This window comes from Gossypium raimondii, chromosome 11, assembly GCF_025698545.1.
Source record: "Gossypium raimondii isolate GPD5lz chromosome 11, ASM2569854v1, whole genome shotgun sequence".
NCBI lineage: Eukaryota > Viridiplantae > Streptophyta > Magnoliopsida > Malvales > Malvaceae > Gossypium > Gossypium raimondii.
This window is the reverse complement of record NC_068575.1, coordinates 58,671,348-58,793,243: the sequence shown is the minus strand read 5'-3', so window position 1 is coordinate 58,793,243 and position 121,896 is coordinate 58,671,348. Positions and strand designations below refer to the sequence as shown.

Sequence of the window (121,896 nt, the reverse complement as noted above, 5' to 3'; positions counted from 1 at the left end):
AAAATATCATTAAGTGATTACATCAAATATTTAATCAGGCCCCTGTGAAGACACCACTATCAGAAAGCAAAACCCCTTGTACTAGAGACAGGGATTCCTCAAACAACAATAAAATCGAGGGACCTTTATTCACGCACTTGACCATTCAATCAGCGACCACATTTTGAGTTCTCGATATATGATAAATTCTAATATTTTAATCTCGCTTGAACAAGCTACTGATTAATTTAATTTAATTTATTTTAGTTTTTGATAGATAAAATTGAATATATATTATATTTAATACTATATATATAATTATATTTAAACAGCTAAATAATTTGTTGCAGCAGCTGTTCCCAGCCATGAAATTGCCAAAAATGTTAGGCTGATGCTCGACTTTTTGGGACCCAAATGCAACAGTTTTTGAACTAACTTGCCGGCATTACGCCATTATTTGACCATTTTATTTCTATATGTATACGGGCTTCCTATTATTTCTTTGTTTTATAACTATATTTTAAATATTATTGTTTCTAGAATAAATTCAATGTATCTGCAATATATTTTTTTGTTAATTATGATGAAAATTTAAGAATTGTATTTTTTTTAATGAAGTTCAATTTGAATCACTGTATATTATGTTCAGTACTTTCCCTAAAATCCATAAATTGAAGGAGCTTAAAAGTGAGAAGCGAGAGGTTGATTGATTTTGTTTTTCCAGTGGAGAGAAGGGGACGGTATACCATTTAATAGCAATAGTAAACCCACAAAATCAAAACGAAATCTCATTTGGTGATCAACCTATAATGGGAGGGGCTTATGAATACGACAGGATCTGCCAATTTTTTCAAAGATGTTTGAAGAATTTAATGAGCGAAAATTAAGGAATGGGGCCACTATTAATGTGCATACAAGAATACTCTTCTACTCCTGAAAAGGGCTCTATTTGCTCTGGGAATTCAACTCCCCTATCCTCTTTCCCTCGTATGTATTATGCACCCCTGGCCCTAATAGATATCAGCACTTGAGTGCTGTGATGCCATCACTGTACTATTCTTATCCTTAAGCTTTGAATGTAAGAATCTCAAATTACTTAATTGAGTTGAAATAATTATTTTTAAAAAATTACTTATTTTTGTTGTCTGAAATTATTAATATTAATATATTTTTATAATTAATTTGAAATAAAAATATTTTTATTAATAAATTAGCAATTCGAGTTGCAAAAAAGTCTATCTACGTGTTAGCCCAAGTTCAAAAAGAAATCATCTGGCTCAAAACATGCCGTCACAATTGGAGCAAAAATTTACATCACATTGAACAATATCTCAATTTAAACTCAAATTAAACTTAAAATAAATCACAAATGGTTGTGTTAAGACTTAAATCTTCAAACACCTTAACATTTCAACTAAACTCTTATTATTGTACAATATAAACCTTTTATTAATTAAACAATTTTCCGTACATTACAAAACTTTAAATTTAGCTAAAGCTCATTTAAGATCGAACCTTGGAATTTCAGTGGATTTGGGGTTCACCTCAGTTACCAGAATTGTTGGAGAAATGGGCAAAAGGATACCGAACCTAGTTCTAATTACCAAGATGAGAAAATAAATTGAAAAGGCAATGTAAATAAATTACTATAAGCAAATATTATTAGAGGAAAACGACGCTGGATTTACAGGGAATTTGCTTCCTCTATCAACAGCATAATTTTCACCTTGGATTATAAATTAAAGGAACATGAAAATGATTAACCATTATGAGTGCAACAAAAGAAAGAAATAAAAAAGGAACGAAAAGTTGTAATAATTCCGATCCTCTGTGTAAATGGCTCAGTTTTCGTCTCTTTTATCTTTACCCTTTTTAACTGTTAAACCTGTAATCGAATCTTTAAACCTTCTCGTCTGTTTCAGTAGAACCGAATAAATTGTCTGGTTTTTGTGATTTGTCGCTTGGAGCTGAATAAGTCCAACGCTCCTTTCCTCCGGGCTTGGAGGAGGCATTACCATACCAGATCATTCCTGCAACTGCAATGACCATACCCAGGATTACATGTAGATTAAGACCTTCTTTGCCGAAGAAAAGGAATCCTAAAATCAGGACAAGAATAGTCTTCATATGGCCAAGCACTTGGAATGATACGGCAGTAAACCGGCCGATGCAGATGAACTGGCTGAGGTTTGTACCAACGGCAATGGTGCATGATAGGATTATGAAGAACTGCAAGCAAACAGAATATTGTTTACTGTAGTCATGATTGTCTGAAAGCAAAATCTATTAATATTCATTACTGAACTCGCACATGCACCAGGAAGCAGAGTTTTTACATGTTAGAAGCATCATGATCTCACTCAATACATGTTAGAAAGTTGGCTTGGCGAAGGGGATAAGACAGAAGAATGTGCACTTGAAAATTCAAAATAAGTAAGACAGTTGAAACTTCCATATTCTTATTTGCGAATCCTTGTAATAACCAGATGCAAGAACGTAAATAACCTCAGTATGAACTCTGCTGAGAAATAGATTATCTCAATTTCTTGCCAGCAAGCACAGGACTCTTTCTGGGTCTGTCAGGAAGATCCTATTGACTGCCTATTTGGTCTAATTAATGTGGCATAATCAAGTAAATAAACTGTTATAGAATACAAAATCACAAAGTTTGTTCAGATTACTTCATTCCTTATTAAATGCGCTGGTGCAGATGATAACAACCATATTTGGGACTGCCAGCTATAGCAATTTTGCAATGACAATGAAGGACATTTGGCATTTTGTAACACTCAAAGGCAGCAGATAATAAGAGTGAATGCTCAAACCAGACGGAAATGCATCCCTAAATATACCAACATAATTTAAAAGCACAAACATGCCCAAAGGAATTGAATCAGCTGCAATGACTTTTACCAGAAGGCATGCTAGTAAAATGGAGCATTACTATTACCAAATAGATTCTCGTCAACTAGGATAAGAACCTTACCATTGATATCGTAGTGTAGTTATAGGCATAGACCTTTTTCTCTGTTAACCAATAGTCCACAAAAGGACCAGCTAACAGAAGGCTTGCAGCTTGTACCGGAGCAGTATGTCCCAATAAGTCAAAAGATCCTAAAGAATGCTTGCGTTGAAGAAAATGCACATACTGCAAAAGTAATAAATATATAAGAGAAAAGAAGAAAGACCCAAAATATCAATCCATGAACAAGATTTAGGCATGGCTGGTGTCTCATTTATGGAATGGGTCAAACATGACAAACCCATTCAAAAAACTTGTTCAGTCATAAAAATATAGAACATTACTATCAAAACCTTCCAATATGTTGCACCTTAGGTAAAAGCATGATTTCATGCAGATTTACTTACATATTGTTGCAGGGCTGTGCTCCAGACTGCAATTACAGCAGCTAAAAAACCCTTGACGTTGACACTCACATCAGTAACAGTGCAGACAGCAACTCCAAGGAGAACTAGTAAAATGCTAAGTTTTGTATCCCTTGAGTAGCGAACCTTGTCAAAAACAACTTCCAGAAAGCAAGATACTGGAATCATGCTCAGCTTTGCTATCTGAGAATAATTTGTAAAAGGAATATGACAACTTCCAAAAGATCAAGCATAGAAGAGATAATAATCCAAGTAACGAAAACTGACCTGGTAGAAGCCCACAGAATTCCACATCAAACTCACATTCATTCCAACAATAGAGAAGTTTGCAAACAAAACAAACTTGAGAAGATCGGGTAATGGTATATGAGAGTCCTGAATATAACCCAGCCATCTAAGAAGAACAGTTAACAGGGTTGTAGTGGCAAAATGCAAACCTGTTAATGTTGTAGCTGCAGCACAGAAATAAATGGGACACAGCATTAGTTTCTGGATACGCAGTAAGTGTTGTTACAATTTGACTTTCTTCATCATAATTAACAGTCAAAAGAAGTAATATTTTTTATATGTAAGCTATGTTTTGATATTTAAGGAATCTGGGCCAATCAATGGGATTTGAACCAAGATATCCAAGATGGAGACCCGATTTCTAACTGCGTGAGTGTCCACTTGCTGAAGTTTCAAACAAAAGCTGAATAAGAAAACATTTGTAATGAAAGGCAACTTCTTAGTCAAGCAAACTCTAAAAAGTTTATTCACTTCTTAACCCTCATTTATTCGTTAAGCTCTCCTATTAGAAAGGCATTAAACTCGGCATATTAGAAGTGCAAAAGTTCAGTTAAAAATCTTCCAATTAATTTCTTACACATGTAGCCATTATAATTGTATAATAATAATATTCGTCTAAACCTGATTAGATTCAATAAGAGATAAAACATACCCCGTAACAGAATTGCACAGACAAAACAGGAATACATCACGGAATAACTTTGACCACCAAGATAAGTCTAGAAAATATATAAAACATATAATTTTCCACATGAACACCATATCTAATACAAAATATGTTATGTCCTATACATAATGATTTGTCATATATCTACTTATGAAGGTCACTTGATTTTTCATGTTTATAAGAGTTACTTAGCCTTTCAAAAATTTAGGCCTGTCTGCATTTAGAAACTATTTTCATTTGTCATCTCCACTTATACTCTGAATATAATTAACATTAAAAATGAAAAGATCTTATCGTTTGGAAAATTGAAAAAAAATAGCTCTCAATTTATTTATCCTCTTTCAAGTATAAAGGCAAAATGAAAATGGAAAATAAAAACTAAAAATATTTTCTAAAATTTGGAGCCAAAAATAAATAAAAATATTTTCTAAAATAATTTCCAATTTATTTATCCTCCGTCCAAGATTGAAGCCAAAAATTTGGAAGAGGACAGGTTTAAAGTGGAAATCTTTTAAGATGGATTGTTTGAAAAGTTTGTCAAGTAATCTTTTAAAATTCCCACTTTAATGGTGAATTGAAATTTTCAAAATTTTATGGATTTCTCTTTCAGTTTCCGTTTGTAATCACAAAAACAACCTAAACAAATGGGGAAAACCAAATCATTTATGTAACTTCATGACCTAATACTTTTGGGACTTTGTTTCTTCCTCTTAGGTTGACCATACAGAGTTGGACCCATAGAGTAACAAGTCAAATGGAAACACAATGAACACAAAGTGATAGATCTATTAAATATGTAATGCAGACAAAGTTTATCAAAGTTACCAGGTGAGATGTTCATTCAAAACGTACCAAAACTGAAGCCGTACGTAGCCATCAAGGCTTTATTGACCATGATTATACCCACAGATGTGACAATATTGAAAGACCATGAGGCCACATCCAGAGCTGTTTTCCGATCAGCCTTGCTTACAGATGACATTTTTAACTTAAGTCTCCAAGTTGTCAAGCAGAGTCCTTGTTTCTCAAATTTTCATGCAAGCAAAAATTATGTTCCGTTGTCAAAAAATCTGCAACTATACAAATGAGTTGAATTGCTTAACAAGTATAGCTTATAATTATTCACAATGAAAAGTTAAAGAAAGCACAAACTTGCATTCTTGCATCCTCTTGCAATAAAGACAATGGAGAAAGTTTCTTCTTTCAGAAATAACAAGTAACTAGCATAAAGAACTTTCATTTCAGAAATGACAGAGCAAATAAAAAGCAGAAAAAATACTATAAACATTAAACACATTTTTCAGAACAATCATAGGAGGCTATCAATTTGAAAGAAAAAAAACAGGTAAAATTATATCTCCCCAGCTCTTCTGAGCCGCCAAATCTAGAAATTCAAATTTATACTTTGAGAATGATTTAAAGAAGCTGGATCTGGGTTTGGGCTGAATCAACTCCAAATTTAAGATTTCAAAAATTATTTCCTAAGATTCGTGATTCTCAAACCGGTCCACTTAAAATTGAACAGTACCTGCAAATATTTTACATGAACTTACGGAGAACAACATCCAGAAACTGGTTGTTAGGGTGAAAGAGCCTCGGTACGTATAAACTCCCCCAAAAAAAGATCTTATACTTTCCAATGTGGGATCCATGTCCCATACCTTATTCTCGGCACATATCAAACTTCTCAGGTTAAATAGTTTCAGATTCAATAATTTTAAGTAGGTCAGAAAATTTTGATATCCAAATTCAAATTAAGTTCCCGAAATGAACCAAAGAAATGTCTGCACTTTATAGTAAACGGCAGAGCAGCCAGATTTCGGCACTCGAGCAGCTTTAATAACAATAACCATATAAAAGAAATGACGAAACAAAGAAACATAACAATTAACAAATGCTTTTTTTCTTATCTAAAGCCGTCTTTATAACATCTGTTAACTGCTTATTCCATTAAAACCTAAACAACTAACAATAAGTCCTCCATCAAACAAAATTTCTTTTCTTATTTGGGCCCGGATTTGGCGCATTTTCATTTAATATAAAAATATGAAGGGAATTGAAACCATTCCAGCTACATGTATTTGACCTGTTTGCTAAGATCTAAGTATATAATAAAATAAATACTAATTTTTTTTCAGTTCAAGGAATGAATATTTTACGCATTTACTAGAAAATATACGATACTCATATTATTTTCGAAAAATTTGAGAAATATTTTACTATTTATAAGTAGATCCGTCGCTCTTTAAAGCTTTACCTAATTAAGTTTAATTTCTAAAACATAATTTAAAAAGAAGAAGCAATTTCAATCCAAATATAACAAATAAATGAAAAGTACAGGAAAAAACACGTCAAAGCAGAATCAAAATAAATAAATATTTCGTTAAAGGAATCAAAACAACAAAGAAAATTCGCAATATACAAAAAAGAAAACAAAATCGAATCGAAACGTAATTAGAAAAGGGAAAGAAAAATCCGACGAAATGAACGGAAGCAAAAAAAAAAAAAAATTGAACGAACCTGAGAAAATAAGAAGAGAGTCCAATGAAGTCCTCTCGAGATTCGCGCCGTGAATAGGCAAAGCTATTCTGCTGCTATTGCTATACCTTGATTTCAAATGAGTTTTGATTCTTCTCTCGCCATTAAAGAAATAGAGAGAGAGAGGGCGAGCGAGCGAGAGAGTCGTAGACTCAAGAGAAAGAAAAATAAAAAGTTTGTCTTAATTTATCTTAGTAGAAGACAACTAAATAAGTACTTAAGGTATGGTTATGTAGTTACCAAAGCGAAGGTTCCTTTTTTAGTTTTTTATTTTTTATATTTCGGCAAATTACAAAACGAACTTCGTAAAATGGAAAATCTGTTTGCATTGCTTTGTTTTTTTTATTGGGTCAAATATTGCTTTGATTGTTTACATATGTTTACTTTTCTAGGTGGTTTGTATTTAATTTGGGTTAATTAAGCTATTTTTAATTTAAGTTTAACGTTTTTTCTTATAATTTGTTTGTATTTTGTTTAATTTCGTTAAATATTTTTAAATGGGTAAATTGCAAAAATAGTCACTTTTATTTACCTCAAATTACATTTTAGTCACTTATGTTTGAAATGTTACGTTTTAATCACTTACGTTATCGTTTTAAATGCCAATTTGGATGTCCTACGTGTAGTCCAAATTAAATTTATTTGATTAAAAACATATTTTTATCCAGCAACTAGACATCCAAGTTGACATTTAAAGCTCATTTGGATTGCCATTAGGGAGATAACAGAGTTTAACAGTGGAGTGACCATTTCGTAACAAAACGATAACGTAAGTGACTAAAACGTAACATTTCAAACATAGATGATTAAAATGTAATCTAAAGCAAACAAAAATGACGATTTTTGTAGTTTAGCCTTTTAAAATTATATATTAAGTTTTATCCCTTTAAAATTAAGTATGGTTAAAGAGAAACTAAAGGCATCTTTAGATAGATATTTACCTCCAATTTGATACTTTTAGCTTTCTTTTAGTTTTACATTAACTACAAATAGACGTCCATCTAAAGAGGCCTTAAGACAAAAAACAAAAATTAAGTGTGATTCACTCGTTTATAAAACTTATTAACGAGCAATAACTAAATCAATTTAAATAAACAATATATGTAAGTGTAAGATATAAAATAATAAAAATTCAATATTACTAAGTATTATATTGCAATAAAAAATAAATTATCTTTGAACAATTTATTAAATGATTTTTACACAATTCATGAAAGAACTTCTCCATGAAAGTGAACATAATATATTTGTAATAAATTATTTAGAAATCAATTTAATATATTGTTTAAAATGAAAGGAAGTTATTAAATTATGATAGGATTAATAATGGGAATTTGGAAAAAAATTATTAATAAGGCCGTCCTTCGTAAATGTCATTTTCTTCAGTCCATTATTTAATATCCTATAGGAGCTCCGCATGAAAGTGTTTGTTTCATTGTTTCTTGTTTATTATTATTGTCAAATGTGACTTGTTTTATTTTCAATAATTATTTGATTTCTCTGATGAAAATTTTCATTAAAAGCATTTAAGTCATGGATTCTGATAAAATCATAAAAACAAGAAAGAAACATGTTCCATAAAACTATTTTACCCACCTCTCCGATCCATTTTAGCCAAAACTTGTGATAATTTTGCTTATATCCTAATGCGTATAAAATTGACAAGTTTTTATTTTATCCCTTTTTTTTTATCATGTTACTTTGAAAAATGTTGTTTTTTTCATCGAGAATGACGAAAAAGAGTTTGCTGTGAAGATAGGGAAAAGATTATTCTACTCCTTTTAGGCCTTCAATCTTGGCTTAGCTTTTGCCAAAAGATACTCGACACGTTACTTACCAATAACACAATGTTGCATAAAATGTCAACTAATACATTTTTGGTATAATGATAAATTTAGTCCTTAATGTTTACTCATTCTTTTTTTTTCTGATTTTTATTCCTTTTCCTCGTCATTTTGGTCCTTAACTTTTAGATTTTAGTCAATTTGCTTACTTTTGGATGGTAAAATTGACTATACTGTTAAAATTTTAACAGAATTGATGTGGCCAAATTGTGTGGCAATCGATATATAATTCATAAAAATTAAAATTAAAAATTCAACAAATTTAAAAAATATATATATATAAGTTTTAGAAAATTATCTATGTTAGCAATAAAGTATACTAGACTGTCACACGAACTACCATGTCAATTACATTAAAATTTTAATGATTCAATTAGGTTTTCCATTAACAAAAAAGGCAAATTTACTCAATTTTGAAATTTCAGGACTAAAGTGATCTCAACAAAAAAAAAACAAAAAAACAAAAGCTAAAGTGATAGAATGGGTAAACGTTAGGAGCTAAATTTGTCTTCATACCTATATTTTTCATATACAGGTTAAAGAAAAACATCCTCAATTTTTTTTTATGATCAATATATTTTTCATATATACTTTGTGGTTAGTGAAGATTAATCCTTTTTGTTGTCATATTGAGGGTTTGGACATAATTTCTCTCATTAAAAGTGCAATGTGACTTGCTATTACACACAACACTTATGTTGCTTATAATATATTTTTTAAAAATATTCTAGATTGTAAAGCTTTTATATGTGAATTTTTATTGTAAAGTTAAAGCTTTAGTTTCCGTTCATATGCATGTGTATATGTCACGAATTGAAGCTCGTGACGAATGTATACAAAACGTCCCATGCAGGTTAACTAATTAAATGAGACTCATTTAATCCACTTGAACTGGCTTGATTTGTAGAACATGCAGAGAAGCTCATCTATTTGAAGCCTTGGTGGCCTAGTAGAACACTCTAGTAAAACTGGAGTTACCATGATGAATATTGTAAATTCTCAGTGATAAAATTGTATAAAGTTTAAATCTCTTAGGAAGATAGTCTTTAATCTCAACTATCGATGTAATTTAAATTGTACTATTAAATTTGGGGGAGATCAACTATAAATAGAGGTTTTTCCCCTTATTTGTAATCATTCTGTTATAATTATTTGAAGTAATAAAAAACACTTTTAAAGCATTAACTCAAACACTTTGTGTGTTTACTTTTCTTGTGATTTTTTTGTTCGTTTTTTACTTCTCTGCTTAAGAGTTTGCTTCCGCTTTATTTTGGTGTCTTAGAGAATTCCCTTTATAAATTCACACTTTCGAGAGTTAGGTTGACTTAAACAAATTTAAAGCTGAGTTTCTGTTTAAGGCCATACGGTTTGCGAGACTAAAGTTCTAACATTATGACAACGTGTACATATATATTATTTAGGGTTATTATAAAATAAATGTATATTGAAAATTTTAATTTCACGGACTTATATTATATAATTTTTTTATAAAAATTAAAAATAAATTTAAGACAAGTGATATCTTTTAAACTCCGCCAATATATCATATGATAATAATTAGTATACATGTATGCATGTTTATTTATATTAAGATAGTTTATGACATTCTCTCATTGATCTAGTGGCAAGAGCAAGGAAAACAACGTTATATTGTAAGCATGAAAGCTTGAATTTAATTCTAAATAATCTCATTTTCTTTTATTAATTATTAATAAAAATTGATCGCGCATTGAGATTTTTCTTTATTAAAATAATGGGTGAATGCAACGGCTTAGGCCTCTCCACCACCTAAAGAGATAAAATTATTTTTAAGGTACAAATATAATGAAAAAATTATTTTTTTTGCTCTGAAAATTTTATAATTCAAATTTCTAAAATATAAATATATTTAACTTTATATTTTAAGAGAGAAAATGAAAAGGCAAGCTTGGATCAAACTCATCACATGCACATTTACGTTTTTGTCCAAACGTGGCAAATGGATTCGGACAGAGTGCAAATGAAGTCCGATAAATTCGTCAAGAGTCAGTGCCTTTCAAGCTCACGAATAATTCTTTTTCTTTTGCACGTTTAAAAGAAGGAAAGGTTCCATAGCTGAAGTCAGAAGCATTCGAAAGGGAAACATGTGTGCTTACAAATGAATTTAGTTTTAGAAAAAAAATTAATAAATTTATATTATATTTAAGTTAAGATGTAACTTATTGTTGAATTAAATTAAAATCGATCTATATTTGAGCATCGTAATTTTCGTGAGTTTAATTAAAATTTTTAAAATTATTGTTGAAAAAAATCAGATTTTGATCTCAAGGTTAAGCTGGCACCAATAAACTCAGTAAAAGAAATTCGATTAAACCTCTAATCTTTCATTTAATCGATTCCATCCCATTCTAACAAGTAACAATTAATTATTTTAAAAGGGCTTGGATCTCAACTTCGCTCTTTAATTATGGATTTGGATGATTTTTTTAGGAGTGTAAATATAAATATGACATATATTATTAAATATATAAAATCTTAATATAAATCAAATACATATTAATGGCATTTAAACATTTTGTGTTCTATATATTATATTATTTATATTTTGTTAAATACATGGGGAAGCTAGAAAATTAGTTTAGGATGAAATTTTGAGAAGTGTAATTTTATTAATGTTTTAATTTATAATTTTATAATTTTTAAAAGGGTAAATGCAGTTTTTTCATTTGAGGGCAATGCTACATTATTAATTAAATATAATTTGCTAAAAAATATGAAATCGATTATGTTAACAGATGTATCAAAAGTTTGATCAAATCCGATTAAAGTTAAACTCATATATGGTAATAATATATATATATATATATATATATATATAGTTATTTAAGTTCTTTCTACCTCGAAACACTAATCTCAAAATTTGTCAAAATAATAAGTGACTTAAAACCCAATGTTTGAATTAATTGGATTGGAAGCAATTTTATTTTGGTTGAAAGGTTGAATTTGGGTTTTTTTTCTTGTACTCGAAGTTAAATGAGCCCTCTAATTAACGAAGTGATTAACAACGAGAATTATGGGACAATTTCCTACTAACCCTTTAAGAAAACCATTCATAACAAAGTCGATTATTGGGGTTAATAGTTGGAATGCCACAACTTCAAAATAAGCAGATAACTAAACAACTCCTTAAACAATGATAAACTTTCTCAACCTTAAGAAAAAAAAAGTTTTAAACTTCATCAGATAATTAAACAAATTAATTAAATCCCTAATTAAAAACTACAATAAATTGAGTTCTTAATTGAAAGTTAATAATCACTTGAGCTATTAAAATATAGTATTTCATAAAAATTATGGATAGAAGGTTAAGTGGCTATGTGATAGTTGATGTGGTGGTTGACACACAAAAAAAAAATGATGACGTAACGCTTGACAAGGCATTAGATATGAAAAAATATTAATGTTGAAGGCTTAATTGATTTTTGGAACATCATCCAACTATCAATGCATTTTATATGGGATCTAGACTTGAATTGAATAGTTGTTTATTAGTTTCCAATGCATATTGAAACGCGTTAATTCAGATTTTAGAACTTAAGTTATGATTGTTTTAATAAAACTGCACGAACATAAATTTTTGGATAAATTCAGTTCGGGCTTCTTGAATTAAAGACTTTAAAAATCTCTTGAATCACTAATTGTATTTCTTTAAGCTTAAGCTTTAAAGTTTTATATTATTTAAAAGTATATTTAAGAGATTAAATATTTTTTATTCATATAATTAATTAAGATCTATAAAATCAAATGTTTAATTAATCTTTTAGGAATTATATTGTTTTTGAACTTGACCATTCAAAGGTCTCACAGTACAAATTTATCGTTTCTTTTACAAGTTTTTTTTCGATAGAAAGAAACGACATATTGCGATTACAGAAAAATAAAAATATTAAAGTATAGCAGCAACAACATTATTTTGATCATCAAATAACAACCCCAAAACTGAACTTGGAGGATCCTCAAATATTAGCATATTATTGTTATAATCATTTGCAATCTTTGCCATATGATTGACAACTTTATTTTGGGACCGAGAGATATGACGAATCCATACACTCCAATTACGACATAGGAGCTGATGAATTAGTCGTAATTCCTGCAAATTGCTACTGACCGCACCTCCAGTTAGGAGAGTCTCCATCAAAATGGCGTTATCACATTCTAAATTCAACTGTCTAAAACCCAACTTAAATTAAAAATTTAGAGGATTTCGCATCCTACATATATTTTAAAAAACACACATTTATTTATTACACTTCTTTAGATATTAAAAAGAAAAACTATCATGTCAATTTCACAATTTCAAATAAGTTTAACTTATATCTTCAAAAACTACTCAGCACCTCGAATAATTGGAAATATATCATGTCAAATTTCTGGTTTTAGAAATTAATCAATTTAATTTTCTTTCATCTTAGTTTAGACTACCCTTTTAAAAAAAATTAATTATGCTTTGACATTTTACCATAAATCAAAATTTTAAACACATACATAAATGCCACATCAAATTAAGCAATAATATGAAAAAAGTCTTATTTAATACATATGTTTTAAAATAACTAGACATATAATTAGTACAAATTTAAATTTGAAATTAGAATGTTAAGTAAATTTTTTACAAAAATAAGATATCTTTAAAATAATTTTTTCCTCATGTTCTTCAAAAAAAAAAAAAAGCACGTGAATACTAAAACTCACCAACTAAAATTAATTCATTATTAATACATGTATATTGAAATATGTTAAAAAATAATATTTTTACCAAACATTGCATATGAAAAATAATATACGCAATGGATCCTCAGACCTAATTTTAAAGAAGCTCAAACCCCAAATCTGAAGTTGCTGGACTCGTTATTCCTTTTAAGCTGTGGTCTGGGCTGAAGCCTTGGGCTGTTACTTCTTCCTCTGTTTTTTTGGATTCAACCGGACAATAAAAAAATATTTTAAAATTTATTTTTTATATAATTTCAATAAAGAAATGCAAAAATTATGAAAATTACAAAATAAACAAATATTTTAAAATTATTTTTAAAAATTTATAAAATATAAAAATTCTTAAAAGAAATTACTTCATGAATGATAATAAAGTCCCTAAAATTTGAGTTACTCGTTCATTCCATATTAAATTAAATTTGAACAATATTTTAAATCAGATTAATTATATAAAATTTTAATGTAAATTTAAATAATTTTTAACTTTGAGTATTTTGTTGTTGATTTTATATATTTTAAATAAATTTTTTATTGTCTGTCTCGTAATAGTTATTAACTTAACTCGCTCCATCAATAAATAAGTATTTTAGAAGGATTTTTGAGAAATAGATAATTTCTAATATAAAATATTTGAATATATTTAGATTTATATAATGGTTACTATTTATGTAATTAATAAAAATTTTATTGAGTTAATATCAAGGGTTAATCGAGTGTCAACTGGTTAGAAAATTACTATTATACTATTTTATTAAATTACTACTATTATTATTTTGACGGTCTTTTTATTTTTCATACTTTTATATAGTTTTTAAATAAAAGAACTAAAATTAATATATCTTAGGATTAAACCTATGTTTAATAGAGTTATAAATAAATTATTTACTAGAACCTTGTGTAATGGTTTGATGGTTAAAGATGTTTATTGCCTTAAGTATGGTGCGAGTTCAAATTGCATTGGTTATTTGGGTTTTAATTTTATTTTCTTAAAAATAACTTGATATTTAATTTTAAAATATATAATTTTAATTTTGAAATTTCTTTACACAGACTTTTTATTTTAATTTCGTAAATATTATATACATGTTGTTATTAATATCAGTTTCAAACCTTAATTTTATTATTTATTGTATCTAATTACTAAATACACATCTATATTTTAAAATTGTAATTTTTACATATATACATATGATAATATTTCTAGTAACTTTATAAAACTTTTAAATAAGTTTATTGATTAATTATGTCATGCAAACTTAACCATCAATATTAAGATTGATAGACTTAAGAGTGAAAATTGGAAAAAGGAAAAGGAAAAGGAAAAGGAAAAGAAGTTGTGAGCGAGGGGTAGGGCAGACGAAGGTGGGATCCAGTAATCCAAAAAGGCCAGACACGTGTAATCCACGCTGCCCAGCTCTCACCATTTTGCATATACTCTCTTTATTCATTGTTTTCTCCAATTCTCGCCACTTTTTCTTTTTTATTTAGCCTTCAAATTCAGATCCTCTCTAATTTTCCTCTGATTCTTTCTCATTGTTAGGGTTTAATTTTCTTTTTGATTCCTCCCCCCCCAAAAAAAAAAAACCGTAAATAAAAAATAAATCTATGTCGAAGAAGAGGAAATCCGATGCTACGCGCCTGGACGAGGTGGATCGGAGCATGTACACCACCTTCTGCGCCGCTGCTAACTCGCTTTCGCAGCTTTATTCACAGGCCATGAACCACCAGCGTCTCTCTTTCCAGGCCGGTGAACGTCACGCCTTGGTTTGCTTCTACCTCTTTGTTTTATTCCTATTCTCTCTCTCTCTCTCTCTCTCTCTCTCTCTCTCTCTCCTTATCTTATATCTCTATATGACTGTATCTCTTTATTAAGTATGATTTAGTTGTTCTTGTGTTTGGATTTTGAAACATGATTACTTTTAGAACAACGGAAAATTCATTGTAAATATGATTTAGTTTTGGAAGAATTAAATCAAGTTAGTATTTGATCGCCGAATTGTTTATGAAAATTTTGTTGTAATTTGGTAAAAAGGTGTCAGATTTGTTTTTTTTCTGGTAATTTATGTCTTCCCCTTAGAGAAGTTGAAAATTTATGTTAATTTCAGTACCATTGTTGAAAAATTATTTAATTTCCCTGCCGTGTAATTGTCGTTGGGATTTTAAATTGAAGCTTTGGAATGCTGTTTGATGCTTATCAGAAGTTATTTCATCTTTATTAGCTTAAAATAATGATTTATTGGAACAGCTATTGTTGTTAAAGGAAAAAATAAATTAAAATATTTAATACGAAAATACAAAGGATTTATTTTAATTTCTATTTTGATATTTGCTTTTGCGCTTTCAGAAGCGATTAGTGAAGATTGCATCTGGATAAAAGTTATAATGTAATTTATTTTGAATAACAACATTATTAATTTTAATTTTATATAAACAAACTAAATTATGTTATAAATAATGTTATGTTTTAGTCATTTTTCTAATTTTTTAGCAAATTACAAATATTTGATTAACATTCCTTTGCTTTTAAGTAACTTTTTAGGAATCCAGAAGCTAGTGAAAATCCAAACTGAGAGCAAGGCTGTGCCATCATGTTTTATTATGCTGACAGAATAAGATAAAACAGTCACATATGTTACAGAATGATTACTACTTTATAGAAAGATTGTCGCAAACTATGGTTCTCGGGTTTGGTTTCTGTAAGGATTAGACATGAGTATGTGCCCACATGGTTTATTAAATTTTTTCAGAGATTTTCATGTATTTTTAGGGTCCGAAAAGGATCATACTCTAATACATATCTGAGCATGCGTAATAAACTGGTGTCAGACATGGATGCCAAGGAAAAGCTGATGAGTCGGAGTAACATAGGTCAAGTTTATGCACTATTGAAGAGACTTTAAACCCTCACTGTGGCTATTTAGAAGCTTCACGGTGGATTCTTTAAGCTTCTCAAAGCAGTCATAGCTTATGACATGCAACATTGATGACTGTTGGCAAGCACACACGCCCATTTTGTGTCTTGTTTATATAAAGAAGAGAACAATCTTCTGAACTCTTGATCACGTGTTTCTCACAATAGTTTTATCTGCTTCTAATTCTTCACCCCAGTTATGTATTTGGTGTGTTAATTTATCTTGAATTTCACAATTGACATATGGTAGATTTTCATTCTTGCTTTTACAAATTTGGCCCTGTATTCTTGCTCTGAGTTGTCTCTAGTGTATGTTATGGAAAATTGAGCATATTTTTTCTTGCTTTTACAGTTTTACCTCACTGATGAAGAAATGTTTCCCTATGACTGTAGCCCTCTATTGTTAAATATTTATGCAGCCTCTCATTGGCTTTTATGTTTGAGTTATATAATCACATTTTCTTGTATTCCTAGTTGGCTTTGGTATTGCATCTATTAAATATATCCTTCCCCTTGTTTCTCACAGGAGAAACTTTTTCAATGGATTTTGGGGCAGCAAGAAGAAGGATCAAGGGTGACAACAGCTGACATAGTTGCTTATTTGCAGGTATCTTCGGTGATTTCTTGCACTTCTTTGTTCTGATGAATATGTTTGGTGAAGGAATCTTTTAAGGATTTTCTTGAGAAATTTTCTTTTCTGTAGAATGAACTTGAATATGGAGCAGAGGAGTCTCCGATGTCCCCCAGGCTATCATTTCAGCAGCAGCAACAGCAACACCCTCAAACTGCAATGCACATGAACACTTTAAGTGCTCCTTTTTCATCTACACCAATTTCAGCGTCAACAGATGGACAAGGAGTTCGTTCGGGGGATTATCGAGGGAGCCTTCAGCACTACCACTCAGTCCACCACCAGGTTGGTTTCCATTCAAATAATGTTGTTGCATCTTCTTTTGCTGCCAATAGACCTCGAAACCATGAGACCAATTGCAGTCACCAACAGAATGGGGGAGGCAATTCCTCAATCAGCAATGATTGCATGGACATGCCTATGCATGCTGAGAGTCCAGTCCATGCACTACCTTTCTGAATTTCGCTCTGCTTATGTAATCGTTCCCTTCCATAATTGTTTCTTTCTTCTGGTTTAGATTTATTTGTTTTAAGGTATAGGAAACTCTAAATTCTCTGCAAATGTATTGAGGTTAAATGTTTATGTATCATTGTATTATATATTTCTTCAAGGTAGATATGGCAATTTGTTTACATGTATCTTAAATATATATATGTATATGTATATCATGTGATACTTGTATTTAAACTATGTTATATTTGAGCTAATTATATTTGTGTTTTAAACCACCTGTGGCTCCATGGCCTTTACCCTTCCATTTCTATTATGACCAAATTTCTCCTATCAACCAGACAATTTTTAAATGAGATAAAGGTAAAATGTACTTTCAACCCAGATTTATACGGCAAAATGCAGGTAAGTTATCTGTGTCACATGCTAACAATGATTGTCGGTGTGTTGGAATGTTAGTAGAGCAGTGGATTGTTGAGTGAAGTTCCTTCTTGGCTTGGAGCGATGCTAACTAGCAAAGAGCTATGCGCCGACTGCCGAGCGAGTGTTAGTTATCTTCGAGTGTCGGACGAATTCAGGATTTTTGTGTGCATCAAAATAAAATAGCTTAAACTGCATTAGTGGTTCTCAATGTTTTTCAGTCTAATAAACCGTTTGCTTGGTTTAAACACTGATTTTTATTTTTTTTATGGATTAACTACTTATTTGTGTAATTATATTTCGGTTCTTTCACTTTAACTGGTCGATTCGGTAAGATTTTGGTAACATTATTTTGTGAAAAGCTAAAAGTATAATAATATGACTAAATCATTTATTCTCAAAAAGATATAATCAAATCAAGAGAGGCACCACTGATAAATAAAAAATAAAAAAATCAAGAGAGGCCAGCCAAAGCCCTTGATTGACTGCCCCTGGGCTCGCCTAGAGTGAGAAGTAGACCTGTCCATGGGCGGCTCGGCCCGGCCCGGCCCGACGGCCCGATGGCCCGTCCGAAATATGAGAGGGTTTGGGTAAAAATATAGGCCCGAAACATGGGTTTGGGCAAAATTTTAGGCCAGTTTAAAAAATGGGCCGGGCCTCGGGCAAGATTTTTGGCCCGGTCCGGCCCGAAAAATATTAAATATATATTTTATTTTTAAAATATAATAGTTTTTTATTTTAAGTTTATTTACTTTCATTGACTAGTGTTACAAAATAATAATAATAAAACATCAAGTTTGTTTTACTAATCAAATGTTAGATTTTGTTACAACAATTAATACAATTAATACAATTAATAATTTGATAAATTTACTAATCAAATGTTAGATTTTATTACAACAATTAATACAATTAATACAATTAATAATTTGATAAATTTACTGATCAAATGTTAGATTTTATTACAACAATTAATACAATTAACAATTAATAATTTGATAATTTTACTAACAATTAATTTTAATAACAAATAGTTTTAATTTTATTAACAAAATAATTTTAATTTTAATTTTAATTAAAAACGGGCCGGGCCGGGACGGGCTCGGGCCCCATATTTTTTCTTTGGGCCGGGCCTGGGTAAAATCTCAGGACCATATTTTGGGCCGGGCCCAGATCTAATAAACGGGCTGAAATTTTTTGTGGGCCCGGCCCATGGACAGGTCTAGTGAGAAGGAATACCTGTATTGTTAGGAGTTCATCAGTTTGCACTGTTTATGAGAACTATGTCCTCGTGTTATGTTTCTCGACAAAAAGCATGTGTTTCCTATACACCAAAGGTGGGATATATATATATATATATATCACATTCCATTTTTATATGTTTGAAACAAATATATTTCATAGATTTGAATTTTGAATATGAATGTGTTGTGTAAAACTATTAATATCTAGATAACATATTTTTCGCATTTTAAAATTAATTTCACAATAATTTATCTAAAATTGTAGAAGTACTTCATTTTTATTAAGTAAAGCAGGAGGTTGGGTTGAGTGAAAGGTGTCAAAGAAATATTGAAAATGGATTGGTTGCATATGGTTAAGATATTAATTGCAGGTATTTGATTTGATTTTTAAATTCACGGGTTTCTAGTTAAATTAATTTTTCTTATCTACAAATAAACATTATAGATTTAAAATAATAAAATAACTAAAATGTTATATAATTATTTTTTGAATTTAAAAATCGATAAAATAAATTATTTTTAACCGATCAAGTTCAATTCGAATGAATTTTATTTTCGTAAAATAAAGCATATATTAAATTTGATTTTTTTTTTTTTTTAAATTACTCCTAGCAAACGGGACATAGCTAACCTTTGTGAAGTGCGATGGCCAATGAAAGAGAGCAGTCCAATCGGCAAAAAGACCGGGACCAACTCTGGAAGTGAAACTGAATTTCGTTACTATTTTTTTTCCATTAAAAAAAAATCCTTAATTCTCATATAACTCATCGTAGTAGTAGTATTTAAGAACAAAACAATATCTCCATCGACAAAAAGAACAAAAAAAAAAAAAAAAGAACGACCGTTTCACCAGACCCGACCTTTTCGCCTGTGCTTTAAACTATCTTTATGGAAAGTTGCTTTTATTATTCAAACTTCATTTACAGATATTAATTGCAGTTTTAAACCACTTTTTCCTTAAAACAAGTGTTTGATTTCAGTTTCATTGTTTTTTTTTAATGTAACTATAAAACCCAACATAAATCCAAACCCAGAACTTTGTTTTTACTTTTGGTTTGGTCGTTGCGTTTTTGATCTGATTGGAAGAAAAGAAAAGAAAAGAAAAAGTGAGAATGGATAGGTACCAGAGAGTGGAGAAGCCAAAAGCAGAGATTCCAATAATCGAAAACGAAATCAGGATAACCACACAAGGCAGAATAAGGAATTATATTACTTATGCTACTACTCTACTCTTAGTAAGCTCTCATTTTCTTTCTTCATTTCATGGTTTTTACTTTGTGTGTGAATCTTATTGATGAAATTACATTTTGTGTAGGAGAAAGGGTCCAATGAAATAGTTCTTAAAGCAATGGGAAGAGCTATTAATAAGACTGTGATGATTGCAGAGCTAATCAAGGTATAAACATCGAAAGATTATATCTTTCAGATCGCTATTCTCCAACTCAAGACAGGTCTAAACTAGTAGATTTCTCCATACATTGTAATGTTAAAAAGCTTTTTCTTTTTGCAGAGGAGAGTTGCTGATCTTCATCAAATTACTTCTATTGGTTCGACTGATATTACAGATATGTGGGAACCTCTAGAAGAAGGCTTGCTTCCGTATGAAAACGACTACACTCTTTTATATGCTAATTAACTTCTTTTAATCTATATTATTCGGATTTGAGTGTGAGTTGTTCATGACTTTTTATTCATGTGTCCAAGGTTTTAATTATGTGCTCTTTTTTATTATTAGAGATCATAAATCATGATGTTTTGTTTGCTGTCTTTTTATTATTACAGTCTAGAGATTACCCGTCATGTATCGATGATCACTGTTACGTTATCGAAGAAGGAGCTGGATATGTCTTCCACCGGGTAAATAAAACTACGTGTTTTATTGAAAAATAGTGAATATGTTGGAGGATTCTTAGGTAACATTAGAATACTCATAAAATGCAGATATCAACCTCCTCTTCAGGCTGATCAAGTGAAACCCTTAAATGAATACGAAGATGATGGAGGTAAACAATCTTGTTAAACCAACACTCATCACAATAAGAAAAAGGGTGAATTTGTTTTAGTTTTATCTAACTACTTTCATGTTGTTTAGCTCCTGAGCCTCCACCAAAGGCACGAGGAAGAGGACGAGGTGGTCGAGGAAGGATTAGGGCTAAAGGTGACGCACAAGGTTTTCAAATTTAATATCTCAAAGCTATAAATATATAATCTGACTTTCTTTTTTATTTTTAAAAAAATATTTCTATTCGACATTCGTATTCAATATATTGGTTTTTTAATATAAATACGAGAATATATATGAACTCTAAAGTCGAAATACATGAAAAACCTGTGATATATACCTGACCTTCGAGTGATGTGCAATGTGGTGTGTTATAGGGGAATATAATGGTGATGGTTTAGGAGGCAAAGGTCGAGGACGTGGAAGAGGGCGTTCTTTCCGGGGTCGAGGACGAGGCGGTGCCTATGGTGGTGGAGGATACTATGGCGTCTATGCTGAATCAGATGCAACCCTTACCCAAGTTCGTGGTAAGTTTGTGCTTTCCAACCCTTCTTTCAACTCCTTTTTTTCCAACTGTTATATAATATTATATTAGAATTAAGCCAACATTTGTGTACTAATAATTTCAAACTTTCCTAGGGCGTGGCCGAGAGAGGGGAAGAGGTGGCCGTGGCCGTGGTGGAGGCGGTCGTGGTCGTTATTCGAAGACGGAACCTGGGCCAAACCAAGCAAAAGCCGCTTGACATCTTGTTGTTGGTATATGGTATTTGAAGTTGATATATGTGGATGCCTGCTCTGCTTGTATCTCCATCAACCATGAAGTCCACAATATTTATGCCATATTACTAGCTTTGCTTGCAAGTTTTCTTTTTGGTCATTTCAACTAGATAAAGTCTCTTTTTACTCTTAATTTACATATACCTAGAACATTTGTACATTTTTTTTCGACCTTTTTTTTTTGTTTTTTAAAAATAGAAATAATAGAGCAGCACTTTTTTCCCCCTTAATTGCATTTCCATGCTATTTGCTAATCAGTTTGAATAATTTTTAAAAAAAAATTTGGTTTGTTAAATCTGAATTTTCTCTAGATTTTTCAGGATGAAACTTTGGAGAATTTCAATTAAAAACTAATTTACTTTTAAAAAATAAAACTTAGATTAGGATTTGTTCACGCAAGTGATGATAATGTTACCATGATCTAGCAGTGAATATCAAAAGTACCTCTAATTAAAAAAAAAAATCAAAACTTTTGTTTGCATGCAAAATGCTCACGTCCTCAACTCTTACAACTCCATTAAGTAGTTCTCAATTGAAATACAAGCATTTTAACCCTTTTTTACTAAGGCATATATATTCATTAAAGAAATGCAGATTACAAAAAAACAACACCTAAACCTAGTAAAAATAACATTTTAAATTTCATTTGATTCTGATAAACTTTCGAAGACAAACTCTCCATCTTTCCATGGTTTTATCCCTATCTATGCTCAAAAAGAAATTTCAAACTTGGAAACCTACAAGGATTATGTATATATGCATACATACATCATACATATATCTGTCTTGAGAATTTTCATAAGCTCAACAATGTATACGTACATGTATATGTGTATATTTCAGCAAAAGATAATGTATATATACGTTTGTTTGTTGATCCATGGCAAGTAGATATAAAGAGAGTTCATGAAGATGAAACAGGTGTTCTCGTATGGGGATTCCATGGTGAATTGCAAAACATCTCTCTCTCTCTCTCTCTCTCTCTCTCTCTCTCTATACATATATATATGTTACTCGGAATCTCAAGACTGTATTAGTTATGTACTGAACTCCTACTGGTTTTGCTGCTGCAATATATATCACTTAACCTATAATGCGTTCTCATCAGTTAATATATATGTATGTATGTATATCCAACAGCATTAGATTCTTCATTTTCATGTAACAATACTAGCAGGAAAGATATTAAAGCACATCTCTCCCACTCTTAATTATGACCTCAATCTTTAATGGTATATCAAATCATGTAGTAATGAAAAAAAAAATCCTTCAAAATCACGAGATTTCATTTTCAAAATCCTCACATGCGATATTATTAAAGGAATGAAATTACCAACAAGTTGATGTTGTAGTACTAGAAAAATAATCCCACATAAAATGAGATAATCCAAATGCATGGCAACAACTGAAAGGAAAATTAGGCAGCCATTGCCAAACTGTATTCAACTTTTTTCAGCTTATATTCATCTAAACTTAACCTTTACTCAACAAAATATAGACATTTTCCCCCCAATTACCCAATAATAAGGACCGAATTAAGCTAACTCCGTTTAACTAAAACCTGAAAGTAAAACGCAAAAGAAATTATTCAAAGTCAGTTAATTAAACTTGATGATCATGATTTATAACCCAAAACCCAGAATAAATCAATGATCAATACCATAAATTATTTCCATAGCTAACCTTAATAGGCTTCGTTTCCTTGTAAATTCTGTCAAGTGACTTGTACTTTTGCTTCTTATGAACTGGTCTCAAAATCTCATCTTCTTTCCCAAAAATCTCTTCAATCTTTGCGCAAGTTATATCTTCACACGATCTTTTGCCTTGGATCATCTTCGTCTTAGTGGTGGTGGTGGTGCAGCTGCTGCTGTTGTTGTTGTCTTCATCGCTCAGTTGAATCAGCTGTTCAGCCGCTGCTGCCATGTCGGAATCTAACTTCGACGACGACTTTTGTGACTTGACCAAACAAGACTTTGATTCCGACATTGAGAAAATCAACCCAAAGAATCCAAAATTATCTTATTTTTTAAAATTTTCCCTCTGATTTTTGTTTTTCTGTGTTTGGCCAAGAATTCTCTTCTTCTTTTTGATTACTTTGTGAACGGGTTTTTGCTTTAAAGAGATTGGGCGTAGAGCGCGTTTTAAGGTACGTGTTGTATAGGTTTTTAAAGGAAGGAAAAAAAAAAAAAAGAAGGCAAGAAAGTGCAGCGTGGTTGCTATGAAGTAGACCTGTCGCGGGTCCAACAAAATCTTTTATAATTAAGGTGATATTTGATCAAGTAAAAAATAAATACTAAAAATTTAAATATTGAATTAAAAGTTATAAAATTATTTGATATATTATTTAAAATTAATTATTTAATATAATTAAATTATTTGATAAATATAAATTTTAAATTATAAAAAGATATATTCTATCTTCTATCTTTTATCTTTAATTTTAAATATTTTAATTTATTTTAAATAAAAATTAAATTTTAAATAGAAAGTTTTAGAGGGTAATATAATATTAAAATAAATTAAAAATATTTTCATTAAGTCATAAGTAGCTCTTATTTACTTATTATTTACTATATTTTTAATAGAAAAGAAAATTCTAATTGACTGTTTTATTTTAAATTATTAAACATCTATAAAAATTAAATTATTAAAATATTAATTTTAATTGATTTAACTTTTTCAGTGGTATCAAACAAACCCTAGATAAAATGGGTATGATTTGAGTTATTATTTAATGATCCTTTAAAATATTTTTATCTAAATTTAATTCTAAAATATTAATGGTAATATAGTTTTTTAATATTAACTGAAATGAAATTTGAGTTTTGAGGTTGGATTTTGTAGAAAAGGCCTAATAGAAAAAAAAAGTAAAAAAAGTTTCAAAATTCGTCGTGATAGATCTAATATACATTGCCTTTGGAAATCTGGAATAAAATTATTAGATGTTCTATTTTTCAATCAAAATCATTCGCATATGAAAGAAGTTCACAAGCAAGAGTCAAAGTCGATCCAAAGTTACAAGAGCGAAAGCTCCAAACAGGCTAAAGTTTTCAACAAGTACAACCGAACAACGATAATACAAAACGATGCTCTAAAAAGACGATAAACCTAAAGTCCGAGTTGGACACAGCAAGAGGATCCTACACTTGAATCAAGCATTCATTACTGATTATGAGAGGAGCTAAGGATGATTAAAAGCCACACAAACGAGCCATTGTATTGGTGGATAGCCATAGAAGTGAAATGACCACCTTGATGCGATGAATTCCCTTTGAAAGCCGTAACTCCCTTATTGATGGAGTTGTGGCCACTAAACCTAAACCAATAGATGTGGAACCTTGGAGAACAACATACAAAACATGAGTCATCAAAGACTCGTCGAGCAAACAGTAGATGGACATGTTTTTTGCGCCTGAGCAAAAGACACACTTCTAGAAAGGCTGAGCATAGAGCTAGCTAAAGAAAAGCCTTGAATGCGGAAGGCAAAGGTCACTTCCGGGTCCAAAGTGTATTATTCCACAATCAGTCCTAATCATGTTAGAAAATCGACCGATGGCCGGTTGAGGGTATGGTGATGGAGGCGAAAGGGGGTGGTGACCAGCTGGTCATCGCCAAATGATCGGCCGCCATGTTAGCCTTAGAGAGTTCTAAGCCTCCTATTTGGATCTTCCTGTTTGAGATCTCCAACTGCAAATTCGAATAGTCTGCACTTTGATTGACTAGAGAGATGGTCGGCTAGCTTCAAGCGGCACACGGAGATTTTCGATCAATTGGGTCTGAAAAGGCTCCTTCGAATCTTCGGTAATGGATAGCACAAAGGGGAGGATGGGACCAATTGAAAGCAGCTAGGTCTAGCGAAGCTGCGGTGGCAAAGGGATGTCGGAGGGCTTATGGAGGAGTTATGATAGCTAGGGTTGGAAAAATTAGGTAACAAAAGAAAACTTGTTTTTGTTATGGATAAAAAAGAAGTAAACAGAAAAAAAAAACATTTTTTAAAAATTTTGGAATCGGAATTAAATTACATAATACGTAAATAAGCGTAAAATCTTTTAGAATTATGACCAAAATGATACTATATAAATATTAAAAACTAATATTATTATACTAATTTTAAAGCTGTTATGGCATATTTTCGTCATTGATTGAAAGGATTTGATAAAAAAGAAAATAACCAGTTGGATGATCATTTTGTTACATTTTATAGATTGATGACAAAAAATCTTAAGCATAATTAGGTGACTAGTGACTGCCTAATAATAAAGCGGGACACCAAAGTACTCAACACAAACACAATCAAATAATAAAGCGGTTTCTGCAAGCGTGAATATTTCTAATGTTCAAGAAAACACTAGAGTATTCTAAAAAACGAATCCAAGAGAATATTTCTATTGTTTTAAATCAAGATTATTGAATTTTTTTTTTGTGAATTACAATAATAGGGCAAAGTCCGAACAACCAACACTATTAACGTGACTCAAACTCAGACCATGCCTAAGGCGATGAATACCCTTAATCATCATGCCATCATATGAGGCGATTATTGAAACTTTGATAATGAATTTATTAAAATTGTGGGTTCATCTTAATTAATTAATTAATTGATGTAAATGTGGTTATGTTGCGTTTATTAGTTCTATTTTATAATGAATCATGACTCATTGAAAATGACAGATAATAGTTTATAATGGTTAAATGAAAGAAATATTGACCTAACTTGTTATAAAGTTGCCTGAAAATTCCTTTCTTAACAAGCAGTTTGCTATTTGTCTCTTCATTTCCCTTTTAAGTAAATTATATATATGCATTTATATACCTTGAGTGCGAAATTTAGAAAAAATTTAGGAGGGCTAGAATTAACTATAAATTTTAAAAATCAAAATATAATTTAATTATATATTAATTTAGATTTCATTATTTAAAAATTTAAATAATTTTTTATATATTTTAAAGGGTCAAAATACAATTTACCATCAAATTAAAATGAGGCATTATGATGCTCTCTTTTCTTCTAAAAAAAAAAAATACAATTTACCATATATAAATTTCTAATTTAATAATTTATAAGGAAACAAAATTGTAATTGGGCCAGGCCCTCGCTTGCCTTCTGCATTCACCCATGCAAATAATATGTGTTTGATTTAAATAAAAATCAGAGGGTTAATGGAGCAAATCTTGTGGCAGCTAGTCTTGTGCGTGAAACCCTTTGTACACTCATTCTACAACAATTAATAAATGAATTTTAATTTCGTTTATTTTTTATACATTAAAGCAATATAAGAATAATTGGAATTTATTTAAGAAATAATAATTAGATTTAATTATTTTTAATCAAAATTTCATATATATACATATACAGTTAAATTAAAATTAATACATTATATATATAATTGTATCAAATTAAAATACCCAACATTAAATTAAAATATTCCACCTCAAAAATTTGAACTGAATTTTTATGTATATACTTAAAACAGTCACATACATATATATATATATATATATTGATGATCCCAAAATGCAACATCCTAGAATGCAATAATTAACTAGGATGAGATTTGCTTGCTTGGATCACAACAGTGATCGGCATCTTGAATAACAACATCCACAGTTTGAGGCTCCGACGGCCGTTCCGGTTGTGCTGCTAGCTGTTCCCAAGTCTTCTTCTCCTTGGCTTTTCCCCATAGAACTACGTATACTCCTATAATTATTATCACCGACCCTATGATCCTGATGCATGAAAACATGTGGATCAATATCATGTGCAAGTAGAGACGAAAAGAAAAACAAATAAATATTAAAAATTCGTACAGAAAAAATGCATGCTCGGTAGGTAGCTCAGAGAGTTTGAATTTAACCTTCCTATGCTTAGTTTCTCGTCGAAGATCAATGATCCAACAATGGCTACGTATACGAGTGTAAGAGGGTTGAAGATGGATACAAATAATGGCCCCCTCAAACGCAAGCACCATGACATAAGAACTACTGTAAGTCCTGAACCGACGGCTCCCTTTGTTATTACAAAAAAAAAACATTAGTAGTACTTAACAAGCAGAAACCCAATGAAAATTAACTGATACACTGTTAATAGATTACCGATACTACACGAATATAGTTACAAAAAGTAACACATTCTTAGTGAAATTTTATGTAAATATATATATATATATATATATAAATTGGATGAGAACTGTGTTTACCGTGTAAACAACGCTCAAAAGCCTTAAATTCCAGCCAAGCTTCCAATCAGACCAGTTCCTGTCAGTAATTATGGTATAAATTGTTGCCTCAATTGAAGCTGTGATGCAAAACAATGCAGAAGCCGAGTACGTGAATGGATAGTTTTCACCCATCTTGGCCTGTAAAAACCATTTCACCTTTACCAGTAATTTATGTATAAAATACAATAGTAAGTTTAAAGTATTTCCAAGTTGTGATTCTCTGAATTTTATATTTGATACAATAAATGAAATTCTCCAACAAAAATGTTGGGCTTAAAAAGAATAGCCCAATGTTTATTGAGTCCAGAATGAAATAATTTGAACTCAAATTAATACTTGATTAGTTTGAAACGTAAGCTTAATTTGATTAATTCCTCTAAATCGAATTCATTTTCTAGTCTGAATATATCCAACAATTAGATTCACTTTTAGTGCACATACTGAATGCACCTAATAAAAATGATTATATATAATAATAATAAAAAACTTACATGAATTATGTACCAAATTGCAAATGCTAGGCAAGAAGCTAAAGCCAACAAGGAGCCTAAGACTTGATCGCCAACAGCAGCATGTTTGGTGCTAGTATGATGGTGTCCACCATGTTTGACTATGTTTATGTTGGTTGACCAAAGATTAAGTTCTTTTCCTTTATAAAATGTGAGAATCATTGCTCCACCTATGCTCAACAATGTGCCCCACAACTTGGCCTGCCCTGCCAATGTCTTCATTCCTAATCTCTCCAATCTCCATATAGTTGAAAATAAATTTTTAGAAATAAAAAACAAAAAATAATATATGAAAAGTAATTATAAAATATACAAATTAAAATATTAGATAATTAAAAATGAGAAAAATGTTAATGGATATAGTCTTATAATGATAGTTAAGGCTTAAGATGATTAAATAGAAATGTATATCAGTGCCTATAATTACGGATGATACATCATATTATAATAATTTAAGGAAAAAAGAAAAACCTTAAGATGGCAGCCAAGATAAATGTAGCAATGGGAACAAGGTTGGACATTGCTGTAGCATATGTTGAAGATGTTAAGGATAAGCTTGCAATGAATAAATTCGGTCCCAATGCTCCCCTGCATGGATTTTCGAACTTACATTTTATCTGACTTTTTTAGGGTTAAATATTATTAATAGATTTTTAGGACATTACCATAGCTTCTTCTTCTTCTATTTATTTAAATACTCATCATTCCAGGTTAAGATATTTAAGGATAAAATTCATTGAAATTGAAAACGATGTTGGGTTATTCTTACCCAAAGAAACCTGACAAAACCCCTTGGAACACTACCTTCCATGTTAAATTTGCTTTACTCTCCCTGTAATATAGGATCCAAATACACTCACAATATGATCATATGACTTGCTCAAAGTATCACAATATAAACTCTGAAATTATAATCTACTATTAGAAGGTTGTATTCAGTAAAACCCAAAAAACAGATTACATGAGGAATTTTGAAAGTTACCTTTCAAAGATGAAAGCAAGTGGAGTTATACAAGCAGTGGCGAAGATGAATCTGTAAGCAATGAGTACTCTCATGCTCATTCCCTCAACCAAGGCTAATTTATAGAACACAATCACACCTGCAAGTGCTGCTTGAACCACCAATAGGACTATTACTACTTTCATCCTCTCCACTATCTCACACAAATTCTTCCCCATTTCTTTTATTATGTATATTTTTTTCCAAGAAAACTTAAGAAACCATATAAAAAGTTCTGCAGTTCCTTTACTATACCCACACTTTCCATCTTAAAGTAATGAAAGAAGAACGTGAAGGATTGGAAAATCTTTTTTTTTTTAATAATATCAATAAATTATTAATCTCAAAGTTATTTTAATTTTAAAATTTTGTCTGTACAAAAGTAAGGACAAATGTTGTTCAAAGGATTGTCCCTTTAAATGTTTGGCCGTCTATTTCTTGATGTATTCCTAAGAATCATACTTACACTACTAGAAATTTGACACCAATGGCAACTTTTTAAGTTATGTGACTTAGGTACCCATTTTTAAATTTTTTATGTTATTTAATGTTAAATATGGATATTAATATAGTATATTTTTATAATGTATTTGAAAGATCGTATTTTAATTTTTAAATATAAGTTTGACATAAATATTATGCAAAACTAAATTTTTTTTAAAGTGATAATCTAATATGATGGGATTGCCGTCTGTGGTGGCTTACTTTGTCTTGTTCATGGCTTTTTTTTTTCTGCTTTTGTAGTGGAATTAATGTTCATCTATTACTTTATCAATGATTAAAAGTAACAAAGAATAACTAGCTAATAATTTAGGGTTTAGTGGTAGTTTAATTCCTAATAAAATTCGTCGTGTGAAGAAATAAAATCTCTAATATCAATTTGTTAGCGAGTCTCTTAACTCTCATTGGTTGATACTTCACAAATTTCTTTCAATAATTTAATCAACCTCCTCTAAGTGGCGTATTTAGGGTGCTGAAAATTATTCATTTAGGTTCTTTAAAAATTTTAAAATTTTAAATTAGTAAATGTAAAATTGTACTTTGACCCATTAAAATGATAAAATTTGATTTAATTCTTTAAAATTATAAAGATATAAACTATTAAAAATTAAAATTTATTTTTATCCCTAAAAAATTTCTAGCTCCGCCCTTGCCTCCCTTCAATATATATTTTAACTTAAAAGAAGGGAGTTGCATGTTTATTGAATTTGTGGTGTAATAGCAAAGAATTTCATTGAAATGAAGTCATGGTTCGTATTAAAACTTAAGTTCGATGAGATATAAATCTATTAACCTACTTCAGTTCTTTCCTTAATAAAAATTATTAAGTGATAGATTGAGTTTAATATTATGAGTCAAATAATATAAACTGAATTGATAAATGGACTACAAAACTTATTTTATATAAATTAAAAATAATAATAGTATAAAGGTACTTTTGTCTTCAATTTTTTATATAATATGCTTTTCAAAAATAATATAACCACTTTCTTTCTTTCTTTTGAAAAGATACCTCCATTAAAAACTATTATTGAAAAAATAACTAATAATTGTTACAAATTGTAAGAACAAACTATTGTTCCTTGTTGTCGTGTTTTCTCTTTCACTTTTAATGGACATAATCTAGTTAATAACCAATAAAAGAGATTTATTTTCACACGTTCCTAATACTCGAGTTATTGAAGATTTTCGTTTTGTTCAACAGGGTTATTGTAGTTTGAGTGCAGATAATTGATAATGTTTAGCACTGTATTTAGATTCGAGTCGTGTTTGTTAGAATTTTAATTTTCTCTTATAATTTAAAAAAAGTTAATATTATACTAATATTACTTACACAAATTCATAAAAGAAGAAACTATGGTCGTAACGTTTAATCTAAAGATTTCATATGTCCATATGAAACATCAGAAAATATAAAAAACGATGAAAGAAAATAAATTACTTGCAAAACAACGAAAACCAAGTTCGCTCAAAACCAACCCTAAAAAACAAGTAAACTACTTAGATTTCTACTACAATATCTCTCTCTAGTAGCCTTACTGTTCCAATTTCCTTCTGTATCAAATACACACCTGCTACGTACTTTTGTGTCTAATGCACATTCGTAGTTTGCTACTCCTACCTAAGGGTGTTGATTGTACTGATTCCATCTTTTTCCAGAAGCAGTAACAGGCACATGATCTGATTTGTGGGTCTGCTTCGTTTACTTTTGTAGGTTTCACTGTTTCAAACTAATCACATCGGTATCTGTTGTTGGTTGAGATTCTGATTTGGCTTCGATTGATTCTACTGGTTCAACATTTCCAGCTGGAGCAAGAATTAAAGACTCTGGACTTTCGGTAATCTGGAGTGGCTTTGCAGGTTCCTTGATTTTACGATTCATAATCACATTGGCCAGTTTTTGTTTCGCAGTATCTATTGATCCATCAGGTGTTTTTGGTTTGGCTTCAATTGATTGTACTGATTCAAGGCCGGGATTTGGCTTTGCAGGTTCCTCGTCTTCCTCTTTTAGTTCCTCGATCTTTATTTCAACCGTAGGCGCTAATTTGGCTTCAATTGATCGTCTGGGTTCAGTCACACCAGGCATAACAAAAACGGGATCCGGCTTGTTGTCGATCGGCTTCGGAGATACCTGGGTATCGTTTTCTCCCTCAGGAGTTGGATAAGCCTTAATTCGTTGTACCGATTCAATATTTCCAGGAGGAGCAGACATACGGACCGGATTAAAGATCTGCTTGAGTAGCTTTGCAGGATCCTCGAATTCCTGATTCATAATTAAACCATCTTTTAGTTTTCCGGTATACAAAACCACCCCTGGTGCTGATTTGATTTCAAATGATCGTACCAATTCATTTTTTCGAGGAGTATCAACCACAATATCTGGCTTCTTGTTACGCTCCATCGGCTTTGCAGGCTCTTCCATTTCCTGCTCTATAATTATATCGCCTTCGTTTAGTTTCTCAGTAACTGTTGCTTCCTCAGATGTTGATTTGACTTCAATGATCTTAACAGGAGGAACCCGCACAGGATCTGCCTTTGCAGGTTCCTCTCTTTCCTGTCTCATGTTCACATTGTCCTCTTTTAGTTTCTTTGCTGCCATATCAGGTACTGGCTTGGCTTCAACTGATTGTTCTGGTTCAATGTTTCCATGAGCAGCCTGCATAGAATCCGGCTCGTAGGTTTGCTGGATTGGCTTTACAGGCTCCTTAGGTTCCTCACCTAGAATCACACTGCCTACATTTAGCTTCTCGGCATCTGTCGGTGACTTCTTATTTGGCTCTATATATAAAGGCTCGGCTGATTCTTGTTTCGCCGGTTTCGACGATTCTTCTGTCACTGACTCCATTGGTGCGCATTTTGTTGGCTCTGATTCTGCGTTATTATCATTCTTGGCTAACATTCCCATTTCCTCCTGCAAACAAATAAAATTAATTGAATAAACAGATACATCATATGAACCCCCCCCCCCAAAAAAAAAAAAAACATACCTCTTTGAACAAGTTACTAAGAGATCGTCGCGTGTTGCCATGGTGATTGAGGTCAGGTTCGACCTTGTTTTCAGGTTCTGTAGGTTCAGGAACAGATTCTTTGGCCCACTTAGAAGACGGTATGGGAATCGGCTCCTCGGCTTCCTGGCCCTTCAAAACCTTTGGCTTTGCAGCACAACATCCCATGTTAATAAATTTTATATCAGCTTTCAAAAACTAGAGAACCAACCTATTCTAAAAACCCTCTCTTTTTTCTTTAATATTTCGCTTGGCCTCTTCTTTCTGGGTGAGTGAGAGAATGAGAAGATTTAGGAGATTTATGAGGAAAATGAAAAATGAATTTTATTTATGGTTCATTGGCTTCCGACAATTGTTCTGCGGTAAACAAACATTGAAAACAGGGACACTGTTTTATTATGTTCCCAGGAAATTTACGTTTTAGATACTATGCTAACATATTTTTATGCTAATATTCTTTTATCCAGTTTATTTCCAATTAAACTCCAATATGAATTAATAATTTCATTTAAAAATGATATTTATTAGGTATGGTGGTTTATTTAGTGTTTCTATTTTTAAAAATATTTTAGTCTTTTATTTAATTTTTTTGCCTTTTTAGTTATTAAATTGATGTTTTTTGTCAAATCACTTCAAAATAATTGGAAAAGTTAATATTTTTAAACTTTGTCGATGTGGCACGAGTATGCCATGTCACCATTTAATTCATTTTAAAAAATAAAATATATTTTTAAAAATCATTAAAATTATTTTAAAATATAAAAAATATTTATAAAATTTTAAAAAACTAATTAAATATTGACATGTCATCCACGTGCTAATTCTCATGTATAACACATCGGCAAAATAAACAAACGTTAGCTTTTTCATCCATGTTGAGATGATTTGACAAAAAATACAAGTTTAAAGGCTAAAAGAGATGAAAAATAAAATAGATGGATGAAATTACCTTTTTGTAAAGTTTGAGAGCCAAAAAAGTCATTATGCCTATTTATTAACACAGATAAAAGTTAAATTAAGTTATTAACCTTTATGTCATGTGTAAGTTCTAGATTTAATCTATGTGCTTTTTTAATTTTCAAATATAAGTTTTGATCCAAAGAGTAGTCATTAAATTTGTTAAGTTAAATTTAATATATTGTCATATAAGTTTGTTGTTTTTACATAATACTAAAAATTTGTTTTATTTTAATTTATAAGTTTAATAGTTATCTTTTGAATCAAAGATTAAATTAAAAAAAACATAAGAACTCAATATGATCAAATTAAAAAACTGACTAAATTTACAACTTAGACTAATAACAATATTTGACTTAATAAATATAATTGCTACCATTTGAGTCAGGATTAAAATTGATGAAATTAGAATATAAGGACTAAATTTGTAATTTTCATATAGTATAGGGTTTGATAGCAGAATTTGACCATCTTTTTTAAGTTATATATCTTAACACGAACATACAGCATGAGTACCGTAAAAGAAAGTAAAGTTGGCTTAATTCGCACGATATTTCCATGCCTAAATGCAAAAGAGATGGCACATTGGCAATGGGGAAACCAAGCACGTGTGGATGGATCGTTGGATCCATAGTGTGATGCCTAAAGAGTTGCTTCACTCAAATCTTACATTATTTCTATGAGATTTAGTGTGAGTTTGGATGGGCGGTGCGTTTACCTGCGGTTAGTATAAAAACAGCGGTGGCGGTGAGATTAGATACTGTAACGATACTGTAGTGTGAGACAAAAAGTAAGCTAAACGCACCGCACCGCACCCAATCATCCATCCAAACCCACCCTTAGTAGACACTAGAGACTTTTGGTCACGCTGGGATGACAATAGAACAAAACAGGTAATTTTTGACTTGTCTCAATTTTAACGTGATTTTTGTACTTCTTGCCCCGACTCAAAATTATTTTATTAAAAAATTTCACTTTAACCCCAACTTCGACCTTGAAATAGCAACTAGCCCAAAATCTTAAATATTATTTTTTATAAAACTAAACCAAATATCTAATATAAAATTAGTTATAATCTACATAAATACATATCAAGACAAGAGGTGCCATATTTGACTTCAACTTAATCTTGATATTTTAAATATTGATATTAATACATTAATTTTTACAAAATTAAACTAAATATATATATTAAAACACATTTTAAAAGGGTAAACTATAAAAATAGTCACTTATGTTTGAAATGTTAAGTTTTAGTTACTTACATTATTGTTTTGTTACGAAGTAGTCACTCTACCGTTAAACTCCGCTACCTCCCTAACGACAGTTCTACGTGGCAATTCAAATGGATTTTAAATGCCAACTTAGATGCCCAATTATTGGGATGAAAATAGGTTTTAAATTAAATAAATTTAATTTGCACGGTCACGTAAGACATCCAAATTGGCATTTAAAACCCATTTTAACTGCCACATAGGACCACCGTTAAGGGGGTAACGGAGCTTAACAGTAGAGTGACCATTTCGTAACAAAACGATAACGTAAGTAACTAAAACGTAACATTTCAAACATAAGTGACTAAAATGTAATCTGAGTCAAACAAAAGTAGCTATTTTTATAATTTACCCATTTTAAAATTATCAAATTACAATAAAATATATAATAATATTTATAAAATTAGCTAAAAGGTAAAAAAACTTATAAAAAATTAAAAATTAATTAAGTGTTGATTGTTAATTTACACTCAATTAAACTCTTATTGACCATAAATTAATTAAGTTAACGTTAATTGTTAAATTTAGCTGAGGTGATAAAAGATAATATATGGCAATGACAAGCGATGTGGAATCGATGCTAGCACAACATATTATCATGTCAACAAATATAAAAATTATAAAATAATATAAAAAATTTTAAAATTTATAAAAGAAGTATAAACGCTTTACAAACTAAATAAAATAAATATATAAATAATCTAAATAATTTTCAGTACCAAAGATTGTAACCTACTAATAGAAGCGATCAATAACCTAGGAAAAGAAATCGATAAAATCTATGACGAGGCTTCTACGGTGACCCAACTCTAAGATTCAAACTAGAGAGATAGGAAAGAAATAAGGAAAATGTTTTTTTTTTTTTGAAAAAATAACTAGATTCATAAAAGGTTAAAAAAGTCAAATTCGATACATAATACAACTTGGTTTATCAACTAATAAACATCATTCGAAAGAGAATTAGATTAGAAATGACTTCCTAACTGGATTTGTCCATCGACGCATTTGTTCCGCTTCCAGAAAACATGGTGCAAAGGTTTAATAATAAAAAAATTATTAGAGCATTCTAAGGGGGAGAATAAGATTAGTAGAGTTATTATTAGCCATACGATAATAATGGTCGTGACATCAACTTCAATCTCCAAGTCGTTAATGTTCAATGATCTTACTAGTTGGAGCTGCCCACAATTCAGCTTGAACACTACTAGCACAAGAGATATGTTTATAGAAGCTAATCACCCAATTACTTCGATGGTCACGAATGAGTGCACCTGATCCCACATTCCATAGGTTTCCAAGAGCTTAACCATCAGTATTATGTTTGAACAGGTCTTTATCAGACAGTTTTCAATAAATCGAAATAAATGAAGGAAGAGAAATACATTATATCATAAAAGATGAGACAACGAATTCTAAGGGGAAGTAGCATTTTCTTTACCTAAATATTATAAAATATAAATTATTTATATGTGTTTAAAATTATTTATTGCGGTTAGAATTATTTACTTAAATAATGCTATAAAAATATTTTTATTAATATATTATTGACCTGTTTTTTTAATAGGTAAACTACATTAATAATTACTAAATTATAAATAAAATTTCATTGATGACTTAATTAAAAAAAGTATAATTTAGTTATTATAATTTTCGAAATTAATTTTTTATGAGTTAAATTATATATTTTAATTAGTATAATAATAATTTTAGTATTCAATTTTTATAATTTCCGCCGATTTCCTAAAAAAATACCACAGTATCCGAATCGAACGGTCGAGTTGGGGGAATTTCGCCGTCCCTAGTTGTTTCTTGTTAGGGACCAAAGACCTAGCTTTAGCTCTCTCCAAAGCCCACCAAAAAGAAAAAATGAAAACAATTCTAAAGTAACCACTTAGGAACCTTCACTCTTCAGAGCATCCATTGTTGTCCCAAGTAGCTTTAGTACTCTACCACCGAATTCCAACCCTTAAAACAATACCATTTGCAGAGTGGAAATGGGCATCTACGCCATGGATTTTGCACTCAAATTCAACCATTCTATTTTCTCTACTCCATACCCACCTAAACCTTCACCCAAATGTAGATTTCTAACCGCAAGATGCTCCCTCCCTCTCTCCTCTGACGGTGCCGCCACTGGTAAACTTTTTTTCTTTTTCACTCTTTGCTTCTAAACTCTCTCTCTCTCTCTCTCTCTCTCTCTCTCTCTCTCTCTCTCTCTCTTATAAATAAATAAATAAAAGTTGAAAAATCATTGGGTATCGGGTGGTTTCAGGGTTGGCGGAGAGGCCATGGAAGGTAGCGGATGCTAGGCTGGTTCTTGAAGATGGTTCTATTTGGAGGGCTAAATCTTTTGGTGCCTCTGGTACCCGAGTTGGCGAAGTGGTTTTCAACACTTCTTTAACAGGGTAACATGATATATATATATATATAGTATTTTGAATTTCAATTTCTCTTCATACCTTTTAACTAAATTAAAGAATTTTGCACTTGTTCTAATCTTGTGTATGAACAATGGAGTGCCGAAATAAGGTGAGACTAGATAAATTAAGGCTTTGTTAAAAAAATTAACTTTAAACAATGTTCAGTAAGATTATATAGTGTTTGGACAATAATGGTTGAAATTACATGTTGCTTCTTTTACTTTATTGTTATTTTTAAAGGGTGTTTAGGGCTGTCATTCCCTTTACAGTGTAGTTGCTTATCTTTTTATCTGTTATGCCTTTATTTTGAATCTCGCCACGGTGTAAATTACGTGGACTTAGGTGCATAGTTTAATGCATGGCCAAATTAATTGTTGTTCAGGTATCAGGAAATTCTAACAGATCCTAGTTATGCTGGTCAGTTTGTCTTGATGACCAATCCCCATATTGGCAATACCGGAGTAAATTTTGGTAAGTAAATTTCACTTGCCGAATCATTGCATTTCTGAATTGTTGAAAACTTTATGTTTTCTGATGTTGATGCATGCCACATCAGATGATGATGAATCCAGGCAGTGCTTTCTTGCTGGTTTGGTGATCAGAAGTCTAAGTATTACGTAATTTAATTTCTTGGATATACCCTTTTTACTTGTTTGGCATGAAAGGTTTGCTTATTTGAGTTATCAAATTTTAATTAAATGTTTTGCAGAACTTCCAATTGGAGATGTGTGGAAACGCTTGGTGATTATTTAGCGGAAAGAAATGTTATGGGAATTTGTGAGTCATAATACATGTAACTCGGTGTCTAGTTAAGAATCTGCTCCGACCTATTTTCATCTTTTGATGCCTTCCTAAAATGGCAGATGATGTTGACACACGTGCAATCACCCGCAGATTGAGGCAAGATGGAAGTCTTATTGGGGTTTTGAGCACTGAACAATCTAGAAGTGATGATGAACTTTTGGAAATGTCACGTTCATGGGACATTGTAGGTAAGATTGAGATACCCCTATCTTATTTGAAAGCTATGAGCACTTTTATATGGATAAAATCAGTTGTATCTATATTATTCTCGTATTTATTTCACAGGTATTGATTTAATAAGTGGTGTTACCTGTAATGCCCCGTACGAGTGGGTTGATGAAACAAAATCAGAATGGGACTTCAACTCCGATGGAAGAGATAGAGATACCTATAGAGTTAGTAATACTTTTTAAAGTTAATGTTGGAGAATTTAGATCCTTGTTTTGTGTCTGCCCTTACACTTCTCGGTTTCCTTTTGAATTGAAGGTTATTGCCTATGATTTTGGGATCAAACATAATATACTTCGACGCTTAGCATCTTATGGCTGTAAAATCACTGTTGTCCCATCCACATGGCCAGCAGCCGAAACCCTTAAGCTGAAGCCAGACGGAGTTCTTTTCAGCAATGGTCCAGGAGATCCATCTGCTGTTCCTTACGCCGTTGAGACAGTCAAGGAAATTTTAGGGAAAGTTCCTGTTTTCGGAATTTGCATGGGTCATCAGTTACTCGGGCAGGCTTTGGGTGGTAAAACCTTTAAGATGAAGTTTGGCCACCACGGTGGAAATCATCCTGTTCGTAATCTTCGGAATGGCCGTGTTGAGATTAGCGCTCAGGTGTGTTTAAGTAGCCAAAGTGTTTCCATTGAATAATTAGTTCATAGAGGCATCCCTTTTATGCAATTCCAAGCATTGTGTTTCCGCGTGGGTTTATTTTTTACTTTGAGATGAACCAACCCCAACTAAAACTGCACGCACACACAAGTAATAAAATCAAAAGTTTTACATATTTGCCTAGTATTGCACATATTATTCTTATATCTATTGACAATGTTTTAGGTATTTAAATGTTTGTATGTATGTCCGCTAACTTATTCAGTTCAGTATGTGTTTAAAGTCGTAACATCTCTTTCGGTTTATATTTTTGACATCGGAGTTCATGATTTGGCAGAACCACAACTATGCAGTCGATCCAGCCTCACTCCCTGAGGGTGTAGAAGTGACTCATGTTAATCTCAATGATGGAAGCTGTGCTGGTCTAGCTTATCCTGCTTTAAGTATTATGTCTCTTCAATACCATCCTGAAGCATCCCCAGGACCTCATGATTCAGATTGCGGTAAGAATTTCTTTACTACACCTAATTTCGACAATTTGATTTAGTCTTTCGCCTTTTAACCAAGATTGCAATTTTCTATTTCGTTAAAGAAAGGTCTCTTTGCTCAAGTCAAGTTAATTTCTTTGTACAGCTTTTAGAGAATTCATAGAGCTTATGGAGTCAACAAAACAAGCTGCTTGAAGGAACCTGTAACGTCAGGTTGTTTCAATTTTCAGGTATTAGTATCGTAGTAAATGTGCTTTCTTCTCAGCTGTGGTTCCTTTGGTATGTGCTTTAGCTGGCTATGGAACTATTTCTTTTATGAAATAGTTTTAGATAATTTGAATGTTGTCTATGTTTGAACTGACTTGATGGATCTTGTTTTAGTTTTAGCATTATTATATTGTCCTAAAAGTGAGGCAGTATTTTCGTTTTCTAAGATAAACCATTCCCCTTCCCCTTCCGTTTTAATTTTGTGGGAGTAGAAATCCTGGCTTTACCAAAGCCGAAAAGGTAGTCTGGTCTGGTCGAATGGCAAGTAGGGTGCCGCTGTCCTACTAAGCTGTAAGGTATATTTCACTTGGGTCGGTTGGGTTTTATTATCCGTAATAAAATCTGTTTATTAAAAATATAACTGTATTAACATCCAAATCTTAGTTAAATGACATTATTTGTCAGGCATTTAACACTAAATGTTGCAGCTCATTTTCTTAAATAAAATTTTAAACAGTATTTCGAGTTTGAAATCAAATGCCGTATCCATAACAATAAAGTAAATTCAAAAGAATGGTTTTGAATTTTATTAGTAAAATTAAAGTGGACTTAGAGAATTTGAGGTTACTATAGCTGTGAACCTGATGAAATTGACGAAGATAGTAATTATAACACTCCATTCGAAAATGATATTCGATTCACTGCTATCCTTTTCACACAAAAACGGTTGAAATATACCTGATGAATTCAAAGTAACAAAAAGGATTCACAATATGATTTTATTAAATATAATTTTCCCAGAAGTTTGACCGCGCAAACTGACACTAACTTTTTTTAAAAAAAATCTCGTACAATAATAGCTATTAACATTAATGTTCTCAAAACCCTTGAATATTAAATAAATAAAAAAAGCACCACAATCCAGTCTCCAGCTCCAAACATCCTTTTAAGCAGCATGGTTCAAAGATGGATTGTAAGGAAGGAATTAAGCACCAATTGTCCGTCCACCGCCATCTCCTTAGGGCCCATCATCTTAATGGTGGTGATACGGTGAAAGACTAAAATAATAATACGTCAATATCAAGTACACCGTCCTACAATGATCCCTAACTTCCCCCACATAAACCAGACTTTGGAGTTCACTTAACACCGCACACAAAAAAAGCCAACTAAATGCAAAATGTAGATCACCATCAAAAGCAATTACAAAACTTAGAAGCACTTCCTGTGGACAATGGATGGACCGGATTCATCATACTCACCCTTGGAAATCCACATCTGTAAAGCAAGAACGTCAGTGTCGGACAACCATAACACGAAAGAAGTAAAGCCAAAAATACAAAAATATTTACCTGCTGGAAGGTGCTGAGTGATGCCAAGATAGATCCTCCAATCCAGACACTGTACTTTCTCTCTGGTGGCGCAACGACCTTAATCTTCATGCTGCTTGGAGCAAGAGCAGTGATCTCCTTGCTCATGCGGTCCGCAATACCAGGGAACATAGTTGAACCCCCACTGAGCACAATGTTACCATAGAGATCCTTCCTGATATCCACATCGCACTTCATGATAGAGTTGTAGGTAGTTTCATGGATTCCAGCAGCTTCCATCCCGATGAAAGATGGCTGGAAGAGGACTTCCGGGCAACGGAATCTCTCAGCTCCAATAGTAATGACTTGTCCGTCAGGCAACTCATAGTTCTTCTCAACAGATGAGCTGCTCTTGGCAGTCTCCAGTTCCTGCTCATAGTCCAGGGCAACATAAGCAAGCTTCTCCTTCATGTCACGGACAATTTCCCGTTCAGCAGTGGTGGTGAACATGTAACCTCTCTCGGTAAGAATCTTCATCAAGGCATCGGTTAGATCACGACCTGCAAGGTCAAGACGGAGGATGGCATGTGGAAGGGCATATCCTTCATAGATTGGCACGGTGTGAGAAACACCATCACCGGAATCCAGCACAATACCTGTTCCAATAGAGAGAGAATCCAGTGTCAGCATGATTACAAAATATCTATAAAAATGAGAAAGGCTCGTAGAAGTTTCAAGTCTAACAAACCTGTTGTACGACCACTGGCATACAAAGAGAGAACGGCCTGGATGGCAACATACATAGCAGGTACATTGAAGGTCTCAAACATGATCTGAGTCATCTTTTCTCTATTGGCCTTGGGGTTGAGAGGTGCTTCCGTGAGAAGCACAGGGTGCTCCTCAGGAGCAACACGGAGTTCGTTGTAGAATGTATGATGCCAGATCTTTTCCATATCATCCCAGTTGCTCACAATACCATGCTCAATAGGATATTTCAAAGTAAGGATACCTCTTTTAGATTGTGCTTCATCTCCTACATAGGCATCCTTCTGACCCATCCCAACCATAACACCAGTGTGCCGGGGACGACCAACGATACTGGGAAAAACTGCCCTTGGAGCATCATCACCAGCAAAACCGGCCTACATTACAGACAAAATTAGCTTAACCATAAGATACTTTTCATAAAGAAATAAACAATAACCGAGATTATAACTCAGGTCTAGAAGAGTTCATAGTCCGGCCAGGTTTGTGTATAATATCATCATAATTCTTATGTGCCCAAGCTCGGCTTAGTCCATAATATGATCTCATATTTTACCGAAATCTACCAATAGTATTTTCTATTTCTTAAAATATATTTTTCATTTAATATTTAGTATTTTTTTGGGTATTCTTCATGTCCATGTTTATGGTCCATGTTCATGGATTATAGCTACCTTTCCCAACAATCTCCAAGGTCTAAATCTATGTCTCCTCTTAGGAGTGCAATGTGTCTTACCATTGATTAAGAAAATTAATGTTTAAATTATAGTATTATATATGTATCTATTATATCTATAAATTATATAATGTAAATGAGCTGAGCTGCGTTCAGGCTTTGAATGTAGAAGCCTGAGCTAAGCCCACTTAAACAGATTTTATCCTTGTCCAAGTCTAAAAGCTAGGTGTCAGGTTTGCTTTGGTCTAAAAAATAACTAACCTTCACCATTCCAGTTCCATTATCACAGACGAGGGGTTGAATATCCTCACCGTCGGCCATCTTTTACAATACTGCAAACAAGAATCTAGGTAGTGAGTACAGCAAAATCACTTGTCAACGCGAATTCTGTGCCCTTCAACTAATCTAAACAAGCTAAACTAAAGACATTTGACAAATCAATTTCTAGTTTCTCTAAATGGAAAAAAAATAAAGTAAAAGCAGAAACACTTAGTCAACATTAATTTCTTCAAATACAGAAAATAGAACAGTCCAATATCCTAGCTGTTTATGAAACAGCGCAAACAACTATAGTAGTTAAAATCGCAGGCAACATTCATTTGAGAGAATCTCATCAAGCTACCGTAAAATTCGATGAACAACAAATGGAATCAATTAGAAATAATGATCGAGATTAGAGCTTTTCTTAAAGATAAAAAAAAAAAACTTTGCAAAGTATTGAATCTACACAGTGAAAGCATTAATCAGGACAAGTTGGTCGAAGATCAAGTTCAAAATAAAGAGAAAAAATCAATTGTCGTTAGATCTATAAAGAATAGCAAATGTAATGAAGCGGATCAAGCTAAGTAAGGATCCAGTTGCAAAAGGAGCAGATCAAGTTAAATCTAACACTCTACAAACTTCTCGAACTGTAGATCTTAGTTGCATCATAGCCGAAACATCAAACTCAAGCATCAAATACACAGATCGGCAGAGTTTGAAGAAAATTTAAAGCAAAGTAAAAGGTTTACCTGAGTAAATGAAAGAACGAAGAGGAGCTTCAGAGTAAGAGAGAGAGGGAAGAAGAAGAAGAAGAACCAAAAACGACGACGCTTTTTTTCCTTTTTCTCTCTTCGCTGTAGTTGTGGTGCAGCTGCTGGAGAAGGCAGTGTGCAAGAAGAGAAAGAAAACGGGTATTTATCTATCTACATTTTTTTTTTCATAACCACGGGTGATTTTTTTTTTCGCATAATGGTTTAAAATGTCCTCAATTTTTTTTAAAAATAATTAAACTCTTATCACTTAAATTAATAAAATTTATCAAATAAGCCCTTTACCTAATATTAACAGTTACAATATTATATGGACATTAACAGAGCTTACAAGATGCTCTATATCAACTATAGTTGCTAACATGGTACTGTTACATCATCAAAAATATTAAAGGAAATATATATTTCTTTTACTAAAATGAACTTAAACATACGATTAATGATTCATTCGTTTTAAAGTGTAACTATTTTTAGTTAAAAATATTCTTTTAAATCATTTATTTGATTTTTATAACTTTATAAAACATTATTAAAATTTATAAAAAATTCAAATAAAATTCAATAAATTTTAAAAATAAAACCATTTAAAAGTTAAAGTCCAGATTCATTCAAGACGATTTTTCTAAATTATATAAAATTTAAATGATAGTAAAAATTAATTTTCTTTAAAATTTTGATATGTTTATCAATGATTTAATTCTATTTGTCTCGTATACAAAATAAAAAAAATATTTTTATAAAATAAATATAAATAACTTTAAATTTAACTTTATTAACTATAGGTGTAAAGGGTTTTTTTTAATTGTATGAATATATCCAATTAAAAAGTGTACCAATTATTTTATTACATGTGTAGCTTAAAAGTAGATATGTTCATGAGTCGAGTCAAATTTAGTTTGGGCCAATGTAACTAGACCAATTTTCTAAGCATGAACCCAACTAAAAAAATGGGCTTATTTTTTGTCCAAGCTAGACCCAATTTAAGAAAGATAAGCTCAGGTCCGGCTTAACCTGTCCATACTTGATTTTTTTAGATTATTTTTATTTTAATACAATTTTTTTAAAAAAATAATATACTAAATGCACAAAAAATACTAAAATTAAAATTTTCTAACACATTAAAAAGTTTTTATATTAAAACTCTACTATAAATATAATAAATGTTTTCTTTGATTAAAAAACACAAATAAATATTTTATTGTATTAAATATATTTTTAAAATTTTATATTTTTTGTTGGGTTATTTAGCTGGGTAATTTTTTTTAAGTTTTTGAATAATGGTTTAATTGTTAGCCGATTAGTGATTTAATATAAATATAAATATATATAATTATTATTTAATATATATAAGTAATATAATATTTTTTTAACATAATATATTTAGGTCGGGCAAGTTGGGCTCGAGTAAAAAATTCTTACCCAATGTCTGGCCCATATAAAAAATGAAACTTTCTCATTTTTCAAATGCAACTTCGGGCTTGGGTGAGCGGTCCGACTCATGAGCACTACCTTAAAGGTGTATCAATTATTTTGTAGCTTAAAATATTTTAATAATTAGATATATTCATACATTTATAAATAAATAAAAAAACTTTACATATACAATTAATAAAATTAAAATTATTTATAGTTATTTATAGCCTACAAATTTTCGCTTAATTGACAATGTGCTTTCTCTTTGAAGCTTGGATAAGTTTTATCATTTTGTAATCACAATTTGCATTAACAAGATAGAAATCATTGGTTTTGTAATACACCACTTGAGAGTTTAGTACGTTTTGATAAAATTATATGAAATAGTTTTAGATAATTTGAATGTTCTCTGTTTGACTGTGCTTGATGGATCTTGTTTTTAGTTTTAGCATTATTATTATATTATCTTGTCCTAAAAGTGAGGCAGCATGTTCATTTTCCTCCCCTTTTTCTTGGACAAACCATTCTCCTTCCATTTTAGTTTTGGTGGGAGTAGAAATCCTTCTGTCACCAAAGCCAAAAGGTAGACTGGTCTGGTCGCATGGCATGGCAAAACATATACCATCCAAATCTAGTTAAATCACATTATCTGTCAGATATATAACTAATCAAATATGGTATCCATAACAGTAAAGAAATTTCAAAAAATGGTTTTGGATATTACTAAATTTAAAGAGGGCTCGTATTTGAAGTTCTATTCGCTGTGAATCTGATGAAAATTTGAAGATAGTAATTATAGCATTGAGTTTGAATGTGATATGCGATTCAATGCCATCCCTTCCACACAAAAACGGTGGAATTATCCCTTCCACACACAATTGACTTGACATATTTTGAAGCATTCATCGAAACAAAACCATGCTCATCACCATAATTGAACAGGTTTATACCCAATGAATTCAAAGCAAAAAAGGATTCACAAGATTCCAAAACCAGGCATTAAATATAATTCCCATACAAGTTTGACCGCAAACTGACTAATTTTTCAAAAAAAAATCTCGTACAATAATAGCTATTAACATTAACGTTCTCAAAACCCTTGAATATTAAATAATAATAAGCACCACAATACAGTCTCCAGCTCCAAACATCCTTTTAAGCAAAATGCTTAAAAGATGGAAGATAAGCAAGTAGGGAATTAAGCAACAATTGTCCGCCCACCGCCAGCCCCATAGGGCCCGTCATCTTAATGGTGGCGATACGGTGAAAGGCTAAAATAATAGTACATCAATATCAAGTAGACCATCCTACAATGATCCCTAACTTCCCCCACATAAACCAGACTTTTGAGTTCACTTGACACGGCACACCAAAAAAAGCCAACTAAATGCAAAATGTAGATCACCATCAAAAGCAATTACAAAACTTAGAAGCACTTCCTGTGGACAATGGATGGACCGGATTCATCATACTCACCCTTGGAAATCCACATCTGTAAAGCAAGAACGTCAGTGTTGGACAACCATAACACGAGAGAAGTAAAGCCAAAAATACAAAAATATTTACCTGCTGGAAGGTGCTGAGTGATGCCAAGATAGATCCTCCAATCCAGACACTGTACTTTCTCTCTGGTGGCGCAACGACCTTAATCTTCATGCTGCTTGGAGCAAGAGCAGTGATCTCCTTGCTCATGCGGTCTGCAATACCAGGGAACATGGTTGAACCCCCACTGAGCACAATGTTACCGTAGAGATCCTTCCTGATATCCACATCGCACTTCATGATAGAGTTGTAGGTAGTTTCATGGATTCCAGCAGCTTCCATCCCGATGAAAGATGGCTGGAAGAGGACTTCTGGGCAACGGAATCTCTCAGCTCCAATAGTAATGACTTGTCCGTCAGGCAACTCATAGTTCTTCTCAACAGATGAGCTGCTCTTGGCAGTCTCCAGTTCCTGCTCATAGTCCAGGGCAACATAAGCAAGCTTCTCTTTCATGTCACGGACAATTTCCCGTTCAGCAGTGGTGGTGAACATGTAACCTCTCTCGGTAAGAATCTTCATCAAGGCATCGGTTAGATCACGACCTGCAAGGTCAAGACGGAGGATGGCATGTGGAAGGGCATATCCTTCATAGATTGGCACGGTGTGAGAAACACCATCACCGGAATCCAGCACAATACCTGTTCCAATAGAGAGATAATCCAGTGTCAGCATGATTCCAAAATATCATTAAAATGAGAAAAGCTCATAGAACTTTCAAGTCTAACAAACCTGTTGTACGACCACTGGCATACAAAGAGAGGACGGCCTGGATGGCAACATACATAGCAGGTACATTGAAGGTCTCAAACATGATCTGAGTCATCTTTTCTCTATTGGCCTTGGGGTTGAGAGGTGCTTCCGTGAGAAGCACAGGGTGCTCCTCAGGAGCAACACGGAGTTCATTGTAGAATGTATGATGCCAGATCTTTTCCATATCATCCCAGTTGCTCACAATACCATGCTCAATAGGATATTTCAAAGTAAGGATACCTCTTTTAGATTGTGCTTCATCTCCTACATAGGCATCCTTCTGACCCATCCCAACCATAACACCAGTGTGTCGGGGACGACCAACGATACTGGGAAAAACAGCCCTTGGAGCATCATCACCAGCAAAACCGGCCTGCATTACAGACAAAATTAGCTTAACCATAAGATACTTTTCAGAAAGAAATAAACAATAACCAAGATTATAACTCAAGTTTAGAGGTGTTCATAAACCAGGTCAAGTTTGTGTATGATATCATCATAATTCTTCTGTGCCAAATCTCGGGTTGGTCCAAAATATTATCTAAATCCACCAATATTATTTCTATTTTTTAAATATTCTTCATGTCTTTGTCCATGTTTGGGGATTGTAGCTATCTCACCTAACAATGCCATCTCCAATGTTCAAACATGTGTCTTCCCTTGAGAGTGCAGCTTACCATTGATTAAAAAAATTTAAGCCTTATTATATATAAATATTGGCCCCTGAACTTAACAACTTTTCTCACACTGTCCCCTAAACTTTTTTTGGATCATATTGGTACTTAAGGTTGGCATCTGTTACACAGATTGGTCCTTACACTAACACCGTTTGTTCTTTTAAGAATTTGTTGATGTGGATAAAGCATGGGGCTGACACATGGATTCATCTTTAACCATTCCTAAATTTTTTTTAAAAAAAATTAAAATTTGTTAAAAAAATATAAGAAATATACAAATTATAAAACTTCAAATATATATATATTGAAAATAAAAATAAAAAGAATATGTAAATTGAAAAAAAGAATATGTAAAAAATTGAAAATAAAAATAACAAATTTAGTTAAATTTAAAAAAAAACTAAATATGTTTAAAAATAAATAAATTTGGTTAAATTTTTACAAAATTACAAGAAATTGTAAAATTAAAAAATTTTAAACATTAAAGAAACAAAAATTGACTGGTTGACATTGGTCAACTCCCTGTCAACATTAGTCAATGCTGGTCAAGCCCAATTAACTTCAGTCAACGCAGATCAATTTTTCTTTTTTTGTAAATTTTAAAAAATATTTTTATTTTTTACTTTTTTTTTAAGTTGTATATTTAAAGATTAAGCTTTTAAATGTTAAATTTTAACTTAACTTTTATTTTCATTTTTTTATATTCAATTTTTGAATTTTATAATTTATAATATCTCTTTAAAAAATTAAAAAAATTTCTGAATCTTTTCAAAATTTTTAAGGTTTTTTTTTAAATTTTTAAGAATGATTAAAGATGAATCCATGTGTCACCCCTTATTTCTCCCCGTGTCACCCTCATACTTTTCCACATCAACAAATTCTTTTGCTTTTCCCATCAACAAATTCTTTAAAAATAAAGAGGGTTAGTGTAAGAACCAATCTGTGTGACAGATGCCAACATTAGGGGCCTATATGATAAAAGCAAAAGTCTAAAGGCCAATGTGAAAAAAGTTGCCAAATTCAAGGGTCAATCTACATATTAAGCTTTAAAAAAACTAATGGTGTTAACTATATGGACCAATTTGTGTAATGGATGCCAACTTTAGGGACTAATGTGATTCAAAAATATGTTTAGGGGCAAATTTGAGGAAAGTTGCTAAGTTTAGGGGTCAATCTATATATTAAGCCAAAAATTAATATTTAAATTATAATATTATGTATTTATTTCATATATAAATTATATAATATATAAAATAAAATAAATTTAATATTTATAAAATTAGAAAATAAGCTGCGCTATTCAAGCTTTGAACGTAGAAGCCCGAGCTACGCCCACTTAAAAGTGATTTTTTTTCTTTTATGTCTTAGCCTAAAGGCTAGGAGTCAGGTTTGCTTTGGTCTAAAAATTAACTAACCATTATCACCAAAAATAAAATAAATTTAACTAACCTTCACCATTCCAGTTCCATTATCACAGACGAGGGGTTGAATATCCTCACCGTCGGCCATCTTTTACAATACTACAAACAAGAATAGAGGTAATGAGTATGACAAAATCACCTGCCAACTCGGATTCTGTGCCCTTCAACTAATCTAGACAAGTTAAATTAAAGACATTTGACAAATCAATTTCTAGTTTCTCTAAATGGGAAAAAGATAAAGTAAAAACAGAAACACTTAGTCAACATTAATTTCTTCAAATACATAAAATCGAATAGTCCAATATCCTAGCTGCCTATGAAACAGCGCAAACAACTATAGTAGCTAAAATCGTAGGCAACATTCAATTGAAAGAATTTAATCAAGCTACCGTATAATTCGATGAACAACAAATGGAATCAATTAGAAATAATGATCGAGATTACAGCTTTTCTTCAAGATAAAAAAAAAAAACTTTGCAAAGTATTGAATCTACACAATGAAAGCATTAATCAGGACAAGTTGGTCAAAGATCAAGTTCAAAATAAAGAGAAAAAATCAATTCTCGTTAGATCTATAAAAAAATGTAATGAAGCGGATCAAGCTAAGTACAGATCCAGCTGCAAAAGGAGCAGATCAAGTTAAATCTAACACTCTAGAAACTTATAGAACTGTAGATCTCAGATGCATCATAGCCAAAACATCAAACTCAAACATCAAATACACAGATCGACAGATTTTGAAGAAAAATAAAAGCAAAGTAAAAGGTTTACCTGAGTGAACAAAAGAACGAAAGAGGAGCTTCTGAGAAAGAGAGAGAGGGAAGAAGAAAAAGAAGAAGAAGAAGCAAAAACGACGACGCTTTTTTTCCCCTTTTTCAGTTTTTCTCTCTTCTCCGTGGTGCAGCTGCTGGAGGCGTAAATGCAATGTGTTAGAAGTGAAAGATAACAGGTATTTATGCATCAGCCCTTTTTTTCCTTTTTTTTTTTTGCATAACCACGAGTGAAATTATTTTTAACGTCTTAAAAATAAAATGTTTTTTATTTATTTTAAAAGAAACTTTATTTAATAAATATATTTGATATATATCATATTTGGTACCTATATTTTCATAAAATATTCAATGCGGTACCTTCACTTTTAAAATGTCCAACGAAACACTTGAACTATCAATGTATGTTTTGTTATGATTCTTATACTTTCATAAAATGTCAAATGTAGTGTATAATTTTTTATTAATCAGATGTTTAGTTATTTGTTTTATTTTATTTTTATTTTTGTTTTATTTAATTTTTCACAATAATGTTATAGTATTCACGTGGACTTGATGATTTGGAAAAGAAAATTCTACATGTCAAATTTTAATTGATTGATTTAGCAATTCAAAAATAATGTTAACATCATGTACTATAATAGAACATATATTGATAATTCAGTACCGCATTGGACATTCTAAAATACCGGTACCACATTGAACATTTCATAAAAGTACAAGTATCATAATAAAATACATTTTGATAGTTTAAGTATCAAATTAGACATTTTCAAAGTACATTTACCATATTAAACATTTTATGAAAGGAAATGCACCAAATATGAAATTATCCCACTGTATTTTTATTTATAATTAGGTCGAGGTTATTTAATTGCAATAATTTAGGTCGCTTTAATATTTTCCAATTCCTACGGATTAATTGATAAATTACACATTATTTAAATTATATTTTAGTTATTCAACTTTGATGACTTATATTAAGTCGAATCCCTAAAATTAAAAGATATGATTAAAAAATACATACTAAACCATTATACAAAAATTATATTGTGTAAGATTTTTTGTTTTAGTCCAAGATTATAGTAATTTCCATAAAAGGATTTTACAAACCATTATAAATTGAAGGACTGTCTCCGCTGTTTTTACACTAACCGCAGGTAAACGCACTGCCCATCCAAACTCATCCAACATCAAGAAATAGTAAAACATTTATTGCCTTCTACTTGGTAGATGGAGTGGAGATCTTCGTTAAGGCATATATATACCACAAGAAAGAAATGATAAATTTCTTAATTTAATTTAATCATTTGTTCACAGTTTTTCTTTTATTCAATTTAATCTTGATTTTAAATGTAATTTGAATTTAGTTAATATCTTTATGAACTCTAATCATTAATGTTTTGCATGTATTACATATGTATAATTCTTGTAAAATTTTTATTGATGGTGTATTTGGATGCTTATAACATTTAAAATATTTGGGTTGACGATGTGGAGTTATTTTATCAAGCAAATATTTTTTCAAAAATACTCAAGAAATGAGAGAAATAAATAAATAAAACATTTATACCATTTGTTGATGGCATATTCTCATCATAAGTCCCTCCGCCCATATCAATCTATATAATGGATTCACTTGCATTTTTAATTTACATTATTAGTCCTTTGTATTTTACATATGTCACAAATTAATCTTATTAATTATTACTATTTTTAAAAGAATGCTTAAGTGTGTAAAAGGCTCTTGAATTTTAAAAAGAAGATCAAATAAATTTTTTTTTTTGCACTCAATTGGGTACCTAAACTGTCAAAATGCATAAAAAATGCCCTTTTAACGGTTAAAGGGCTTTTTTGATACATTTTGGTAGTTTAGGTACCTAATTGAGTCAAAGAGTATTTTTGATGCATTTTGGTAGTTCGGATACCTAATTAAGTGCAAAAAAAAAAACAATGGTTTTAATTTCTTTTAAAGTTTGAGGTTTTTATACTCTTGAAGCCTTAAAAGAAATGAATTTCATCTAATTTTTACAATTATTTTAAAACTAATACAAAATGTTAGAATATTTGAAGTAAAAGTGTATATAAATAAATAATGAAATTTAAATATATTAAAATGTATTCAACATTAATATTAAAAAGTTTTTAAAATCTTAATATTTTAAAATTTAATTATTTAAGGAGAATATTTGATGAATCATCATCAGCGCATAGGTTTCATGCATTATCAATTAATAATAAGATGACACATTGTCACTCATATGTAAAACAAAAAATATTGAAGGGTTTAAAATAAATATAAATAATTTTTTAAATAAATATTAATTATCATTGTTAAACATAAAAATACAAAACTTGAAATTGAAAACCTCAAAACCGAAATCTGAAACCAAAACCTAAACCTAAAATTTAAAACTTGAAAGAAAAATAACAAATGTAATTAATATTTAATTATGTTTAATAAGTTAATATTATTTATTTTCAAGTACTTCAATATTTTTTTACACTGTATCATTTTATTATTAATTAATAGTGCTTGTGAAAACCCTCGATTTAAATGCAATTCAAAATACCCAAAACACTAAATTTTATCTGCCATATCTAAAGAAGAAATATTTAATTGAAAACCAAAAAAAAAAAAAGCCCGGTAAGACCAAAGTTTAACAATATCATGTTATTAAAATAATATAATCATCAAAGCTGATTTTAAATTAGTACAATAATGAGAATTCACAAGGCAAATGACATTGTAATTCATGAATAATCTGATGAATTGATTTTTTTTTCTTTTAATTAATAGTTCCTATTCTCAGCCAGCATGCGTACACCATTACACAACAGACTCCGATAGCCATTTAGCCATATAATTACCAATCGTGTTATAGACCCTCGGCACCTTTTCAAGTTCGACCTCCCAGCGCCGTTGTAGCAGCACCGTAATCCTCCGAACCAGTGAGCAATCATGCCTGCCATCAGTTGCAGCGCTTCACTGCTGTTGCTCTCGACTATAATCTGTCCATAAACTTTATCCAAACCAGCAAGAACCACCCAAAACTCCGAGTGGAGAACCGCCGCTATGCCAAGCTGCCTAGTAAACACAACAATCCAGCTTAAATGGCAATTGATTGTATCTTGAAGTAAATAGTTTATTACGTCTTGTTTCTTTTCGTTTGTAATGAGATTATCAAGATTTTGTTTTCATTGAAAATTTTATGATATTTTGTTATTTTTCATGTTAGATTCTAGTTGAGAATGTGCTTTCTCTTTGGAGCTTGGATAAATTTCAACATTTTTGTGGTCAGAAATTGCATTAATAAGATTGAAGTTATTAGTTTGTTGAATCTCGTTTTTCTTTTCATTTATAATGAAATTAGTAGGATTCTATTTTCATTGAAAATTATATGATGTTTGATTTTTTTTCGATGTTAGATTCTAATTGACAATACACTTTCTTTTTAGATCTTCACATGTTTTAACATTTTGCAGTTACAATTTGCCTTAACAAGATTAAATAATTACTTTTGCAGTATGTCGCTTCAGAGTTCATTGCATTTTGATAAATGGATATATTTTGTATAATTTTTTTAAAAATAGGATTAAATTAACTTTTTTTTTAGAATTAATATTAAATTGGGACTAAATTTAATAGTGTCAGAAAATTTAATGCGGATTTGAAAATGAGATTTGATTCAGAGCTATCCATTCCACACAAAAATGGTGAAATTATAAAGGGAGCTCGCATAATCCTTCACACACAATTGACTTGACAAATTTTGAAGCATGCATCGAAACAAAACCATGTTCACCATCACCACAATTAAACAGGTTTATACCCGATGAATTCAAAGCATAAAAGGATTCACAATATTCCAAAACCAGGTATTAAATATAATTTCCGTAGAAGTTTGACCGCAAACTGACTCTAATTTTTCAAAAAAAATCTCGTACAATAATAGCTATTAACACTAATGTTCTCAAAACCCTTGAATATTAAATAAATAAAAAAAGCACCACAATCCAGTCTCCAGCTCCAAACATCCTTTTAAGCAACATGGTTCAAAGATGGATTGTAAGGAAGGAATTAAGCACCAATTGTCCGCCCACCGCCATCTCCATAGGACCCATCATCTTAATGGTGGTGATACGGTGAAAGGCTAAAATAATAATACGTCAATATCAAGTACACCATCCTACAATGATCCCTAACTCTCCCCACATAAACCAGACTTTGGACTTCACTTAACATCGCACACAAAAAAAGCCAACTAAATGCAAAATGTAGATCACCATCAAAAGCAATTACAAAACTTAGAAGCACTTCCTGTGGACAATGGATGGACCGGATTCATCATACTCACCCTTGGAAATCCACATCTGTAAAGCAAAAACGTCAGTGTCGGACAACCATAACACGAGAGAAGTAAAGCCAAAAATACAAAAATATTTACCTGCTGGAAGGTGCTGAGTGATGCCAAGATAGATCCTCCAATCCAGACACTGTACTTTCTCTCTGGTGGCGCAACGACCTTAATCTTCATGCTGCTTGGAGCAAGAGCAGTGATCTCCTTGCTCATGCGGTCTGCAATACCAGGAACATGGTTGAACCCCACTGAGCACAATGTTACCGAGAGATCCTTCCTGATATCCACATCGCACTTCATGATAGAGTTGTAGGTAGTTTCATGGATTCCAGCAGCTTCCATCCCGATGAAAGATGGCTGGAAGAGGACTTCCGGCAACGGAATCTCTCAGCTCCAATAGTAATGACTTGTCCGTCAGGCAACTCATAGTTCTTCTCAACAGATGAGCTGCTCTTGGCAGTCTCCAGTTCCTGCTCATAGTCCAGGGCAACATAAGCAAGCTTCTCCTTCATGTCACGGACAATTTCCGTTCAGCAGTGGTGGTGAACATGTAACCTCTCTCGGTAAGAATCTTCATCAAGGCATCGGTTAGATCACGACCTGCAAGGTCAAGACGGAGGATGGCATGTGGAAGGGCATATCCTTCATAGATTGGCACGGTGTGAGAAACACCATCACCGGAATCCAGCACAATACCTGTTCCAATAGAGAGAGAATCCAGTGTCAGCATGATTACAAAATATCTATAAAAATGAGAAAGGCTCATAGAAGTTTCAAGTCTAACAAACCTGTTGTACGACCACTGGCATACAAAGAGAGAACGGCCTGGATGGCAACATACATAGCAGGTACATTGAAGGTCTCAAACATGATCTGAGTCATCTTTTCTCTATTGGCCTTGGGGTTGAGAGGTGCTTCCGTGAGAAGCACAGGGTGCTCCTCAGGAGCAACACGGAGCTCGTTGTAGAATGTATGATGCCAAATCTTTTCCATATCATCCCAGTTGCTCACAATACCATGCTCAATAGGATATTTCAAAGTAAGGATACCTCTTTTAGATTGTGCTTCATCTCCTACATAGGCATCCTTCTGACCCATCCCAACCATAACACCAGTGTGCCGGGGACGACCAACAATACTGGGAAAAACTGCCCTTGGAGCATCATCACCAGCAAAACCGGCCTGCATTACAGACAAAATTAGCTTAACCATAATATACTTTCAGAAAGAAATAAACAATAACCGAGATTTATAACTCAGGGTTAGAGGTGTTCATAGAAAGGGCCAGGTTTGTGTATGATATCATCATAATTCCTATGTGCACAAGCTTGGCTTAGTCCAAAATATGATCTTAAATTTTACCCAAATCCACCAATACTACTTCTATTTTTTAAAATATAGTTTTCATTTAATATTTAGTATTTTTTGGTGTTCTTCATGTCCCTTTTACGGTCCATGTTTGATAATTGTAGTTAAATTATAGTATTATATATTTAACTATCATATATATACATATAGATTATATAACAGAAATGAGCTGAGCTGGGTTCAAGCTTTGTATGTAGAAGCCTGCGCTAGGCCCACTTTAACGGATTTTTTTATTTTGTCTAAGCCTAAAGGCTAGGAGTCAGGTTTGCTTTAGTCTAAACATTAACTAACCTTCACCATTCCAGTTCCATTATCACAGACGAGGGGTTGAATATCCTCACCGTCGGCCATCTTTTACAATACTGCAAACAAGAATCGAGGTAGTGAGTGCAGCAAAAACACTTGTCAACGCGTATTATGTGCCCTTCAACTAATCTAGACAAGTTAAATTAAAGACATTTGACAAATCAATATCTAGTTTCTCTAAATGGAAAAAGAAGTAAAAAGCAGAAACACTTGGTCAACATTAATTTCTTCAAATACAGAAAATAGAACAGCCCAATATCCTAGCTGTCTATGAAACAGCGCAAACAACTATAGTAGTTAAAATCGTAGGCAACATTTATTTGAGAGAATCTAATCAAGCTACCGTATAATCCGATGAACAACAAATTGAATCAATTAGAAATAAAGATCGAGATTAGAGGTCTTAAAGCTCTTAAAACAAAAACTTTGAAAAGTATCGAATCTACACAATGAAAGCATTAATCAGGACAAGTTGGTCGAAGATCAAGTTCAAAACAAAGAGAAACAATCAATTCTCGTTAGATCTATAAAGAAATAGCAAATGAAATGAAGTGGATCGAGCTAAGTAAAGATCAGCTACAAAAGGAGCAGATCGAGTTAAATCTAACACTCCTAAACGCTTTAGAAACTTTTAGAACTGTAGATCTCAGTTGCATCATAACCAAAACATCAAACTCAAACATCAAATACACAGATCTGCAGATTTTGAAGAAAAATAAAAGCAAAATATAAGGTTTACCTGAATAAATGAAAGAACGAAGGAGGAACTTCGGAGAAAGAGAGAGAGCGAAGTAGAAGAAGAAGCAAGAACGACGACGCTTTTTTTCCCCTTTACTCTCTTCTCTGTAGTTGTGGTGCAGCTGCTGGAGACGTAAATGCAGTGTGTAAGAGAAGAAAGAAAACCGGTATTTATCTATCTACAATTTCTTTCTTTTTTTGGATATGATATTTTTTTAATGTTTTAAAAATAAAATATTTTTCATTTATTTTAATTTATTAAATATATTTAAGATAATAACAGATTCTGTACATATATTTTCTTAAAATGTTAAATGAGGTACTTGAACTATCAATATATATTTATTATGATTCCTATAATTATATTAATTATATTGTTTTTTTATTAATTATATTGTTTTTTATTTTATTTAATTGCTCACATAATATTATATTATTCATGTGAACTTGATGATTCGGAAAAAAACAAGTATGTATCGAATCTCCATTGATTGATTTAACAATTCACAAACGATATTAACACTAATGGTAGGTTTAGATGGACGATTTGTGTAAAATAGCAGTAGCGGTGAGATTAAAAAATGTAGTGATACTGTAACGTGAGACAAAGAATAAACTAAACGCACCGCACCGCACCACACTCAATCACCCATCCAAACTCACCCTAAATATCATAATGAAATATATATTAATAGATAAAATGCGACATCAAACGTTTTTAAATTTGATATCAAAATCGTAAAAACCCTCAAATTCATCAAAGCAATTAAGACATTATTAAATTTTTCCATTAAAATTCTTGGTGTGCTTACTTTATTTCTCATTTAACTGCTACATCTCGAACAAGACAGATTTAATTGAAAACCCCAGAAAGAAAGCTTGGGTAAGACTAAATTTTAACAATATCATGTCATTAAAAAAAAGAATGTGTAATCTACATTTAATTAACATAATATAACCATTAAAGCTGATATTAAATTGGTAGACATTGTAATTCATAAATAATTTGATGAATTGGTGTTTTAAGTTACTTTTATAGAAATTAAGTTATAAACAATTTTTACTCCATTTTTTTATAGGTCAAATTTGTTAAGCTGCATTTGAATGTCTTGAATTAGTAAGTTAGTTTATTGCATATTGTTTGTTTTCATTTGTAGTAAGATTATTAGGATTTTTGTTTCATTGAAAAATTTATGATATTTTATTTTTCAATATTCGATTCTAGTTATTTAGGGTGCATGTTCAATCGAATATAACTTGATTAATTCGGACTATTTAATTCAAAATTTAAATTTTTTAAATCGAATCGAATTTTGTTCACATTAAATTATAATAAAAAACAATGATGGGGAAGCAGTGGAGCTCACTTAGGATTTGCCATTCCAATTAAAAATTAACCCATAAATCACTATTACATTAATGAGAGGATAGAAATTTGGTGTTGGAAGTAGAGGTGCTCATGGGTTGGGTCGGACTCAACTAAAAATTTAGGCCCATTTATTAGGCTCAAGTCAGGCCCAAAAAATGGGCCTAAAATTTTACCTAAGCCCGACCCAGATAAAAATGCTAAAACTTCTACGACACTGGATCGCTCAGATTAATTTTTATAATTTTTAATATATATAATACATCAAAAATACTAAAAATATCAAAAAAAATTTCCCAACAAATTGAAAATAAATTTTAAAAATTATATAGACTTAAATAACACTAAGATAAATACAACTTAACAAGTAAATGTCTCTAAAATAATAACAAAATTAACAATAAAATAAGTTTTATACAATATCGAAATAATAACAATAAAATAATAGCAATATAATAGTAAAATAGTAGCAAAACAGGAAGAAAACAATAAAAAATTAACATATTAAAAAAATAATTTTTTTATCTTTTAGTGAATTTAGGCCAGACCGAGCTCGGGCTAAAAATACATTACCGAAGGCCTGACCCATTTATTAAATGAACTTATTTTTTATCCAAACCCAACTTTCAAGAATATATCTTTATCCAAACTCTCTAAATGGAGCCCCACCCATGTTGAGGTCAAGTTGGAAGTACAATAAATAGACAAGAACAAGCCAAGAACCAACGAGAAAGGTCTAGCAACAACTATAGACAGCAGCAACAACATGAAGGAAAGCTAATGGAGCCCCAAGCCATGGCTGCCATGCCCTATCTGTTGGAACCCTTCACGATCGGAGACTATTTGCTAAAATCAAAGCTACGTGAAAGTTCTGTTTCCATCGTTTGGAAAGCTGAGACGAAATCAAGCGGTGAAGAAGTGGCAGTGAAGCAAGTTTTCCTTTCCAAGCTCAACAAACACCTCGCCAACTGTTTGGATTGCGAGCTTAATTTTCTCTCTTCTGTTAATCACCCTAACATTATTCGCCTTCTTCAAGTTTTACAGGTTTGTTCCTTTTTTTGGCTTTCTCTCTTTTCTTTCTTCTCGTTTTTCGATTCCAACAGTTGGTTGTTTATGATTTTCCGCTCATTTCTGGAATACCCATTTGATATATTCTCTTCAATCCCACGGTTTGATGGATTAACTGATTCGATTTCACTTTGTCAACTTGAAAATTTGGTTGTTTTGTAGCGATTGCTGGGGACTGGGCAATTTATTGGTCAATTTCAATCCTTTTAATTTTTAAACAAATGTTATAATTATTTAAAAAAATTGTATAACCATGGTAATCCTAGCTCTAAACAAATGAAAAAGCTCATAAGTAATGCCGGTAATATTAAATAAGACCCTTATTCTAGTTTCTGGCAATGCTTCTCCACCAATTGGTTTGTGTTGGTATTTGATGTTATAATTTGCTTAATAGATAATACGTTAAAGTCAAGTATCAAGTGCTGATTATTTAGAATACATTGTATATATGTTTTTCTACTCTAATTTCCACATAAGAATGGGCTAATTTTTCTTTAATTTTCAGTCTGAAAGTTGTTTGTTCCTGGTCCTTGAGTTCTGTGCTGGAGGAAACCTAGCCTCTTACATCCGACGTTATGGAAGAGTTCAAGAGCAATTAGCTAGGAGATTCATGCAGCAACTAGGTAGCTATTTTTATTTTTATTTTTATCTGTCATATCAAGGTTTCTTCATTTAAACATTATATCAGGAGAAGCAATTCGTTTCCTTTGCAGGAGCCGGTTTGGAAGTATTGCAGTCCCACCATATCATTCACAGAGACCTGAAACCCGAGGTATGGAAAGCATTATCTTTATCATCGTTGCTGTACCTTGCCATTTTGCATTTGTAACCTTACATTATAAGTTTTCTGGGATGCACCCTGATTTTGCAAGCAAGAGCTTTTATCGTATTGTGATCGTATGGCACTATTTCTCTCTTGTTGCACCGCCTACATTGCAGTTGGCCATTCCTATCCTCTTGGTTTTTTTCTCTGCAAGTAGTGAGAGCTTCCTTCTTTTCCTAGGATAGCAGGCTGTGGCTGGTTACTGGCAAAGTAAAGAACAATTAAGCCAACATATCCTAAATTCCCATAGGATGTTATGAGGTAAACCTATGGAGTTAGCCAGGGTAACCTCATATAATAAGTGACCCTAATTTGGTGCCAGAATTGACTTTAAGGTTGAAGGAACTTGATATGTTGGTGTATTCACAACCCCAAAGAATACTAGAAGTTTAGAACTCAGTTTTAATTTTTTGTAATTCATCAATAAATGCAAGTCATGGTTTGCAACTACGTTTGCCATATGACATGTGATTTCTGAGTAAAGTTTTCAGATTAATAGTTCCTTTAATTCAGTTAACCATGGTGCTTTTGTTGGAGTAGAACATTCTACTTTTGGGCTCCAAGGATGATTTGGTGCTGAAGATAGCGGATTTTGGTCTTTCAAGGTAAATATCATTTTAGGGGAGCTTACAGGATGGGGTAAGTTTGGATAGTATTTTAGCTCTAGTACTTGTGCCGCAAAACTGAGAAGATCCCTAACAAAATTGTTTTAGAAGGTTTAGTGGAATTTTTTTTTTCTTTGTTTTCCTCTTTAATTGCTGCCCCACTTTTATGTTGGAGGTAGAAGCCTAGATCCAGGCAATTATGCTCAGACGGTATGTGGGTCTCCTTTGTATATGGCGCCAGAAGTTCTACAATTTCAAAGTTACGATGAGAAGGTAATGACATCTTTTCTTCTTTGATCAACACTTTTTCCTATCTATTTCTCTCATTCTCTGTTTCCAAAAATTGTGAAAAGGAACATACTGAAATTTAGGGCTTAGCCATAGGTTGACATGTGGAGCCTTGGTGCAATTCTTTTCGAGCTTCTTAACGGTCACCCGCCTTTCCACGGTAGAACTAGTGTCCAGGTAAGAGTTTTGACCTAACAAATTCATCGACTTGCGTTAATGTTTTTAATGTTTCCTAAAAATTCTATTGACCTCAGCTGCTGCAGAATATTAAGTCATCCACATGCCTTCCGTTTTCTAAGCTCATTCTTCCTCGATTACATCCCGACTGTGTCGACATGTGTTCAAGACTCCTTTCTGTGAATCCAGGTCTAGCATTACTATTAAGCATTAACTTCATACATTCCTGACCCCTGAAGGTATTTTCTCTTAAAATCCGTAACTTGGATTTTTGCACGGTTGCAGTTGACCGCCTGTCATTTCAAGAATTCTATCAACATAGATTTTTAAGAAAAAAGGGAATGGGAAACCAAAACAAATAATCATCTCCTGTTCTTGAGATTTTGAATTCATCCCGAGATAGAAACTGATGAGGCATCTTCATACGCTTTAAGTTAAGCACACTGGGCAACTTGGTGCTTCAGCTAAATCGTTTCCGATATGTACTTCTCTATTAATTTTATGGGCCATTGTAGAATATGCTCATTACATCACCCTGGAACCGGACATGAAAATACCGAAAACATTCTCGAATTGTAAATCATCGCATTCTGTATTGACAACATAAATGAACTTGTATATACATAATCTAGTAACCTGTTTTTGTGCATGATAATGATTTCTGATATAGCATTACTGTATTCATAACAGTTATGCTCTTTATACACTTTATTTTGAATAATTGGACATCATATTGAAGTTGAATTCATCTTTCCTCTGTGCATTACAATGAAAGAACAATTCTTGTATATTGTAGTCACAATGTTGAGAATTTAATCCTTGTGAAATTTATTTTCTTCTCCTAATTTTTTGTGGAGGCAAAAAGGAGTCCTTTTTAACTCTACACGGCAGCATTTTGGGGCTGACCCTTGAATTTCAGTTGTTGGAACAGTCAGTAGTTTCTTCAACACGATTTTAATGATAATCCAAAGTAACTTCAACACGATTTTAATGATAATCCAAAGTAACTTCTGTTGGTAATGCAACGAAAATAATGCATGTTTGATTGGTGAGGATTTAGTGAAGATATTATTATAGATTTTTATGTATTTTTACCATTTTGCTCTTCAGCTAATAAGATAAATAAGTGTTATCTTTTTCATTTTTGAAAATTGATCTTACTATGATTTCTCGAGAAAAACAACATGAGAAAAACAACATGAACATGGAAGATGAAATTTATTGGTATTACTCTATTTTCTCTCGTGTTTTCAAAAATCTCAAAATCACTTTGCATTAATGGAAGATTGTTGGTAATGCAAAGAAAATCATGCATGTTTGATTGTTGAGGACTTAATGGGACCGTTGAGGATTTAGTGGAGATATTGTTATGGGTTTTTACAACCTCAATACAAAAACTGATTTTACATGTAAACAAATAGACCCCAAGTCAAGAAAATCATAGGCACAATCACATAACCGAAGAGAGAACCTTTTCTTTTTCACCTTAACCAAAAAACCTGAAAGAAACATTTGAGATAGCAGTCCAATGAAACCTCAGTCTATTATTTGCAAAGTAGAGATTATTATGAAAATGCAGCAGCATCTCAAACCCTGAAATCTGTTCACAGGCATTGTACAAGAATTACAAAAATAACAAAAATTAAACTCCTCAAGTCCTTCCCAATTGGCGACTTTGATGACCAACCACACAACTCATTCTTCAGGCGAATCTGAGCGGATAGCTGATATCAAAGCAACGATACATATGTCAGTATAATACTTGTTAGAGACCGTATCGGAAAATTTTATTTTGGAAGGGGATTAAAAGAACCAGAGTAGAACAGGCATTAAGCAGTGATGACAGATTGAAAATTGAGCAAAACTACAAGTACTATCACATGGCCGATGACGATAGTTGGATAAGCAACATAATAACGGTTCAATGTTTATATCTTAGGGATGTTGCTATACCTACAATTATTCCCTTGGTCTGGGAGGAATGGCGAGTCTATGCTCACACTGATCAAACAGGGTAAGTGTAGCTATTACTAAACAAATTAATGGAATTTGACCAAATCGCAAAGTGTTTCTTGCAATTACCAGGATCAATAATATCTTGAAAAGAAAAGTAACAGAATGGGCAAAAGGACATATACAGAGACTGAGCAAATCATAAAATCCAAACAACAAATAAAGGAGTTACATGATGCTGCATAGATACCTAGAAATCTACAGAAAATAAGAAATGCGACTTCATCTACATACCTTGAAAGGAATAAAGACGGTAGCAACATGGTAGGAAAAGAATAAAGATAATTTGCAGGAACTGCAAAATGACAATGGGTTCATGCCAACTTCCAAATAAACTTCCGAATCAGTACGTGTTCATTAAAGATTTAAGCTATATAGATCACCTTAACCGTGATATCACTTATCCAGTATCAAGTTGAATATCCCACGCACCAAACTAAAATTACTACAATTTCACCACATCATATCTATTCACTCCACCAAATAAGACAATGTCAAGGACAGTAAGGTTGTGTTACGTGTCATAGAGTAGACCAAAGTGCTGAACTACTAAGCTAGAGAGACAAATATTTGATCAGATCAAACAAGGATTCAAAGGAGGCTCTAATTCGGTCTGAGCAACTTGTTTCAGCTGGCTAAGTCAGGTGAAACTCTACGTTACTTTACTCAAGCAAGCTCAACTGTGTGTCGGATACAGTATATATCTGACGTACATAATTAAGTTTTCATGTATTTTGAGGATGTAAGTAATCATATCTGATATCCCCATATCCAACACATGTACTTCAAATAAATAAAGCAACATAGAGCAAACCCCATCCCCAGCACGCGAGATATAAGCAGTATGCTGAAGGAGTTTTAGGTCAAACCCCACAACAAACAAAGAATTTGGACGCCACAATGTCAAACCCTAAACTATTTATTTTTAATCAATTATTGCATTACATTGAAGCAAGTTTCTAAAACATACTGAGAAAAAAAGCATCGAACAAGGGCCCCAAAAATTTCAAAGATTTTTTTAGTTTCATTTTAATTTCAATTTTGTGCCTTTTTTTTTTTCTCCCCGATTCTTTTCTTTTCTTCCTTTTGCTATAAAAACTAACAATCAGTCGATCATATGTCCAATATCAAAAGAAGATTCACAACCAAACCATGAAAAGATTCCAGCATAATAGATCATATATAAAATTAATCCTAATTAGAAGGAACTAATCATCCAAAAATAACAAGGAAATTATATAAAAAAATGAAAACCCAGATCAGATTATGGAAAAGGAGAAAAAGAGAAAGACATACTGGGCTTTTCAGGCTTTCCATCAGTCCACTTGGAGATGGAGAAATGTACTTTCTCACGAGAAAGGGCTTCAGTCTTATAAGGTTCCTTCAAGCAGTTTCTGACGAGGTTGGCGCATATGTTGGAGTAGGTGATATATGTCATCCCCGCTGCACGCCAGAACGGCACCGCCGCGTTCGAAGCCATTTTCTTCGGTGATTGTTGGTGGCCGCGAAAAATACACTGTAGAAATATAGGGAGAGATCTTCGTCGTCACTCTTTAGCAACAAATGGCCAATGAGGCCTTTTATTTATTTATTTTATGTCTTCCGTTTTGGGCCTCTTGGCTCTGCTTCACTAGATCTCCCTTTTGATCTGTGATTTTAAATTAATTTCAATTTTTTTATTCTAAACTTTTTAAAATATAAAAAATTAATATAAAATCTCAGAAATATATTTAACCCTTTGTCACAATATATTTTTCTATTTATTTTAATAAAAATATTTTTTATTTTCTTACCAAATCTACTTGTAAAAAATATTTTATATGTACTTAGAGTATGTTTAGTATTACTTCTAAGCAGCACTTAGGGCACGTTTGGTTCGCTGTAATAGAATAGAAGTGTAACGGAATAGATGCGTAATAGAATAGAGGCGTAATAGTTAATTCTTTTGTTTGGTTGAATGGAATGGAATAGAGGCGTAATGGTATTATTGTGTTTGGTTGAATGGAATAGAGGTGTAATAGCATAAAGAAAAAAACTAAAATGACTAAAATACGCTTAGCAGAATTTTTTTTAAGTAGATGATTATTGTTATTGTTATTAAATTTTAATAAGTTAATTAATATAAATAATAAATAATTTAATCATATTTTAACATAATTATTATTAAATATAATTTAATAAAAATATATAATTTAATAAAATTCTTAATATAATTTTTCTTATATTAATTTACTTAAATTATAATATATAATAATATAAAAATAATATATAATCTCATTTATTATTTTTAAACCATAATACAAATTTAATGTACTAAAATATCATTAGTGAATCAAATAATTTAATTATTCTACAAAAAATATTAGAAGTAATAAATAACTTGAGAATTATATTTTGCATAAATATAATATTCAAATATTAACAAAAGGTTACATTATTTTATTAATTTATATGTCATAATCCATATGTTATAAAATTTTACAACATCAATAAGTTACAACATTACCATTGAATTTCTTCACAAAATGATGATCCAAACCAACAGGGTCAAATAAACATAAATAAATACATAAGCAAGGCTGTTAGAGCTCAGAGAAGGCACCCTCTGTGTTCCATTCAGAATTAATAATAAAAAATATTTCATATGCCATCCATGATGCATGTTGATCAAAATAATTCAACTTTTCTTTTTCCCATTTCAATTGTTGGAAACTCCATCATTCACGTTTGTTGTCCTTCAATTTCAATAGCAGCAAGCTGCTTCAAATGGCATTAGTGTGGATTGGATGACTGACTTTGCCATGGAGCTGATATGAAAATTCATCCATTTGCCTCAGCTCTGCAATTTATTTCCCAACAACGGCCGAATGAAGGTGGATTCCATGTCATTATTTTCAGACACTGAATAGATTGGTTCATTTTCAGACAAATACTTACTCCTTTCATTTTTTCCTAGGATAACCAGATACAATCCAGCCATTATCAATGCTGCTCCTACTACCCTGCAAGTTTCACATATTTTTGCAAGCTATATTCAATGTCACTCCAACCCTGCAAAGTATGATTGTAGGCAACAATGTATGGGTTAAAAGTTAAGGCTTACCCTCCCAAGTAGAATTCTTCACCCAATGTAACAGTAGCTATTAAAGCCGCAAGTCAAAACTCAGTGCATTTAAGTATGACTAAAAATAAGTCAAAACTCAAAATTGAAATCACAAGCATAAAAGGCTGACTCAATCTAGGAAACATAGGAAACAGAAACATGTAAGGACAACCAAATGAAAATGGAACTAAATTATCAAAAAGTCTTACCAGCCATAACCATTAGCAGTCTTCAGGCACTTTTTTAACATTTTGAACATCTTACCAACATTGAACACACTAAAGATTGCTTAAATATGTTAACAGAACAAACACCAATCATAACAATTTCCACCAGCTCTTGCAAAAATGGAGAAAGCATCACACAAGCAATTAATGTAGCAAATATAACATAGAAACACAAGACTAAAAGATCCTTAAAGCATATATCTTATCGCTTTCTTCACTATTCTATGTCAAGCAATTGATCTTGGCAAAACATATGAAATGGGCAACACTAGAACAAATATTTCATCTCGTTCAAATGGCCAAATCATGCAAATAATGAGTCAATTTCCTAGAAAAGAAAAAATGTTACCTAGTAATTTGTGTATCTATGCCATGTTCTGCTAATAGTCATGTCATCATCGTATAATAATTCATAATTAATAATTCATATTTTACAGATTTTGAATAACACATCTTCTTGTCATGTTTGAGTTATTTATCTGTGTATGAATATTATGTATCATTTCATCTCTAATATTGCTAGTTCTAAAGGGAAACTCTCGATATCATAATTAGATAGCTACAAAATCATTTCATCTCTAATATTGGTAGTTCTAAAGGGAAATTCTCGAAATCATAATTAGGTAGCTAAAAAATCATACATAAATTAGACTCAGTACCTTGCTTGTCGATTTCCATGTCTGAACTAACCTGCAAAAAACGATGAATCAGGCCGGTTCAAATATGCATATTTGTACCATCAGACTTAACCGAACTTGGAACTATCTTTTCATCTAATCGACCTTCAACAATCGATTCCTTTGACTGACATGAATAGACCGGATCTGCATATATAATGTTTAAGATTCTCAGGGCCGACACCTAATCTCAAACTTTATGGTTGTTCTTCAACTTTAAATTTCAAATTATATTCAAAAGCACTAATTTTCAATTTTTCATACCTTTTGCTTCAGAGCTGGGAACCCATTTAGCAGTAACTAGTGTATTGACATTCAAGGATGTGGCATCTACATTGTCATTTATAAAATCAGAAAATAAGTAAAATAATTGACACCTCCAATGAATAACTTATCTCGAAGTCATGCCAGCATACAAAGCAAATGATCCATCAAAATAGGTTGTGAGACCAGTCCATTGTTCTTTTAAACATGCATAACAATATAAACAACCTCAAATTTAGCACAACTCTAGGAGAGTAATTTCAATGGAATCTAGAATGCAGAATCAATCGCAATGCAAATGCAAGCTTCAAAGATGCTAATACTACTCTGAAATTGCTTCCTATTGAGACAATCAACCTGAACTTTTCACTTTCACAAATCGATAACCAATAAACATAAAATGCCCACAACTTAGAATTTTAAGGCTATTTTTAGTACCCACATTTTTTTCTAAAAACCCAGACAAAGACACTAGATCAACCAATCAAAAGGGTACCTAATCGATCCCAAATATTCGATTAAGGGAAATAAAATTAAATCTGATTTGCAAACTATAAATCGGGTGAAATATCAAGTAGTTCCAGAAAAGAATAACTTCAAAATCATTTCTTCCTAAGCACCCAAGCACCAAAATATAAAATCAAACAATAAATCGTGAAATCGGTGTGAGAAAAAGGGGAGACCTTGGAAGGATCGACTTTGGGGAAGCTTTTGACAACGTCAAGGACTCTGTCGATTACTTCTTCTAGTAAGGTGATCGTCGTGCGATGAGAATAGCTGGAGGAGACTCCATTGCGATGGAGCTCTTGAAGCAGTTGGCGTTAGGGTTTGAACAGGCAACCGAATGTGGCGAAATCTGCTGACTCTTAAACCGCTTCATTTGATGTTGGGAGGAGAGGGTGGAGGTCGATTTCGGGTAGGGAGGGAGGGTAAAACAGAGACTGATTTGGGAAGACGTCCGTAATAGGGCTAATTGTTGTTTTGGGAAGGGAATAGAAAATCAGAGAATTTGGGGAATAGGTCGGTAATGTAATAGGCGCATAATAGGCATTACAGCGAACCAAACACAGGATTAGGTGGGGCGCGCGGAATAGATGCGTAACTGCATACCCATTACAGCGAACCACACACGCTGTTATTGAATAAAAATATTCTTAAACAATATATTTTTGAGAGAAAAAATATTTTTTCCAAAACAAAAATTAGTCCAGAAATAATTTTTCAAAAGTTGAAAATTTTACTATATACTTCATATGCACACCCACGAAATGGTTGGGTGGAAAAAAGAATTTTGCTAAGAAACATTTTTGTCTTCAAAGAAAATAAACTAGATATGAGAGAATTTAGTTTAGAAAAATATAGTAAATTTATTTTCTTTTAAAAATACTGTAAATCAAAAAGAGAAAAATTGTACCAAATAAGTTTTATCATGTCAAAGTCTGCTATTCTAGCACGGTTCTGTCTGCCGCCTCTGGCACGAGTTTAGGGTTTTGTTTATTTTTAGGGTTTCTAGGTGTTTTTTTCTGTTCTTCTTGTTTGATTCTCTACGTTGTTCAAGGATATCTCCATTCTATAAATTGGTAGGTGTGGAGCATTTCTCTGGTTCTCAATCCCTGCAATCATGGAAACTGAATTAGCACAATTATCGCTTAATGAAGAAAAAGAAAAAATTTTACAGATCCAATGAGATCTAAGGACACAAACAGAGGTGGGAGATTACCAGCTTGTGGGATGTTTCTTAACAGCAAGTATTATAAATTTTTCGGCTATGAAGAGTACTTTAGCAAATTTATGGCATCCCATCTGTGCGGTGCAGATCCGAGATATGGGGGAAAAAATGTACCTTTTCAAGTTTTTTCATAGCATGGATATGGAGAGAGTTTTGAAGGGTTTTCCGTGGAATTTTAACAATCATTTATTAATTCTTAGCAAATTGCAAAGAGGTGAAGATCTCCTTAAAATACCTTTAGTTTATGTGCCCTTTTGGGTACAAGTCCATGATGTTCCAATTGGTTTATTTTCTGAGAGTTTATCGAGGCTTTTGGGGAATTTTATTGGAGTTTTCCTAGAGTATGATGGTTCAGATTTGGGTAAGGAAAATCGTAATTATATGAGAGTTAGGGTGCAGATTGATGATAGGAAGCCATTAAGAAAAAAGAAGCAGGTTATGTCTAGTGGAGTATGCTCGTATGTCAAGTTCAAATATGAACGTTTATCGCTATTTTGTTTTTTCTGTGGTCGTTTAGGACACAATGACTCTTATTGCGAGACAAAAATTATGATGGGAACAGATTTCACACAGATGGGTTTTGATTTATCTTTGCGAGCCCCATTCTATAGAGCTCTATCAATGAACAGTATTTAGCTATGAAAATAAAAGGACGGGGACAGGGAAGGAAGTTGGATGAAAAGTAGATCAAAGGGGCTGAACCCAAGGAATGGGGATCCAAAAGGAAGTACGAAGAAAACCATTGATCCTATATTGCGGTTTAGCTTAGAAGGGAAATGATCAGCTATGGATAAACAGAAAGAGAAACTATGGCCCCATCAGACGTATGCGTTAATGGATCATGATCTGGAAGATGAAGTTATAATGGGGGAAGGGAAAAAGTGAAACAAGGGTGAGATGGAAGGTCAAATTCTTTTATCATTGGTGGCTACCAAAAGGTTAGCCGACCAAGCACAATGAAAATCATAAGCTGGAACGTCCGTGGTTTGGGGAGACAGCGGACGGTTAGAAGAATTCGGTATTTACTGAAGTTAAAAGCTCCCCCAAATAGTCTTCTTTCTGGAGACAAAACTCAATAGAAAGCAGATGGAACTAGTGCATAGGAGATGTGGGTATCTCAATGGTATTGAAGTCGATTCTGAAGGTACAAGGGGAGGATTATGTTTAGCATTGAGAACTGATGTTGATATAATTCTTCGTAGTTTTTCTAAAAGGTATATTGATGTGTTAATTGAAGATAATGAAAGAGGAGTAAAATGGAGACTTACTAGATTTTATGGATCTCCATACGTACAGGACAGGAATGATTCATGGGAAATTTTTAAGGGCTTAGCTATAGGAGTAGACATTGCTTGGCTGGTTTATGGAGATTTCAATGAAATCATGTATGGATTTGAAAAAAGAGGAGGATTACCCAAAGACGAGAGAATAATGGAATGTTTTCGGAAAACGCTTGAAGGTTGTCAATTGTATGATGTGGGTTTTGAGGGAAGTTGGTTCACTTGGGAGAGAGGTAACCTACCAGAAACAAATATACGAGAACGACTTGATAGAAGAGTTGCTAACATAGGTTGGATTACGGTGTTTCCAGAAGTAAAGGCCCAACATCTTATCCACTCGTTCTCAAATCATTGTCCTCTTCTCATCGATACTACTGAAAAAGCAGTGAAAGTATGGAACAACAATTTTAAATTTGAAGCTTGGTGGCTAATTGATGATTCTTTCATTGATGTGGTTCAAGGTATATGGGAGAAATCATCAGGGGAGTTGTTGTAGAGGTTGGAGAGTTTGAAAACAGGATTAAAGGAGTGGGCCGGGGCAATTCAAATCAAGAGGAAGAAATCTAAACAGACTCTTAGAAAAAAACTTGCGGAGTTGGTTGACGCTGAAAGGGATGATAAGATCTTAGCTGAGCTGATAGAGACAAGAATAAATTTGAACTTTGAGATTGAAAAAGATGAATGCTATTGGGATGATAAGATCTTAGCTGAGCTCATAGTCAAGCTTCACAATGGAAGAGGAAAAATTATATTCATAAGTTGGTGAACGAAGAAGGGAGAGAATTGTCACTTATGCAGGACATTGAAGAAGCTGTGCGATCTTACTTTCAAAATCTGTTCTCGACTGGAATAAAAGGGAATTATGATTGTATACTATTAGGGATTAAGCGATGTATTCAAGTGGAAGACAATCAAAGTCTTACAGCAACATATACAGGAGAGGAAATCACGGAAGCAATTGATATGGGACCAACGAAGGCTCCAGGGGAGGATGGTTTTCCAGTAGTTTTTTACGAGAAGTGTTGGCGGATTTTGGGAGAAGACGTAATATACTTTTGCTCCCGAATACTGAATGGAGATATGGAGGTTAGTCCTATTAATTCTACAAATATTGTTCTTATACCCAAAGTTAATAATCTCTTGTCAATGACGCAATATAGGCCGATTAGTCTTTGCAATGTACTTTATAAAATTATTGCGAAGGTAATAGCTAGTAGACTTCGAAAGGTTATTGGAAAATGTATCTATGATGCCCAAAGTGCTTTTGTGCCTGGTCGGTTAATTTCAGACAATATGATGCTAGCATATGAAGTATTGCATAAATTAAAACAGAAGAGACTAGGGAAAAATGATTTATGGCCGTTAAACTTGATATGAGTAAAGCTTATGACAGGGTTGAATGGAGTTTTATAAAAGAAATCATGATAAGAATGGAGTTTGATCTTAACTGGGTGAGGGCCATTATGAAATGTGTCTCTACCGTTTCCTACTCTGTAGTCATTAATGGACATAGCGGGGTAAAATTTTTGCCAACCAGAGGATTGAGACAAGGTGATCGTCTCAGCCCGTTTTTATTTCTTTTATGCGGTGAGGGCTTATCGAGCTTGTTGAGACAGGCAACGAAAAGAGGTACCTTAAAGGGAGTAAGGTTTAGTAGGAATGGGCCACTGGTTTCCCATCTTTTATTTGCTGATGATTGCATTTTGTTTAGAGAAGCAACAAGCAGGGGTGCTAACATTTTCAAGGATATTTTAGATGAATACAAAACTCAGTCGGGACAGTGTGTAAACTTTGAAAAATCTTCAGTATTTTTTAGCAAAAACACGTTGGAAGAGGATAGAAGACATATTATAAATTTGATGGGGGTTTGGAGGTCGAATGAACTAGAACGATATTTGGGGTTGCCCAATATAGTGGGTCGAATAAAGAGGGAAGCTTTTCAAAGTCTGAAGAACAGGTTCAAAAAATACATCGACAATTGGAGTAATAGATTTCTATCACAAGGAGGTAAAGAAGTTTATATAAAGGCCATTCTACAAGCTATTCAAACTTATTCAATGGCTTGTTTTCTATTTCCTAGAACGCTATGTGATGAGTTGGAAAGTATAGTTGCTAAATTCTGGTGGTAGAAAGGAAAGGGCAGAAAAGGAATATATTGGTGTAATTGGAAAAATCTCTGTTCATTAAAAGAAAACGGTAGGATAGGCTTTCAAAATTTCGGCCAATTCAATATTGCGTTATTAGCGAAGTAAGGTTGGCGTCTTATTAATTACCCAAATTCTTTATTAGCCAGAATTTTAAAAGCAAAGTATTACCCGTACTCTAGTTTCTTAACTGCGAAGCTGGGAAACTTACATTCTTTTACCTGAAAAAGTATCTGGGCTGCAAAGGGTCTTCTCCAAAAAGGAATGTGTTGGAGAGTGGGCAGAGGGGACAGAATCTCGATATGGGAAGATTGTTGGATTTAGGGGGTTGATAAAATTGATGCACATAAAAGAACAAACAGAGGTGAAATACAGTTAGTTTCAGATCTTATTGATGTTTCAAACAGAGAATGGAAATTGGAATTGGTTAATAATACCTTTCAAGAGGACATTGCTCGGAAAATTCTTCAGATTCCCCTTGCAGAGATTGAACATGAGGATTTCCAGGTTTGGAAAGGAGAATTATCTGGCGAATTTTCAATCCGCAGTGCCTATAAACTATTAGAAGATGCTAATCTGGATCCTAGAAACTATTTATTATAGACCGAAACAAAAGAATTTTACAAGAAACTTTGGAGCCTACAGATGCCATCAAAAATTGCATTTACAATCTAGAGGATCTCTTGGGATTTTATTCCAAACTTTGCTAATCTCAGAATCAGTAGAGTTGCTACAAATGACAGATGCCCCCGATGCAGATTTGAAGTTGAAGGAAGCCTCCACGTCTTCCGAGATTGCCCTATGACAACTGAAGTCTGGCATTTGTTAAATTTCTCATGGATTATGAATAATACGAGTCAGTCTTTGTGGGAGTGGCTAACCTGGGTTTTCAAGAGGAGCAACAGCGGCCAATGTCTACTTTTCTGTTATGCGTTATGGTGGATATGGTTCTCCAAAAATCAATTTATTCATGAGAGGAAAAACACAACATGAAGGGTTTTACTACTTAATATTCAAAGCTATATGGCAGAACAGAAAGGATTAAAAGCTTTAAAGAATAATGAAAGAATATGCAGAAGCTATGGAGTACAGGAGGACATACCGAGAGTCAGGATCCATTTTGATGCTGCGTACGACAACAAAACTTTCAGATCAGCATCCGGAATGGTAGGATGGGATCTGAGGGGAAACTTAATGGTGTTAAAGACGGTTATCCATAGAAATGTTCCTTCTCCCTTCGCGGTAGAGGCATTTGCATGTTTAGATGGTACAAAGCTAGGGATTTCACTAAGAACCCAATCAGTAAAACTTATGGGGGATTCAAGAACAGTAATAAGAAAATGTCAGGAGACTTCCACAGGCAAATCAGCAATCGGAGCCATTATCAGAGATATTCAAAACAAGAAATCTGATTTTCAAGAACTCAATTTTCAGTATATTCAAAGAACGGAGAACTCATATGCTCACAGATTAGCAAAAAATCCGCTTGAGAAAGGAGATACTACTTATCTGAGGGGAGAAGAACTGGATCGCCATGCTTTTGCCTCGGTAAGAATTTGGTCAAGAAATCCAGATTGAAGATTTGATTCACAGAAGAAGAAATCAAAATAGATAGCAGAATGAAGTATTAATGTCTTGGGGACTGCTATCGATGAAACGCTAGGAGCTTTGGAAATGACGATTCAACAAACACTTTTTGGAATCCAACTGTTTCAGATTTGACTGGGTTAGGTTTTAAGTAATTTTAATTTCATTTATTGTTCTCTAGTTTCCATTTAGTTTAGTAAGAAGTTTTGATAGTTTTTCAATTTAGTTTTTCTTTGACAGACCTTTGGGCCATTGATTGGGCTGTCTGTTAGTTTTGTTTCTTTAATCTATTTCAATAAAATCCCAGTCTTATTTTCAATAAATAAATAAATAAATAAATACTATAAATCGATTTTTTAGAAAGTATTATTTATTATTTTTAATAGTATAATTTAAGTTTTTTAAAATAATAAATGATAAAAATGTCATATTCACTCGAATATATTTATAGAAATCGTTAATGAAAGATTTTGTCAATTATTTTATGATGTTACTGTTAATTAATCCATTCGTCTAATAATAATAACTTAAATGATCTTATTTTAATATGAATAAATAAAATAATAAGTTCAGTTGGAACCTCATGGTATAACCAAAATTTTGTAAATCTCATTCATAATTATTTTCTAAAAATTATTGTTATTTTAAACAATTATTAGTTTTATTATTTTAGTAAATAATTTATTTAAAATTTAATTAACTTAAAAGGAAATTATTTAGTATACTTCAGAGAGTTTTTAGATTTCAGTAGAATTTATTTGATAATTATTTTATAATAATATAATAAAATACTAAAAATATATCATTTTTAAAATTAGTTGAAAAATAAAAAACACGCTACCAATATACCAAATACTCACTCAAAATTTAATAGCTGAATATGCATTGAGTTACAAATTAAATAAGCAAGTAAAATAGGCTAAAAATATACTCATAAATCAATCAAGGCTGGGCTTGAGGTTGATTAGCCTATAAACAAATTAACAGCAAAGCAATTCCTTTTTTTCTTTCTCGGTACAAAGCAATGCAATTTCTTGAGTTGAGAGCAAACAAGCTGTTTTTTTTTTTAATTAATATAAATTCCTTTAAAAAAATTAGCACAGACGATACATATTTTAAGCTATATTATATATATTACAGTTTTCAAATTTCATTCACGAAACTAAAATTTTCCATTGTTGATAAAGTTAAAAATGATTTTTTACATTAATAATTCTTATCATATTTATTCTTTTGATACGAGAAAAGCCTACAATTATCTATAAGTGCTTCAACCCTTAAATAAGAGAATAATGCGCTTTAGTGTACTCAAAACTACGCCCTCCTCTGCACTAATAACAATACCAATAATAATCAAACTAAGATTCAATTGGCTTAAAAAATGAATTTCAGTATAAAATTATCCTCAAATTTTGATAAAGAGTGATCTAAATCAATCATTATTATTTATATTTTATATAATAATAAAGTTTTTAATTAAATTTGATATAATTTAAATCAAAACGATATCAATTTAACTAGAAATTAGCAAAATAAATAATATTTTACAATTTTTTTATGAAATACAGGTTAAATATAATAAATAAAATGTTTATATATTTTTTATGTAATACATAGATTTTTAAAAAGTCACCCACAATTCTAAAACCAACCCAACCTCTTAAAAACTATGGCCATTCATAAAAATTAGCCGGCTCTTTTATTTTCTTTCCTTTTTTGGTGCATGGCTCATCAATACAATAGCGATTGTAAATATAATATAAAAAATGAATTAAATCATAATAATATGACATATGACAAAAAAACACACTAATAAGACAAATGAGGTCCATTCGTCCACCGACTGCCTATCTACCATGCAATGCGCCTGCAAAACTTAGCTTTCCCTATTATAACAAATAAAATTAAAATTTTAAATTAAGTTATTATTATTAAGATTTAATTTCATGAGCAAAACCAAAAAAAAAAACTTTTAAGAAAGGCCAAAATTAAATTATAATTTTACTATTTTAATAGTTTATATCTTTTAATTTTAAAAACTTAAATTAAAATTTTTCATTTTAGAGGGTTAAAATATAATTTTATTTTATTAATTTAAAATTTTAAAAATTTTAAAAATCTAAATAAAAATTATATTTTAAGGGGCCGAGAAACCCTTATCAACCCTTAAATTTAAATATTGTATAAAAATAAAAATTAAGAATTATATTACACTTATATAAAAAAGTAAATAAAAAAGTTGTACCTTTAAAGTTTAAAGTACACAGATATACAGAGTAATGAAAACCAGGCGAATATCAACCATTAATCAATAGTCAAAAAGGCAGTAAAGAGAAAACAAAAAAAAAAAAAAAAAAAGGCAAGCTGGAACCGGATCCACACAATTTTCTTGCCGAAAATCAGTTCAGCCACACAATTTTCTTTTGCTCATTGGATATTGGAGCATTAATGATTTTCTCTATAAAAATTTAATAAAACATGTGCCAAAATTAAATTAAATAATATGGGAAAAAAGAAGAAGAGAGAAATCTGGAAGTAGGATATTATTTACTCGCCACATACGGACACGTCATCCATTTATTTATTTATTTTAAGGATAAATAAAATTATATATAAATTATTTTTATTTTGTACAATTTTATATTTAAAATTTTCATTTGATCCGATCCTCACAAAATATCATTTTATGTTTATATATTTCATACATATATAATTATATTTATTAAAAATAATTTAATAAATTTATTTTTTAAATGTGTATAATTGAATTACAATCAAAGTTTTATATAGTCATTTGAACTACAACTAAAATTTTATGTGCATAATTACACCAAATCAAAATTCATATATTAAATTCTACATAGAAACAAAGTTTTATATATAATTTTAAGATTTATCATTTATTTTACAATAAAAATTACAGTATGGAAATATTAAAATAATAGTAAATGTTGAATTTTAAATTTAATTATAAAAGTTATAAATAATTATAATTGTAATATGATTCAGAAAAATAAAGGATGTTTGAAAATTTATCCAAATTAGCCTAGGCTCAGTAACAAAAAATTAAATAAATAAAAAGTTGGATGGTTGGTAGGAATTATCCAACTCATAAACATTTTAATTGAAATCATGTGTCATTTTCGAGATATCTCTTAAAGTTCTATTCTTCTAATATTTAAAAGAGCTTTAAATAATTATTAAATTCAGAAAATAGATTTGGTAATAAAAGATTTTTTTTATAAATAGTCAAGCTTTTAGCTATAATTGATGTTTAAGGTAAAAAAAAACACCTGTTTTTTATTATGTAATATATTGCTTTTATGTTTATACATCATCTAACTTATATTTCATTCATCTAATTTATATTTCATGTAAAATATAATATAAATATTAAATAAAAGTGATGTCCATAACTTATGACATTTAAACTATTTCTTTGAGCAGGGAAACATAGGTACAACGATTATTGACCGACTTTATGACATTTTAGGTCACGTAAAGTTGTTTGTCTTTGATGCGATTGAAAAGTTTTCGGACGTACAATATACAGTTTACTAGTTTGAGGTGAGGTTGCTCACTTCTTCCCTATACCATGAGGTTGAGAATTTAATTTTCATTACGAGAATAGAATATATTTTATAATTAATTATTTATGTTTTTAAAAAATATTCGTAACGATTAATCATTGTTATTAATGATGAGATACTTTAATTTCGACAAAAAAATAATTTTAATTTTTTATCTTTTATACTAAATTAATATTGTTTTATTGAATTAGTGACATCAATTCAATTATAAAATTATAAAAATATTTTTTTGTTTTAAATTATAACTAATATTATAAAAATAATACTTTTTTCTTTTTATATTTTTATATCATCTTTAAATAAAATAATTATTAATTTTAATTAGAGGTAAGTTTTATTTATCAACTTTAAAAATAGTTAAATTTTATGGATTTCTTTATTTTAAAAATTGTTGTGATTCTTCCTTTTGGAAAAGTTCCAATCTAAAAATTGTTTAAACTTAATCTATGCAATTTACTTCAATTTTGTGCCGACTTACTCTTGAAATAGATTTAGACTTTTTTTTTTTCAATTGAACAAGATTGGGATGTAGCTTTAGACTTGTAATTTCAGTTGAACAAGATTTAGACCTGTTTATGAGTTGGGCCACTCGAAATATGAAAGGGTTTGGGCAAAAAAATTAGGTATGCTTAAAATGTGGGCTTGACTTAGGCCTACTTGTTTTTGAGTTTATAATACTTTATATTATGTTACTTTTATATATTATGTAATTTATAACACATGAAAAATAAATATATACTAATTATACAATATCATTCTAATATAAACATTAAAATAATATTAAGATAATTATATAAAAAATTTCAATAAATACAAAATATATAAAATTATTAAATATTAAATTTAAATAATTTAAATAATTTAAATAATTTAAAAATAATATGTACAGACCTAAAACAGGTTTGGTTTAGTCTTTTGCAAATATGAATGAATTTCAGTAAAATTTTAGACTCATATTTTAGGCCGAGCCAAACTTAAACAACCAAAAAATATGTTAATATCATGTTTGAACTCAACCTTCCCCAACCCATAAATATTTATAATTAGAATAGAGTTACATTATATTAGCAAAAAAATAATTCGAATAAATTAAAATGTTTGGAAAATTCAATCGTACAAGTTCAGAGAAATCAATCAAAACCAAACAAAAATGACAACAGACCCTTTTTATCGTTATGTTTTAATAAAATAAAAATTTTGTTTTGATTTATTCCCATATTTAATTTTTTTAGTTTTATAAATACTTTAAATTATTATTCATTTAAAATTTTACAATGCATGAAATGCATGATTCAGTCCATTGAATTTGATTTTTCAATTAGGGTGTCCATTACTGTTTTTAAAATAGGATTGGACCATTCAACTTGTATTGAACTAAAAATTAATTGAATTGTCCATTAGAATTTTATTATTTTTAATAATTTATTTAATTTATATTAATTTCATCAAATTAATTAAATTGAAAATCAATAATATAACACACTAACTAATTTGATTGTCAAATAGAAAATGGATGGATAAAGTTGAAAATTGTAAACGTGAATTTGTGGATCCAAAAAGATGTAAATAGAATTAAAATGTAAAAGATATAGTGTCGGGATTCAAGCTTGCTCATTCCCAGGTGATGGTGTTGGTGTGTAGGTTGTTATTCTCATTAATGTTCACTAAAAATAGTAGACAAAGCGAGATAGATGTGGTTACTGTATATCTATCACGTGAAGTCCTTATTTTAAAATTTTATTATTAAAAAATAAAAACATGGAAAGAAGAAAAATGAAAAAAAGGCTAATTGAGGCAAATAAATGGAATGAAAAATAAATAAATAAAATGATCCTTCCGTTTTGTGTGTTTTCATGTTAATAGTATTGCAGATTTGTTTACATTTTTTTTGAATAGGATGAGTTTCTACTAAGTGAATTAAGTCCTAATTTATAAATACTTTTTAAAAGTGATTTTGAAAAAAATATTTTTAGGAAGAATTTTTATTCCTAAAAAAGATATTTTGAACGTATTTTTACTTGGGAGATGTATTTTTTCAAAAATAATTTATTTAAGAACACTTTTATTAAAAAATTGATTTTATACCAACAGTATTTTTGAGAAATATTTTAAATTGAGCTTAAGCATAATATTAATCACATAAAAAATTAGTTTTTATATATATTTATGTTAGTCAACATTTAGGGTAGTGATTTGTAGAATGTTAGAGAACAAGATTCATTAAGTGGGGAGGTGTGAAATGCAGAAGATAAAACTAGTGTTTCTTTTTTAAATTATTTACTGTACATAGATATAACCAATGATTCATAATTGCAAATTAAAGGCGGCAAACGGCACAGCACAGTTTGGTTGAGAAATATGAATCGAAGAGCAAACTTGTCGGGTAGATGGATAGGGTTGGATGAGAGTCTACTTATTTCGATTAGAGTCTGTCTTAAATGTTCTAGTCTTTTCCTCGTTTATATCAAAATAAATTTATTTGGTACAGAAATGCCAACTAATAATTTAAATATTTTGTTCAATTAAAATCTTCTTAATTTGATAATCAAGATTTTTAATTCAATTTAAATTTATTTAAAATCAAAGCCAAAAATAAATAAATAAAACTCTCGGAAAAATTAAGATTCTAAATAATATGCAAATTATTGTATAATACACGTATGTATAGTCACTGCATTATTTTACATATACATCAAAGGTAGATACAGGAGTAATTAGAGTTGTACAAGTCACCCAACTCGAATACCCGTTTAAAAAAAAGATGATTTGAATAAAAATATAAGTTCAAAAATAAGTTTAGGCAAAAAATAAAGTCCATTTAAAAAACGAATAGAGTTTCGGATTGTTTTTGTTGTTGTTTTTCCATTTTTTGTCATTGTTTTGCTATCATTTCACTATTATGTTGCTACTATTCTGTTGTTAATGTTTAAATATTGTATAACACTTGTTTTATTGTTAATTTTGTTACTATTTTAGAGGCATTTGCTTATTAAATTGCATTTATCTTTTTGTTATTTAAGTACAAAGACTTATTTTATTTTATATTTAATTCGTTGGGAAACATTTATTTTAATATTCTTAATGTATTTGATGTATTATATTTTTTAATTTTTTATATAAAAAATAAAATTAAAAAAATAGATATGGGCCAAACCGAATTTAGAGAAAAATTTAGGCACCCATTTTCTTGTTCGAGCTCTAGCTCAACAAGAAAACTTGAAATTTTGTTAAAGCTTAGTCTATAGACAACTCTAAGAATAATTTATATACACAAAATGATTATTCCACATTTGATTAAACTTCAAAATGGTGATAATAAATAATGAAAATAAAATAAGTTAATAATTTATATTATTCTTATTAAATTAACGTGTTTTTATGTAAAATTATACTTCTTTTATCGTAATATAAAATTAAAAATTCCTAAAAGTTAATATAATTATTAGAAGAATGATTAACTTAAATCGATATAAAATTGAAATAATTTTGTACATTTTAATATTTTCTATACCATTAATATTTCAATAATTTCATTGTCAAATTATTACAATCTAATCGTAAGAGCTTTCTACTCGTGATTTTTATATCGTACCTCATGATTTTTATGTAAGGTATGAAGTTTGGATGAAGGTTATTTTATAATATTTTTAATGTTTTATATGAACTTTGAATTTTTTTTTTGTTATTAAAATACGTCATTATCTGTGTTTGAATAAAATATTATATTTAATTTTTTCACTCAATAAACATCTTATAATAACCAAATTTTGGTGTGAAAAATCAATGGTGTTAAGTATTGGATTAAAATTTTTAAATAAAGAGTAAGAATATATAATTTTAATTTTAACTAAATCTTAAAATTTAGGAATGGACTGTCATATTCTAATGGTGGTTATGTTAGTTAGTCACTCAATTTTTAGGGTGTTTTAATTTTTTGGTCATTTAAAATAAAATTTTTGTAATTTCTTCACTCAAATTTTAAGATGCTTTCATTTTGGTCACCCAAGCGTTAATTTTCTAATGACAGTTGATTCAATGGTGAATCCTAAGACTAAGTTTTGGGGTGATAGTAAAATTTTCAAAAAATTTGATAGTTTAATGAGATTTTTTAAAAATAAATTGAGGGTAATTAAAATTTTTGCGAGATTGATGAGAATTTTCAAAATCTTAAGAGCTTAATTAAAATTTTCAATATTTTCAAAATTTTAAGAGGGCCTAATTATTTTTTTTAATTTTAAGAGAAAATCAAAATTTCTCAAACTTTTGGAGGCTCCTAATCCCTTATTATGGCACGTCTCTAAATTAAGTGTATACAAGTTACATCATGTTTATATTTTTATTTTGATCATTCAACTTCTAAATCACTTTCATTTTCATCATTTAAAAAATATTTTTTAGGTATTGATTGGGTAAGTGAAAAATAGTAAAAATTAAAATAATACATTAAAATTACCATATTATACTTGTTTACTCTTTTGTCGAATGTTTTAAATTTCAAAACTCAAAATTAACTAAATAAATTATTGAAAGATTTTTTATCCCATTATAATATCAACTAATATATTGTGATAATATTGAAATAAAATAAAATAAATAAATTAATATTTTTTTTAAGATTCAAAATTTTATTTTGAATTTGTTCTTAAATCGATTATTCGAGTTTTGATTATCATTTAAATCGATTGTAAGGACAAAGAGATTTTTATTTGTACCCTACAAACTCGTTTTTGTTGGAAAAGGAGACCGGTTTGGACCTTGGAGAGTGTTCTCAAATATTACATACCACGTCATCCCGTTTGCTACACAACATAAATTAAGAGGGGGAAGCCGTAGCGGAGTGAAATGTCGTGTGTGATTCGTGCAGTTGGTTAACAGAAAAAGCACAAAGGGAACGTGCAGAGTTGAAAGCAGTGCTGATTAGGTCAGTGGCGTCGGGCGATGGCGGAAGATAAGGCAGAGACACAAGCGTTCACTCCTGGTCCCGGATATCGGCAATTCAAGGGAAGAGATGAATTCCCCTCCAACATTTTGCACGGCACATTAGCTTGTGCCATCTGGATTGGATCTATGCATTTTAACGTCTCCGTCCTCCTTTTCTCCTTCCTCTTCCTTCCTTTCTCAAAATTCCTTTTGTTCGTCCTCTTCCTTTATTCTTTTTTAAGTATGGCTTTTATGTTTTTGTTGGTAAAAGAAAAAGGGAAGTTAAAACGGCACAAATAATTTATTTCTTTGATTCAATACACAGGGTGGTTGGAGTGCTTTTGATTTTCGTCGTTCTTCCTATTGATCATAACAGTAAATTTGGGCTGAGATTGGCCAGGTACCATTTTCTACTGCTCTAATCTCTTCTTTCTCTTTTTTAAAAATCAATTTTATGTTAACAAATAATTATGATTGGAACGAACAGGTATATATGTCAGCACATGTCCAGTTATTTTCCAGCCACTCTTCACGTTGAGGACATCAACGACTTCCATCCTGATCGTGCTTACGGTCTCTTTTCTTCTTTCCTCTTTTTATTCTTTTAATCTTTAATTTAACATGCTCGAGTGAGTAAATTCTTGTAAATGTTGAGCAAATAATAGATGTTAGCATGTAAATGTTGCAGTTCTCGGTTATGCCCCACATTCGGTGTTGCCGATCGGAGTTGTTACGTTGGCTGAACGTACAGGTTTCATGCCTCTTCCCAAACTGAAATGCCTTACCTCCAGCCCTGTAAGCCCAATTTCACTCCCCAGAACTTTCATACCCTTTCACATTCCAAGCCCCCCATTGCTCAATTTCTTTCATTCATAACTTGGTTTTGGTGAATGAATAGGTATTCTACACACCATTTTTGAGGCATATATGGACGTGGTTGGGTGCTTCACCAGCCACAAGGAAGAACTTTTGTTCCCTGTTGGAAGCTGGTTATACTTGTATAGTAGTGCCTGGAGGAGTGCAGGAGACATTCCTCATGCGGCATGATTCTGAGGTTTCATTCTTCTAGAACTCCTCTATTCTTATTTCTTAATGCTTTGCTAAGGTTGTTTAATTTAAGCCCTTCTGACATAACCTGTTCATCACACCCAGTTTTCTCCAACACCCAAAACTTAAAATGGGTTTTATTTTTGGATCTGGATCATCTTCTTTATCTGTTTATGTTGGCAACTCAATAATTCTTGGTTTATTTCTGGACTTACAGGTAGCATTCATTAAATCACGAAGAGGATTTGTTCGTATAGCCATAGAAAAGGGGTGTCCACTGGTCCCAGTTTTCGCCTTTGGTCAGGTAAGTAATGTTATTTGTCGTTTCTTTCTCTGACCCCACTTTTTGTGCAGATTACTTGGAGCATTTTCTACCACATAATTCGTCATTTATTAATGCTCTTTTCCTTATGCAACTATCCGTTATTTTCTTAATTTTGTGTATTTTATTTCTATTATCTTTCTAACAACTTGCACTATCTTCTTAACCACTTGAGTTTAATTTCCTTTGGTTCTTTCTTACTTCTGCTACAGTCACATGCGTTCAAGTGGTGGAAACCACGTAGCAAGTTTCTCCTGCAACTTTCAAGAGCTATCAAATTCGTCCCTATGTTATTTTGGGGAGCTTTTGGGTATGCACTAAATTATAAATTATCTTTTATGCTCATGAAATAAATTTAGTAAATTCTACAGTTCAAAAAGCACTTAATAACATGTTTTTTTGAAGTAATAACATATTTTAAATTTCTCTTGAATATAATAATATTTTTTTAACATTTTTTATGGATCCAAAATGACTTATAGGAGATTACATAATGTTGGATGTTGTATGGCGAAAAAGAATGATATTTTAAAAAAAAATTATGTGTTGGGAACAGAAAGAGTATGTTGCCAAAAGTGAGTCAATTCGAAGGGTTTCTAAATAAATAATTAAAGCCCCTGATGTTGCAAAGCAAAGCATATAATAATCTTTTATAGATTGGAATTCTGATCTTCGGAATTCAATTTTGTTACTCTGCTACTGATTTTCTCTGCTTCTACTTCACTCGTTAAATTTTTATTGGAAAAAGAAATTCTCAGAAATCATACACGAATTTTCATATAATGCTTAATGTAATATATAAATTTATATATTTATTTCGTTTAGAGAGCAGAAAAGTTTGATATTAGTTTAGTTTTAAAACCACTAATATCGTTGTTTAGGTGACACTATTTTAAGTTTTGTTATTGCAAAATAAACAATTATATTTTCTCAACCTAGAAATTTGTTTTTCTAAATGTATACACTTAAATCAAAATCATAGTTTTATATGCAAAACAGAATCAAATTCAGAATCTGATAAATAACTAAAGTTTATATATCACCTTACATATTGAGCTTTATTTCCTGAAAATTCTTGTACATTTTTCTTGTGTAAATTTAGTGTCATAATTGATCTAGTACTTTTGAGTTGTCTTTTTCATGTTCTGGTGCTATTTCTGATATCAAGCTGCACTGCACATTAATCACGGGAAGTGACAGAACTAAATGGCACAGGACTAAAGTTCTGCTCTCTTGCTTTAATTTTTATGTTGTTTGATGTCTATTTTTATAATAGAAAAGAAAATTACTATTTTAATTTTAAGGACTGTAATTCCTTAAAAAAAGTAGATTAAAAGAAAGAAGAGTTTCCATGGTTTTGTATGTCAATGGAAATAAAGCTTGAGGGAAACTGATGGCATCTTGATTATTCTCAGGACAATAGAAAAGCTTGAAAAGGCTGTCATAAAAGAAACTAGTAATGTAAGATTTTCTGTTCCAGATCCATAAATTTGAACCTTTTTTTGGTTTTTGTGCAGAACTCCTATACCGTATCAACATCCGATGAATGTGGTGGTGGGGAAACCTATTTACGTAAAGAGAAATCCCCAACCTACTACTGAAGAGGTATTTTGCTTTAATGTCTCATTGGTAGAGTTTATTATTATCATAGTGTACTGGAGTGCCATAATGAGACTAAAATCTACTACTTTGTGTAAATGCCTAATGCATGTTGCTTAGTGAGTAATGATGCTAAAGAGAACAAAGATATGCGTATATATCTTTAACTTGAGTGTTGAACATAAATAGTACTATAAGACAAATGAAATGTCGGAAGTACATAGTCATTGGATGAGCTGGAGGTTAAAGCTCCAGGTATCACCAATCCGATTATTCTGAAATCCCTTGAGAGCCATCCTTCTTTCTGTTTTGGTCCCTTTAAATAACACATTGACATGTGCCATGTATTTACCAACTCAAAGATGGAGTTCATATATAGTCGTGTGCCATGTTTTTACCCTTTCTATGTCTTATTTCTTGCATAAGCAAACCATTATTCTAACCCGAAAAAGTAAAGAATAGACTTGTTGTTTAAACTCTTCATTTTCTTGAAGTATTCATATTTGATATTTGTGCCTCATGCATAAGTACGAGGATATGACCTCTAAAGATCTTTCAGATATAAAGAAAAACTTAGAAATTTAACTGCATCTAACCCTCTAAGTTCGAATCCAAATAACCGGTTACCATCCATGATAATGCTTGTTATAGTAGAGGAGGTCCCGAAGTGAATGGATTAAAGATCCTTGGCAACATGTCATTGCCTGCCAACTTGTTTACCGTGAACTTGTCAAACTTCATTATATATTAATATGACATGTGCGTTAATCAATATGTTTGGCAGGTCCTTGAAGTACATGGCCAATTTGTGAAAGCCCTTCAAGATCTCTTTGAGAGACATAAAGGTCGGGTGGGATATGCTGATCAATCATTAAAGATTCTTTGATTTGATTCTTATTCGATAGCATTGCCTGAGCTACCCCAATAAAAAACTGCCATTAGAGATAATTTGATTAAATTCAGTTGTATTATACATACATCTGAAGATGGTCCTTGTTTTTTTTTCTAAAATTTCAATGGTTATGATGTATTCGGAATTCATTACGACGTTTATCCCGAGCTTTCATGACGCCAGCGGTTGCATCAATGAAATCAGGCCATGCCCCTCCAATATGATCACAAGGCCCAATCCCATCAGCAGCCTGAGTCTGCCTCGTAATTCTCTTGTCTCCGTGGTCAGATTCTCCCTTGGGGAAGCTGCTGACATCAATTAAACCTCATAAACCACTAATAAAATATCTAATACCACTTTAAGTCTACTTACAATTTTTTTTTTACTTCTACAATTCCTAACTCGTAAACATAACGCGAGAAAGTTACCAATATATATCATCTTCAATTCAGTCATGAGATTATATTTACATGAAAAAAATCTGAACTGATATATTTTTTTTGTTCTCACTTAAGCTTATTTTTACATGGTAGAATTTGAGCTTAGTTTGAACGGCTGCCATGAAAATAAAATAGGCCTTAATTTTATATTTACATAGCATTGGTAAACAAGATTTGGCTTTGTGTTTATTATTTTATTAATTTCAAAGGGTCCATTCTAAAAATATTTTCTGTAACCACGTGGTGAACGTGCTTTTCATCAGCATGCAGTTTAAGCTATGGATGTTGGTTTTATTATTTTGTTTCTTTCATGACGTGCACCTAAGCTCACTCGCTTTCAAGTTCCAAGTTTCAATGTGAAAAGCAGCAGCCTAGTTGATACACGTAATGACTATCACACTATCTATTGATTAATGAGAAACCAGGCACCTCACCATCATCAAAAAACTTCATTATGCAAACTCCAAATGCACCACCAGAAACCACGTGTCGAGCCATGGCTAACCAGATTATGGTACATATCCACACACACCGTTCCACATCTCAGCTTGTAAAGTCAACATGGTTTAAAGAACCAAGATGTTATCAAAGTTGTTTTTTAAAATATTTTATTTAAGTTCTTAAAAAAGTTATTTTGTGCTGTAGTTTGGGATGGAATATCTAACCCAGCTCCTTGGCATTGTATTAGCAGAAGATGCTTCTTCTCAAGCTTATGTTTTGCCCTTATTTAATTTTTTTTGGTAAAAATAAAAAAATTAAAGTTATATTTGTTTCATTGAAAATAATGTTTGAAAAAAGTCTGGAAGTTTTTAGTATTTGAATGATTCTGCGGAAATATCTTTCGATAATTTTCTTGAATTGTTTTTAGTGAAATAAATACAACATAAATGTATTTGTTACAAAATATTACAATATCATTTCCTTTTTACAATCAAAATTTATTGGGTAAAGTACCAAAATAGTCACTTTTCTTTCTCCAGGTTATATTTTAGTCACTTACATTATCGTGTTGTAATATTTTAGTCGTTGAGTGTTAATTGTCATTAACGGTGTAATGGTAAATTGGCGTGACACATTAAATCATCATTTCAAATTAAAATTTTAGGTTAAATTATACAATTGGTCCTTGTATTTTTTTTTCCATTTTGAGCAACTTAATTTACTTTTTTACGTTAAAAGAGATGGAGAATGGAGGAAAATAGAGGGAAAAACAGAAGAGAATAAAAAGGGGGGAGTTTAAAGAACATAAAAGAAGAAAACAATTGCTCAAAACGAAAAAACTATGGAAATCAATTGTATAATTTAACCTATGATTTTTGTTTGAAATGATAATTTAGCGTGCCACGTCAGCTTACTGGTTACACGGTTAACGATAATTAATGGCTCAATAACTCAAATGTTACTGTAACACCCCTTAACCGTATCCAACACCGGAATAGGGTACGAGGCATTACCAAAACACATACACTTGTAAACGTATTTAACCGAGTTATAAAATTTCATCAAAATTAAAACTTTCAAAATAATTAACATGTTTCTATAACTTTTCACAATATATCCTCAAAATATTATAATCATAATAATTAGGGCTCGAGACCCGATACATACTCATGCAATTTAATGCTTCATTTCCATTTCATTCAATTCGCAATTTCTCATGCTCATAATTTAAATCATATCACTAGCAATTTCCATTTAATTCACGTACAATTCAATGACATCAAATTCAAAACTAATACGTATTTACCATTTAACTCAATGTTTATTGATTATACCATTCAATAACACATTTATGAAATTCTCAATTTAGCAATGAAAATATCACTTTAGTTTGAATAACAACATCGTCCTGATATAAATACACTACCACTTATCCATTTACTTTAATTCTTTCGGGCCCATTTGTCACTTACCATCCTTAATCAAATTAGGGAACGGTCACGGAAAATTGAGTACTTCACTTTCACTTTGCCATAGTATAACTATGGTCTTACGTATGATCACTTATCACTTGTCCCGATCGGATAAGTGTAGCCACCTATCACTTTGTTTACGATCGATAAGTGTAGGCACTTATCACTTTGTTTCTTGATCAGATAAGTGTAGCCACTTATCACTTTGTTTCTTGATCAGATAAGTGTAGCCACTTATCACTTTGTCTCTTGATCAGATAAGTGTAGCTAAAGCTATTACTTATCACTTTGTCTCTTGATCAGATAAGTATAGCCGAAGCTATCACTTATCACTTTTCACTTGTCACTTGATCAGATAAGTGTAGCCGAAGCTATCACTTATCACTTTTCACTTGTCACTTGATCAGATAAGTGTAGCCGAAGCTATCACTTATCACTTTCCACTTTCCACTTGTCACTTGATCAGATAAGTGTAGCTGAAGCTATCACTTATCACTTTGTCACTTGATCGAAGTACTCAAATCCGCGTTCGCTCAATTTGATCATTTATTCATATATCGAGCTTACCAACATGTGTTAATTCATAAACCATTCATGGTATTATTTCATGCCAAATCATATACTGAATATACCATACACATACTATGAAACTTTATTTTCACACATGAGCTTAAACCATGACCAATAATGCACAAAATAAGCATCATTCATATTTCATCGTTTATGAGTTATAATCAAACATATGACCATTTATACACGAATCATTCATATATTTCCCAATTTTCCTCCTCCTCCTCTCCATTCCACATCCTTAATGTGTATAACACACTTAAACAACATTAACCATAATTTCAATATTCACTAACATGTATATTCAAAGCTGTTTATCCGAGTCAGAGTCACTAAATTATTTTTATCCGGAGCTACAGAGCTCCAAATTAAGATCCGTTAATTTTCCCTGAAACTAGACTCACATATCTTCATACCATAAAATTTTCATAATTTTTGGTTCAGCCAAATAGTACAGTTTATTCTTTAAAGTTTCCCCTGTTTCGCTGTCTGACAGTTCCGACCACTCTTCACTAAAATTAATTATCTCATTGTACAGAATTCGGATGATGTTTTAGCTTGTTTCTTCTAAAAATAGACTCATTAAGGATTCTAACCATATAAACTATAACTCATAATCATTTTTTTACAATTTTTAATGATTTTCCAAAGTCAGAACAGGGGAACCCGAATTCATTCTGACCTTGTCTCACAAAATCTATTATATCTCATGATTTACAATTTCATTGCTTACATCATTTCTTTTATAAGAAACTAGACTCAATAAGCTTTAGTTTCATATTTTATTCATCCTCTAATTCAATCTCTACAATTTTGGTGATTTTCAAAGTTACACTACTGCTGCTGTCCAAAACTGCTTTAGTGCAAAATGTTGATTTCCATTTTGCCCCAAATTTCACAGTTTATACAATTCGGTCCTTTCTCAATTAACCCTCAATTAATCTAATTTTCTCAATTAGTACTTTACTAGACATTATAAGTTGTTACACAACTATTGAAATTCAGAATTTCCACATATAACTCTATCTTCAAACTCTTTTACTATTAGGTCCCAAACATTCACTTTCTATTCAATTCTTTCAATAAAATCAGCATATGAACAATTTAAAACTCTAATTTCATGCTAAATCATCATATACTTCCAGCACATATTCATATCAACTTTCAACTTCTTTCATAAAATCAAAACTAATGAATTTAACAAGTGGGCCTAGTTGTAAAAGTCATAAAAATACAAAAATTTCAAGAAATAGTCAAGAATTGAACTTACTTGTAATAAAAATATGAAGAACCAGCTTGAAGAAGCCCTTCCATGGTGTTTTAGCTGATGAGAATTCAGAAAATGAAGAGAAATCTAGATAATTCCACTTGGGTCCTAACTTTATTAAGCAAATTTTGCAATTTTCCAATTTTGCCCTTAATTCTCCTTACTTTCTTGCTGATTTCATGCCTCTGTTGTCCAGCCCAAATAGACCTTGGGTCTATTTGTCTTTTAAGCCCTCTTCCTTTTATCATTTAAGCTATTTAATCATTTCCCAAAATTTTGCATTTGTTACAATTTAGTCCTTTTGTTCAATTAATTATCGAACTTTAAAATTTCTTAACGAAACTTTAATACTAACTTTTAACACTCCATAAATATTTATAAAAATATTTATGGCTCAGTTTAAAATCCCGAGGTCTTGATACCTCATTTCGATTCTAATTATTTTAATATTTATTTCTAGTGCACTATTCACTATTTCAAAAATTTTCCTAACTTCATATTTAACTTATACTTACTAAATTAATAATATTTTCTACCCATTTGTCGAATTTAGTGATCTCGAATCACCGTTCCGACACCTCTGAAAATTCAAGCCATTACATTTTTTTTTCGTCGGATTTGTGGTCCCGAAACCACTGTTCCGACTAAGCCTAAAATCGGGCTATTACAGTTACAACGTGTTAACATAAGTGACTAAAATGTAACCTGAGAGAAAAAAATGACTATTTTGATACTTTACCCAAATTTATTTTGTAATAAGATAGCATTTTATAGTAACCAATACCATATATAAATTCATAATAAATAATGTCTAGTTAAAGCTGAATTTATATTACATTTATGAGAGTGAATAGTGACATGTTAGAGGTGGAACAAATAAGTGAAGCAAAACATGATTTAAACAAATACTCATAAATATACAATTAAAATATTTATATTTTAAAACATCAAACATTTATTATTAAATATTTATAAATTATTATATATTTATTCTTAAAATATTAATATAAATATTTTTCAATAATATATTAAGAGTACTATTCAAAAATTATTATTGTTAAAATTTGTTGAATCAAACAATTGCTAACTGAAAACAAAATGTTGAATGGAAGTGATTGGCAACAATGGCCACTTTGATTGTTTATGTAGTTCGATTTCTCTACGCTTGCGAAGCTTAACTCAGTGAATAAATCCAGTATCTTTAATCCCAATACAACAAGTTATTTAAGATTTATCACACCCTTAATATAACAACCTCATTTTTGTATCTAAAAACCTAAATCACTCATCTGTAAATCCCCACTTAAGAACTTAAGCAATAAACAAAATTATTTTTATTCTCTCAACAAAATACGTTCCACAAATATACTAAAAATTAATTTCAAATTTTTGAAAAATTTTTTAAAAAAAATCTATCTAGTTTTTTGAAATTGTTTTTAATATATCCATGTGCAGTATATGTATAATAGATATAATTTTAATAATAAAATTATGGGCACGAAATGGCTAGGCCATAACCAGATTTCGACAGTTGGAAGCGTCGTGATTGGACCGACAAATCCATAAATGTAATGGTAATATAAACTATTAATTGATTATTATTTTATAAATCTCATAATAATTTAAAAAAAGTGATAGATTGGTTTTGAGTTTTGATCCCAAAGGACGGGGCAATGGATTTTGCCCCATATCTTATAATAAATATAAATATATTTATATATATAAATTTCCCAATAATTCTTCTTAAAAAAAAAAACAGCTTTACATTTTCTACAGATTTTTCTTTTCTGAGTACAGATTTGATTTTATTACTTTTTTCTTTAGGGTTAAATGATTCCGTTTTACTAGATTGAAGTCACGGACTCTTTTGGCGCAAAAAAGAAAAAATAAATGAATAAAAGAAATCTGAAAGTTGTAAATAAATAAATAGGATCATTTATGGAATGTAATAAAATATTGTTTTGCTATTCCCGTTCAGATTTGAAAAGCGGCCACTGACAGTGAATGTGATGAAATGACTGCAGTCGATGGTCATGGTGGCCTATAAATTACGTCCTTCCGTTTGTGATTTGTGATATTTGTAAAACCAAATCGGAAGGGGGGTGCGGTGTTGAAAGCGGCGGCGATTGTGTCAGGAGCTGGCGGACGATGGTGGAAGAAAGGGTGGAGAACAAGACGTATGCGGCTGGATCTGGATATCGGGAATTCAATGGAAGAAATGAATTCTCGTCCAACGTTTTGCACGGGATATTAGCTTGTGCGTTGTGGATTGGAGCTTTGCATTTCGACTTCTACCTCTTAGTTTTCTCCCTTCTCTGCCTTCCATTCTCCAAATTCCTTTTGTTCGTCCTCTTTCTTTGTTCTTTTGAAGTATTACTTTATGTTGTGATGAACAAAAAAGAAGCATTTAAATATGGAAATTCATGTCTTTCTTTGATTCGAAATTCCCAGGGTGGTTGGATTGTTGTTGGTTTTCGCTGTTGTTCCTATCGATCATAACAGTAAATTTGGGCTGAGGTTGGCCAGGTATACCACATTTTATTGCTATGATCTCTTCTCTTTTTCTTTTATTAATGATTTGAAGGTTAACAGATAGTAACTATGATTGGAATGAGCAGGTATATATGTAGGAATATGTCCAATTATTTTCCCACCACTCTCCACGTTGAGGACATTAACTACTTCCAGCCTGATCGTGCTTATGGTCTCTAATTTCCTTCTTTTAATCTTTACTTCAATTAAAATTGCTCCTGCAAGTGGTTGTGTTTTTCAATTATTCTACCTTTTAGTTCACCTGCTTCCCTTTTTTTTTTCTCGGTTAAGCAAATAACAGATGTTAGCTTTGTAAATGTTGCAGTTTTTGGTTATGAGCCACATTCAGTGTTGCCAATAGGAGTTGTTACGTTGGCTGAACGTACAGGTTTCATGCCTCTTCCCAAACTGAAATGCCTTACCACCAGCCCTGTAAGCCCAATTGAACTCCTCAAACTCTCATATCCTTCACATTCCATAACCCATAACTCAAATTTGTTTCAGCCGCTTTACTTGGTTTTGGTGAATGAATAGGTATTCTACACTCCATTCTTGAGGCATATATGGACATGGTTGGGTGCCTCACCAGCCACAAGGAAGAACTTTTGTTCCCTGTTGGAAGCTGGTTATAGTTGTATCGTAGTGCCTGGTGGAGTGCAAGAGACATTTCTCATGCAGCATGATTCTGAGGTTTCATTCTTCTACACTCCTGTATTCTTATTTTTCTTCTTTGCTAAGGTTGTGTTAAGCCCTTCTGACATAACCTGTTTATCACACCCTGTTTTCTCCAACGCCCAAAACTTACAATGGGTTTTATTATTGGATCTTGATCATCTTCTTTATCTCTTTATGTTGGCAACTCAAAAATTCTGGGTTTATTTCTGGACTTCCAGGTTGCATTCCTTAAGTCACGAAGAGGATTTGTTCGTATAGCCATGGAAATGGGGTGTCCACTGGTCCCAGTTTTCGCCTTTGGTCAGGTAAGTAGTGCTTGTTTTCTTTATCATTTTAATTCTCGGAATCCCCTTTTCCCACTCTTTAGTCTTTTTGCAGCTTCAGATTCTGAAAAGTGAAGCTAATTTCCTTGCTCTTTTCTTACTTGTGCTGCAGTCACATGCGTACAAGTGGTGGAAACCAGGTGGCAAGCTCATCCTTCAACTTTCAAGAGCTATCAAATTCGTTCCTATGCTATTTTGGGGAGCTTTTGGGTATGCACTAAATTATTTAACTTACCTTTTATGCTCATTAGCAACTTCTTTTGTTATTGTATGATGAAAAAATATCCCTGGGCCCTTGGAAAGATTGCCTTTTAATAAGTGGCGAATCCACGGGCTGGCAGAGCCCAGCAGCTTGGAAAATAGGCCCCGGCATTTAAAAAAAAATTAAATTTTTTAATAAATTATAAAAATTTAAATTAATAATAATAAAATTATAGTTTTAAATTTAAAAAAATAAAATTTTGATTTAATTTTTATAAAAACTATAAAAATATAGACTAATAAAATTATAAAATTATATTTTTACTATTATAAAAATATATAATTTAATTTTAATCTTCAAAAAATGTTATCTAGTTTCGCCCGTGTTGCAGTTATATTGTAAAATGAAAACTAAAAAATGTGTGAATCCGAAGGGTTTTTGGATAGAATAATTAAATTAAAAAATGATGTTAGGAGATGTTTGACATCCATAACTTTGAGCGTTCATTTTTTCATTTGTGGCAGAACACCTATACCGTATCAACGTCCGATGCATGTGGTGGTGGGGAAACCTATTTACTTGAAGAAAAATCCCCAACCTACTGCCGAAGAGGTATATACTACGTTAAACTAAAAGGGTTTGGAAAACATATGTAGTTATGCATTATTATTAACTAGTCTGGATTACAGGTTCTGGAAGTGCATGACCAATTTGTTAAAGCACTTGAAGATCTCTTCGAGAGACACAAAGCTCGGGTTGGATACGATGACCTTCATTTAAAGATTCTTTAGTTTCAGCTTATTTTAAGTGAACAGTGTTTCTTTATTTCCCAATTTCTTGTATCCTCTTGTTCACTAGCGATGCCTCAAGGAACTACTCAGTGATTAAATTTAGTTATTTACATCATCTCAATATGAATATTATGATTATCCTTCAAGTTGTTTAAAAATAATTATTTTAACAAATAACAAATATTATTATAAAAGTATTTTTTATTTTTATATATAATTTGTAAGAAAATATTTTAAAGTCTAATTAAGTTTAGAAAATCAAGATTCCAAAAGTTTGAACTTAAAATTTTATTAATTTTTCTGCAAAGCATATTTAAATACTAAATATGTAATAGCTAAAAACTGGAGTGGAACATGTTTGGATTAAAACATTTTCTATTTTGTACATCCTCGAATGTCCCACGTTATTTTTTTGGGAGGATAATTTAGTCTATAAATGGATTCAAGTGTAATTGAAGTTTTCAAATCTTAAAAGGCGAAAGCTCTTTGGGCCCTCAAAAAGAAAAACATATCCTAAATCTCCTATCATCATTTATGGTACGGTAATTGTCTTCCATATTAAAAACAATTTTATTTTTGAGTTCTGATTTGAAAAGCGGCAATTGACAGACCGTGTGATAGTTGATTTGTTTACAAGTTAATGTATACGTCTCGTGTGTGATTTACGAGAGATTTGTTAACTAAATCCAAAGCGGAGTGGGGGTGTCAAAAGCGGCGGCGATTGGGTCAGGATGGCGGAAGAAAAGGAGGACAGAAAGGCGTATACGCCTGGACCCGGATATCGGGAATTCAATGGAAGAAAGGAATTCCCATCCAACATTTTACATGGCTCGTTAGCTATTTTGTTGTGGATTGGACCTTTGCATTTGAACTTCTTCATCGTCCTTTTCTCCTTTCTCTTCCTTCCTTTCTCCAAATTCCTCATGTCCGTCCTCTTTTCCTTTTAGTATTACTTCTCTGTTCGGGAAAAAAAAGAATTTATATGGCACCAAATTCATTTCTTTCTTTAATTTGATTCAATATTCCCAGGGTGATTGGATCGCTTTTGGTTTTCGTTGTTCTTCCGATCGATCATAACAGTAAACTTGGGCGTTGGTTTGCCAGGTACCATATTTACTGCTTTAATCATTTTCTCTTTTTAATTTATCAATTTTAAGGTTAACAAATAAAATAGTGATGAACAGGTACCTATGTAGGCATATCACGACTTATTTTCCCGCCATTCTCCACGTTGAGGACATTAACGACTTCCATCCTGATCGTGCTTACGGTCTCTTTCCCTCCTTTTTAATCTCTTCTTTTAATTAAATTACTACAGAAAGTGGTTTTTGTCCCCTAATTATTCGAAAATAATAGATGTTAGGTTGTAAAATGTTGCAGTGTTCGGTTATGAGCCACATTCGGTGTTGCCGATTGGAGTTATTGTGATGGCTGAACTTACTGGTTTAATGACTCTTCCCAAATTGAAATGCCTTGCAACCAGTCCTGTAAGGGCAATACGAAACTCTCGTATCCATTCACATTCCACGACGCATAAGTCAGATTTCTCTCGCCCATAACTTGTTTGGATAAATGATCATAGGTATTCTATACTCCATTTATGAGGCATATATGGACATGGATGGGTGCTTCCCCAGCCACAAGGAAGAACTTTTATTCCCTGTTGGAAGCTGGTTATAGTTGTGTTATTGTGCCTGGTGGAATACAAGAGACGTTCCTCATGCAGTATGATTGCGAGGTTTTATTCTTCTAACCCATTATTGTTTTTACCTCACAAATAGGTTTTATTTATTTATTTATTATCTTAATGTTGGCAAGCTTACAGACTGCATTCCTAAAGTCTCGAAGAGGATTTGTTCGTATAGCCATGGAAATGGGTTGTCCACTTGTCCCTGTTTTTGCCTTTGGTCAGGTAAAGTAATTCCTTTTCTTGCTTCTTCTCTGACCCCACCTTAGTGCTTTTAGGAAAAAGCACATGCACGGAATCCCAACGTATGTATGATAATCAAAACATCAGCTATTTTTAATCAATTCACTTCATTGTCATTGTCGGTCAAGCAATATTGGGTCTTTTGATGTTATGTTACTCTATTTTTACTTACTTTAATGTGTCTCCACCATATTCGTTTAGAACAAGCATCGGATGCTTGGTAGAGAGTTCATTAATTAGAGCCTAAAATGATGCAAACAAGTGTAGGATAAGCTTTGCCGCTATGACGTGACCCTTCATGTAGGGCATGTGATGTTACTGACCTCATGTGTGATATTCTCTTATCTATTTATAACATACTTCCCACAATAGTGTACGTCACTTGATTCATCGTTTTGTTGTATCTCCTGTTTCAGTCATATTCCTATAAGTGGTGGAAACCGAGTGGAAATTTCTTCCTGCAGCTTGCGAGGGCTATCAAATTCGTCCCTATTTTATTTTGGGGAGTTCTTGGGTATGTATTTCATTATAAATTTAATATAAATATAAACATAAATATAAATATACTTATACTTATGCAGTTCAAGATATTAAAGATGAGTATGAGTCGAGTTTGGTCTCGAAATATTTCAAATTGGATCAATTTTTTTACTATTTAGAAAACAATAAAATTTTAAATATAATTTTTATATTAATAGTGTTATATTTGTTATAATTAAAATTTTGTGAAATAATAAGTTTATTGTAAATTAGCACTTTGGGTTGTACCGAACCGGTCTGAATTTGACAGAAATCCAAAATCCCGGTCGGTGCAATTTTTTATGTTTGTAGTAATTACAAAACAAATAGGGGGAAAAAGCTTTGGATATGTACAATGTCTGTTTATCTGGATCCGTTTGAAAGCCGTAACCTTGAAACTTTTGTTTGTTTTATGTTGCAGAACTCCCTTACCCTATCAACATCCAATGCATGTGGTGGTGGGTAAACCTATTGAGTTGAAGAAAAATCCACATCCTACCGCCGAAGAGGTATTTCTGCTTAGGGGTGTTCATTCGGTTAACCGACCGGTTAACCGATCCGAAATTACTATAACCGAATTAACCGACCTTCCAAAAATTTTAACCGTTAACCGAACCGATTTTTTTTAAAAAAATTTAACCGAACCGAAATTTTTTCGGTTAATAAGGTCGGTTAACCGAATTAACCAAAAATTATGTATTTTTTATTTTTGGATAAAATTACCCGAATTACCCGAATTAATCGAATTACCGAAAAATACCCGAATTACCCGAATTTTTTTTATTTTTATTTTAAAATTTAAAAAATTTATAAATTATTAAAGTAAATTGAGTTGTCTTTTAGTTTTAGTTTTATTGGATTGGGTAATTGGGTAAACTTTAGTTTTAGTTTTATTGGGTTGGGTAATTGAGTTTGGGTTGGGTTGGATAATTTTATTTATTAATTTTTGGTTAACCGACGGTTTGAACGAATTAACCGTTAACGAAAAATCATAAAAAATTAACCGACCCCGACCGAAAAAATTCGGTTAACCGACCGATTAACCAAATTCGGTCGGTTAACTGAATTTTTTCGGTTTTACCCGAATTATGCACACCCCTATTTCTGCTAGTTAGCAATATAATTTTTTTTTTATTCCATAAATTATTTTAGAAAATTGTTAGATTTTTTTTAAATATTTATATTCCTAAAAGACACTCGGCAACTACTGAATCTGCCCATAGTATAACAAAATATTATTTTTTATCATTATAGAATTATATTAACTTCTTCCTTCGTCATGCATCGAAATTGAAGCAACGTAGCCGTAGATTCCTTGGGCCATAAAGAGCCTCAAAACTTGTGGTGGTTAACATTTTGATGGGTTTTTACATAATTAAATCACAAATACGATAATCAAAGTGTTGGACAGGTCCTTGAAGTACAAGCCCAATTTGTCAAAGCCCTACAAGATCTGTTTGCCAGGCACAGGGCTCGGGTTGGATATTCTGATCTCCCATTAAAGATCCTTTGATGATGTGAAGTTAGTTTGGGTAGGGACAGGTTGTTTCAGTTAATCATGTTTGTTCTATTAAAACTGAGTTTATTACACAAGATGGAAGTCCAATGTATGTCATATAATAATGACACAAAGTACTTCAAAAGTTACATAGTATATACTTAATCTTCAGCTGCATTATTATTATTATTATTATTATTATTATTATTATTGTAATAATGAGAAATCGTAAGTTTAAACGTGTTTAAGTATTATTTATATTTAATTTAAATTTTTTAAAATTATGAGTAGAAATAAACATGATATAAAAAATAAGATTTATTTATTTATTAATTTATCATATAAGGGCGTAGTAGGGCAGGGCCTAACTTCCTTTTATTTCATTTAGGTTTTTAGATTTTAAAAAAATTTAATTAGTAAAATTAAAATTGTACTTCTACCTTATTTAGATCTTTCTTTTCATTGTTAGATAGAGTTGAAAAAAATTGAAAATGTATAATTTGAACTAACATGCACTCTCTCTTTTCATTATTTCAATTTAAAAGATTAATTTTAATATATTATGATAGAAAAATAATTTTTCATTCTAATTTTTTTCCTTTCTCGTTCCTTACTTATCAAACACACTCAATTTTTTTTATTTTCTCTTTCTATCTTTTTATTTTTCCACGCAATCAAGTATCCTCTAAAAATTATTGTTATACGTGTAAGATGTTATGCAGATATTTGTCATATTGTTAAATTATTGAATTTCAGATGTAAGAATTTTGATCTTTTAACAAATTATTTAATTTCTTACAAAATTTTCTAAGCTTAAAAAAAAAACCGTAATCTAGAATTTTCCGGCTTTACCAGTTTTAAAAGGATAAAAGTAAAAAATATCCATAATTTATCTTATGAACATCGTAATTGCTGTTAACACACCCTATTGATTTTCCTTTAAAAGAAAACTCCGAAAGATGGACATTGTAAGTCACAAGGGGATGGGTTGATTGAAAATTGATTACTATTTTAGTGTTGGGATAATGATAATTATTTAATATTTCTTTGCTATAATAATTTTGATGTTGAATAAAATGTGATTGGACCGGCCTTCTTTATGTTTTATGGGTACAGGCACATAACTTAAATGAAGGAAATATTTTATAACGATGCTCAGCGTTATTCTGAAAGTGTTTCCTTTCCCAAGAGATATTGGTAGGAGAGGAGACAGAAGGAGGAATCCCCACAACTTGGATGGTCTGCTTCATTAGATTCCAATCTCAACACCACCAAAATGAAGATAATTTCACCCACTTTCAGCTTTGTTACAACACGTTAAATGAGGCTTTCTTAGTTTTTTCCCTTAACAAAATTATTATTGATAAGCCTGACTTAGGATATCAATACCCCTAAATATTAAGTTCCATTTTATATATCAACTCCAATCCAATTATTCGAGTTTAACTTACTTCATTTTATTTTTTTGTACTTTTATATCCGTTTTACGGTTCATATTTAAGGTTCATGGCTGTTCCTTCTAACAAAATAGCCTCTAAAATTCGAATTTAGATCCTCCTTTTGAAAATACAACTAACTATTTATTAATCTTTGTTGCTTTTCTTTCTTGCTACATATATAACATAAAATTTTATTACAGACTTTCTTATATTAGAAGAAAATTTCTAAAAGCTTAGAAAAAATTGACTTCATTTATAAGAAAAATTTGACTCTTTTTTATGTAATTAGTTTTTTTTTAACTATCTCATTACATATGATTACATAGTCCCTCTCCAACCCATAAATAGGAGAATAATGTTTTTCGACTCATTCGAACATACGTTCAACTGTATTAACAACAATATTCATACTATTTGAACTAAGACTCAATTGATTTTTTTTCCGCACAATTAACTTTTATAACTGAAAATGATTAAATTATTTAATTTATATCAAACCATAAACAAATAATTTCAGTAAAATGGCACCAGTCAACACTTTACATTGCATAATTATTGTTTTTTCATTAAAAATATTACACGCAAAATAAGTCTACCATAATCTATTTTTTGACCGAATCGCTGAGTACTAGTAAAAGGGCAAGCACAATTGAAGAAATTACAGAAGAAAAAAATAAAAATAAAACTAGAAAATTATATATATATATATATATATATTTCATCTTGTTTAAAACCTATCAAAATTTTCAACGGCTATGCGGAATTGCCGATTCAAATAATTACAAAAATATGGGAGTAGCGAGGGCGGGCACCGCAAGAAACTGCTTGACGAGCAGCGTAGAAAATTATATCTCTCATTATTTTAATTTTTTGGAATTGAAAACAGCTGAAAAAATGACAGGGTATTGGATAATGGAAGCAAATTGAAGTTAGAAGTGTGTGATTTCTGATGTACTATAGTTTTAACCGAATCCCAGAGTTGGGTGTGCTTAAAATCAGTGGGTTGAGTGGTAGCGTTGTACGATGGCGGAAAGACCGGCGGCTGCTCCACCTGGAACTGGTTATCGGGAATTCAATGGAAGAACCGAATTTCGTTCTAACACGGTGCACGGTGTCTTAGCTATTGCTATGTGGCTTGGAGCTATTCATTTCAACTTCTTTTTGCTCCTTTTCTCCTTTCTATTCCTCCCTTTTCCCAAACTCATTATGTTTGTCCTCTTTCTTCTCTTCTCAAACCTTTTAATTCATTGAAAAAAGAAGAAGAGAAAATTCATTTATTTCTTTCAATCTTCCCAGGGTGTTGGGATTGCTTTCCTTTTTCACGTTTCTTCCTATCGATCCTCACAGTAAAATTGGCCGTAGGTTGGCCAGGTATACTATCACTGAACTGCTATCTCTTGTTATATGCTATTGGCAATATTGTTGGTAAATAATAATAATATGAATGAAACAGGTATATATGTAAGCATCTTTGCAGCTATTTTCCCATTACTCTATACGTTGAGGACATTCACGTCTTCCATCCTGATCGTGCTTACGGTATCTCTTTCCTACTTTAATATATCAATTCTGAAAAGTAAAGCACCAAATGCTGAGAAACTAATGGATGTGTTGCAGTTTTTGGTTATGAACCACATTCGGTTTTGCCAATTGGGGTTGCCACGCTGGCTGACCTCGCAGGTTTCATGCCTCTTCCCAAAATGAAAGTCCTTGCAAGCAGCGCCGTAAGACGACTACAACACTCGTATAAGTATCAAATGCCATTGCACACACCGAGACTTGAATTTCGTTCAGCTTTAACATGTATATGATGACTGATTAGGTATTCTACACTCCGTTTTTGAGGCATATATGGACATGGTTAGGTGTCTCACCTGCAACAAAAACAATGTTTTCTTCACTATTGGAAGCTGGTTATAGTTGTATTATAGTGCCTGGTGGACTGCAAGAGACATTCTTCATGGAGCATGGTTCTGAGGTTTCATTCCCATATTATGCTTTCTTCTTCTTTATCTTCTTTGTCTAGTTATGTTGGCAAATCAACAGTTCATGGATTGGCTTACAGGTTGCATTCCTTAAGGCACGAAAAGGATTTGTTCGGATTGCCATGGAAAAGGGGTGTCCACTGGTTCCAGTTTTCTGCTTTGGTCAGGTAAGTCCGTGTCTGCTTTTTTCTATGTATATATGTTCTTCGATCTCCATTTAACTTTTTTATTGCAATCTTTGTAACAACTTCAGTCACATGTCTACAAGTGGTGGAAGCCAAGTGGGAAGTTCTATCTGCAATTTTCCAGAGCTATCAAGTTCATTCCCTTATTGTTTTGGGGAATTTTTGGGTATGCTTTGAATTTAATTTAATTCACCACTTTGTTTAATATATAGATAACTTTGCAATCCAATACGATTCATTGTTATGTAAGATAGAGGGTTTTCATTATCAAGTGTGTATGTAAATCTGTTCGAGATGCATAACCATCAATGTCTTTTTGTTGCAGATCTCCTTTACCCTATCAACATTCAATGCATGTGGTGGTGGGTAAACCTATTTACTTGAAGAAAAATCCCCAACCTACTGTGGAAAAGGTATTCGTACTTTTTGTTATAATGTCCCACAGCTATAACTTACCGTCTGGAATTGACATGATTGAGGTTCACCTCTTTTCATAAAAGTTTTCAAAGTGTCATCCATTAGATAATTAATTGAGCCCTCAACAATTGAAAATATTGTTCTTATGTCGGGGTTTTATCTTTCAACTCCATCAAGAGCTAAATACATTTCACAAAAGGGAGACGTCTCAAAGACAATACTTTGATTATTGGGGCCGGGCTCGATCTTTTACCTAATAGATAACATTTCAAAGACTTCTCCCAGAAAAGCTGAATTTCTCAACAGGCATAATGCGAGAAATCCTCCGACTGTGTGTATGGATGTTGCTCAGTGAGTAATGATGCCAAACAACAAGGATTCCGCTGTAAAACTAAAATATACGGCAATACTTTGTGTTAAAGCAATCTTTTTTCTTTCCAGGTCCTGGAAACACATGACCAATATGTTAAAGCACTTCAAGATCTCTTTGAAAGACACAAAGCTCGGGTCGGATATGCTGATCTTCCATTAAAGATTCTTTGATTTCAACTTAGTTCGGATTTGGGTCTTATTCTATTTGTCAATCTCCTATATTATCATACTCAGCTGCAATGTTCTAGAAAAAGTACCCAAACAACTGGCTTGGAGATACTGAATAAAACATAGTTAAGGTTACTTGCATTAACCAGTGAATGTTAATGGACTCAGTAGGCATTTTTTTTTCATGGCATGGTCGTTTGTAAGCCATTGATGCTATTTCTCTTGTTGCTTCTCATTAATTACACTGATCCCAAACAAATTTTTAACACCTTCATTGGATCTCATTTGAGGTAGTATTAAGACTCAAAAACTTATCAAATTCTGAAAATACTTAATTTTGGTGGGTTAACTTCTACAATTAGTTATTGTTTCAGAATAATTATTGAAATTTTATACAATTATTCCGATTTTAAAACTAATGTTGAAATAAATGTAAAATGTAAGTAGATAAGATAAATTTAATTCTCGGTAATTTTATCACACTCGTATAAATATGAAAATCATATATATGTGCGTTTCAAAGTAACATTCTATAAATAATAAATGTACGATTTAGAACTAATAATAATAACATACAAAATTAAAATAAAAATCAAATTAAATAAATACATGTAAATGAAAATATCAACTGTACTCTAATTACTTTTAAATTCATATTCTTATTAAACAGTTACGGGGAAAATAAATTATATTTTACAATTGTTTTAAAAGAAAATTAATTCAGAATAATAAGATGAGCGGTTGGTCAGATCTAGTATGGATCGTAAATGGACGGTAGTTGGAGTCAGCGGCTCCCCTAGGTTCCCCCATCTGGGATCCCTGCGGGAGAGGATCAAGTTGGCCCTTGCGAACAGCTTGATGCACTATCTCCCTTCAACCCTTTGAGCGAAATGCGGCAAAAGGAAGGAAAATTCATGGACCAACCCCATCGTCTCCACCCCGTAGGAACTACGTGATCTCCCCAAGGACGCCTTCGGAGTATTTGAAATACAGGAAAGAAATACCATTCAGGTAATATTTCCAAAGGAATTGCAAATGGATCCATGAGTTCACCAATCATTGAAGGTTCTAGAACCGCTAAGCCCACGTTACAAGCAATAGTACCGAGAATTACTACTGGAAAAATATATAAAAGATCATTGGGCCATGTGGGCTCCCCATAATAATTATGACCCATACCTTTAGCTAATTTAGCTCTTAATACAAGATCGTTCAAGTCAGGTTTTTTTGTTATTAGGATAGGTGAATTTTTCTAGATCCATCCCCCAAAGGAACTGGACATGATAATTTTTCATCATCCAGCTCAAGCAAAAGTCAATCGAATCAAATGGATACAAACCGATACGGGGAAAATAAATTATATTTTACAATTGTTTAAGTATGTGTTTGAGTTAATTTAATTAATTAAATTATAAAATAAATTTTATATATTTTAAATAAGTTATCTTATTACAATGATATTTTTGTTTTGGCTTAATGATATAAAAGATCTTCAAATTTTTTTAAAAAAATCAATTAAATCCCTCTAAATATTTTACACCAAATTCAATTCTGAACTAATAAAATTGACCAAATATGACCTTTGACTAGCATTGTCCATTAGTATTTAATGGCAACAATGACATGGTCATTAATAGGCGTCATGTCAGCACCAATTACCAACTTGCAGTGCTACATCACCACCCATTTATTTAGGTTAATTCTAAAATTATATAAAAATATATATAAAAATTATTAAAAATTAATTTGTTTATGTTTTCCATACTTCTAGAATGAATTAAGACAATGAATGTCCAGAGTCAAATGATCCTGGACAATCACTTATTTTAAAAATACATTATCACATCAGTATTTGGTGATGATGTGACACTACCACATTATATGTTGTTGATAATGTGGCACTATCATGTTAGCAAATAGTGTTGATATGACATCTGTTAATGGCCATGTTAACACGGTTGTTAAATACTAACGGTCAATGTTGGTTAAAGGATCTATTTAGCTAATTTTATTAGTTTAAGAACTCAATTAGTACAAAAAGTTCGGAATAACTTAATTAATTTTTTTAAAAAAGTTCGAGGGTCTTCTATACCATTAATCCTTTTGTTTGTATTTTTTTTTCTTATTTAACAATAAGTTAACAACTCTGCGCACGAAGGGGATTTGTTCGCATGGCCATTGAAATGGGGTGTCCACTGGTCCCAGTTTTCGCCTTTGGTCAGGTAAGTAATGCTTTTTTTTTCCTCTTTTCTTCTCTGAGCCCAAAAACTGATAAATCTCAGCATTTATACATAATTCTTCATGTATTTAATGCATTCTAGCCGAAAAGCAAGCAGCTGTAGACTCCAAAGTTATTTTGGGGAATTTTGGGGTATGCATCAAAATTATCTCTCTTTTATGCGCAATTGGAACACTTTTTGTTCTTCTTCTTGAATACTAATTTAGTAAATTTTTACAGTTCAAAAGGTCCTTAACAACATGTTTTCATTACTCTTGAACCCATGATGATGCTTCTTTTGTGGTTCAAGATATCTAGAAAACTTTTGGGAACAACTTATGATATTTCTCATGAAAATGCAATGTTTTTATCGGATAAATTTTATCGTAAGTTCACAAAGAGATGATACATGTTACGATATTTTAATTTTGCTTGTAGAATAAAAATAAAATAAAAATTACGAAAAGTTAAATGAAAACACAAATTTTATTTACCACTATTAATATATATTGAAATCTTTGCAAGATGTAAATAGAAAGTGGAAGAAATAGAAGTGATATCATTTATTTTAATCTATTAGGATTTTCTTTTGGGTAAGCCTACTAAATTATCCTTTCTTAAGGAAGATAGACGGTAAAAGAAGGGGAGACAAAATTATTGGTGTGTGGCAATAAAATGATTTTATGAAAAATTAACAAAAGTTCCAATGTGTGTATCAATGTCACTTTAGATTCTATTCATCTCACCTATATTATGGTGTGCAAAAGAGTTATTGACAAATGAACCTCGATGATACAATGAATCCCAATGGTTGTCTATGTTTTGCACTGACATAAACAGTCCATCGAGCACTGAGCGAAGTATAATAAGGATATCATCTGTAAAGAATTTTTGTAGTAATTCTTTTTTTAGGTGCGTCATACAAATGAAATTACTCTCCTATTTATAGGAGGTCTCGTGTCTTTTTATAGGGACATAACTACCCAAATGGATAGTCATGTATTTAGTAATAAACATAATTATTCAAGTAGATAATGTAATAATCATGACAATTTATTAATAATCAAGTGACATAACTTTTAAATTTAAGAGACATAGCTCATCACTATAAATAGTGACAATTTTTGTTAATAACCAAGTGACAACTTTTGTGTAACATCCCCAAAACTCCTTGGTCAAAAATAATATGAGATAGATTTTAGTGAAATAAGATATAAAGAAAGTAAATGATAATGGATGTTAGAGAAAAATGAAATAGGAAGTATGTTGTGAAATATTAATTTGAGCTAGGGACTAAATCATAAAAATACAAAAAGTTATGTGGTTTAAGTGTAAATATTTAACACGTGAGGGGTTAAAAGTATAAATATGAAAAGTTGAAGGACCAATAATATAAATATTTTAAGGGTGGAAGAGTCTAGAAAATAAAGAAAATGGATTAATAAGGACTAAATTGAATAAGTGAAAGAAATATGAGAACTAAATCGCAATTTTACCAAATTTAGTGATGATTCAAGGTTAAAATGGTCAATTAACAAGAGAGATAATTCTAGAATGTAATGATTATGTTGGTGATATTTCGTGATTTTTTAATTAATAAAATAAAATATTAATATAATTTAATTAGATGTTTATTAATAATTTATTTATAAAAATATAGGTATGAAAGGGAGGAAAGATGAAGAAACTCTTCATCTTTCCAACGTGAGGAAGAATGGAAGAAGAGAGAAATTTTGATTTCTTTACAATTTAGTCCTTTATCATGGAATTCTACTATTTCCCTCAAAATTCTTAGAAATTTTCACAGGCAACAAAGAAGAAAGATGAAATAGAGATCCTAAAGAGTATGTTCCATAATTTAGAAGCAAGAAATTAGTAAATGCAAGTGAAGAAAATTATAAGAGAAGAGAAGGATAGTGATGAAGTTGAGAAAGAAATGGAAGAAAAGCATAAGAGAAGACATTATTGTCAAAAGAGCTAAGTTTTCTTATTAACTTTACTTGTATTTTTATGAGTTGTGTTAAAATGTTATAATTGAAATGCATGATATGTGAATTTTAATTGAAATAGTAGAGGTAGAAAGTAATTGATGAAGTATGACGTATAGGAACATCAAATTTCAAGTGGCGAGAGAAAAAATATGATTTGTATCATGAGAAGCTTCAAGGTGAAGAAATGAATATGACATTAATATATAAATATAAATGACTAAATTGAATAATAATCAAAATTATAATGATTATGTATGATTAAATGAAAGCTAATGCAAAGAATAAAAAAAATAGATATTATCACTAAAACAGTTATTGGACAAAAACAATGGTTCAATTTTGAAAATTCACCAACAATTGTAGAAATTTATTTATAGGTTGAATCAAATATGAAATTAAATCTTAATGAATCTAGTTTTGCGTGGAAGAAAGCGGTGCAATCAATGGAATTATAGATTATGATGTATAATCGATTTGTGAGAGAATGTCGAATGATTTTGGGTTCCTTAGTTTTAACTTTGAAAATCACTATAAATTGTAAAAAATGTTTAGACTGTGAAATTTATATAAATAAAATCTTAGTGAGTCTATTTTTAAGAAAAACAAATGAAAACATAATATGAGTCTTGTACTAAAAGATAATTAATTTTAGTGAAGGAGAGTTAGAGGTGTTTAGCACTAGAATAGAGGAAAATTTAAAGAATTTATTGTATTAATTGACTTATGTAAAAATCCTAAAATTATTATGGTATAAAACTCATTGAATCTAGTTTCAAACAGAACAAGCGGATCTTAATTTGGAATACTTTAGATCAAGATAAAAATAATTTAGTGACTATTACTCAAGTGGACAACTTTGCTAAAATTATGTAATTAGTAAAATTGAAATTAATGTTATATATAGGCATACAATACTAAAAGCCATAAGTTTTCATATAAATAACCGTACATAAAGGATGTGAAATGAAGAAGAGGATGAGGAAAAAATAGTAAAAGAGTGTGGTGTTAACAAATAAATATAAGTGATAGATTTGCCAATAAATAACGATGAGTTGAAATGATTTGTAAAACTTTAATAGTTGTGTAATCTTATAATTTGTTTGAGAATTCTATGGTGGTGAAATTAAAATTAATTGTAAATTATTTTATTAACTTGATTAGGAAAAGTATCTAAATTGAATTTCTTTGAAGTTATTTCGGCAACGAATGTAATATTCTAGTGTTTGACCTGATATTCGGATTGATTAATTATAACTTTTCTTTTGCAACTATTAAAACACTACATATGTTTTAAATTTTAAAATTTTAAAATCTACTTTGACGTGACCTAAATTTTACAATAGCGACACCTTTTCTCTCGTTTCTTTGATGCTACCAAAACGGAAGCTTACCTATCTGCCTTGCTATCCAAACCAATCTCATTGCCGAATTTGCCTCTACTCAACAAATGACCGTTCACATCTTTGAACAAGAGTTTGTCTCTGCCATAAATCAAGGTCTCCCTGAAAGACTTATATGAAGGGGTAAAGAGCACAATAATAGCATAGCTTGATATTCATCGTCATTATGAACCTCAGTGTTCTTTAAATCATTTAAAAGATTAATGAATTGATTGATGTGATCTCTAAGAAGCTCACCTTCGTTCATACGAAACGTAAATAAACGTTGTTTCAACACTAAACGATTAGCCAGAAACTTAGTTGCATAAAGAGTTTCTAACCTTTTCCACAAGGCAGATGAAGTCTTCTCCATCAATATCTCCTGTAATACCGTATTCGTGAGGCACAACTGGATTGCAGATAAGGCCTTTTCATCAAGTTCTTCCTGTAATACCCCTACCCGTATTCTTCACCGGAATAGGGTACGAGGCATTACCGAAGTTTACCTAATTAATTTTTCGCAAAGTCTCAAAATTTTTTTTTATAAAAACTCAATATAATCCCTTTATAAATATTCAACCTTCCCTGCAATTTTTAAAACCGGAACCAATCCAAACCAACCAATCTATTTCAATCAATTTGATACCAAATCATACTTCAATTATAATTATACTATTTAGCATATTCATCACACTTTACTTTAATTCATATTCATTAAACAAGTTTTAGTATTTATATTATCATCAAACTATATACATGCCATATAAATCAAAAAAGAAATTTACAAAAGCTACTAGAGAAAATCTAGATAGTGTGATCCTCAGTGTTGATCCGATCCTCTGTATATTTTCTCGTCAATCTACAAGAGACATTGAATACACTCAAGTAAGCTTATAGAAACTTAATAAGTTCATAGGCACAAAACATAAATCTTACCAAACATTTATACACTTAAACATTATACACCATTACTAAGTTTACCTGTTAACCATAATCACTGGTGAGTCCCTTGGTATAAACTCACCACTACTTATCCTTTTACTATAATTCTTTTGGGCCAATTTGTCACTTGCCATCCTTAATCAAAATTAGGGAACGATTACGGAAAATTGAGTACTTCACTTCCACTTTGCCATAGTATAACTATGGTCTTACGTATGATCACTTATCACTTGTCCCTGATCAGATAAGTGTAGCTAAGCTACCACTTATCACTTGCCACTTGTCACTAATCAGATAAGTGTAGCTGAAGCTACTACTTATCACTTGTCACTGATCAGATAAGTGTAGCTGAAGCTACTACTTATCACTTGTCACTGATCAGAAGTACTCAAAATAATAAACATATCTCATCATACATTATATAATTCATGAAATTAACATTTAATCATTAAATTTCATCCATATGAACTTACCTAGGTCGATTTGCAGAATTTGTAAAAGTTTAGGGACTAATCAGCTACTTTTTTCTTTTCCTCGGCTTGCTTCGGGTTCTCGATCTATCATTGTAAAATCATTCACTTATCAATATTGATTTCACTTTCACTCTATTTCACATCCTTAATGTTTATAACCTGCTTATAAGTAACATTATCCATAATTTCACTATTTACTTATGTGTATTCAATGTTGTCTATCCGTGTCGTAGTCACTAAATTATTTTTATCTTGAGTTACAGAACTCCAAATTAGGATCCGTAAATTTTCCCTGAAACTAAACTTACATATCTTCTTACCATAAAATTTTTAGAATTTTTGGTTTAGCCAATAAGTACAATTTATTCTTTAAAATCACCCATGTTCTGTTGTCTGACAGTTCCGATCCTTCTTCACTAAAAATTAATTATCTCCTTTACGGGATTCGAATGATGTTCCTGTTTGTTTCTCTTGAAAATAGACTCATTCAGAATTTTAAATAAATTTCATTCCTTAATCATTTTCCTTCAATTTTTGATGATTTTCCAAAGTCAGAACGGGGAAACCCGAAATCATTCTGACCCTATCTCACAAAATTTATTATATCCAATGATTTACAATTCTATATTTTATATGAGAAACTGGACTTAATAAGCTTTAATTTCATATTTTATTCATCCTCTAATTCAATTCCTATAATTTTTGGTGATTTTTCAAAGTTAGACTACTGCTTTGTCCAAAACTGCTTTAGTACAAAATGTTGATTTCCATTTTGCCCCAAATTTCATAGTTTATACAATTCGGTCCTTTCTCAATTAACCCCTCAATTGATCTAATTTTTCTCAATTAAGACCTTGTCCAACTATTTTACACTACTATATAGCCTTTGATATTCAAAATCGCAACACCAAATCATAATTCTAAACATTTTCACAACTAGGTCCCTAAGATCAATTTCTATCAAAATCACTTAATAAAATCATCATATAATAAAATTAAAACTTTAATTCCATATTCATTCATCATAAAAATTCAGCACTTATCAATGGTAACTCTCAAAATCAGCCATGAAATCAAAACTAATGAAATAATTAGTTGGACCTAATTGTAAAAGTATCAAAATCACAAAATTAGAAGAAATAACCAAGAATTCAACTTACATGATTCAAATATATGAAAAATCAGCTTGGAGGGACTCTTAAATGGCGTTCTTGGCTCAGAAATATGAAGAATTACCTAGAAACTCTTTTAATTAAGATTTTTATTTGTTAATTTTTACAAAATTTCCAATTTTGCCCTTATTACATCACTTTTTCAGATTTTTTTTCTTCTCTTATGCCGTCTAAACTATCCCATATTGGCATATTTATGCCTTAAGTCCCTCCTTATTTATCACTTAAGCTAGTTAATCACTTTTTAACAAATTTTGCATTATTTTTAGTTTAGTCCTTTTTAATTAATTGACCACCCAAACGTTAGAATTTTCTAACGAAACTTTAATATCAAATCAATGACACTGTATAAATATTTATAAAAATATTTATGGCTCAGTTTATGAATTTGGGGTTTTGATACCTCATTTTCGATTCTAATTATTTTAATATTTATTCCTAGTACACTATTCACTATTTCAAAAACTTTCCTAACTTCACATTTAACTTATACTCACTAAATTAATAATATTTTTACTCACTTTTCGAATTTAGTGATCTCGAATCATCATTCCGACACCATTGAAAATTTAGGCCATTATACTTCCTATTCTATTTTATTTAGATTCTCAAGCTTTTTCCCAGTAATAACCTTTTTCAATCTGATTTGAACTAGAATTGCAATCATCCGAACTTGCCACAGATTGAAATTTATCTCACCATCGAACTTCTCAATTTCAAACCTTGTTGTTGCCATCTCTGAACAGGCTGATCTATAAAACTTGAACCTGGCTCTGATACTACTTGTTAGGATCGACCCGATTAAGTAACAAGTAACAAAAAATAGCGGAATAAATTGAGAAATTGAACACACAAATTTAACGTAGAAAAACCCCTCCAAAGAGGATAAAAAACCATGAGCAAAGATAATTTTACTATAATGGCAAAAGGACGAAGAGTACAAAAGATGAAGATAAAAAACTAAACCTGAAAAACCTAAAAACAAAGAACCCTCAAAACGTAAACACAAAATTCTCTAAATGTGTTATGAGTTCTAATCTCTAATGGGTGTGTATTATAAGATTGTAAAAAAACCTATTTATAGGCTAAATTAGTAAGTCAAATAAACTATGATAATAAATGCTAAATATATTATACTAATAAATACAAAATCTTCTAGAAAGAAAATATATTTTGTTTAACTTGACTTGCAAGCAATCTCTTAAAATTTGGGTCACACAACTCTAACAGTATTAATTACATGTGTTAAACTAATGAGTTTTTCCACAGGTCCAGGAGGCTCATGACCAATTTGTTAAAGCACTTGAAGATCTCTCTGTGAGACACAAAGCTCAGGTTGGATATGCTGATCTTCCATTAAAGATCCTTTGAGCGAATCATGCTTGTTTATTTGCCAATCCCCTGTATTTATGCTATTCAAGTGTAATGTGTTTGCCAAATATATTAATAATTTTGGATTTTTCATAGAATAAATTTAGTATTAATTGTGAATTTGTTTGGTTTTGCATTTAATTTGTTAAATATAATGTGATTGATGTGATTTAATTCAAATTTTAGAATTGATTTGGTGAAAGTTAGTTCTTAATATTATTAGTTAATTATAAATTCTCATCAAATCAACTCTAAAACTAAAATTAAGTACTAAAAGGTTACCATAATTATCTTTTATATAATTTAATTAGTTGTTGAGTTTCTTAACCAAGAAATTTTTTTATATAAACTTCAACTTTTGCAATTTTGGGAAATGTTTTTTACATCCTAAAATATTACCAAAAGCGTGTCCAAACTAAATGCTGCACATGTTTTAATTGATTGCAGAGTAGTCATTGACATCGACACGTGATTTCGCGAATCTTTGTAAGAAGTTATTTAATTTACCATTTTTTTATTGTTACTATTGTAGGAAAAAGAAGAAGAGGAAAACAAACGAAGTGTTCATTGAAAAATCGTCTACTTAGCGGCTTTGAATGGACTAGTACCTGAATATAAATTCGAGGGAAAGCTTTAGTTTGCCCATTCCAAAAGTGGGTGTCATTAAAATAGGCGGCTATTGGCGTCCTGGGTCAAGCAGCGTTGGGAACTATGGCTGAAGAACCGGCGGCGGCTGGAGCTGGAAGTGGGTATCGGGAATTCCGAGGAAAAGATGAATTTCCGTCCAACATGTTGCACGGCATATTAGCTATTGCGATGTGGATTGGATCTGTGCATTTCGACATCTTTTTGCTCCTTTTCTCCTTTCTATTCCTTCCTTTTTCCAAATTCCTCATGTTGGTCCTCTTTTCTTTTCTTTTCCTTCCCTTTCCTTTTTTAGTCTTTTTATTGGAAAAGAAAGAATTTAAATGGCATGAATTCATGTGTTCTGTTTGATTCAATGTTCACAGGGTGCTGGGGTTTCTATTGATTTTCATGGTTCTTCCTATCGACCCGTACAGTAAATTTGGCCGGAAGCTGTCTAGGTACTCTTTACTTCTTCTTGCTATTGCTTGTCGATGATATGAGTCGTGATGATGAACATAATAATAATAATAATAATCTGAATGAGCAGGTATATATGTAAGCATCTTTGCAGTTACTTTCCCATCACTCTCTATGTTGAGGATTTTAACGCCTTCAATCCTGATCGTGCTTATGGTTTGTTTCCTTCTTTTACTTATTATTATGGTCCCTCCCCATTACTTCATTGATGTAGCTCATCCTCTGCTTATATGAATCTAGTTACCCTGTATGAAGTATAAACAAAATTTCTCATCTTCCTTGTATTTGCCTTTATATGAATCCAGAAAGTGCTCGTTTTTATCATTTCTTTTACTTGTTAGCTTCCTTTCCGTTCCCTACTTTTTTTCTTGTGAAGCAAACATACAAAGAGAGTATCAATTATTTAAGTTCCAAATGTTGAGAAACTAATAGACCTTAGCTTGTTAATGTTGCAGTTTTTGGTTATGAGCCACATTCCGTTTTGCCGATTGGAGTTGTTACACTCGCTGGACATACAAGTTTCATGCCTCTTCCTAAAATTAAAGTCCTTGCAAGCAGCGCTGTAAGGCCTTTAACTCCAAACTCTCATACATACTCATTTCATTCATTATCACCCAAATATCTTGCAGCTTTAACATGTTATGGACGAATGCTTAGGTATTCCATACCCCATTTTTGAGGCATATATGGACATGGTTGGATGTGGCACCAGCATCAAGGAAAAAATTTTATTCCCTATTGGATGCCGGTTATAGTTGTATTGTAGTACCTGGTGGAGTGCAGGAGACATTTCACATGGACCATGATTCTGAGGTTTCATTCTTATTCTTGTTAGCAACGTTCCTTAACTAACTTACTTCTAAGGGACATTTTTCTTCAACAACCAATACATATAAAGTGTTCTTTTTGTTTCTTCTTTCTTGTTCCTCTTGTATGTTTATGTTGGTTGCTTAACAATTCTTGCCTCACAGATTGCCTTCCTTAAGGCACGAAGGGGGTTTGTTCGCATAGCCATTGAAATGGGGTGTCCACTGGTCCCAGTTTTCGCCTTTGGTCAGGTAAGTAATGCTTTTGTTTCTCTTTTCTTCTCTGAGCCCATATTTGTGCAGCTTCAAAATTGATAAATCTCAGTGTTTATACATATAATTCTGCATTTATTTAATGCATTCTACCTGAAATACTCATTCTGGTCTAAAAGCAAGCAGCTGTAGGAGGCTTGCCTCTATTGCCTGCCCTATAGCTTCTTACGTTTGATTGAACCATCTGAATTCCAAACTTTCTAATTTGTTGTTCTTTTAGGTTTGGGTTTTTTTTTTTTTTAATTTTTATTTTTAACATTGTTGTCTTTCTAACAACTTCCATGTCCTACATCACCTTAACCAAATTTCCTTGCTTTTTACTTTTGCTCCAGTCATGTGTCTACGACTGGTGGAAACCAGGTGGGAAGTTATTCCTGCAAGTTTCAAGAGCTCTCAAGTTCACTCCAATGATATTTTGGGGAATTTTTGGGTATGCATCAAATTTATTTCTCTTTTATGCTCAATTAGAACACTTTTTGTTCTTCTTCTTGAATATTAATTTAGTAGATTTTTACTGTTCAGAAAGTACTTAATAACATATTTTCATTACTCTTGAATCCATGATGATGATTCTTTTGTAGCTCAAGATATCTAGAAAACTTTTGGGAATTGAGATCCTTTGTATTGATCTAAGGGTACACGATTGCCACATTCTCCATAAGGGTATAATAGAAAAAGAGAGATGAGACATGTGGCATTTTTGTAATCTTGCTTGTGGAGTTAAAAAAAACTTTGATTTCAATGACAAACTCAAATTTTATTTACCACTGTTAATATATTGAAATCTTAGCAAGATGTAAATAGAAAGTGGAAGAAGTAGAATTGAGATCCTTTGAAGTGATCTAATTGGATTTTCTTTTGGGTAAGTGTACTAGTTTATAATACTTTCTTTAGGAAGATAGAGGGTAAAAGAACAAGAGGTGGTTTCAGTCCAGTTGGATAACATAAGCGATGTATTTCCATTAAAAAGAAGTTAAGAAAAATGAGTTACTTTGGTTTTGTATATCAATGGTAGTGAAGCTTGAAGGAAATTGATGGCATCATAATTATATTCTCAGGACAATGTAAAAACTGAAAAAGAGGGTTAAAAAATTATGTTTCATTGATTGAAAAGCAATCCTTATACTTGCCAAAATCTTTGGAAATGTGCGTGTTTGTGTGAAGCTGTCTGAAATTCTTAACCAAGAACCTCCTTTGTTTGCAGAACTCATTTGCCGTATCGAAGGCCAATGCATGTTGTGGTGGGTAAACCTATTGAATTGAAGCAAAATCCTAAACCTACTGCTGAAGAGGTATTGTAACTTGCCTGTGGCTTCTGCTATATTGCTCCGTAGGTAGAATTTATTATTATTGTAGAGTCCTGCATTCACACAATGAGGCTCAAACCTCCTTCATGCAAGTACCTAATGCCTGTTGCATTCTCATTTTGATGGCTACCTGCTATATAATACTAAAATCCTATGAAACATGCATATCGTTCAAGCAAAACCGAACCGTTGTCCATTAACAGGCCAACTTCTTGTTATGCCGCAACGCTTTGTCTATACATATATTCACACCTGTGTTAAACCAATGATTATTTCCCCAGGTCCAGGAGGTGCATGACCAATTTGTTAAAGCACTTGAAGATCTCTTTGAGAGACACAAAGCTCGGGTCGGATATGCTGATCTTCCATTAAAGATCCTTTGAGCGAATCATGCTTTGTTTATTTGCCAATCCCCTATATTTGTGCGATTCAAGTGCAATGTGTTAGACAAGTAACATAGCTGTATATTCATGCATCTCAATAGGCCTTTTTTTGTGTTGTATGGTTATGATCTGCAGGTAACTCTTAAACTCAATTATCATGTAGTCATTGGAAAGCTTTTAGAAGCCGTTTTTATTGTTAATTGGGTCAAAAGGATTTGGCAACATCAGTCAAAAAAGTCAATAAAATATACAATCATGATTAAATTTCAATTCTCATCCTTCTATTTTTTTAACTATTTTATTTTAATTAAAATACTAAGGTGAATTTTGTACATACCCAGTCTCTAATCACGAACCATTGAGGAGTTTACAAAATTTTATACCATATTAAAAATAAGAGATTTAAATTTATTAAAATCGACACTTTGACCATGAAAATACATATTTTGGCAAACTTATAGTAGAGTATTGAGCCAAATGCTCATGATATTGAATAGTGTAATAGCAATTGAAATGATGATAATTAAGGGGGAATATCTAAAAAAGAAAACAAACGAAATTCTGCCATTGAAAAGGAGACATGACGAGCTGTCTAAGTCAATACAAGTCTAAACATCTCTACTTTTTGGGATTCTATCACTGTGTTCTTAAATTTTATTTTATACTAGAGTTCGCGATTATTTTTAAAATTTAAATATTACTATTTCAATTCGCACCCATAAAATTATTATTTTTGAATAATCATGAATGCATATAATTGATGAATGATCCATAATCCAATTTTTAATTAAAATTAATGAAATTTATGAAGAATAAAATAATGAGACTTTAGATTGTAAACCTTACTCAATTGGTGACATGATTTATTTATTAAATAAATAAACACACGTTGGGGTTTATATTTTTAATAAATTTGGATGATATTTATTTATTATAGTACTATTGGGATTAAACATGAATTATCACTATACTCTTAACTTAATATCAGAATTTGTCAAATTTGCCGCTCAGCTTTAATTTTGAGTGATCTTGAATATAAATTTTAATGAAATAAGAATTTAAATATTTTATTTAATAATTAACCATAAACGTATACATGGCAAACTCAAATATTAATATGTAACGTTTAATGTCTAAGAACCTAAACATTTAAAATATTCTATATAATTTTATTAATTTTAATATTATTTTAAAATTAATAATTATTTCTAATTATTATCAATTTACACTTCGCATATAAAAAATAATTGGCTAATTCCACTGTTATTTATTTATACATATACTTTTATCAGTGTAAAGTAAATAATAATTTTGGGTTTAACTTCTTTCCTTGTAGCAATTGTCAAATTCAGGAGTGAATATTTCGAAATTGCAGAAAATGTAGGAGAAATTTACTTTTGAGCTTTGATTAACATTTTTTAGTAAAATAATTTTATTGAATAATCATTATAAGAAATTACTCATTTTGGTTGTTACCTGTTGTGATATTGTTAATTACTTTCGTTTTTGCTTCTAATGATAATTAAAATATTTTTTTACTTTTTAGAGAATAAAATATATTAATTTAGTTCACATAGTATAATAATCTATTGCTGCGACTTTTTCATTATTTGTTTATTTTTTCCAAAAAAAAGCAACCTAATATTAGAGTCGATTGAATTTGTCCTTTTATTCAAAAATGGGTAAATTAGTCTATGTACGATAGATCAAATAGTAATTTAATCATTTTTGCTAAAATTTTCATATATTTCTACGAGTTAAAACTATCATGACTAATGGAATAACCAGATAACATTATGTTGACGCATACGATGACCAATTTTTAACATAATGGCCAATTTGCTCTTTAATCTAATATATAGATACTAATTTACCCATTTTATGAATAAATGAGACAAAATACAATATAACTCATAGTAAAAGGGCATCCGTAATACTCTTGCCCATTATACATATATATTTACCATTCCACATAGAATGGCATGAGTAAATGATGGTGATAGATTTTATAATCATTTTCTTCCATGATAGAAATAAGGTGCTTGCTCCATATACCAAATAATGGATTTGTACATTATATACAATCATATAATATAAATTTACTGAAATTATGGCTTCTCAGATTGTAATAATATCCAGTTAATTAATTGAAATTGAAATTGAAATTGAAATGATGCTTTTTTCAAGAAAAAAAGGTAAAATAAACAATGATTTAGAGTAAAATTTGGAACATGTCAAGGAAAAAACTACTTATAATACATTTAATGGAATTGAACATAAATTGGGGAGTAAATCATGGTATATCCCAAAATGCCATTATAACTTGGTGCCTCAATAATGATTTGAGTCTCCAATAAGTCATCATGAGCTTTTCTCTTAATGCTTCTATAATCAACGTTTTCATTCAAATTAGCACATTAAAAATTACAAAAGTTATAAATACCCAAAATTTACAAGTATTTTATCTTTTATCATACCAAAAGATTAGCAATACTGCTTGTAGATTTTCTTTTCTTTTTTTTAATTTTATTATAATAAATACATATTTTACCCTTTAATGGTAAAATTACATTTTAATCTTAAACAATTTATAATTTTAATTGCAATCCTTTTAAGACTTGGTTAGAAAGCTAATTTTGGGGTTTAAAATATTTAAAATTTATTTAATATTACATCTTAACTTGTTTCGATATAGATAAAATCATAAACATTTGTTGGCATTTTTTTTCCACTTTTAAGAAGCTAGATTCAAAGGGTTTATTAATGGTGGAAATGGGTCATTATTAAAATAGTAGGCATCATTGGCAATGGATTGTTCTCCTTACTGGATTCGCCATTATCATTATCAACTTCATATAATTTTTGGTATTTAATTATTTTAGAGTTTAAAATAAAATAAATTATAAATAAAGTATATGTTGACTAGGCAGATTCATTCTCAGTTTTAATACGAAGAACCCACGTGAGTTTACAAGTTATTCACCACCGAAAGATACAACATATTCTAAAGGAAAGAAATCAAGTCACTAATCGTATTACAAATATAGCTACAATAAAGAGTATTTGAATGTATGTCTTGAGGTTGATAGAACAACAAATTGTTGATTAATTAGAAAACTTAGTTACAACATTTTATTATGGGATGAAATAAGAAATTGTGAATGAAAGTTTTGCATTATCTTAACATTTTAAAAAAAAAAGTAATAATCATTCAACGACAAAACGTGGGTAAGGAAAGCGTCTTAGGTTAAAGAAACCATGATTACCCGAATTTGTTTTCTTGAATTTCAATTTTTTGATCCAAAATTAAATAAATTTTGGTAGTGTATTTGCCATGATTACATCTACAAATTGGATTCGTCCATTCCCCTTTGTGCTGCCATGAAACAGGGAAGAAATTATTATATTATTTTATTCTCAGTCAAAGGAGTACAAATCACAGATATCTTGAAAGAAAACTAGAAAATGTTCTACAGGAGAAAGGGCCTTCAAACAACTTTATATACATGAATCAGATAATAATATATATTTTTAAAAGGGTTAATATGAAGTTTAGCCCTCACATTTGATAATTAAGTCCAGGTTCATTAAGATTTAATGATATGGTAGAATGAAAAAAGTAATTATTAAACGTCAAACAGGACCACCTGGGTATTAAATAACACAAACATTACCATGTTTGGGTAGGTGAAAAGAAGAAAAGAATGGAATCCATTAGTCCAAAAATCCTTCTTAAGCATCGATGCATCATTAATCCAAAAATTCGAGAAAAATAAGTCAGAAGAATCCATGGAGGCAGCTATGGATCCATCAACAGCCCCCACCTTGAAGGCCATCAATGGGCATCTTGGAATTGATAGAGACTATGAACTTGTTTCCATTTGTGATGATAATTTTATGGGCCAATTTGTTGCTTTTTCCTGGTATTATAGCTACGCCAACCTCATAATATTACTCCACCTCTTTACTATTGTACCCCATCCAAAATTGATGCTTAAAGGGGTACATGCATTTTTATTTTTAAAAATAAGTTTTTAATGTAATAAAATATGTTTTCCTTCCTCTAATTGGTTTTTAAAAATTCTATCAGGGATGAATTTATGTATAGTTTTATTGGACTATTTTGTGGAATATAAACAAAATTTCTTTTAAATAATTAATGGCAGAAAGTCAGCATAAGTTCAATGTAGGCTCAGAGGGATTAAATTCAAAGGCAATTTGTCTACTTGAACTCTGCATGGCGTGAGCTTTAGGTCTCCTTTCTTACATATGACTTGCGACAAATATGACGCAACCAG

General features: G+C 31.3%; 17 protein-coding genes, 1 long non-coding RNA gene and 1 pseudogene across 23 annotated transcripts; 9 read left to right on the top strand and 10 right to left on the bottom strand.

Moving 5' to 3' along the window:
- Nucleotides 1–1,614: 1,614 nt before the first annotated feature.
- Nucleotides 1,615–7,050, bottom strand: LOC105802299 (UDP-rhamnose/UDP-galactose transporter 4). Of its 2 annotated transcripts, none has more exons than XM_012633862.2 (6): nucleotides 6,842–7,050; nucleotides 5,174–5,397; nucleotides 3,634–3,818; nucleotides 3,349–3,549; nucleotides 2,966–3,127; nucleotides 1,615–2,208 (listed from the first exon to the last, which is right to left on the bottom strand). In XM_012633862.2, exons 2-6 carry the CDS (start codon nucleotides 5,301–5,303, stop codon nucleotides 1,879–1,881), a joined length of 1,008 nt encoding a protein of 335 aa, XP_012489316.1. In that variant the 5' UTR covers nucleotides 5,304–5,397; nucleotides 6,842–7,050; the 3' UTR covers nucleotides 1,615–1,878. The 2 variants fall into 2 exon arrangements, with proteins under 2 accessions (XP_012489316.1, XP_012489317.1); XM_012633863.2 differs by having other exon boundaries at nucleotides 5,174–5,391.
- Nucleotides 7,051–14,905: 7,855 nt separating this feature from the next.
- LOC105800904 (uncharacterized) lies at nucleotides 14,906–17,629 on the top strand. The gene is made up of 3 exons (XM_012632267.2): nucleotides 14,906–15,219; nucleotides 16,893–16,973; nucleotides 17,070–17,629. The coding sequence occupies exons 1-3, from the start codon at nucleotides 15,061–15,063 to the stop codon at nucleotides 17,454–17,456; spliced, it is 627 nt and encodes a 208-aa protein (XP_012487721.2). The 5' UTR covers nucleotides 14,906–15,060; the 3' UTR covers nucleotides 17,457–17,629.
- A 2,594-nt stretch (nucleotides 17,630–20,223) lies between these two features.
- LOC105802307 (uncharacterized) lies at nucleotides 20,224–21,856 on the top strand. Its single transcript, XM_012633872.2, has 8 exons — nucleotides 20,224–20,346; nucleotides 20,427–20,507; nucleotides 20,622–20,710; nucleotides 20,894–20,968; nucleotides 21,053–21,114; nucleotides 21,204–21,281; nucleotides 21,491–21,640; nucleotides 21,753–21,856. Exons 1-8 carry the CDS (start codon nucleotides 20,224–20,226, stop codon nucleotides 21,854–21,856), a joined length of 762 nt encoding a protein of 253 aa, XP_012489326.1.
- A 1,317-nt stretch (nucleotides 21,857–23,173) lies between these two features.
- Nucleotides 23,174–24,006, bottom strand: LOC105802308 (uncharacterized). Its single transcript, XM_012633875.2, has 2 exons — nucleotides 23,574–24,006; nucleotides 23,174–23,451 (listed from the first exon to the last, which is right to left on the bottom strand). Exons 1-2 carry the CDS (start codon nucleotides 23,874–23,876, stop codon nucleotides 23,431–23,433), a joined length of 324 nt encoding a protein of 107 aa, XP_012489329.1. The 5' UTR covers nucleotides 23,877–24,006; the 3' UTR covers nucleotides 23,174–23,430.
- Nucleotides 24,007–27,311: 3,305 nt separating this feature from the next.
- Nucleotides 27,312–29,833, bottom strand: LOC105802306 (WAT1-related protein At1g68170). The gene is made up of 7 exons (XM_012633871.2): nucleotides 29,600–29,833; nucleotides 29,387–29,449; nucleotides 29,089–29,205; nucleotides 28,600–28,855; nucleotides 28,088–28,246; nucleotides 27,746–27,897; nucleotides 27,312–27,617 (listed from the first exon to the last, which is right to left on the bottom strand). The coding sequence occupies exons 1-7, from the start codon at nucleotides 29,794–29,796 to the stop codon at nucleotides 27,434–27,436; spliced, it is 1,128 nt and encodes a 375-aa protein (XP_012489325.2). The 5' UTR covers nucleotides 29,797–29,833; the 3' UTR covers nucleotides 27,312–27,433.
- A 1,648-nt stretch (nucleotides 29,834–31,481) lies between these two features.
- On the bottom strand, nucleotides 31,482–33,312 carry LOC105802300 (uncharacterized). Its single transcript, XM_012633864.2, has 2 exons — nucleotides 33,106–33,312; nucleotides 31,482–33,029 (listed from the first exon to the last, which is right to left on the bottom strand). Exons 1-2 carry the CDS (start codon nucleotides 33,289–33,291, stop codon nucleotides 31,836–31,838), a joined length of 1,380 nt encoding a protein of 459 aa, XP_012489318.2. The 5' UTR covers nucleotides 33,292–33,312; the 3' UTR covers nucleotides 31,482–31,835.
- Nucleotides 33,313–37,119: 3,807 nt separating this feature from the next.
- LOC105802301 (carbamoyl-phosphate synthase small chain, chloroplastic) lies at nucleotides 37,120–40,336 on the top strand. Its single transcript, XM_012633866.2, has 10 exons — nucleotides 37,120–37,490; nucleotides 37,627–37,759; nucleotides 38,157–38,245; nucleotides 38,331–38,391; nucleotides 38,484–38,551; nucleotides 38,638–38,766; nucleotides 38,864–38,973; nucleotides 39,065–39,412; nucleotides 39,747–39,912; nucleotides 40,043–40,336. The coding sequence occupies exons 1-10, from the start codon at nucleotides 37,349–37,351 to the stop codon at nucleotides 40,090–40,092; spliced, it is 1,296 nt and encodes a 431-aa protein (XP_012489320.2). The 5' UTR covers nucleotides 37,120–37,348; the 3' UTR covers nucleotides 40,093–40,336.
- Nucleotides 40,337–40,857: 521 nt separating this feature from the next.
- LOC105802305 (actin-7) lies at nucleotides 40,858–57,385 on the bottom strand. 3 transcript variants are annotated; one of them, XM_052624046.1, is made up of 5 exons: nucleotides 57,234–57,385; nucleotides 43,117–43,187; nucleotides 42,163–42,556; nucleotides 41,457–42,070; nucleotides 40,858–41,382 (listed from the first exon to the last, which is right to left on the bottom strand). In XM_052624046.1, exons 2-5 carry the CDS (start codon nucleotides 43,174–43,176, stop codon nucleotides 41,317–41,319), a joined length of 1,134 nt encoding a protein of 377 aa, XP_052480006.1. In that variant the 5' UTR covers nucleotides 43,177–43,187; nucleotides 57,234–57,385; the 3' UTR covers nucleotides 40,858–41,316. The 3 variants fall into 3 exon arrangements, with proteins under 3 accessions (XP_052480006.1, XP_052480007.1, XP_012489324.1); XM_052624047.1 differs by lacking the exon at nucleotides 57,234–57,385 and adding an exon at nucleotides 50,461–50,610; XM_012633870.2 differs by lacking the exon at nucleotides 57,234–57,385 and adding an exon at nucleotides 43,866–44,032.
- LOC105802304 (actin-7) lies at nucleotides 46,375–57,385 on the bottom strand. 2 transcript variants are annotated; one of them, XM_052624045.1, is made up of 5 exons: nucleotides 57,234–57,385; nucleotides 49,718–49,788; nucleotides 47,571–47,964; nucleotides 46,866–47,479; nucleotides 46,375–46,791 (listed from the first exon to the last, which is right to left on the bottom strand). In XM_052624045.1, the coding sequence occupies exons 2-5, from the start codon at nucleotides 49,775–49,777 to the stop codon at nucleotides 46,726–46,728; spliced, it is 1,134 nt and encodes a 377-aa protein (XP_052480005.1). In that variant the 5' UTR covers nucleotides 49,778–49,788; nucleotides 57,234–57,385; the 3' UTR covers nucleotides 46,375–46,725. The 2 variants fall into 2 exon arrangements, with proteins under 2 accessions (XP_052480005.1, XP_012489321.1); XM_012633867.2 differs by lacking the exon at nucleotides 57,234–57,385 and adding an exon at nucleotides 50,461–50,610.
- LOC105802303 (actin-7-like) lies at nucleotides 54,327–57,385 on the bottom strand (annotated as a pseudogene).
- Nucleotides 57,386–59,290: 1,905 nt separating this feature from the next.
- LOC105802309 (serine/threonine-protein kinase ATG1t) lies at nucleotides 59,291–62,303 on the top strand. Of its 2 annotated transcripts, none has more exons than XM_052623982.1 (8): nucleotides 59,291–59,642; nucleotides 60,172–60,289; nucleotides 60,380–60,438; nucleotides 61,030–61,094; nucleotides 61,274–61,367; nucleotides 61,479–61,559; nucleotides 61,646–61,748; nucleotides 61,845–62,303. In XM_052623982.1, exons 1-8 carry the CDS (start codon nucleotides 59,379–59,381, stop codon nucleotides 61,919–61,921), a joined length of 861 nt encoding a protein of 286 aa, XP_052479942.1. In that variant the 5' UTR covers nucleotides 59,291–59,378; the 3' UTR covers nucleotides 61,922–62,303. The 2 variants fall into 2 exon arrangements, with proteins under 2 accessions (XP_052479942.1, XP_012489331.1); XM_012633877.2 differs by having other exon boundaries at nucleotides 61,637–61,748.
- Nucleotides 62,304–63,077: 774 nt separating this feature from the next.
- LOC105802311 (ATP synthase subunit epsilon, mitochondrial) lies at nucleotides 63,078–65,149 on the bottom strand. Its single transcript, XM_012633878.2, has 2 exons — nucleotides 64,869–65,149; nucleotides 63,078–63,283 (listed from the first exon to the last, which is right to left on the bottom strand). Exons 1-2 carry the CDS (start codon nucleotides 65,050–65,052, stop codon nucleotides 63,255–63,257), a joined length of 213 nt encoding a protein of 70 aa, XP_012489332.1. The 5' UTR covers nucleotides 65,053–65,149; the 3' UTR covers nucleotides 63,078–63,254.
- A 916-nt stretch (nucleotides 65,150–66,065) lies between these two features.
- Nucleotides 66,066–67,588, bottom strand: LOC105802313 (protein WALLS ARE THIN 1-like). Its single transcript, XM_052624479.1, has 3 exons — nucleotides 67,562–67,588; nucleotides 66,676–66,712; nucleotides 66,066–66,574 (listed from the first exon to the last, which is right to left on the bottom strand). Exons 1-3 carry the CDS (start codon nucleotides 67,578–67,580, stop codon nucleotides 66,406–66,408), a joined length of 225 nt encoding a protein of 74 aa, XP_052480439.1. The 5' UTR covers nucleotides 67,581–67,588; the 3' UTR covers nucleotides 66,066–66,405.
- A 5,840-nt stretch (nucleotides 67,589–73,428) lies between these two features.
- On the bottom strand, nucleotides 73,429–74,638 carry LOC128034543 (uncharacterized). The gene is made up of 3 exons (XR_008190610.1): nucleotides 74,099–74,638; nucleotides 73,878–73,946; nucleotides 73,429–73,804 (listed from the first exon to the last, which is right to left on the bottom strand). It is a non-coding gene; the product is annotated as an uncharacterized LOC128034543 (long non-coding RNA).
- Nucleotides 74,639–82,914: 8,276 nt separating this feature from the next.
- LOC105802314 (diacylglycerol O-acyltransferase 2D) lies at nucleotides 82,915–87,102 on the top strand. Its single transcript, XM_012633881.2, has 9 exons — nucleotides 82,915–83,305; nucleotides 83,419–83,493; nucleotides 83,581–83,666; nucleotides 83,782–83,888; nucleotides 83,992–84,147; nucleotides 84,358–84,444; nucleotides 84,675–84,772; nucleotides 85,980–86,067; nucleotides 86,846–87,102. The coding sequence occupies exons 1-9, from the start codon at nucleotides 83,112–83,114 to the stop codon at nucleotides 86,945–86,947; spliced, it is 993 nt and encodes a 330-aa protein (XP_012489335.1). The 5' UTR covers nucleotides 82,915–83,111; the 3' UTR covers nucleotides 86,948–87,102.
- A 5,855-nt stretch (nucleotides 87,103–92,957) lies between these two features.
- LOC105802315 (diacylglycerol O-acyltransferase 2) lies at nucleotides 92,958–95,812 on the top strand. The gene is made up of 9 exons (XM_012633883.2): nucleotides 92,958–93,485; nucleotides 93,595–93,669; nucleotides 93,762–93,847; nucleotides 94,001–94,107; nucleotides 94,210–94,365; nucleotides 94,569–94,655; nucleotides 94,786–94,883; nucleotides 95,400–95,487; nucleotides 95,565–95,812. Exons 1-9 carry the CDS (start codon nucleotides 93,292–93,294, stop codon nucleotides 95,664–95,666), a joined length of 993 nt encoding a protein of 330 aa, XP_012489337.1. The 5' UTR covers nucleotides 92,958–93,291; the 3' UTR covers nucleotides 95,667–95,812.
- A 308-nt stretch (nucleotides 95,813–96,120) lies between these two features.
- Nucleotides 96,121–99,864, top strand: LOC105802316 (diacylglycerol O-acyltransferase 2). Its single transcript, XM_012633885.2, has 9 exons — nucleotides 96,121–96,591; nucleotides 96,696–96,770; nucleotides 96,851–96,936; nucleotides 97,047–97,153; nucleotides 97,249–97,404; nucleotides 97,492–97,578; nucleotides 98,013–98,110; nucleotides 98,537–98,624; nucleotides 99,527–99,864. The coding sequence occupies exons 1-9, from the start codon at nucleotides 96,398–96,400 to the stop codon at nucleotides 99,626–99,628; spliced, it is 993 nt and encodes a 330-aa protein (XP_012489339.1). The 5' UTR covers nucleotides 96,121–96,397; the 3' UTR covers nucleotides 99,629–99,864.
- Nucleotides 99,865–101,884: 2,020 nt separating this feature from the next.
- Nucleotides 101,885–104,447, top strand: LOC105802318 (diacylglycerol O-acyltransferase 2). The gene is made up of 9 exons (XM_012633888.2): nucleotides 101,885–102,260; nucleotides 102,349–102,423; nucleotides 102,506–102,591; nucleotides 102,670–102,776; nucleotides 102,875–103,030; nucleotides 103,118–103,204; nucleotides 103,291–103,388; nucleotides 103,548–103,635; nucleotides 104,081–104,447. The coding sequence occupies exons 1-9, from the start codon at nucleotides 102,076–102,078 to the stop codon at nucleotides 104,180–104,182; spliced, it is 984 nt and encodes a 327-aa protein (XP_012489342.1). The 5' UTR covers nucleotides 101,885–102,075; the 3' UTR covers nucleotides 104,183–104,447.
- A 9,794-nt stretch (nucleotides 104,448–114,241) lies between these two features.
- On the top strand, nucleotides 114,242–117,868 carry LOC105802317 (diacylglycerol O-acyltransferase 2D). The gene is made up of 9 exons (XM_012633887.2): nucleotides 114,242–114,621; nucleotides 114,736–114,810; nucleotides 114,900–114,985; nucleotides 115,285–115,391; nucleotides 115,487–115,642; nucleotides 115,801–115,887; nucleotides 116,241–116,338; nucleotides 117,113–117,200; nucleotides 117,497–117,868. The coding sequence occupies exons 1-9, from the start codon at nucleotides 114,437–114,439 to the stop codon at nucleotides 117,596–117,598; spliced, it is 984 nt and encodes a 327-aa protein (XP_012489341.1). The 5' UTR covers nucleotides 114,242–114,436; the 3' UTR covers nucleotides 117,599–117,868.
- Nucleotides 117,869–121,896: the final 4,028 nt, after the last annotated feature.

Bases quoted from the DNA above. Each gene is read 5' to 3' on its own strand.
- LOC105802299 (XM_012633862.2), bottom strand. From the start codon at position 5,303: ATGTCATCTGTAAGCAAGGCTGATCGGAAAACAGCTCTGGATGTGGCC. The intron at 3,819-5,173 runs GTACGTTTTGAA...TCTGTGCTGCAG, and splicing joins TACGTACGGCTTCAGTTTTG to CTACAACATTAACAGGTTTG. The intron at 2,209-2,965 runs GTAAGGTTCTTA...GTTTGCTTGCAG, and splicing joins ACTACACTACGATATCAATG to TTCTTCATAATCCTATCATG.
- LOC105800904 (XM_012632267.2), top strand. From the start codon at position 15,061: ATGTCGAAGAAGAGGAAATCCGATGCTACGCGCCTGGACGAGGTGGAT. The intron at 15,220-16,892 runs GTTTGCTTCTAC...TGTTTCTCACAG, and splicing joins CCGGTGAACGTCACGCCTTG to GAGAAACTTTTTCAATGGAT. The intron at 16,974-17,069 runs GTATCTTCGGTG...TCTTTTCTGTAG, and splicing joins ACATAGTTGCTTATTTGCAG to AATGAACTTGAATATGGAGC.
- LOC105802307 (XM_012633872.2), top strand. From the start codon at position 20,224: ATGGATAGGTACCAGAGAGTGGAGAAGCCAAAAGCAGAGATTCCAATA. The intron at 20,508-20,621 runs GTATAAACATCG...TTCTTTTTGCAG, and splicing joins TGATTGCAGAGCTAATCAAG to AGGAGAGTTGCTGATCTTCA. The intron at 21,641-21,752 runs GTAAGTTTGTGC...AAACTTTCCTAG, and splicing joins AACCCTTACCCAAGTTCGTG to GGCGTGGCCGAGAGAGGGGA.
- LOC105802308 (XM_012633875.2), bottom strand. From the start codon at position 23,876: ATGTCGGAATCAAAGTCTTGTTTGGTCAAGTCACAAAAGTCGTCGTCG. The intron at 23,452-23,573 runs GTTAGCTATGGA...TTTTACTTTCAG, and splicing joins AGGAAACGAAGCCTATTAAG to GTTTTAGTTAAACGGAGTTA.
- LOC105802306 (XM_012633871.2), bottom strand. From the start codon at position 29,796: ATGGGGAAGAATTTGTGTGAGATAGTGGAGAGGATGAAAGTAGTAATA. The intron at 28,247-28,599 runs GTAAGTTTTTTA...TGGTTTTTACAG, and splicing joins CAATTTGGTACATAATTCAT to GCCAAGATGGGTGAAAACTA. The intron at 27,898-28,087 runs GTAAACACAGTT...GTAATAACAAAG, and splicing joins TTTTGAGCGTTGTTTACACG to GGAGCCGTCGGTTCAGGACT.
- LOC105802300 (XM_012633864.2), bottom strand. From the start codon at position 33,291: ATGGGATGTTGTGCTGCAAAGCCAAAGGTTTTGAAGGGCCAGGAAGCC. The intron at 33,030-33,105 runs GTATGTTTTTTT...ATTTGTTTGCAG, and splicing joins TTAGTAACTTGTTCAAAGAG to GAGGAAATGGGAATGTTAGC.
- LOC105802301 (XM_012633866.2), top strand. From the start codon at position 37,349: ATGGGCATCTACGCCATGGATTTTGCACTCAAATTCAACCATTCTATT. The intron at 38,246-38,330 runs GTAAGTAAATTT...ATGCCACATCAG, and splicing joins CAATACCGGAGTAAATTTTG to ATGATGATGAATCCAGGCAG. The intron at 38,392-38,483 runs GTAATTTAATTT...AATGTTTTGCAG, and splicing joins ATCAGAAGTCTAAGTATTAC to AACTTCCAATTGGAGATGTG.
- LOC105802305 (XM_052624046.1), bottom strand. From the start codon at position 43,176: ATGGCCGACGGTGAGGATATTCAACCCCTCGTCTGTGATAATGGAACT. The intron at 42,557-43,116 runs GTTAGTTATTTT...TCTGTAATGTAG, and splicing joins ATGGAACTGGAATGGTGAAG to GCCGGTTTTGCTGGTGATGA. The intron at 42,071-42,162 runs GTTTGTTAGACT...CTATTGGAACAG, and splicing joins TGCCAGTGGTCGTACAACAG to GTATTGTGCTGGATTCCGGT.
- LOC105802304 (XM_052624045.1), bottom strand. From the start codon at position 49,777: ATGGCCGACGGTGAGGATATTCAACCCCTCGTCTGTGATAATGGAACT. The intron at 47,480-47,570 runs GTTTGTTAGACT...CTATTGGAACAG, and splicing joins TGCCAGTGGTCGTACAACAG to GTATTGTGCTGGATTCCGGT. The intron at 46,792-46,865 runs GTAAATATTTTT...CTTGCTTTACAG, and splicing joins CACTCAGCACCTTCCAGCAG to ATGTGGATTTCCAAGGGTGA.
- LOC105802309 (XM_012633877.2), top strand. From the start codon at position 59,379: ATGGAGCCCCAAGCCATGGCTGCCATGCCCTATCTGTTGGAACCCTTC. The intron at 60,290-60,379 runs GTAGCTATTTTT...TTTCCTTTGCAG, and splicing joins GAGATTCATGCAGCAACTAG to GAGCCGGTTTGGAAGTATTG. The intron at 60,439-61,029 runs GTATGGAAAGCA...TTGTTGGAGTAG, and splicing joins ACAGAGACCTGAAACCCGAG to AACATTCTACTTTTGGGCTC.
- LOC105802311 (XM_012633878.2), bottom strand. From the start codon at position 65,052: ATGGCTTCGAACGCGGCGGTGCCGTTCTGGCGTGCAGCGGGGATGACA. The intron at 63,284-64,868 runs GTATGTCTTTCT...CTTTGATATCAG, and splicing joins TGGAAAGCCTGAAAAGCCCA to CTATCCGCTCAGATTCGCCT.
- LOC105802313 (XM_052624479.1), bottom strand. The intron at 66,575-66,675 runs GTAAGCCTTAAC...TGAAACTTGCAG, and splicing joins GAAGAATTCTACTTGGGAGG to GGTAGTAGGAGCAGCATTGA.
- LOC105802314 (XM_012633881.2), top strand. From the start codon at position 83,112: ATGGCGGAAGATAAGGCAGAGACACAAGCGTTCACTCCTGGTCCCGGA. The intron at 83,306-83,418 runs GTTCGTCCTCTT...TTCAATACACAG, and splicing joins CCTTTCTCAAAATTCCTTTT to GGTGGTTGGAGTGCTTTTGA. The intron at 83,667-83,781 runs GTCTCTTTTCTT...TAAATGTTGCAG, and splicing joins CCATCCTGATCGTGCTTACG to TTCTCGGTTATGCCCCACAT.
- LOC105802315 (XM_012633883.2), top strand. From the start codon at position 93,292: ATGGTGGAAGAAAGGGTGGAGAACAAGACGTATGCGGCTGGATCTGGA. The intron at 93,848-94,000 runs GTCTCTAATTTC...TAAATGTTGCAG, and splicing joins CCAGCCTGATCGTGCTTATG to TTTTTGGTTATGAGCCACAT. The intron at 95,488-95,564 runs GTATATACTACG...TCTGGATTACAG, and splicing joins CCCAACCTACTGCCGAAGAG to GTTCTGGAAGTGCATGACCA.
- LOC105802316 (XM_012633885.2), top strand. From the start codon at position 96,398: ATGGCGGAAGAAAAGGAGGACAGAAAGGCGTATACGCCTGGACCCGGA. The intron at 96,592-96,695 runs GTCCGTCCTCTT...CAATATTCCCAG, and splicing joins CCTTTCTCCAAATTCCTCAT to GGTGATTGGATCGCTTTTGG. The intron at 97,154-97,248 runs GTAAGGGCAATA...AAATGATCATAG, and splicing joins AATGCCTTGCAACCAGTCCT to GTATTCTATACTCCATTTAT.
- LOC105802318 (XM_012633888.2), top strand. From the start codon at position 102,076: ATGGCGGAAAGACCGGCGGCTGCTCCACCTGGAACTGGTTATCGGGAA. The intron at 102,424-102,505 runs GTATACTATCAC...TGAATGAAACAG, and splicing joins ATTGGCCGTAGGTTGGCCAG to GTATATATGTAAGCATCTTT. The intron at 102,592-102,669 runs GTATCTCTTTCC...GATGTGTTGCAG, and splicing joins CCATCCTGATCGTGCTTACG to TTTTTGGTTATGAACCACAT.
- LOC105802317 (XM_012633887.2), top strand. From the start codon at position 114,437: ATGGCTGAAGAACCGGCGGCGGCTGGAGCTGGAAGTGGGTATCGGGAA. The intron at 115,392-115,486 runs GTAAGGCCTTTA...ACGAATGCTTAG, and splicing joins AAGTCCTTGCAAGCAGCGCT to GTATTCCATACCCCATTTTT. The intron at 115,643-115,800 runs GTTTCATTCTTA...CTTGCCTCACAG, and splicing joins ACATGGACCATGATTCTGAG to ATTGCCTTCCTTAAGGCACG.